A 144179-nucleotide genomic window follows, 5' to 3' on the forward strand; every position below is an offset into this window, starting at 1 on the left:
GGATAATAATAAAAAGCTGACATTTATTGAGCACTTATGATCTGTGAGGCACTGGGCTTTGCAAGCATTAATTTATTTGCTTTCACAGTAATCTGACGAGGAAGGTTTTTTTCTTTTTTTATCCTATTGAACAGATAAGGAACCAAAGCTTAGAGAGTTTAAGTAATTTGCCCAAGGTCACACAGGTAGTAAATGGAAGAGTCTGTATCCCTCACAAGCCTGTCTCTTAATCACTGTGCTAGAGCACACAGTGCCTTGATTGGTGTGGAAACTGTCCCAGGAACAAAGGCAATGGGATTCCCAGCCACAGAGCATTCACAGGATAGGGAACATGTGTACACCTGTGGCGGATTCATGTTGATGTACGGCAAAACCAATACAATATTCTCAAGTAAAAAAAATAATAATAATAAAAAAAAATTAAGTGAGTGCAGAGGCCTCACCCATGCATTGCTGGTGCATTTTGAGGAGTCCATATGTAGTTTTGATACCATGTAACAACTTCACAGGACACCAACGAATGTACCCAGAGCCTGCCCATCCCAAAGCTGCAAAGCTTTGGTGTCCAGAGGGGCTTCTTGGGGCCTGCTGTGATCTTGGGGATGGTAATATATTCCTCTCAGAGGCAGAATTCAGGGGCAACATGTTATTACCTTTCCTTGCAATTGTTTTTTTTTTAATTTCCATTTGAAAATTTATTTCCTGTGAGAATGAACTGACTGGAATTCATTTGTGCCTGGGAAGGAAGGTGAATTTCTTATTAACTCTCCCAGGTAATGGGCAGCTGTAGCTTGGACTGTGGGGAGGACTGGAATTGCTCAGGGCTGGGGAGGGCGAGGGAGCACTCGTGGGGCGGGGGCTGGTGATGGATGCCCAGCAGCCCAGGCAGGAAGCAGCATGCTGGCCTGAGTGATGTGGTGTGGAGGGCAACACAATGCTTGAAGTTTTACACAAAAATCTAAACAAGGCATCTCCTTCTCTTTCCTGTGGCTGAAACAGAGACTGTATTAAGAAAAACAAACAAAATGAATAATTTTAAACAATTATAAAAATCCTTTTTTTTAAAAAAAAATTTATTTGGGTGCACTGGGTCCTAGTTGTAGCATGTGGGATCTAGCTCCCTGATTGGGGATTGAATCCAGGCCCCCTGCACTGTGAGCAAGGAGCCCCAGCCACTGGACCACCAGGGAAGTCCCTAAAATTCCTGTTTTGAAATGAAGTTTATCTCCCTTCTTATGGTTGGCAGATGTGAAGCTGTTGTCATTGGGATTGACATACATACAGTACTGAATATAAAATAGATAACTATATAAGTACCCTCTCTATAGCACAGGAAACTCTGTTCAGTACTCTGTAATGGCCTATATGGGAAAAGAATCTAAAAAATTATGATATCTATGTGTGTGTATATACACACACACACACACAACTTATTCACTTTGCTGTACACCTGAAACTAACACAGCATTGTAAATCAACAGTGTAGGTGTTGTTAGTTGCTCAGTCATGTCCAACTCTTTGCAACCCCATGGACTGTAGCCCAGCAGGCTCCTCTGCCCATGGAATTCTCCAGGCAAGAATATAGGAGTGGGTGGCCATTCCCTTCTCCAGGAGATCTTCCCAACCCAGAGATCGAACCTGGATCTCCTTCACTGCAGGCAGATTCTTTACTGTTTGAGCTACCAGGGAAGCCTAAAGGTACTCCAACAAAAAGAGATTTTTTTGAGAAAAAAATTTTTGGTGGGGATGGGGAATTCCCTGGCAGTCCAGTGGTTAGGATTCCATGCTTTCACTGCTGAGGGTTCAGGTTAAGCCCTCTTTTCTTGTTAGGGAAGAAAAGAAATGCAGTTGTGGGCTCTGGAAATTTAGACAACACACATCCTGTGTTGAGGGGGAAGCTGCTAGTCTTTCCATGTAGATATTCTTTTCCAGCTTTTCTTAGAAGATGTATTCATTTCTCTGAATTGAATCCAGTGAAAAATCAGTCAAAGCATCAGGAAAATAAGAAAAAGTGTTAAAATTCTTCAGCAACATTTAGAGTTTACAACAGTGAGACATAACTGGTTCCAAGGAATCTACTTTTGCCAAGTCGAAAATGAGCAGGAAATGCTGACATGTGGAATTGAGGGTTAAGTGAGTGTTGGTGGCCCTGTCTGTTGCTTATGGTGAGACAATTTTGTAAATAAAATAAATATTAAATTTTAATGAATTGTATACTTAATATAAACCCTCTGAATGGTGTTCCAAACAAGAACAAGTTTGGAATGGAGTTCTAAAACTGGCAGTTTTAACATATGATTCTATGTAGTGTCAGGAACCTTGTTAGATCTATTTGAATACTATCAGTGATTTTTCCTGCTCTTTTTAAAGTGTTTATTTATTTATTTGGTTTTGGCTGCTCTAGGTTTTCGTTGCTACACACAGGCTTTCTCTAGCTGCAGTGTGCAGGCTTCTCATTGTGGTGGCTTCTCTTGTGGAGCATGGGCTCTGGAGCGTGGGCTCAGTAGTTTTGGTGCATGGGCTTAGTAGCCCTGTGGCATGTGGAATCTTCTGGCACCTGAGTGGAACCCATGTCCCCTGCACTGGCAGGTGGATTCTTAACAGCAGGACCACCAGGGAAGTCCTTTCCCTGCTCTTTACCAGTGTTTATTATGGCCTACATTTATACATTTATAAATACTGCCAAGCTTAATGTTTATTATTTGCTAGAGAAAGTGTTTTAAAATATCCACAATAATAAGTAGTGGTTTTGAAGAGTTGTGAAGATATTTTAAGAATAATTTATGACTTAGCAGGACTATTCAGGCATTACTAGGGATTCCCAGTTTCTCTTGTTCCTGAATCCTGAAGATTAATATCTATAGGGAATTTTGAAACCTAGACTCAGCTGATTGTTGCCAGATGGAATAAAGGGTGGTCTTAGTACTGTTGGATCTCTCCTGACTTTATAAGAGAATTTATAAATATGGCCCCTTATGTAAAAATATTATATAGAAATATTTTCCAGTGTTCAATTTTTATGATATAAGCCTTTGATCTTGTGTTGTTCAGTCACTATGTCATGTCTGACTCTTTTCGACCCCATGGATTGCAGCATGCCAGTGTCCTCTGTCCTCTGCTGTCTTCCAAAGTTTGTTCAAACTCAGGTCCAATGAGTCAGTGATGCCATCCAACTGTTTCATCCTCTGCCATCCTCTTCTCCTTTTGCCTTCAATCTTTGCTAGCATTAGAGTCTTTCCCAATGAGTTGGCTCTTCCCATCAGGTGGCCAGACTATTGGAGCTTTGGCTTCAACATCAGTCCTGCCAATGAATATTCAGACTCGATTTCCTTTGGAATTGACTGGTTTGATCCCCTCTTCTCTCTTGAGAAGACTCTCTCAAGAGTCTTCTCCAGCACCACATTTCAAAAGCCTCAGTTCTTTGGCACTCGGCCTTCTTTATGACCTTTGCCAACAAAGGTCCATATAATCAAATCTATAGTTTTTCCAGTAGTCATGTATGGATGGGATTGAGAGTTGGAACATGAGAGTTGATCTTGTAGACTTAGAGAAAAATGTACAACATGAGAATCACAAATGTAAGTTTTATTCAAGGTCTTACTGTGGACTGTAGCCTGGGATACAGCCATTTAGTGGCTCTGAGTAAACTGCTCCAGAGAGCAGTTCCCATACCAGAGAGGTATGGAAAGAACTAGTATATATATGAGTTTTTCGGTTAGAAAATACATGTAGTCAAGTATATTTCTTGGTCAGAGATTATTGCTGCATACTATAAAACTTTTAGAGGAGAACATAGGCAGAACATTCTTTGACACGAATTGCAGCAATATTTTTTTGGAGCTGTCTCCTAGTAATGGAGATAAAAGCAAAAATAAACAAGTGGACCTAATTAAACTTACAAGCTTTGGACAGCAGAGGAAACCACGAGCAAAGTGAAAAAACAACCTATGGAATGGGAGAAAATACTTGCAAACAATGCAACTGACAAAGGGTTAATTTCTAAGATATGCAAACAGCTCATACAGCTTAGTATAAAAAAATTCAATCCAATCAAAAATTGGCAGAAGACCTATGTACATATTTCTCCAAAGAAGGCATATAGATGTCCAACAGGCACATGAACAGTTGCTTATCACTAATCATTAGAGAAACACAAATCAAAACTACAATAACGTGGCACCTCCCACCAGTCTGAATGGCCATTATCAAACAGTCTACAAATAAGAAATGCTGGAAAGGGTGTGGAGAAAAGGGAACTCTCCTACACTGTTGGTAGGAATGTAGGATGGTGCAGCCACTGTGGAAAATAGTACGGAGGAAAAAACTAAAAATAGTTTGACCCAGGAATTCCACCACTGGGCAGATATCCAGAGAAAACTCTAATTTGAAACATGCACCCTATGTTCAAATCAGTACTATTCACAATAGCCAAGACATGGAAGCAACCTAAATGTCCATGAATAAATGAATGGACAAAGAAGATATGGCATATATTCACAGTGGAATATTACTCAGCCATAATAAGGAATGAAATAATGTCATTTGGAGCAACACAGATGGACCTAGAGATTATCATACTAAGTGAAGTAAATCTGACAGGGAAAGACAAATATCATTTATATATGATGTGAATACTCTTATTTATGAAATAGAAATAGACTCATGGACTTGGGAAACAGATTGATGGTTACCAAAGGGAAAAATGGACAGGGGGGATAAATTAGGAGTTTAGGATTAACATATACACTCTACTATATATAAAATAAATAAAGAACAAGGACCTACTATACAGCACAGGGAACTATATTCGATATCTTATAATAAACTATAATGGAAAATAATCTGAAAAAGAATATGACTGAATCATTTTGCTGTAAAACTGAAACCAATGCAACATTGTAAATCAACTGTACTTCAAATTTTTTTAAAAAAGAAAAAATGACAAGAAAGATTACTGCTAATCACAAAGAACAGATATCTTAAATTAATGATTTTAGTACTTTTCTATGTATGGGAAGATGCAAGAATCTGGGGTCACTGAAATTTTTCCTGAGATGTGCATCTAGGGGCTCTCTTATCAAAATGCAGAGTGCCTTATCCTGCTTTTCATCCTGAATTCCCCTCAGGGCACACTGTCAGTGGGTGACTTCATCGAGTTGCAACTTAAACTTTGTATAACTGGTTGAGAAGTGACACATTTTGTTCTTTTTTGTTCACAATCTCACATTCCCTCTCCTAAGTATGTCTTTCCTCTCTCCATACTTCTAACCCTACAGACAAAATCTTTCTCATTTTCCAATCCCTTTCTTCACAGATGTCACTCTCTTTAGGAAGGTTTCCTCTTTACCCTCCTTCCCTCAACCTTTAGAGTGTCCCAGGCATTTCCATTGTCCCAAGGGGCATTGCTAATATTTGGATTTACATCTAACAGCAGAATTTAGATTCTTACCTGGCTGGAACTGTGCTGTCTTCATATTTAGATAATCCACAGACCTGAACACTGCAGGGACTCAGTAAATATTTGAGTAAATGGGTGAAATATGTACCAGGCTTCTGGATTATAAACCAACAAATTCTAGATTCTGACCACCCCCAGGACTCATCAGAAAACATAAATTTCAATCAGTGGCCACTTCCAGTGAGCAAATGAAGGTTGGCCAAAGGCCAAACAGGGAATTGCAATTAGCAAATTCATGAATGTCTTGTTTACATTTCAAACAAGCTCATAGCTTGGTTTCTGTACCTAAAGGATTGTGCTGTATTCATAGACCACTAATGACTATTAATAAGTGGAATTGTGGTTGAATTTCACAAATGTTACAATTGGAGAACAAACTCTATCCACACTGTTGTATGGAAATTACTCTGATGAGAGCATAATGACTAACTAAAGAGTTATTTGTCTATTCAATTGCAGGGCAGAGAGGGTAATGAGTTTATTGGCTCAAGCTCCATTCTTCTAGGAGTCAGTAGGAAAGAACTTTTGGTCATTGGAACAATAGTCCAGTTATTGAGAAGTCTCAGATGACTTCCCAAGAATCAGCTTCTGTGGTTGCACTCCCTACAGGAACAGAAAGTTGATAATCCTTGTGTTTCACTCACGTCCATCACAGAGCCTTGAACTTAGTTGGGTACTTGAGAAATGTTGAAAAGAATTCCAAAATCTTTTATTCTCACCTCTGTTTATTTGGATCAAGCATTTACTACATCCATACTAAGTATTACAGAGCATAGCTATGGAGAGAAACAAGGTATGTCTCTTCCCTTAAAAGGCTCACATTCTCATATGTGAATGAGCTGATGAACACGTGGTGGTATATAATCAGTGAGGTAAAATTTAGGGTTGTCCAAGACCTCATAACATTGCACATTCCCCACTATCTTTACTTACTTATTGTTTTGAGCTCTGCGGTCTTCATTGCTGTGTGTGGCTTTCTCTAGTTGCGATGAGCAGAGGCTACTCTCTAGTTTCAATGTGCAGGCTTCTCATTATGGTGACTTCTCTTGTTGCAGAGCAAAAGCTCTAGGGTGCTCAGGTTTCAGCAGTTGTAGCTTGTGGGTTCTAGAGCATGGGTGCAGTAGTTGTGGTGCATGGGTTTAGCTGCCCTGTGACATGTGGAATCTTCCTGGATCAGGGATCCAACCTGTGTCCTCTGCATTGGCAGGGGGATTCTTAACCACTGGACCACCAGGGAAGTCCCCCTACTGCCTCTTGTACCTAACTTTAATAAGATCTTCAACTGCTCTGTACTTCTGTTTGTTTCTCATTAGTTTCCCCCACTATGGTGAAACTTGAGGGTGGAGAATGTGCCCTACGGAATAGGCTTTCCCTTAGAGTTGAATGGATAAATGAATGAGAATGCCACAGATCTCTGACACTGCAGGCTCACAATGTTTATAAAGAATGGAAGGAGCAGAGCAGCCCTCCTGGAATTCTGCCTGGGATTGTGTATTAAGAGGTCTATCAAGGATGCATGCTTGATCAAATAGGGAAGCTTCAGGGACCACTGCTTAAAGAGGTGAATATATTGGCCTTTAGCTTGCTGTAAGGCATATGTCTCCACTTCACTGGGAGTCCTGGCCTGAAATACCTCACTATAAATTAACATACTAACATCTTGGTGACTCAGTGTTAGTTGTGTCATGAATTGGCTTCCCTGAAGTCTCTCTCCTTATGACTGCTCGTATCGAGAATCCAGGTTGGCAAACCTAAGGATTAGATTTTGGAGCTAAAAGGATCATGTGAGCTGGAGTTGCTTATATTTCATCTTCCGCTGTTGCCTGAAGGAGAAAACAATTTGCCATGGGAAGGAATAAGGTCAACAAACAAAGAAAAGCAGAGTCCAGAGTTGGCTCCCTGATAACATTTTCCCTGCATCTAGGTATGCCTGAAAATAGCTATCCTCTGGATTCTTCAGTTATGGCAACCAATAAATGCCTCCTCCTCCTCTTTTTTAGTTTGAGTTTCTATCTTCCTCGACTTCTTATAAAATACCAGTGTAGGTAAAGGACCTGTGCTTTGGAGTGAGACAAATCTGGTTTCAAACTCTGACTACTGCATTGTGGAGTCTCTCTATTACAGCAGCTCAGCCTCTTACCCCAGCTAAACACACCAAGTGAAAAATGATTCAGACCTGAAGTGAGGCAGTGGCAGAGGGCAGAAAGAAGGACCTAGATTTTAGTGCTTTTAAGGAGTTAGGATTGACAGAACATGGAGCAGTTTATTATATGTGTGAGAGTAAAGAGGTGTGGGGAGGAATGGTGGAGAACTCTTGGTTTCTGGCTTGAGTGACTGGTGGACAGTGGTGACCAGGGAGGTCCAGCTCCACAGGTGTGTTTCTTTTCTTTTTAAATTTGTAGTATAGTTGATTAGGGCTTCCCTGGTGACTCAGTAGTAAAGAATCTGCCTGCAATGCAGGAGATGCATCCCTGGGTTGGGAAGAACCCCTGGAGAAGAAAATGGCAACCCACTCAAATATGCTTGTCTGGGAATACCATGGACAGAGGAGCCTGGTGGGCTATAGTCGATGGGGGTCACAAAAGAGTTGAACACAACTTAGTGACTAAACAACAACAGCAAAATAGTTGATTAACAGTGTTGTGTTAATTTCTGCTATACAGCAAAGTGATATATATATATACATATATATATATGCATATATAAAATCAAGCTCTTTTGTATTTTTTTCCACTCTGCGTTATTACAGGACAATGAAAATTCCCTGGGCTATTACGGTAAGACCTTGTTGTTTACCCACTTTATATACAAGAGTTTGCATCTGCTAACCCCAAACTCCCAGCTTATCTCTCCCTCTCCACCCTTGGCAACCACAAATCTGTTCTTTATATCTGTGAGTCTGTTTCTGTTTCACAGATAAGTTCATTTGCATCATATTTTAGATTTCACATATAAGTGATATCATATGGTATTTGTCTTTCTCTGACTTACATCACCAAGTATTATAGTCTCTAGGTTCATCCATGTTGCTGCAGATGGTATATTCTTTTTTATGGCTGAGCAGTATTCCATTGTATATATGTACCACACCTTCTTTATCCACTCATCAGTTTATGGACATTTATGTTGCTTCCATGTCCTGGCTATTGTGAATAACGCTGATATGAACATAGGGGTCAGAGAAGGCAATGGCACCCCACTCCAGTACTCTTGCCTGGAAAATCCTGTGGACAGAGGAGCTTGGTAGGCTGCAGTCCATGGAGTCACTAAGAGTTGGACACAACTGAGCGACTTCACTTTCACTTTTCACTTTCATGTATTGGAGAAGGAAATGGCAACCCACTCCAATGTTCTTGGCTGGAGAATCCCAGGGACAGCATAGCCTGGTGGGCTGCCATCTATGGGGTGGCACAGAGTCAGACATGACTGAAGCGACTTAGCAGCAGCAGCAGAACATAGGGGTGCGTGTATCTTGTTGAATTATAGCTCATGTTTTGTCCTGGGCATGTTCCATATACTCTAGAAAGGCACGTCCTGGCACACTTCCAGGTAGGCTACATTGCTCCTTCCATTCTCTGAAGGCAGAATGAGCTTGACAAGTCAGAGTTCTGGAAGACTCATGACACTTGAACGTTTTTTCATTTATTCAACCTTTACTGAATGCCTACTGTGTACCCGCTTGAATTTGCACCAGGACACAGAACTGATTAAGGCACATTCTCTGCTCTCAAGTTACTTACAGTGTAGTGGTGGGTATACACCACTGATGAGAATAAAGCAAACTTCAATAACAGAGCAGTTGAAAGTCTGTGATTAAACTCTACAGGGCCTCACTTGGTTTAGTGCCCTGCTATTGCTGTCTTGAAATTCCTAGGTGTTTTTGCAACCTGTGCCCTACATTTTCATTTTCCACCAGGCCCTACACATTATAGACCCAGTTCTGGTGTATCATTCACTTGGAAAAGACATGATGGCAGAAGAATAGTTTAAGGGTGAAAGATACTAGATTTGGTTTGAAAGTCTGGGAGGCTGTTTGAAGGGTAGGAGATTGACAGGAGTAGTCCAGGATGCTGGGTGAGGAGAAAGAGCAGCAGAAAGAGTGGTCAAACTTCTAGAGCTTGAAGGGCAAGGACTGTGAATTTCTTGTGGGCCAAGAGAATGCCAAGTCCCTGAGCAGTTGTTATGAAAACATGGATGTTACAACTCACTTGGTACCCAGATGGGTTTCTTCCTCTAGTTTCTGAAGGCCCCATGGACATGTAACCAGACATGTTTATGGAAGACAGAGCAAGAGACTGAGGACAAAAACAAGGCAACTTTCTGGATGGAGCTTTGTAGAATGAAGGTTAATAGTCTCAATATCTTCCTCATACAGATGCTATGAAAAGAACAGAAATGACTGCTCTGAGTCTGCTGCTGTATTCCTTGGCAGATAATATTTTGTTTGTTTTTGTTCCAGCAATTTGACAGTTTGACTGGGGATACTATATCTCTCTGGCAACAGGGCTGGAAGCAGTCCTATGCAACTATGGGGGAGTGCCCAATATTTTATCTTAATAATTTTTTTTTTGAAAAAGCCTTTTCATTGATTTAACTTGATGTAAGCCAGAATACTCAGAAGCATAGTACAAAGGGTTCTAGCTTTGAAGTCAGACATCCCAGGTTCAAATTCAATTTCCACAAGTTGCAAGCTGAGTGAGCTTGGGCAAGTTTCGTAGTGTATTTCCTTACCTGTGAAAAATATACACCTTGTAGGGTGTTTGAGGATTGGAAGTAAGAATGGCAGAATGTTGAATGGTTGACAAAGCTAGGGAATATTTTAAGATATCTTTAGAATTTTAAAGGGCTTCCCTGGTGGCTCAATGGTAAAGAATCTCCCTGCAATGCAGGAGACACAGGAGACACGGGCTCGATCCCTAGGTCGGGGAGATCCCCTGGAGGAGGGCATAACAAGCCACTCCAGTATTCTTGCCTGGAAAATCACATGGACAGAGGCATCTGAAGAGCTGCAGTCCATAGAGTCTCTTTGCACTGTGCAGAGTCGCACACTACTGAAGCGGCTGAGCATGCACACACACAGGATCTTAAGAGCCCTTAGTAAGAGAAGGGCTTGCCAAGAGGTGGCCAAAGTGAAGTAGTAACTGTCTCCTCCAGTAGGATAAGCAGTAGCTGCTTAGAGGGTGCTTTATGGGAGAATCTTGGAAAGGAATTTGTAGGCACAGAGGATATAGAAAGGAAGGTCAGGAGTGCTTTTTTCCTACCTCAGTCAAGCCAGGAGAAACCCAAAAGAATGACTAAGCAAGATTGGGGTACTAAAGAGGAGGGGAGACCCTCATTTCACTTCCTTCATTGCTGGCAGAATGTGGCTTGAGAGAGTTCTTGGGAGGCCCTCATAAGTCACCCAAAGTTCAAGGCACCTGGAAACTTCTGGCTGGAGACTGGGAAGCTGAAGTAGGAATTTTCACCTCACATAATGGTCAAGGCTTAGTTGCTGGGGTCCAGCCCGGGTGGATCCAGGGAATTCGAAGTGGGGACAGAGTCAGCAAGGAGAGACTTATTTATAAAGAGAGATTAGGAAAGAATAGTGTAGTAGGAAAATTAGTGGAAAAAAGAGGCTTAATAACTTGGTTTGCACAGGAGACCAATAAAGCTACGAGATAGGGGCTTGCACCATCTACGTAGGCCACTGGCGCCTGCTTGAATAGCAGAGCGTGCCCCACCTTGGGCTCCCTCTTGCATGGGTCTTAGAAGCCAGGGCAAATAAGTAGAAACGGAGAGCCTCTGTGCTCCAGATGGGAATTCAGCCTGAAAGGGGAGAAAAGAACTACATGGGGGAGCCAAGCATTGGTGCCAGACCCACAACTTTATTATCAAAAGCAGCTTATATACCCCAAGTTGTACATAAAGAAATAATGGAATATGCAGAGTTATACAGGGGCAGCAGTCCTGACCCTATTGAGACCAGGCTTTCCTTTTGCATACCTTCCCATATACAAAAGGTCTCAGGTGGTTTTACATCATCTTCTGGCCAGGGGGCCTGTTAACATTTTTATGGCTCTTTTCCTAGATAAATGTCTATCAACCAGAAAACTCATTTTCCCTTGAAGTGTTTTTCTTTAATCTGCATCACCCTTAAAGTACTAAATAAAGTTACATTCCTGTAGAACAAAGGTGCAGTGGGTTATAACAAAGAAAGTACTTAATTCAAAGATCTAATGTTGCTAATGCCAGGGCTACTACCTGTTTTTTCTACATACCAACTATATCAACAAATAAAAGATATGAAAACTTGGCAGCAAGTATTGGCTCAACAAATGAAACCCTTAATCTGTCCTATTCTAATGATTTTGACTCCTCAGAAGCCCCTACATTCCTAAGGTGTTTTAAGCTTCCTGTGCCTCTAGTGATCGGGAGGCCACAAACAATCACATGCGCAGCTGTAAGAGTCCAGACAAACCTGTCAAGCAGACTAGAAAGCTATCAGAGGGTTTTTGGATTGAAACACTCTTATTATGCCCAGGAGATTTATTATCTAAAAGCTCTAAATTAACTTTTTCCAGAAAAAGGTGGTGGGGGGACAGCTCCCCTGTAATGTCAGAAGAGTAGGTGGAAAGCATAACACAGTAAAGCAGACAGACTCTGGTTTTGGGGGTAGATGCTCGAGAAAATCCAGAGGGACCCCTGAGACCTGATCCTGCCTTTGCGTTTTGTCAGGCCCCTTTCCTCATGACCTTTGCCACGGGCGGGATTCCCCATGCTGCCTCCCGGCACTTAGTGAACTTTCTTATGGGCTACAAGAATGCCTCTGGAAGAAACCTAGCAAGAGTTATCCTGAAAAAGACTATGGCAAGAGAACTATGTAAAGGGAGTTTGTTGAACACCATAGGGCTTTATCACTGAAGCAAGAGCTTAGGATGCTTGCAAGAGGTCAGTTAAACAGAATATCATCCTTATCAGGAAATGTGATGGTGCACAAGTCCTCACCTATGTGTTGAGCACTCTGTGAAAAAGGGGCAAGATTTGGACTCCTGCATTGAAAAGGGCATTGACAACTAAAGGAGATTTACTAACAGGCCCTCTTAATGTAGAAAGGTATTTGCCTATATTTCCTCCAGTTCCTCCTTGATCTGACGTCAGGGAGGTTAGAAGGTAGAGATCAGACTGGGGCCTGAACTTGGAGGTGGGGTACAGGAAAATGGAAGAAAAGGTATAAATGAAATAACACTTAAGTCACACTAAAGATTTTCTTAAATTAGACTTTTTTCCTTTTACTTTTAATTGTGGAAAAATCAAACATATATAAAGGTAGAGCAAAGAGTATAATAAGCTCTCAAGCACCTATCTCCCACCTTCAATAGTTATCAATTTGGGGCCAATCTTCCTTCATTTATAATCTTAAGCATTTCCCATCTCCGTATTATTTTGAAGCAAATCCTAGACACTATACCATTTCATCTTATAAAGTTTTCAAGGATGTCTAAGACATAAGAACTCTTTATTTATTATTACTACTCCCAAATATTTGACAGTAGTTCCCTAATGTCATCAAATATCCACTATATAAATTTCCTCATCCATTTCATTTTTTTTTTATAGTGAGTATGTTTGAATTAGGATCCAAAATTGTTGCATTTGGTCTATTGGTCTCTGTACTGGTTTCTGAGGTCTGCTGAAAGAAAGTATCACCAACTGGATAACTATAGCAACAGAAATTTATTCTCTCATGGTTCTGGAGGCTAGAAGTTCAAATTCAAGGTGTTAACAGGGCCCTGCTCTCCTTGAAGCCTTTAGAGGAGGATCCTTCCTCAACTCCTCCAGCTTCTGGTAGCCCCAGGCATTCCTTGGCTTTGGAAGCTTAACTTCAATATCCATCTCTATCTTTATGTGGCTGTCTTTCCCCTGTATGTCTCTTGTCTTTTTGTCTCTTCTCATGGGACCCAATTGTATTGGATTAGGGGCCCACCATAATGATCCTTATCTTAACTTGATTATGTTGCAAAGACTCTATTTCCAAATAGAGATATAGTCACAGATACGAGGGGTTAGGACTTCAGCATATCTTTTGGGGGAGTCGTGTGTGCCAAGTTGCTTAGTCATCTGACTCTGTGACCCCATGAACTAGCCCACCAGTCTCCTTTGTCCATTGGATTTCCTAGGCAAGAATATTGGAGTGGGTTGCCATTTCCTACTTGGAGAGACATAATTTAACTGAGAATAGTCTTTTAAGATATTTTAATCTATTGACTCTGCATTCCTCTTTATCTCCACTTGAAGTTTTTGTTAAAGAAATTGAGTCATCTGTTCCATAGAGCTCTGCATATTCTAAATTTTCCTATACTTTCCTATGTGTCATTTAGCACATTTCTCTATAAACTACTTTTTAGGTCTAGAAACTTGATTGGATACAAGTTTGATTTTTCCCAAGAAGTATTGTATTGCAGGTGTTGTATGCTTCCATCAGATGACATGTAACTTTTAATTTGGACTGGATTTTCAACGTTGGAAAATAAGAATTTTAATGTGTGACAGAGACTAACAAAGTATAGGATTTGCCTGTGATGTCATCCAGAGACTGGGAAGGAAGTTCTGTTACAGATTGTGAGGGAAGTGGTACAAAAAGAAGAAAGTTGCTTCTGGACCATACCACACCGTAAGTACAGTGTAGAGGTGGCCTTGCCCCATGGACCAGGGTTCTCATCTCAACTCCACCATAGCCTACATGAGTACTGCTGGGTAAATACAGGCAATTCTGTGTTTTGTCCCCATTTGCAAAATGGATAGTATAGTATAGTATAATTTCCATTCTAAAATTAAATGTTTCCTGCCGTATTAGAAAGCCTGTAATAGACCCTTGATCTGAACAGGCCTCATGATAGACTAGAAAACTTGGATAGTCATTTTCAGTTCAGTTCAGTCAGTCACTCAGTCATGTCCGACTCTTTGCGACCCCATGAATCGCAGCACACCAGGCCTCCCTGTACATCACCAACTCCCAGAGTTCGCTCAGACTCATGTCCATTGAGTCAGTGATGCCATCCAGCCATCTCATCCTCTGTCGTCCCCTTTTCCTTCTGCCCCCAATCCCTCCCAGCATCAAAGTCTTTTCCAATGAGTCAACTCTTTGCATGAGGTGGCCAAAGTATTGGAGTTTCAGCTTTAGCATCATTCCTCCCAAAGAAATCCCAGGGCTGATCTCCTTAGAATGGATTGGTTGGATCTCCTTGCAGTGCAAGGGACTCTCAAGAGTCTTCTCCAACACCACGGTTCAAAAGCACCAATTCTTCGGTGCTCAGCCTTCTTCACAATCCAACTCTCACATCCATACATGACCACAGGAAAAACCATAGCCTTGACCAGACGGACCTTAGTCGGCAAAGTAATGTCTCTGCTTTTGAATATGTTGTCTAGGTTGGTCATACATATCCAAGAAGACCACTCCTTCCCCAATGAAATATGAGTCTTCCTCATGCCTGATAATTTCTCTGCCCTCTTTCTAGGATAACTCAAATCTTCACTTCAGGTTGGTAGTGGTGCTAAGACCTGGGGAGAAGAGAAGGTAAATGATCTAGTCTGCATGCTAAAGATTGATTATTAAAGCTTTATTTAAATTTATTTAATAAACATCTGTATTTTATTTATTTTCTTCTGATCATGGTTCAGAATGCTTTACAAATATTAAAGTCACACAGCTAAGGTCAAAATATACTTAAAAACAGTTTAAAATATATCATATGAATATAAAGTGGTTATGTATCAAAATTGGACTCATTAATGAGGGGACCAGCAGGATGGTAAATGTAGTTCAAAGAACATTTGGAGAACAGATAGCTATATAATTAAGAAGGCCTTGGGAAAGGCCTGCTAAAGTAAGTTTGCTAAATTACAGACAAAACTGGTTAGTGTCTTATAGGGCAATAAAACAGTAACCTTTGCAGTTATCTTCTCTATAAGATGGAAATTATTTGCATCTCTGCTGACAATTTGTAAGTTAGCATTTAACACAGAGAGTCTGGGCTTCCCTGGTGGTTCAGCTGGTAAAGAATCCGTCTGCAATGTGAGAGATCTGGGTTCCATCCCTGGGTTGGGAAGATCCCCTGGAGAAGGGAATGGCTACCCACTCCAGTATTCTGGCCTGGCAAATTCCATGGACTGTATAGTCCATGAGGTCACAAAGAGTCAGACATGACTGAGTGACTGACTTTCACAGAGAGTCTAGGTCTTAATAAGTAAAAATATAGTAATTCACATGCCTCTGGTCTCCTGTTAGATGAAGTTCCAGTGTCATATCAAAAAAAGATATGAATAAAATATGGACAAAAATGAAAAAAAGTATAAAATTGGGTCATTTGTAGTGATGTGGATGAACCCAGAGTCTGTCATACAGTGTGAAGTATATCAGAAAGAGAAAAACAAATATTGTATATTAATGTATATGTGGAATCTAGAAAGATGGTACTGACGAACCTATTTGCAGGGCAGAAATAGAGACACAGATAAAGAACAGACTTGTAGACACAGAGGGTGAAGGAAAGGGTGGGATAAACAGGAAGAGTAGCATTGACATATATACACTCCCACATGTAAAATACATAGCTAGTGGGAAGCTGCTGTATAGCACAGGGAACTCAGCTTGGCGCTCTGTGATGACCTAGAGGAGTGCAATGGCAGAAAGTGTGAGAGAGGCTCAAGAGGGAGGAGATATATGTATCTCCGGATTCACGTTGTTGTACAGCAGAAACCAACACAAAATTATAAAGCAATTCTACTCCAATTAAAAAACACACATGCAAAGAGATGCACTTCTCCTTAGGTCTCAGTTTCTAGTTTTGGATTTAAACCCAGCAGTTTGCTTAGTAGAAATCAAATTGGAACCACCACGTTGCATTGCATTTCTAAATGACAGAATTTCTCTTCCCGATTAAGTCATGACCAATAAGAATATATATGGTATAAAAAGAATAGTATTTTGTTTTTATAAACTAAGTATTGTAAAAGCACATTCACCTCCAATGACTTGCACTTTTAAGTAAACTCCTTTCTCCTGTGATTCTCTCTCTCTCTTTTTTTTTTTCTATTGGGAGGGGAAAGGTAGGGGAAGGTGGGAAAAACTACTGGGAAGATTAAACATTCTGCAAATTCATGTTGACCTCTGATTGGGATAGAGGCTGGTTGTCTTGGAAGAAAATCTGGGTACAGAGACTCTACCTAGGAGTCCCTCATGCCTGTCAAAGTTATCATCTTTCACCTAGAGGAATGGGCACTGACCTTTAGTTTCTCAAAAATATTTGTTGTGATTATCTAAAAACGTTGTATAAAAAACAAGTTGACAAATACTACATAAAAATGTATCTTGGGCTGAGGCTTAATTGATGGGAGTGGTAGTAGCTGATGTGAGTACACAAGAGAGTTGTGTACTAAATACATTGAATTATTTATTTCAAAGAAAAACAGTTCTACTGAGCATCTTTCAATATGCTCCATTCCCTAGAGATTTTTCTAAACCCAGTCTCTTTGGTGACCTGTCCTTTATCAGCTTAGCTGTTTAATTCCTGCTGCCCTTTTATTGATTCTGGGCATGTGTTATCTTAGTAAGAGTTGATTTCTGTCAATTTCCTCTACTCATTGTTACTGGGACTGTATTTAAGATCTTCCATTTCTGTGGGTTTATTTAGGACCCACCACTAATTTCATGAAACAATTATCCCTTCTTTGGCTTCTCTTTTCCTAAGTGCCTAAAATGGAAAGTTAAGTATTCTATATTGCAACAAGGGAATAAGTCACCACTGTTCATTGCTGTATCTTCCAGGGACCTTGATTTTATATTATAATTTAGTCTTGAAAGTGTTTCCTGACAGAAGTGCAGGTAGATGAAAAGATGACTCCATCCATTTGTAAGGCCTGGAAACCAAGGATATAGAAGAAATTGAAGTTAACTTAAGAGGGGAAAAAGATGAATAGTAAGTGAAGAAAAGATTTGAGGAAGAAATGTGAAAGATAAAATACTGCATTCATTGACACAAGTTAAGTTATAGGACTCTAAGCAAAAATACAGAAAGGGTTCTCTGTTCCTTGGTAGCAACTGCAAACTTGTACTATTTGTTAAAAAAGCAACCAAATAAGAAGTGAACATGAACCATTCTTCTTGCTTTAATTTGGGCTCATTCATTTATTTCTCATTTTATTCATTTTGGGGGCTTCACAGGTGGTACTAGTGGTAAAGACCCTGCCTGACAAAGCAGGAGCCGCAAGATATGCAGGTTTGATCCCTGGATAGGGAAGATCCCCTAGAGAAGGGAATGGCATCCCACCCTAGTAGTCTTGTCTGAAGAATCCCATGGACAGAGGAGCCTGGCAGGTTGCAGTCCATAGTGTCACAAAGCATGGACACGACTGAAATGACTTAGCATGCATGCACTCATTTTTAAAATTTGTTAATTAATCATATATTGGGCCTCTGGGTATAGTGCTAAATTCAGAAAGTATCAATGCCCTCCCATCCTCATAGAACTCATGGTTTTCTCTTTCTCACTGCGTTTATCAGTTTGTCCATGCACAGCAGAAAACAATTACCTGAAAACTTGTCCAAAAGATCCTTTCATCAGGCTCAGTAATTTTGCTGAAGTGTTATACATATGTAATAGATACGCATACATACATACATGCACACAGGTATTTAAATGTAGAAATATATATTTATAACATATAGTGCTTTGTATAATGGCAACCCTGCAATGAATTGAATTTTTATTGGATTATTGATTATTGCTCCCCATTAATTCACTCTGTTAATCTCCTGTGATATGACCACTGAGAGTTCATGACTTTTCTCCTGGTTGTCTGATGCAATGACCTTTTCCAGTTTCATATTGTCCTAGAATATGGGGCATAGTCTCTGAAATGTTTTTGGAGCATTTGGTAGTGTTGAATACACCTCCTTCCTGACCCCTCTTCTCCCTTCCTGTGTTCCTATCCTGGGCAGGATTATGGGCTTTAGGGTCAGTCCAAACTCATGTCCATGCTCTGCCACTTTGTGATTTTATGACTGAAGAAGCAGTCACTTCATCTCTTGTGCCTCTATTTGCTCATCCATCCAGCAGGCATGACATTACTCCCTATCTCCGAGGGCTTCAGAGGGTGAGGATGAAATGAGATAATATATATGAACAGTGAACTCGGACTCAATCTCCTGTCTTCCCTCCAAGTGTGTCCTTCATCTAGGTCCTTGAATTTGAGCCTCAGTCATCTCAGCCAAGACCCTGTCTTTCAGATCTCATCTTTTCCTTTGGTTTTGTTAACACCTCTATGTGAATGAGAATGACTCTCTAATCGTTATTTCAAATTCTACCCTCTCTCGCATATTAGTCCCACCACACTACACAATTGCTCAGCAGATATGGATAAGGACAAAACCTCCATTTTTCAGAAACAACCTAGGATAGTGTTAAGGGTTCACCCTTACTGTACAGTGGCAAAGGACTGCTAAGATGGGCTAAAGCTAGGGTGGCCATCTGTCCCAGTTGTCAGGCCACTCCCAGATACTGTCCCAGCCCAGGGTCCTGTTCAATGAGCACCACTTTTCACTCTCAGTAGCATCACAGCTGGGAGGATAAATTATTTGGCCACCTTAGTTAAGACTAATGTTTGAACATAATTGGCTGGCTGAGTCACTCCATTTACTTCATTATTCATTTGGTCTTTTACTGGACAAATATTGAACTTTTCTTCTGTGTCAGATTCTGGGACCAGAGAACTGAATGACATGTAATCCCCACTTGAGAAATTCACAAATCAGTGGATGGGACATATAGTAAGGCAATGAATATGGAAGAGTGTGATCAGTGCCCTGACAGAGGCTAACCCAGGATGCCATAGGAATGCAAAGGAAGGAGAGACAGACAGACAGACATAACTTGAGGGGATACAGATGGATCTGGGGAGGGGACAAAAGGCTTTCCAAAAGGGGTTCCAGAAAACACTGGCATTATGAGGTTAACATACTACACTAAGGGTTTAGGGGAAAGTGTTAGTCATTTAGTTGTGTCTGACTCTTTGTGACACTATGGACTGTAGCCCGCCACGCTCCTCTGTCCATGGAATTCTCCAGGCAAAAATACTGGAGTAGGGTGCCATGTCCTCCTCCAGGGGATCTTCCTGACCCAGGGATTGAACCTGGGTCCCCTACATTGCAGGCAGATTCTTTACCATCTGAACCACCAGGGAACATCCCCTAAACATCTGAGTTACCAGAGAACATTCTCTAAACACCAGGGTTTAAGGAAGGGAGGGGAAAAACCAATTCAGGCATTTACAGAGATTGGGGTTTTATCTGCATCACATTCCAGGCTGCAGATAATTCCTTAGCAAAAGGAAAAAAAAATGCCACAATTCCAGGGATGTTTCCTTCCTTCTACAAAGCTATTCACTTCCTCCTGCTTGATAGCAATGCCCCAAAGATCTGCCTTATAAAGAGAAGTTTAAAAATGGCATTCCAATTAAGACATAATTTCCAGACCATTTGGAATTTTTCATTAATTTTTGAATGTAGTTTGTCATCTAAGGGATTTTATTTTGCTGATTTTTTTTTCTTCCAAGAGAATAGGTGCAGCAAAACATCTTCAGTCATCCCTGAGGATAGGGTGATGAGTAAGATTTTGTGCTTGAAATTAGCCGCTATCTCACCTGTGGGTAGAACCCCATGAACTGGGGCTTTAAAGGCCATTTGTCAGCACTGCCCCAGCAGCTTCCACACCCATCACCCCTTGGACAGCTGTCCCCTTTGCTATCTCCAGCTACAGAGAAGCCTAGGGAAATGTTTGAGAAATGCCTGAATCCCACTTAATAAGGATATGTAAACTTTCGATGTTAGTGGGCACATAGTTTTTTGACTGAGATTTTGTGTAGTTTTGAATTTGTTGCTTTTACCATACAAAACTCTTGATCTCTAACAGAATCTGAGCTAACTTGAGCAAAAATATGGAAACTTATTGGAAGGATATTGAGTAGATCACAAAATCTACTTGACAACCAAGGCCACACTTGTTGAGTCTGCTAAGGGAGCCACCTGGCATAACAGCTAATAGTCTGTGCCATTTGACTGCCCTGTCCCAGAAACTCACCCCTGTATTTCTGGACCCTGTGCTCCCTCAGGGCCCCAATGAACGCTCTCTATTTCTCCCAGGCCTTTGTGGGACTCACTGTCAACTCAGCTGAGGCAGGGTCTTCTGACTGATTGAGCCTGGGTTACTCATCTAAGTAGGCTGGTAGAAGAAAGTTTTTCTTGCCCTTAGGGTCTGTCTCCCATCTGTCTTGGGATTTCTCCCCGAGATAGGGCTATTTGTGATGCAGTATAAAGAAAGAGGGAAAAAAGATAATCCAGATCCATCACAGCCCTAAATATGAAGGGTAAGACAATAAAGCTTCCAGAAGACAACTTGTAAAAGTTTCTTTATGACTTCGAGTAAAGATTCCAAGGAGAAGGCAATGGCACCCCACTCCAGTACTCTTGCGTGGAAAACCCCATGGATGGAGGAGCCTGGTAGGCTGCAGTCTATGGGGTCGTGAAGAGTCCAACACGACTGAGCGACTTCACTTTGACTTTTCACTTTATGCATTGGAGAAGGAAATGGCAACCCACTCCAGTATTCTTGCCTGGAGAATCCCAGAGACGGGGGAGCTTGGTGGGCTGCCTTCTATGCGGTCGCACAGAGTCAGACACGACTGAAACGACTTAGCAGCAGCAGCAAAGATTCCAAAATAGGACACAATAAGCAGTAACCATAAAAAGAGATTGATAAGTTGGAGCTCAATAAAATTAAGAACTTCTGTTCACTGAAAGACTTTATAATAATATTGAAAAGATAAGCCACAAAGAAGTAGAAGACATTTGAGATATTTGCAAGACATTTGAGATATTTGCTGTATATATATAAATAAAATACATATATAATATATGTATATAGAAAAGTTCATATCTCTATGTATCTATGTATCTATCTAACATATATAAAGAATAAGTACAAAAGAGACAAACATTTTTCTTTAAATGGGCAAAGATGTGAACAGGAACTTCAATGAAGAGGGTGTCCAAACGTCTCGTAACATACAAAAAGATGCTCAACCTCTTAGTCATCAGAGGAATACCAGTTCAAACCATAATGAGGGACTTCCAGGGTGTTTCCAGTGGCTAAGATTCTGAGCTCCCAATGCAGAGGACTGGCATTTAATCCCTGGTTAAAGAACTAGATCCCAGAAGCCACAAGTAAGACCCAGTACAGCCAAATAAATAAATAAATAAAAATAGTTTTTTAAAAACCCACAATCCATAAGGAGATACTGTAATATATATCAGAATGGTTGAAATAAAAAAGACTGAGAATAGTAGGTGCTGGTGAGGATGTTGAGAAACTGGAACATTCATATATTGCTGATGGGATTGATACAACTATGTTGAAAAACAATTGGCAGAATCTAATGTACACCTACTATATAACTAAGCAATTTCACTCTTAGGTATACAGCTGATGTGTACAACTGTCCATCAGAAGACAAGTACACAAATGATCAAAGCAGCTTTAGCAGCTTTATTCATAATAGCTCCAAACTGAAAAATCTAATAATGGCCATCAACAAAACACAAAAATAAGTTTTGGATATTCATGCAATGGAATGCTGTTTGGCAACAGCTACACACACAACATGAGTTAATTTTATAGACGTTGATAGTGAGCCAAAAAAAAAAAAAAAAAACAAAACAACCCAGAAACACAAGAGTATATACTATATGATTTCAGTGAAGTGACTTTCAAAAACAAGTGAAACCATTCTATAGTGATGGAAGTCAGAAAAGTGGTTCCCTTTAGGGTAGTTGAAAGAGGCCAAAGGGAAATTTCTAGTGTCTTGGAAAGGTTTTCTATCTTGATTTTGAGATTTGTGCACTTTACTATATGTAATACTTCAATAAAAATATTTTTTAAAGGTTGCTCGCAAAAATGGCTAATGCTCTATTTGGTTTTTGTCAAATAGATTTTTCTATATGGTAATAATTAAATTAGCAAAGAAAAATCTATAATGAAAATTGAGTCTCATACCCCAACTCTCTTTTATACTAGTACTGCTGCTGCTGCTAAGTCGTGCCAGTCGTGTCTGACTCTGTGCAACCCCATAGACGGCAGCTCACCAGGCTCCCCTGTCCCTGGGATTCTCCAAGCAAGAACACTGGAGTGGGTTGCCATTTCCTTCTCCAATGCATGAAAGTGAAAAGTGAAAGTGAAGTCGCTCAGTCGTGTCCGACTCTCCGCGACCCCATGGACTGCAGCACACCAGGCTCCTCCGTCCATGAGATTTTCCAGGCAAGAGTACTAGAGTGGGTTGCCATTGCCTTCTCTGATCCTAGTACTAATTGCCCGATTTAATTTAAAAAACATTTTCTTCTTTTAATTCCTCTGTCATAACTCTAAACAAATGTTTACACTTTAATTTCTTGATTTATATACTTTAGATAAGATATATAGATTTTTCACTGTAAATAAAAGATTTGGATCACATACACCTATTTCTCCAACATTTTATAATTTCAATATTATCTCTTCTTGTATTATAACTTTAAATAATATAATAAACTGTCATATCTTGTCCTGTCAACATTTGACAGTATCTCTCTACTACCAGCTTTATAAGATAAGGATAATAACAAGCTACACTTTCTTTTATACTTTCTGCCCAGTTCTACCTCTTCCATCAGCTCATTTTTCTTTTTCATTGTCAAAATTGCTAAGGTTTACATTTTGCCCTGCAATCACAAGCAAGTCTTCTGTGCTTTGTTTACAGACAGACACTAAAACATTAAGCAATCAACATTATTAATATTATTACTATTGGCACAGGGAATTGTAGTTATTATCCTGTAACAACGTTTAATGGAGTATGATTTGTAAAAATAATGAATCACAATGCTATACACCTGAAATTAATATAATATTGCAAGCCAGCTATACTTCAGTTAAAAACTTCAATATTATTACTACATAACTATTGAATTTTGATGGTCCAAATAGTGGGCTAGAATTCTATTTCAGTGATCAGTGAGCTATCAGACTAGGATGCATCTAACACTAAGGTTAAAAACAAATGTTACTCTGTATCAGTCACTTTAAAACATGCCTCCTTATTCAGAGACCAAGGCTCTAAAAAGACAATATGGCCCCTTCTACACCCAATTAACAACGATGACAAACATGTAGGATGATCAAAATATGAACTGCCATTCAATAAGAGAAAAATTGGGAGCGCAGCAGACACTAATCTGTAGCAATGCCAAAATCTTCTTGATAGGTGATGCATGGGACCAGATTCCTGGGGGTGAGTATGTTCCTGATTCTGTGCTCAGAGAGGAGTTCACATCCACTTTTCTCTGAGGTTTTTTCCCTTCTCCTGTCTCTCTTGGTCACATTTGAAGTGGGCATTGGAGAATATGTCCCCCTTAGTGTTTCAGTAGTTTTCTCATCCCACTTCCTTCCACAGAATATTGGAAGCCCAAGGGTTGATTTAAGTCTTTAGCAACTCTTTTAATATTTTGGTCTAGCACATTTTGGGGAAGAGGGAAATAAACACAGCTCTATTTGATTCTAATTAGCATTGCGTACCAATACTCATATCCACAATTGAAAAAAATTGCTTCCTCCCACATCATCTCACCTGTCTCTTTCTTTCTCTCAATTTATGGGTATCTTGAATCTATCAGGCTTATGTGGGAAAGTCTTACCCTCACCATCTTCTTTCTAAGTCATTCTGACCAACTGAAAAGGTTTACTGGTATCAGTCTCAGAGGGGTATGTATTGTCAGACATAATCCATTTGCTGTTGTTCTTCAGTCACTCAGTCATGTCCAACTCTTTGCAACCGCATGGACTATAGCACAACAGGCTTCCCTGTCTTTCACCATCTCTTGGAGCTCGCTCAAACTCATGTCCATTGAGTTGGTGATGCCATCCAAACATCTCATCCTCTGTTGTCCCTTCTCCTCCTGCCTTCAATCTTTCCTAGCATCAGGGTCTTTTCCAGTGAATCAGTTCTTTGCATCAGGTTGCCAAAGTATTAGAGCTTCAGCTTCAGCATCAGTCCTTCCAATAAATATTCAGGGTTGATTTCCCTTAGGATTGGCTGGTTGGATATCCTTGCAGTCCCAGGGACTTTCAAGAATCTTCTCCAACACCACAGCTCAAAAGCATCAGTTCTTTGGCATTCAGTCTTCTTTATGGTCCAACTCTCACATTCATACATGACTACTGGAAAAACCATACCTTTGACTGTATGGACCTTTGTCAACAAAGTAATGTCTCTGCTTTTTAATATACTGTCTTGGTTGGTCATCACTTTTCTTCCAAGGAGCAAGCATCTTTTAATTTTGTGGCTGCAGTCACCATCTGCAGTGATTTTGGAGTCCAAGAAAATAAAATCTGTCACTGTTTCCCCATTTATTTGCCATGAAGTGATGGAACTGGATGCCATGATCTTTGTTTTTTGAATGTTAAGCTTTAAGCCAGGTTTTTCACTCTGCTCTTTCACTTTTATCGAGAGACTCTAGTTCCTCTTCACTTTCTGCTATAAAGGTGGTGTCATCAGTGTATTTGAGGTTATTGTTATTTCTCCCAGCCATCTTAATTCCAGCTTGTGCTTCATCCAGCCTGGCATTTTGCATGATGTACTCTGCATATAAATTAAATAAGCAGTGTGACAATATACAGCCTTGAAGTACTCCTTCCCCAATTTGGAATCAATGTGTTGTTCATGTCCAGTTCTAACTGTTGCTTCCTGACCTGCATACAGGTTTCTCAGGTAAGGTGGTCTAGTATTCCCATCTCTTTAAGGATTTTCCACAGTTTGTTGTGATCTACACGGAGGCTTTAGCAAAGTCAATGAAGCAGATGGTTTTCTGGAATTCTCTAGCTTTTTCTATGATCCAACAGAAGTTGGCAATTTGATCTCTGATTCTTCTGCCTTTTCTTCCAGCTTGTACTTCTGGAAGTTCTTGGTTCACACACTGTTAAACCTAGCTTGAAGGATTTTGAGCATTACTTTGCTAGCATGTGAAATGAGTGCAATTGTGTGGTAGTTTGAACATTCTTTGGCATTGTCTTTCTTTGGGATTGGAATGAAAACTGACCTTTTCCAGTCCTGTGGTCACTGCTGGGTTTTCCAAATTTGCTGGCATATTGAGTGCACCACTTTCACAGTATCATCTTTTAGGATTTGAAATAGCTAAGCTGGAATTCCATCACCTCCACTAGCTTTGTTCATAGTGATGCTTTCTAAGGCCCACTTGACTTCACACTCCAGGATGTCTGGCTCTAGGTGAGTGATCACACGATCATGGTTATCTGGGTCATGAAGACCTTTTTTGTATAGTTCTTCTGTGTATTCTTGCCATCTCTTAATATCTTTTGCTTCTGTTAGGTCCATACTATTTCTGTCCTTTATTGTGCCTATCTTTGCATAAAATAGAGACCCTTGGTATCTCTAGTTTTCTTGAAGAGATCTCTAGTCTTTCCCATTCTATTGTTCTCCTGTATTTCTTTGCATTGTTCAGTTAAAAAGTCTTTATCTCTCCGTGCTATTCTCTGGAACTCTGCATTCAGATGGATATGTATTTCTTTTTCTCCTTTGCCTTTCACTTCTCTTCTTTTCTCAGCTATTTGTAAGGCCTCCTTAGAAAACCATTTTGCCTTTTTGCATTTCTTTCTTTTAACAGTGGGTATGATAACCTCCTGTTTTGGTTTGCTTTTCTCTTTTATGCTGCTTATTCTCCTCTTTGCCTGGAGATCTCTGTCTTTCTGTTTGTTCCCCAGGAAATCTGACCAAGAGCTCTGAATGTAAGCAAGGATTATGGCCAGTCCTACTTCACTATCACTCCCAAAGGAATTGATAAATCAATAGATATAATAAGACATTATTAAAATAATTCTGTACCCAGAGAAGTAAAGATCATGGGGATGATATGTGGGATGTGTACTTATGGTTGTACTAATAGTAAAAATGCCATCTCTGATGTGGTCCCTGATTCTTGTGTTTCAGCAGGAGCTTTGGTTGCCCACTGACCTCTGATTTGGAGCAGACAAGGAGGCAGAAGAGATAAAGATAGGTCAGTAAGCTGAAGAATGGTTTGGCACTCTGGTAGTTAAATGCAATGCCACAAGACAGAAAAGAGACCCACTGTCCAGGGATAACCTGTTGAAGATCTGGGCTAGTTTGTAAGACAATCAGAGACTGGATGGGTTGGATGGAGATCTGTCAAGGTAAGGTAGTACATCTCTCCACTTAGGAACCAATGGGAGGAGACCTGCCCCACATGGGACATTGCTTTTGAAACCCAAGACAGAATTTATAGACAGTAACCTAATGGGACAAAAACACAATCCCTGGGCCAGATATAGGGAGGTGAGTAGAGAATGGAGGGCAGGGATTCAACTGACCATTCTGGGAGATGGAGGAGGCAGTGATCTGTGAGCTGGGGGTGGTGGTGGTGGTGCTAGAGATTCCCTTCTAAGGAACTCTGTCCAGAGGGAGTTGGGCCCATGGAACATGGCCAGTGCTTCTCCAGTGAGGACAAGGGCATTGTTGAAGGGCAGATGATACTTATCTCTAAGCAGGTGTTGATCCATCTCCTAAGGGAGAGAACAAGCGTCTGCTCCCCACTGAGGGTGCTGGGAAATCCACCCAGCTTCTCAGGCGTGTGTGATGGCTGTGGTTGAGGGGAGGTGTGGGACTCTCCCAGGACCATAAACTGCTTGTATGTGGGAAGCAATGCAACAGACTCTCTTTCCCCACCTGTGGTAGAAAATGGTGTGAATCAACCCCTTTACCATTATTCAAGTGTGGCTGGATGGAGTTGTCACTGTAAGGACAGAAAAGAGGAGAGTGAGAGATTTGGGGTTGGGCAGCCTGGTTCCAATTCCAGCTCCAGCCTTTTTGCTTCTGTGGCTTTGGGCAAGAAGTTGAGGTTCTCTTGGCTTCCTGTTGTCTATCAATAAAAAGCAGCTAATAATATTAGTACCTAAATAAATCATCACATTGTACATATAAAACTTACAGTACTATTAATAGACATCAATTACATCTCAATAAAACTAGAAAAAAAAACAACAACAGTATCTACAACCTCAGGATGTGACAAAGGTTAAATGAGGCAATCAAGGTAAAGTTTTGGTAAAATGTCTGCCATATAGTAAATACAAATGAAATATCAGCTGTTATTCATATTTATTCCCTACCTCCTGGAACTATATATTTTTGTTGTTTTTCAGTCACCCAGTCATGTCTGACTCTTTGTGACCTCACAGACAGCAGCAGCAAACCAGGCCTCCCTGTCGTTACCATCTCCCGGAGTTTGCCCAAGTTCATGTTCATCGCATTGGTGATGCCATCCAGCCATCTCACCCTCTGATGCCCTCTTCTCCTTCTGCCCTTGATCTTTCCCAGCATCAGGGACTTTTCTGAGTCATCTGTTCGCATCAGATGACCAAAATACTGGAGCTTCAGCTTCAGCATCAGTCCTTCCAGTGAATATTCACTTAAGGGTTGATCTCCCTTAAGATTGACTGGTTTGATCTTTTTACTGTCCAAGGGACTTTCAGGAGCCTTCTCCAGCACCACAGTTTAAAGGCATCAATTCTTTGGCATTCTGCTTTCTTTACGGTCCAGGTCTCACAATCATAATGACCGCTGGCAAGACCATAGCCTTGACTATATGGACCTTTGTTGGCTGAGTAATGTCTCTGCTTTTCAACACACTGTCTAGGTTTGCTACTGCTTTTCTGCTGAGAAGCAATCATCTTCTGATTTCATGGCCACAGTCACCAGCTGCAGTGATTTCGGAGCCCAAGAAGAGGAAATCTGTCACTACTTTCACTTTTTCCCCTTCTATATGCCATGCAATAATGGGGCTGGATGCCAAGATCCTAGTTTTTAATATTTACTCTTCAGCTGGCTCTTTCACTCCCTTCATCCTCATCAAGAGGATCTTTAGTTCCTTTTCACTTTCTGCCATTAGAGTGGTATCATCCACATATCTGAGGTTGTTGGTGTTTCTCCTGCCTATCTTGATTCTAGCTTGTAACTCATTCAGCCCAGCATTTCTCATGATGTGCTCAGTGTATAGATTAAACAAACGGTGACAGAAGACAACCCTGTTGTACTCCTTTCTTGATCTTGAAACAAACAGTTGTTCCATACAGGGTTCTAACTGTTGCTGGAGCTGCGTATATCTTAGGCTAAAGCAATGATAGGGTGCTCTTTGTAATTCAAAGAGCCTTTTCTGGGGTCTGTGGCACCACTGGAGGTGAGAACTGGGTGCAGGGGATAGAGAAGGGGTCTGGGACTAGGAGAGTGTGGGACAAGGGACATAACCCAAGGACAGGATTCACAAGTGTGCTGAATATTTGACTTCTGAAGGGGTGGCCACAATGCTTGGGGAGACCCTGAGCCTGTGAAGAGCACATTGTGGCAGCCTATCTCTGCCAGGATGGACAGTACTCAGAGGAACAACACTCAGAGGACCAGCACTTAGATGAACAAAAGTCAGAGGAACAGTACTTAGAGGAACGGTACTTAGAGGAATAATACTCAGAGGACCAGTACTCAGAGATCCAGTACTCAGAGGAATAGTACTCAGGAATAGCACTCAGAGGAACAGTACTCAGAGGCCCCCACATCCTGTCATTCTGGGGTCTCAGAATGCTATGAGTTATATAACCTGTATCTGAAGTAAATCCCTGATGGGACATTATTGTGGCTGTCACAGGACATGCTCTGGAGTCTGGGTTAGTGGCTGCTCTTCCTACTCAGATTCTCCCAACCATCTACAAGGATTTCTCTTGGATAGAAGGCACGTTGAAAAGAATCTGTATAGGCCAACATAACATTTATTTACTGAAAATACATCCATTTCCTTATACATGAAAGGAATGCTGAGTAAACACAGGGGAAAGTAAAATCAAGGGAGTTTAGTAGGAAGTGAAGATGAAGAAGGGAAGGTAGGACTCATTTAGGAAGGGGACATGAGAAGGAAGGGTCAGCAGGAGTGGAATGTAGGGTAGGTGGGGAGTCTCATGTCCTCACTGGTGTGTAGGACACACCATTTCTGTGTGTTTCCTGCTGTATGTGATTGGCAAACACGTTAGCTTCAGGGCCTAATTTCTGTAGCAGCTGAGCTCCCTAGAACCACTAGTGCTATTTATTTTCTCTGAGCCTTGTATTTAAGGCGTGATGAAAAACAACCTAACGGCCCAAGCACAACTGCCCCATATGAGAGACCATTAAGATAAAGTCCCGCGTAAGTGGCCCTAATAAAAGAAATTTATCACAAGACATGGAGAGGAAGGTGTCTTTATTCACTAGGTGACTAACACCAGGCATTGTCAATGTCGCTTTTCAAGGCTCAGAAATTATCATTCATTCTCCAAATTACCAACTGCACAAAAATTACTAAATGGTGCGTTATCACTCCCTCTCAGTGAGAGAATGTCTTTGTTTAACATTTGATTACAAATGGCTCTCTTATGATTATCATCAATAAATCACAGGTAAGTGTAACCACAGCTGGGACCGAGGCAGAAAGACTTCATAAGCTACAGGGAAAAGGGAAAACAAAAAGCATGCAAAAGCTGATGCTTCAGGGAATGTTGGACTTTTAGGGCTGACTTTGTTGAGGGCCTTGTGGGGGTATCTTGGAAGCAGAGCATGAACTGTGTCTATTCAAAGGAAGTGGGAGTTCTGCAGAGGTTTGATGATGTCCCTTAGGTCCTAAAACATTTGGAGACAGAATTTTACTTCTGAGGAGGGAAGTGTATGAGGAAGAAGGTACATAGAAGGGAGAAAGGCCTTAGTCTGTGTAAGAAAGAGGGGATTTAGTCATTAAGAATCTTTGAGAAGAGAGAAGATTAAAGCCATGCTATTATGATCATTGTTGTTAAGGAAAGAGATTAGAGAATGGTCTCATTCTTTTTTCCATTATTTCATTCATTCCTTCATTCACCTAGTCTTTCAGTCAGCAAATATTTATTGAAGTCCTACTATATGCCAGGTACTGTTAAGAGGCTATCTTAGGAAAGTAAAGAGACAGTCCTTGCCTTCATGAAGCTCATGCTTCTGGAGGGAAATAAATAAATGAGATAATGGCAGTGTGTAATAAGTGCCGTGGAGAAAATAAACAGGTTAAGGATAAAGAGTAACTGGTGTGTAGAGAGCTACCAATACTTTGGTTACAATGCTCAGAGTTTCATGTCTCTGGAGAGGTATAATATTTGAACTGAGACACTAAAGGTGAGAACAATGACTCTCCTCTCCTCAAAGAACATTTCCAAGAAGGAGTCTAAGGGACAGAGAGAGATGAAAGTGTCTAACAATTATCTGAACAAAGTTATCAGCTTGGATTCAGACCCAGCAGTGACTCAGTGACTCAAGTGTCAACAGGCTATTTGGGAAACAAAATTGAATGTGGAATGAAATGGAATGAATCTTTTGACTCCTCACCTGGATCTGCTTGCAGTGCCTCCAGCTGGAGTATCTGCTTGGCCCTTTTTATCCAGGTCTCTCCAGATCTTCTTGGAACTGGGACTGTACCCATGTGGTCTCCTGGCACAGGTATTTATCAGATGGGCTTCACTTTGATTCAGCAGTGCCTGGTTCTCTTGTAAATGTGTTGCTCCCAGATGTGGGTTAGGTTGGGTGACAGATACTACCAACTAGGAACCTAGCTAAGGGGAGACACTTATTTTGCCAAATTAGTGAAATAAAAGCACCAAGGAACAAAAAAAGTCACGCTCTTTCCATTTGCCACAAACACTTATCTTAACCCTCTGCTTCTATTTGTGAAAATTTGCCAAAGTGTAATTTTACTTTCTTAACAATTTCAGAGGTTGTTGACAATGAAATGAGAACTACTGGCATGTTAAAATGAATTATGGCCTACACTATCTGGGAACTCTCGAGAATTTAAATGTGATGAGTATTTATGAGCAAGACAAAGGAACAAGAGAGCTAAAAGAATGGAGAAGGAGATCCAAGATCCTACAAAGTGTGAAGAAAGGAAAGAATCAGTCTGTGAAAAAAAGCCAAAGGGAGGTGGCCACAGAAAAGTACAAAAATGGTACAAAAAGGGGTCAGGGTGGAGGGAAAAGAGATGGAGAGAGACAGAGCCAAGAATGGGGAAGGAGCGGGTGGGCAGCAAGGCTGCTGCTGTGAAGGGGACAGTGTGGAGATTAAGATCTCTATCTAAGCTTGTGGCTGGAGCGATTACAGTGTATTAGGGTCCTGTCAGTGTTGACAAACACTGCCCCAATTAGGAATTAGTTCCACAAGGCATCAGATATCCAGGCTGCTGTTGACCTGTAAATAGAGGGGCCCTCCCTTCTCCCTCTCTTATTCAAATAGGCGCAGCTGTTTCCTAGAATAGCCCAGGATGCACAGCCCTCAAAGGCTTTACCTACAGCAGTCCCAGAGTGGGAGCAGAAGTGACTATCAATCACCTGATGTTCAAAAAATTAAAACAAAATGAAACAAAACAAAACAGTATTCTGGTAAATGCTAGTTCTTTCCCTAAGAATGCATGTTCAACAATGATAAGAGTTCATTTTCTCCACACTTCATCCAGCATTAAACCCAAGACCCATCTTATAACCATTGTTTCAGAGGTGTAAGTACTGTCTAGGGGAGGTGTCTATTTCATGGGCAATGGTTGGTAGGCAATTTTGAATTAATTGCCAAAGACTGGATCCAAAGGGTATCTTAGCACACATTGAGCCCTCATCTTTCCCCAAATCTGTGGAAGTGATAGACAAGAGGTAGAGTTCTTGGAAGAAAACCCCACAACCAGAGTGGAAAGCAAGGGGTTTCATTGATGTTTCCCAAACTAGTATGGGAGGCTGGGATCTCAGAGGGACAAAAGGCAGATGAAATGAGACAGAAGCAGGAAATGTCTGCAGAAAAGCACTGAAGCAAAGGAGGTTGTGGCTGATAGGGAAGCCCCCCTGTCCTGAGGCCAGGTCCTCAGAATAGGAGGGGCTTCTGGGTCCAGAGTGGGAGCCTCACCTGACAGGAGAAATGTCTTCAACTCCCCACCCTTCTCTATTCTGTCAAGGCAGGCAATACATGGGAAGGGTAGGCTTTTGCTCAAAGAGGAACGACAGTGCCTCATGAGGTTGGTGCTCCCAGACAGGCTCCAATAATCAGGAATTCAAGGACTGGCTCACATTGCCCAGCATGTATTCCATGCCTCTCCAACAACATCTTGAGGCAGGCTTTCTTTCACCTATAGGCTAAAAGGAATAAAAAATACAAATATGAGGATACACCAAGATTTATTAAATATTTGAGGGAAGCCAAAACTATGAAGGTGAGTACCAAACTCAGCTATTAAATGAGCTGATATCAGGAACTTCAGCTAATTAAAAGCAAAAAGAATAAGATATTAGAATAAGAATAATTAAAATCATTAGAAAGGCATAGAGGATAGAGGATATTATATCCATAATAATCAACTAAAGATTTGGAAGTTAAAATTTTGATTTTTGAAATAAAAATTCAATGGACAATTTGAATAACAGGATGGAAATAGTGGAAGAACAAGTGAGTAAGCTTGAAGACCAACCTGAGAAATTCTCCTGGCAAGCAAAATATGAAAGAAAAATTAAGTCACATGGCACATGTTCCAACACATATCTGATAGAAACTGGGGGATAGATCATTAGTGTTGGCTCACAACAAAGAGAAAGCAAACATAAACACAAAGATCAATTGATAAATTCATAATTACAGTGAGAAACCTTAACCTACTACACTCACAGTCATTAGATGTCACAGAAAAAAAATGTAAAGAGATGAATTAAAGGATGTAGAGAAATAGAATGACACAATTAGCTATCTTACCTAACTCTAACAGATGAAGCATACTATTTTTAAACACAAAAGTCTTTTACAAAAAGTGATCATGTTTTAGGTTATAAAATAAATCTTGATAAACTTCAGAAAGCAAAAAATCATATGATTTGTATTTCTTGATCACAAGGCAAAAGAGATATAAACAAAAACCAACAAAAACTTTGTCCAGAAAAATTAAAAATCATGCTTCTAAATATTTTTTTAACAGAAAGGGAAGGAAAAAATCATTATAACTAAGTCTGCAGATGCAAAAAATTAAGAACATACTATCAAAGTCTGTGGGTTGGGCAGAGACAAAGGAGTATACATGGTATTATAACATATATTTACTAAAACAGAAAACACATGAAAATCAATTAGGAGGTTAGAAAAATAATAACAAAATGAAATGATCTTAAATTAGGGAAAAATAATTAGTAAAAGTAAAAACAGAAATAGTTAAATTACAATATTAAAAATAGTGCAGATGAATACAAATAGAAGCTGATTCTTTGAAAAGATTTCTAAGATAAACAAATATTTGGTAAATTCTGTACAGAAGGAAATTCCTTCTGCCCAATTCAGGAAAACAGAGAGAAGGGAAAACAAACAACATAAATTTAAAAGGGAAATAGCTACAAACATATAAAAAATAAAATTAAAACGTGCAACTTTATGCCACAATAGATAAAACTAAAAATGCTTGGGAAAATGTAAAAATTTACTTAGAAAATAGAAAATCTGACTATAACAATAATCATAGAAGACTTTGAAAGAGTAATAAAACAATTACCTATTAAGAGGTCACCAGTGTTTTATAGTTTTCTATATATAGGTCTTTAGTTTCTTTAGGTAGATATATTCCGAAGTATTTTATTCTTTTCATTGCGATGGTGAATGGAATTGTTTCCTTAATTTCTTTTTCTACTTTCTCATTATTAGTGTATAGGAATGCAAGGGATTTCTGTATGTTGATTTTATATCCTGCAACTTTACTATATTCATTGATTAGCTCTAGTAATTTTCTGGTGGAGTCTTTAGGGTTTTCTATGTAGAGGATCATGTCATCTGCAAACAGTGAGAGTTTTACTTCTTTTCCAATTTGGATTCCTTTTATTTCTTTTTCTGCTCTGATTGCTGTGGCCAAAACTTCGAGAACAATGTTGAATAGTAGCGGTGAAAGTGGGCACCCTTGTCTTGTTCCTGACTTTAGGGGATATAGAAAACTATAAAACACTGATGAAAGAAATCAAAGAGGACACCAATAGATGGAGAAATAGACCATGTTCATGGATCAGAAGAATCAATATAGTGAAAATGCATATACTACCCAAAGCAATCTACAGATTCAATGCAATCCCTATCAAGCTACCAGTGGTATTTTTCACAGAACTAGAACAAATGATTTCAAGATTTGTATGGAAATACAAAAAAACCTCAAATAGCCAAAGCAATCTTGAGAAAGAAGAATGGAACTGGAGGAATCAACTTGCCTGACTTCAGGTTCTACTACAAAGCCACAGTCATCAAGACAGTATGGTACTGGCACAAAGACAGAAATATAGATCAATGGAACAAAATAGAAAGCCCAGAGATAAATCCATGCACCTATGGACACCTTATCTTCGACAAAGGAGGCAAGAATATACAATGGAGAAAAGACAATCTCTTTAACAAGTGGTGCTGGGAAAACTGGTCAACCACTTGTAAAAGAATGAAACTAGATCCCTTTCTAACACCACACACAAAAATAAACTCAAAATGGATTAAAGATCTGAATGTAAGACCAGAAACTATAAAACTCCTAGAGGAGGACATAGGCAAAACACTCTCAGACATACATCACAGCAGGATCCTCTATGATCCACCTCCCAGAATACTGGAAATAAAAGCAAAAATAAACAAATGGGATCTAATTAAAATTAAAAGCTTCTGCACAACAAAGGAAACTATAAGCAAGGTGAAAAGACAGCCTTCTGAATGGGAGAAAATAATAGCAAATGAAGCAACTGACAAACAACTAATCTCAAAAATATAAAAGCAACTCCTGCAGCTCAATTCCAGAAAAATTAATGACCCAATCAAAAAATGGGCCAAAGAACTAAATAGACACTTCTCCAAAGAAGACATACGGATGGCTAACAAACACATGAAAAGATGCTCAACATCACTCATTATCAGAGAAATGCAAACCAAGACCACAATGAGGTACCATTTCATGCCAGTCAGAATGGCTGCAATCCAAAAGTCTGCAAGCAATAAATGCTGGAGAGGGTGTGGAGAAAAGAGAACTCTCTTACACTGTTGGTGGGAATGCAGACTAGTACAGCCACTATGGAGAACAGTGTGGAGATTCCTTTAAAAATTGCAAATAGAACTACCTTATGACCCAGCAATCCCACTGCTGGGCATACACACCAAGGAAACCAGAATTGAAAGAGACACATGTACCCCAGTGTTCATGGCAGCACTATTTATAATAGCCAGGACATGGAAACACCCTAGATGTCCATCAGCAGATGAATGGATAAGAAAGTGGTGGTACATATACACAATGGAGTATTACTCAGCCATTAAAAAGAATACATTTGAATCAGTTCTAATGAGATGGATGAAACTGGAGCCGATTATACAGAGTGAAGTAAGCCAGAAAGAAAAACACCAATACAGTATACTAACACATATATATGGAATTTAGAAAGATGGTAATGATGACCCTGTATGCTAGACAGCAAAAGAGACACAGATGTATAGAACGGACTTTTGGGCTCTGAGGGAGAGGGAGAGGGTGGGATGATTTGGGAGAATGGCACTGAAACATGTATACTATCATGTAAGAAACGAATCACCAGTCTATGTTCGATACAGGATACAGGATGCTTGGGGCTGGTGCACGGGGATGATCCAGAGAGATGATATGGGGTGGGAGGGGGGTTCAGGATTGGGAACTCATGTACACCCGTGGCAGATTCATGTCAATGTATGGCAAAACCAATACAGTATTATAAAGTAAAATAAAGTAAAAATAAAAATTAAAAAAAAAGAGGTCACCAGTTCTAGACAATATTAAAGGTTAGTCGTACAGACTTTCAAGGAACAGATAATTTTCATGTTATATAAATTATTCCAAAACACTGGGAAGAAAAAAGACATATTGTGAGAAGCCATTCAATTGTTTTATCAGACTGTACAGTGCATGGAATTTTCCAGGCCAGAATACTAGAGTGGGTAGCCTTTCCCTTCTCCATGGGCTCTTTCCAACCCACAGATAGAACCCAGGTCTCCCATGCTGCAGACGGATGCTTTACCAGCTGAGCCACCAGAAGCCCAAGACTACTGGAGTGGGTAGCCTATCCCTTCTCCAGGGGATCTTCCTGACCCAGGAATTGAACAGGGGTCTCCTGCATTGCAGGCAGATTCTTTACCAGCTGAGGTACCAGGGAAACTCTTTATCAGAATAACAACCCCAGTAACAAATAACTGTTATTCAGTGTATAGCACATTCCACTGGCCCATGCAAGGCCCCTCAATTTGTCATTTGTTCTCATTTTCATTTTTACCCTTTGCCCTTCAACTCTGCTGCCTGCATCCAGGCCTCTCCCCTATCCTCCAGTTGTCTGACCCATGTCATAGGTCAGCACTCTAGTATATTCGCAACCTTGTAAAATGGGTCTTGTATGCCTGTGTTTTTAAATTTCACAAATGACATGCTGTAAACTGTATGGCAAGAGAAAACGATTGGCTTATCTCACAGATGAGTTTAGACATCAAATTCTATTACAATTACTTTTCCGGTATACACCTTGGTATATTACATGCACTGTTATGCTCAGATGTCCAAGGTATAATTCAGCAAAAATGTTGCAAAAAAGTACCTGATATTATTCAACTTTTTATGTGTGTATCCTTGTAAATTTGTAAATTGTACTTAAATTGCCAAAGGCTATTCAAGAAACTGTTAATAGAGGTTACTTTGGGGCAGTGGGTGCAGTGGGGTAGTTGCAAGTATCACTCCTCACTTGTGTTCTTTAGAACTTTTTTTCCTTTTTAACCATAAGTGTGCTTACTTTTAAATTTTAAAAAGAAAAAAAAAGGTGGTGGTGGGGGGATACTATGGTTTTTATCGATCACTGATCTAAAGTCTGATTTCTAGGGCCCTCTCCAGGACTTAATGATTCTTTATTTGTGGGGTCAAGAGTTCCCCCTAACTTGGAGAAAGAAATTTGTTTTCTGGGATTCCAAGGAGCTGAGGGAGGAAGACTGAGTGGGGACTATAAGGAGAGATGTCAGCTCTCCCTGAAGAAACTTGCTTCAAATTAGTGTCAAAGATAAAATGGACCTTCCTGTTGGTTTTGGAAACAGTTTTCCTATTCAGGCAGAAGTCAGATGAGACCAGCCGGGAGTAGGCAGTTTAACTCTGAGGTTCCCACTTCTTGGCTTAAACCTGATTCTTCTGATCTTAAAGAGTGGGTTAATTTTGGTTTGCCAGTTCTGTACACTTGAAATTCTTCACTTTACATACCCATATATATGACTCCTTTGAAATTTAAAGTGCTACAAATCAAAGATATGTTATTTGAGCATATTAATCAGTCTTAATTCCTCATTTAATTCGTGCTTACATTACATTATTTGTAAGCATTGAAAACTTACAGCTGCTAAGCTGCTGAGTCAGGTTCAGTTCTGGCTAGTTTAGGGAAGGCCATCTCATTCTTGATGCTACACTCAAGGTTCGTATAAATTGCATCATTAGTCACAAAATACAATCTCTGTTGACAGCATCATACTTGTTTGTCACAAATGCAGTAAGTTGGTGGGATACTTACAGCCAAAGAAAACCTGATTTTTGTTTATCCTTCTCTCTGAATGATTTACATGGGTGAAAAAGGAAGGTTGTTGCTTAAATTTTCTAGACTTTTTTAAAAAACAAAAAAACCAATGGTTTATTTTGTACTGGGTGGAGCTGGGCTGACCAAGTTGCATGTCCAAGAGGCACGTGAGTGAGTCTCCGGGTCTGGTGAAAGCCAGGCAGTTTTGATCTACTCCTGTAGTCCTGGAGGTTTCAGACAATCCCCGGCTCAGCTTTGTCACCGGCGGATGCATCATTCATTGGAAGTTGCTAAAAGCCTAGGTGAACGGTCGAGTGGTGTTCCTCGCGCGCGTTGTTTACACCAGGCTATGGAATAACTTAAGAGCCCACTAGCCTTAAGTGAATTACCGACGCCACCCGCGCGTTAGGCCTGAGGGAGCTCCAATTAACGCGTTAATCACAGGGCGCCCCCAGGGCCCGAGTGTTAACACGCGGGATTTAGTAGCACTCCACTAAGTTGTTGATGAGGCCTGCGGTGGGATGAAAACCCTTAGAATACAGATGTGACAACCCCTGCCCTTTTATTTGTTAGTCAATAATCTGAATAACCCCAGTTTCACAGCTTCGTGTTGGATTTGCTGTTCCTTTCTCTCTTCCGCTAATCTCCAGCGAGGCCTGATAGGGTAGACTTTAACTTTGATTTGAGCCCCCCTCCCCCTCCTCCTAAATAAAAGCACAGGTTTTTATCCACATGCGTATATTGCATAGACATCAAAGAAAAAAAAAGCCTCATGCATTTCCATTAAAGCCGCGCGGACCAGGGGGAGGCACCAAGCTGGGTGCGGGCTTTTGAGGCGGTGGAAATTGATAAGGTTCATCTGCATACAAAAGGCTGAATGGAGAGGCAGCGGGGTGAGCGAGGTCGGACACCCAGATGGATTTTTTAATTCTGGGGAAAATAACACCACGCTCACAAGTGATAACTGAGCCTTTCTTCCCAACTCAGACCAAAATATGATTTCCATTTGTGCATTGGAGGAGAAGAAAATTATACAGAATTTCATTCTGCAGTATAATAAGGCTTCACACTGAATAATGCTACCATAAGGCAGTGTAATTACTGAAGGGCAGAAAATACACTTTCAGTTTATATCTAATCACAATACCACATTGTCTGCTTTGGAAAAAAAAAAAATCTGGGGTGGGGATGTGGCCCGTTGCTAGACTGTGAGTGGGACCCAGGGGAGGTTGTGGGTGCTGAGCTTATTTATCTTAGTGCTGAGAAAAGGTGGGTGATTTGGCGCTATCATCTAAGACTGGACACAACCAGGAGGTGTGGGCTTCTTTCCTCTGAGGATCTCTAGGTGTTTCTCCTCTTCTAAAATGGCTTGTCCTGCTCTATACTGACCCATTAGGACCATGTCTAGTAAACACAGTGATCAAATAAAGAACTGAGAAAGAATCAGCCAAATTATTTTTACTGTTTGATTGTGTTTAGTTGCTAAGTCGTGTCCAACTTTTAGAGACTCCATGCATTGTATGTAGCCTGCCAGGCTCCTCTGTCCATGGGATTCTCCAGGCAAAAGTACTGGAGTGGATTGCCATTTCCTTCTCCAACTGTTTGATTAGCCTATTTGATATTGCTGAAGATTTTTGGTTATGTGTTTTTGTCTTTCCATTTTGAAATCTATATCTTATTCACTCTAAAATAATGTATATTTATTATAAAATATTTGGAAACATAGAAAAGTGTAGTGGGAAAAAAAAATCATTCTATTTCCCAGAAAAAAAAAAAAGACCGCTAATATTTTGGTAAAGTTCTCTTTTGTTGTTTGTGGTGTGTGTACTATGTTTTGTTCTGTTTTTTCATGAATGACAGAAAAACGTTTTCACAATGGCAGGACTTGTTTACACAGTAGATACTAAAAGCCATTCTGATTCGAAAGCAATGTATTTTAAAATTATATTTTAGATACTATATAAGAAACCTCTGGGGTTACTCTGGTAGCTCGGTGGTAAAGAATCCACCTGCCAATGCAGGAGACATGGGTCCTGTTCCTGGGTTGGGAAGATCTCCTAGAGAAGGAAATGGCAACCCAGTCCAGTATTCATGCCTGGAGAATTCCACGGACAGAGGAGCTTGGTGGGCTACAGTCCACGGGGTCACAAAAGAGTCAGAGATGACTTAGTCAATTAATGACAGCAACAATAAAGGAGCCTCTAGACTTAATAGTTCCAAGTCCAGTGGTTCTCAAGCATCTGTGTACATCAGAATCACCTGGAGAGCTTATTAAACCATAGTTTGCTGGGCCCCAACCCCCAGAATTTCTGAATTTACAAGTCTAGGTGGGGCTGAGATTCTGAACTGAAAACAAGTTCTCAGGTGATGCGATGCTGGTACTGGTGCCAGACTTTGAGAATCACTGCTTTTTCATGGTTGTGGGCATAGTTAAGGAAACCACAAAAAATGTAAGCTCCCAGACCACCTAAAGAGAAATGCAGGTTTGGGAGAGGTCTTAAAAATATTATTAAGAAACTATTTGTGAAACAAATTACTGCAGTAATCTCATCAGTAGTGGGATAGACAGAATAGTAGTTCCTCAAATATTTTCAAATCCTACTCCCCAGAACTTGTAACTGGCAAGAGAGAATTAAGGTTGCAAATAGAATTAAAACTGGTAATCAGCTGACCTTGGATGGACCCAATGTAATCAAAGGATCCGTATCAGTGAAAGAGGGAGATAGGAAGGTCAGTGGTCGTTGTCAGAGTCAGAGATTTGAAGATGCTGTGATACTGGCTTTGAAGATGGAAGAAGAAGTCACAAGCCAAGGAATGAAGGTGGCCTCTCGAGATTGGAAAAGGCAAGGTAATGAATTGTCTCTCAGACTTTTTAGAAGGAATATACCCTGCTGACACCTTGATTTTAGCCCAGTGAGATTCATTTAACCTTCTGGCCTCTAGAACTATAAGATAATAAATTTATGTTGTTTTAAACCACAAAGTTTACAGTGATTTGTTGTAGCAATAGGACACTCATGCCAGCAGCTATCTACCCACGTACACACACACAATGTGCCATGGCACATGGATCCATCATTATTTCTTAAGCAACTTTCTTCATCAGTTAATGTTATTTAGATTCACCTAGCACTTGGACTAGCTTCCCTGGTGGCTCAGTGGTAAAGAATCTGCCTGAAATGCAGGAGATGTGGGTTTGACCCCTGTGTTGGGATGATATCCTGGAGAAAGAAATAGCAACCCACTCCAGTATTCTTGCCTGGGAAGTCTTGCCTGGGACAGAGGAGCCTAGTGGGCTATAATCCATGGGGTAGCAAAAGAGATGGACATGGCTTAGCAACTAAACAACAGCAAGTACTTGAACTAGCTAGACCTGGGGAATCACCATTGCCTCATGACAGTTATAAGGAAGGCTCAGAAGGAGCAGGCCAACCCAGAGATCCTTACTGAGACCTTGTATTCTTGGCCTGGTCCTTGGGCAGGTCCAGTTGATGTGTTCAAAGACTGAAAGCTCCTATGTCACCTCGAGGGAAAGTGCTGAGTCCTGACCTCTGAACTGCCAGGAAATTCCCTCTGGCACCACTGGGAATGAACAAGTTGTTTATAAGCATTTTGCTACTTAAGGGACCCAAAGATTGGTGGCAGGAGATTTCTGCCTAAATCATTACAGATGGTACATTAAGAAATTTGGGCCAGATTGTACAGAGTTTGCTAAAGATTTGGGGGAGAATAGGGTATCATTTATTGTGGCCTTTGATTCTCCCTAGAGACCTTCTCTAACATTGTTTATAGCAAATAGTCCTAGTGGATCCCGTTTGATCTATGTGTCTTTCCCTCCACTCTGCCAATACCAATCTTGATAACTGTAACTATAGTCTTGAAATTGGATAGAGTGGAAGTAAAGTAGGTTCCTCCTACTTTAGTCTTCTTTTTCAAAACTGTTTTAGATATTTTATTTTCTTTTTTAAAAATATGACTTTTAGAGGGATCTTGTCTATATCTCACATGCTAATAAAGTAGTGCTCAAAATTCTCCAAGCCAGGCTTCAGCAATATGTGAACTGTGAACTCCCTGATGTTCAAGCTGGTTTCAGAAAAGGCAGAGGAACCAGAGATCAAATTGCCAACATCCGCTGGATCATGGAAAAAGCAAGAGAGTTCCAGAAAAACATCTATTTCTGCTTTATTGACTATGCCAAAGCCTTTGACAGTGTGAATCACAATAAGCTGTGGAAAATTCTGAAAGAGATGGGAATACCAGACCACCTGACCTGCCTCTTGAGAAATCTGTATGCAGGTCATGAGGCAACAGTTAGAACTGGACCTGGAACAACAGACTGGTTCCAAATAGGAAAAGGAGTACATCAAGGCTGTACATTGTCACTCTGCTTATTTAACTTCTACGCAGAGTACATCATGAGAAACGCTGGGCTGGAGGAAGCACAAGCTGGAATCAAGATTGCTGGGAGAAGTATCAATAACCTCAGATATGCAGATGACACCACCCTTATGGCAGAAAGTGAAGAGGAACTAAAAAGCCTCTTGATGAAATTGAAAGAGGAGAGTGAAAAAGTTGGCTTAAAGCTCAACATTCAGAAAACGAAGATCATGGCATCTAGTCCCATCACTTCATGCGAAATAGATGGGGGAACAGTGGAAACAGTGTCAGACTTTATCTTTTCGGGCTCCAAAATCACTGCAGATGGTGACTGCAGCCATGAAATTAAAAGACGCTTACTCTTTGGAATAAAAGTTATGACCAACCTAGAGAGCATATTCAAAAGCAGAGACATTACTTTGCCAACAAAGTCCGTCTAGTCAAGGCTATGGTTTTCCCAATAGTCATGTATGGATGCGAGAGTTGGACGTGAAGAAAGCTGAGCGCCAAAGAATTGATGTTTTTGAACTGTGGTGTTGGAGAAGACTCTTGAGGGTCCCTTGGACTGCAAGGAGATCCAACCAGTCCATTCTAAAGGAGATCAGCCCTGGAAGGAATGATACTAAAGCTGAAACTCTAGTACTTCGGCCACCTCACGTGAAGAGTTGGCTCATTGGAAAAGACTCTGATGCTGGGAGGGATTGGGGGCAGGAGGAAAAGGGGACGACAGAGGATGAGATGGCTGGATGGCATCACCGACTCAATGGACGTGAGTTTGAGTGAACTCCAGGAGATGGTAATGGACAGGGAGGCCTGGCGTGCTGCGATTCATGGGGTCACAAAGAGTCCGACATGACTGAGCGACTGAACTGAACTGATCTGAACTGAACTGAACTGAACTGTCTATATCTAAAAAATAACTGACTGGTATTTTGATGGGAATTACACTAAAGCTATATATCATTGGGCAGGGTTGACATTCTTTCTATGTTCAATCTTCCAATCTATGATCAGTATTTGTCTCCCTGTTTGCCTTTTTTTTTTCATCAGCATTCAAGCCGTGTGCATGTTTTGTTAGATTTACACTTAAGGATTTTCTTTATTTTGCTCATAAGTAGAATTGCATTTTAAATTTTGATTTTTACATGTTCATTACTGGCATATAAAAATAAAATTGATTTTTGTATCCTATACCATCCTGAAGTTCCATTTATTAAATCTAGGATTAGTGTGTGTGTCTGTGTGTGATTTCCTATGTAGATATTTATTTCATCTGCAAATAGGGAGGTTGTTTTTGTTTTTTTTTACCTTTGTTTTTGCTTTATTACCCTGGCCAGGTGTTCCATGTTGAATAGAGGGTGGAGAACAGATGTCTTTGCCTTGTTCCTGGTTTGAGGGAAACATATTCATTCATCATTAAGCATGAAGTTAGCAATAGGATTTTGTAGGTGTTCCTGGTCCTCTGACTAGGAAAGTAGGCTTTTGTTGTCATTGTTGTTGATTTTTTCTCTGTGCCTATTGGCATTTCCAGTTTGTCGGCTTCTTTAATATCCAGTGGGATATATGAGGACCTTCCCTAGTGGTTCAGATGGTAAACAATCTACCTACAATGCAGGGATAGGTGAGGCAAAAAGAAAACATAAGGAACTTATCACCTCAGGTCCCAAGATCCTTAGCCAATTCTCTTCCTTCTCTCCACCTTCCATGGTCTACTTGTGGTTGTTTTACATAATGTCCAGGAGTGTTAGCCTTACTTAGTAGGGGGAACAGGAAATGTATACCTACTCCATCTTCCCAGAAGTAGAAGTCTTGGCACATTTTCACAATAATTATGGTCAAATAATTCCAACCTCTGTGCCATCTGACATTGGTGTCATGAATTAAGAGTTATGTTTTAATATCATGTTTTGAGATTTGGCATCTTGTTTAAATCACATTGAGAGTATTGAAATTTTTGTCTTAGCAGGCATTTGAGGCTACAATTTCAGAGTTGCCTTCTGTGTCAGTTCCAATGTCAGTTCAGTTTACAAATCTTCTCATAAATTTATCAGTCCTATGTTTATTTTATTTTGTGGCCAATCTGGGGTCTGTGAGATGACCTATCCTGTAATTCAGTTGTCAAAGTCTAGGTGTGCTTTTTAGGGTCAAATCAATATACACCTCACTCATGGGTAACCTCAGGATTTCATAAACAACTTTAAGAAGTCAATTTTCTGAGCTCCTCCTTCTTTGTGATCTTCTACCACTTCCTGGTTTCCCAAGGCTCTCCCTTTTTGATCCTCTGGCCAGAAGTTTGCAGCTTTATTATCCTCCTCAGTCTACTTCCAATGATGACACCACATCTCAGGCCAAATGGTGGGATGGTAGGGAGAGGAAAGGAAGTATTGGGAGTTCTTACTCTCCTGGGGAATCTCTTCTGATTGGAAAGGTCATCCTCAGAATTTTTGCTATTTTGAGGTCCCCTTGATGTTACTGCTATACCACTGTGAAATAGGTTGGTGGTTGGGGCACAAAAGAATACAGAAAAGAAGGGAAACATTGGAGTTTCTCCTACTCTATCTGAGTTTTAGTAGTAGTAGCGTAGTGAAGTTGCTCAGTTGTGTCCGACTCTTTGCGATCCCATGAACTGTAGCCCACCAGACTCCTCCATCCATGGGACTCTCCAGGCAAGAGTACTGGAGTGGGTTGCCATTTCCTTCTCCAGGGGATCTTCCTGACCCAGGGATCGAACCCAGGTCTCCCACATCATAGGCAGACGCTTTAACCTCTGAGCCACAAGGGAAGCCCCTATCGAAGTTTTAAGAGTCTGTTATTCTGTTTTTTATGGCATAAAGTGAAGACAAACTAAATAGTCTTTTGATGAGGGTTAAAGAGGAGAGTGGAAAAAGCTGGCTTGAAAGTCAACATTAAAAATACTAAGATCATGGCATCCAGTCCCATCACTTCATGGCAAATAGAAGGGGAAAAAGTGGAAGCAATGACAGATTTTATTTTCTTGGGCTCCAAAGTCACTGCGGACAGTGACTGCAGCCATGAAATTAAAAGACATTTTCTCCTTGGAACGAAAACTATGACAAAACTAGACAGTGTATTAAAAAGCAGAGGCATCACTTTGCCAACAAAGGTCCGCATAGTCAAAGCTATGGTTTTCTCAGTAGTTATGTTTCAGTTGGACCATAAAGAAGGTTGAGTGCCAAAGAATTGATGCTTTCAAGTTGTGGTGTGGGAGAAGGCTCTTCAAACTCCCTTGGACTACAAGCAGATCAAACCAGTTAATTCTAAAAGAAATCAACCCTGAATATTCATTGGAAGGACTGATGCTGAAGGTGAAGCTCTAATTCTCTGGCCACTTGCTGCAAAGAGCTGACTAATTGGAAAAGACTCTGATGCTGGGAAAGATTGAAGGCAAAAAGAGAAGGGAATGGCAGTGGATGAGATGGTTGGATAACATCACCAATTCAATGGACATGATTTTGAGCAAACTCTGGGAGATAATGGAGGACAGAGGAGCCTGGTGTGTTACAGTCCATGAGGTTGCAAAGAATTGGGCATAGCAACTGGACAACAGTGATGACATTCTGTTCTTTGATCCAGAGATAGATGGATTTCCCCCAGCTTTTCCCAGCTTTTTGTCTGTGTTCTGGTATCCACTTCTAGGTTTTGGCTATGTTGAGCTTAGGTTGAAATTAAAAAAAAAAAAGACAAAGAATATTATTATTGCTCATAGTTATTGCACCATGTTTATTTACTGTTCTAGATATCAGTGTGGATCAGAATGAGAATTGCAAGGAATTGCTACAGAAACATTCTGAAATCCTAAGATAATTGTTCTCTTGGACCAATATGCAGGGAAGAGCTTAAATAATCAATAAAATGACTCAAGTTGTTTCTGGTCTTTTCTGTGAGGCACTACTTAACATAATAAAATTGTGATTGGAGATGTAGGTGAGTTTGACTGTGTGTTTCTCTCCACATTAGTATTTTCTAAGTATGCTTGATGTGATGTTAATAGATAAAAAAGAAAAGTCTATCCTGATATAAATTAGTAAATGTTTGGGAAAATAGTTAAATAAGTTTCTTTACTGAGAACAGCTGAAAACACTTTATATGCTAACATGAATCATGTGCCTTCTAGAGTCAAAATTACAATATGCAGCATTGCCCTAAGAATGCAACAAGTTGGCTACTTCCCTGGACCTCCTCTTAGAAAGGTAAGGAGTCTCCAGAACTGAGGATATGTGCCTACTCAGAACCCACCCCTTTTTCTAGACCATTCTGCAGCTACTAGGACCCTGGAATACAACATTCAGATAGTCCAAACCAACCTCTAGAACCTTAACGGCCATTTCAGAGAGCAGATTTCCCCACCAGTGGCTCTGACACAACTGTTTGGAGGAGAGAGAGGTGTGGACAGGCTGTGGATACACAGGTTTAAGTGTCTGTAGGCCTCTTCATCTCTTAGGCTAAGAAAGGGAGTGGGTAAGGCCACAAGCTGGGAACTGCCTCTCTTGACCAAGCCATGTTCTGCTGTAAAACTCCCAGTAGTCCAGAATTTCTAACTGTGAAGCAGCCTTCTATGTCATTTTGACAGTATCTTTGTCAAGGTAAAAGGATAGAACATGCTATATTTAACAGTGTATTAGCTTGAAAAAATTTTTATTTTTAGATATATGATATACTTCATCAGTTCAGTTCAGTTGCTAAGTCATGTCGGACTCTTGCGACCCTATGAACCTTAGCACATCAGGCATCCCTGTCCATCACCAACTCCGGGAGTTCACTTAAGCCCATGTCCATCGAGTCAGTGATGCCATCCAACCATCTCATCCTCTGTCATCCCCTTCTCCTCCTGACCCCAATCCCTCCCAACATCAGAGTCTTTTCCAATGAGTCAGCTCTTCACATCAGGTGGCCAAAGTATTGGAGTTTCAGCTTCAACATCAGTCCTTCCAATGAACATCCAGAACTGATCTCTTTAGAATGGACTGGTTGGATCTCCTTGCAGTCCAAGGGACCCTCAAGAGTCTTCTCCAACACCACAGTTCAAAAGCATCAGTTCTTTGGCGCTCTCCTTTCTTCACAGTCCAACTCTCATATACATACATGACCACAGGAAAAACCATAGCCTTGACTAGACGGACCTTTGTTGACAAAGTAATGTCTCTGCTTTTGAATATGCTCTCTAGGTTGGTCATAACTTTTCTTCCAAGGAGTAAGCATCTTTTAATTTCATGGCTGCAGTCACCATCTGCAGTGATTTTGGAGCCCGAAAAGATAAAGTCTGACACTGTTTCCACTGTTTCCCCATCTATTTCCCATGAAGTGATGGGACCGGATGCCATGATCTTTGTTTTCTGAATGTTGAGCTTTAAGCCAACTTTTTCACTCTCCTCTTTCACTTTCATCAAGGGTCTCTTTAGTTCTTCTTCACTTTCTGCCATAAGGGTGGTGCCATCTGCATATCTGGAGTTATTGATATTTCTTCCGGCAGTCTTGATTCCAGCTTGTGCTTCTTCCAGCCCAGCGTTTCTCATGATGTACTCTGTATAGAAGTTAAATAAGCAGGGTGACAATGTACAGCCTTGATGTACTCCTTTTCCTATTTGTAACCAGTCTGTTGTTCTATGTCCAGTTCTAACTGTTGCTTCCTGACCTGCATATAGTTTTCTCAAGAGGCAGGTCAGATGGTCTGGTATTCCCATCTCTTTCAGAATTTCCCACAGTTTATTGTGATCCACACAGTCAAAGGCTTTGTCATAGTCAATAAAGCAGAAATAGATGTTTTTCTGGAAATCGCTTGCCTTTTCCATGATCCAGCGGATGTTGGCAATTTGATCTCTGGTTCCTCTGCCTTTTCTAAAACCAGCTTGAACATCTGGACGTTCACAGTTCACGTTTTGCTGAAGCCTGGCTTGGAGAATTTTAAGCATTATTTCACTAGTGTGTGAGATGAGTGCAATTGTGTGGTAGTTTGAGCATTCTTTGGCATTGCCTTTCTTTGAGATTGGAATGAAAACTGACCTTTTCCAGTCCTGTGGCCACTACTGAGTTTTCCAAATTTGCTGGCATATTGAGTGCAGTACTTTCACAGCATCATCTTTCAGGATTTGAAATAGCTCAACTTGTATTTCATCACCTCCGCTAGCTTTGTTCGTAGTGATGCTTTCTAAGGCTCACTTGACTTCACATTCCAGGGTGTCTGGCTCTAGGTGAGTGATCACTCCATTGTGATTATCTGGGTCATGAAGATCTTTTATGTACAGTTCTTCTGTGTATTCTTACCACCTCTTCTTAATATCTTCTGCTTCTGTTAGGTCCATACAATTTCTGTCATTTATTAAGCCCATCTTTGCATGAAATTTTCCCTTGGTATCTCTAATTTTCTTGAAGAGATCTCTAGTCTTTCGTATTCTATTGTTTTCCTCTATTTCTTTGCATTGATCGCTGAGGAAGGCTTTCTTATCTCAGTTCAGTTCAGTTCAGTCGCTCAGTCGTGTCCAACTCTTTGCGACCCCAGGAATCGCAGCATGCAAGGCCTCCCTGTCCATCACCATCTCCCGGAGTTCACTCAGATTCATGTCCATCGAGTCAGTGATGCCATTCAGCCATCTCATCCTCTGTCGTCCCCTTCTCCTCCTGACCCAATCCCTCCCAGCATCAAAGTCTTCTCCAACGAGTCAACTCTTCGCATGAGGTGGCCAAAGTACTGGAGTTTCAGCTTTAGTATCATTCCTTCCAAAGAAATCCCAGGGCTGATCTCCTTCAGAATGGACTGGTTGGATCTCCTTGCAGTCCAAGGGACTCTCAAGAGTCTTCTCCAACACCACAGTTCAAAAGCATCAATTCTTCAGCGCTCAGCCTTCCTCACAGTCCAACTCTCACATCCATACATAACCACAGCAGAAAACATAGTCTTGACTAGATGGACCTTAGTCGGCAAAGTAATGTCTCTGCTTTTGAACATGCTATCTAGGTTGGTCATAACTTTTCTTCCAAGGAGTAAGCATCATTTAATTTCATGGCAGCAGTCACCGTCCGCAGGGATTTTGGAGCCCAAAAAAATAAAATCTGACACTGTTACTGCTGTTTCCCCATCTATTTCCCATGAAGTGATGGGACCAGATGCCATGATCTTCGTTTTCTGAATGTTGAGCTTTAAGCCAACTTTTTCACTCTCCTCTTTCAATTTCATCAAGAGGCTTTTTAGTTTCTCTCCACTTTCTGCCATAAGGGTGGTGTCATCTTCATATCTGAGGTTATTGATATTTTTTCCCAGCAATCTTGATTCCAGCTTGTGTTTCTTCCAGTCCAGCGTTTCTCATGATGTACTCTGCATAGAAGTTAAATAAGCAGGGTGACAATATACAGCCTGGATGTACTCCTTTTCCTATTTGGAACCAGTCTTTTGTTCCATGTTAGGGTGATCAACTATCCCAGTTTGCTCAGGACTTTCTCATTTTAACACTAATGTCCCATGTCCCAGGAAACTGAGAGCATTGATCACCTGCCCCAGTGCTTAATAATTTTAGAAGTGGATCTGGCTGTACAAAGCATTTCCTTGTTTATTTTATCTTGGAATCCTTTCCTTTTAACTCCTACCCCAAAGTAAGTTACATGTATCACAACGAAGTGTATCTTATAGAGAAAAAAACTTTCTAACTATATTTTGCATTGATTGATCTTAGGCAATACTTTTCTAGTCAGAATATTTAGGCTGTTATAATTTTTTTTTTAGTTATTAGGGTTACTTTTATTACTATCTTTGTTACTACTAATAAAGATAATAATGTAAGATGTATCAATCTTATAAGTGCTATCAAGTGCTAAACCCTATGCTAGGTGATTTACATGCATAGATTCTAATTCTAATAAAAAGCCTAAAGGGCAGGTATTTGGAGAAGGAAATGGCAGCCCACTCCAGTATTCCTGCCTGGAGAATCCCAATGACAGGGGACCCTGGCGGGCTGCAATGCATGGGGTTGTATAAGTGTCAGACACTACTGAAGCAACTAAACAACAACAAGGCAGATATTATGGTTCACATTTCACAGATAAAAAACTAAGTGACAAAGGAGATTTGAACTTAGATTTGTCTTTCTCTTAAGTTGATATCTTTTTACTGTATCTATAGGATGAAAAATAGTAGATGAGATTGTTAAGTTGGGTCCTGAAATCTAATAATTACATATCAACAATGACAGTAGTAATATAGAATACACTTGGGAAAAAATGATCAGATCTGACTTATCCATGATCTACACCAAGATGAGGGGGGAATGAAGTGTTTGTAATATCCTTACAGTTAGTCAAATTTGCTCCTGCAGTTGTGTCTGAGGCCTGTGAGGATTGTTGTTGTTTTAAGTCCCTAAGTCAAGTCTGACTTTTTTGCAGCCCCATAAACTGTAGCCAACCAGGCTCCTCTGTCCATGGGATTTCCCAGGCAAGAATACTAGAGAAGGCTGACATTTCCTTCTCCAGGTAATCTTCCTGACCCAGGGATTGAATCCATGTCTCTTGCACTGGCAGGCAGATTCTTTACTACTATGGCACCCTGGAAGCTTCATGTGAGGATCAGTTCAGTTCAGTTCAGTCGCTCAGTCATGTCCGACTCTTTGCAACCCCATGAATCGCAGCATGCCAGGCCTCCCTGTCCATTACCAACTCCCCTGTGAGGATAGTATACCCTTTTTCTCTTTTAAAATTTCATAATTAGGGCCAAAAAATGACAAAAGCCTTGAACTTTAGAAAATTTGTTCTCCAAAATCCTGTCTCTTGTAAACAAGTAATGCCAAAATAGAAGAGGTCTGTTTTCAAGTCTGTCTTTGTATCTGTCAGTGAAGTGATTCAAAATTTCATTATATGGCTCTCATCCAGGTTGTTTATAGTTATTGTAATTTTTATTGTTACTGTAAAAAAGGTTTCCATTATATTTTTAAAAGTGTGCATGTGTGTACTCAGTCATGTCCGATTGGCCCCTCTGTCCATGGGATTATCCCAGCAAGAATACTGGAGTGGGTTGCCATTTCCTTTTCCAGAGTATCTTCCTGACACAGGGACTGAACCCAAGACTCCTGTGTTTCCTGCATTGACAGGTGGATTCTTTACCACTGCACCACCTGGAAGCTCCTGTTTTAAAAAGTAGTGGGTTTTAAATCATACTCCATGGAGCCCAGGTGTTCTTAAGTGTCCCTTGGAGGAAGGAACAGGGCAAGGGCAAGAAGATTGGACTCTGGTGTTCTCATGCCTGCTTTAACCAAGTAGTGCCATATTTTTTACATGTCAGAGTCCAGATAAACTTAAAAATTTTTTTTTTATTGGAGTATAGTTGGGCTGCCCTGGTGATTCAGATGGTAAGGAATCTGCCTGCAATGCAAGAGACTTGTGTTCAGTCTCTGCATCAGGAAGATCCCCTGAAGAAGGGAATGGCTACTCACTCCAGTATTTGCCTGGAGAATCCCATGGACAGAGGATCCTGGGGCTACAGTCCATGAGGTTACAAAGAATTGGACATGACTGAGTGACTAAGCACATAGTTACGTTACAATTTTGTGTTAGTTTCTACTGTACAGCAAAGTGAATCAGTTTTTTAGATATACATGTGCTGTGTGCTGAGTTGCTCAGTAAACTCTGACTCTTTGCGACCTCACGGACTGTAGACCACCAAGCTCCTCTGTCCATGGGATTTCCCAGGCAAGAATACTGGAGTGGGTTGCCATTTCCTTCAACAGGGAGGATCTTCCCAACCCAGGAATTGAACTTGGGTCTCCTGCATTGCAAGCAGATTTGTAACCAACCAAGCTATGAGGGAATCCCACATATATATATATATATATATATATATATATATATATATCCCCTCTTTTTTGGATTTCCTTCCCATTTACGTCACCACAGAGCATTGAGTCGAGTTCCCGAGAGTTCAGATAAACTTTTGTTTAAAGATTTTTTTGGAAGAACAATAAGCAAAATATGTTTTAAATTCATTATAATCACCACATTATACCAGAAAGCTATTATCTTTGAGGTATTTGTTCTTTTTAATCAGCTTTATTGAGATATAATTAATATACCCTCATTTGAAGTATAGAATTCAGTGACTTTTAGTGTATTCACAGAACTGTGCATTCATCACCTCAGTGAATTTTAGAAGATTTTCATTATCCCAAAAAGAAACCCCACACCTCTTGGCCATCATTCTCTAATCTCTCCCCACTTGCCATCAGTCATAGGCAACCACTCATCTACTTTCTGTTTCTATAGGTTTGCTTGCTCAGAATATTTAATATAAATAGAATCAAACAATATATGATCTTTTGTCATTAGCTTCTTCTACTTAGCATTGTTGTTGTTCAGTTGCTCAGTTGTGTCCAACTCTTTGTGACCCCATGGGCCACAGTGTGCCAGGCTTCCCTGTCCTTTACCACTCCCAGAGCTTGCTCAAACTCATGTCCATTGAGTTAGTGATGTCATCCAACCATCTCATCTTCTGTCATCCCCTTCTCCTGCTGCCGTCAGTCTTTCCCAGCATCAGGGTCTTTTCCAATAAATCAGCTCTTTGCATCAGGTGGCCAAAGTATTGGAGTTTCAGCTTCAGCATCAGTTATTCCAATGGACATTGAGGGTTGATTTCCTTTAGGATTGACTGGCTTGATCTGCTTGTAGTCCATAATGTTCTCAAAGTTCATCCATGCTGGTACATGCATCAGCATTTCACTCCTTTTTTATTGCTAAATGATATTCTAATATATTTTATGATATATCATATATATCATATATTTATTTATAAATATATTTGTCATTTTATTTATCCATTTATCAGTTGATGGACATTTGGGTTGTTTCCATTTTTTGGCTAATATGAATAATGGTGCTATAAATATTCATGTACAAGTTTTTGTGTAGACATATATTTTCATTTTTTGGGAGTATATGTCTATGAATAGAATTGTTGGTCTTTATGGTAATTCTATGTTTAATCACTGAAGGAACTGCCAGACAGTTTCCCAAAGCCAACTGTACTATTTTATATTCCTACTAGCAGTATATGAAGGTTCCAATTTTTCCCGTCCTTGTATCTAGGTAAGCTGTCATGCTAATTTTATTTCAGTTATTATATTTTTCAGCTCTGTTTTCTCTTCTTTCTGTTTTCCAACTCTTTGTTAAACTTTTTACTGGTTCATCGATTTTCTCCTGAGTTCATTGAGCACCTTTATAATCATTACCCTGAACTTCTTATCAAGTTGATTACTTATCTCTGTTTTGCTTAGTTCTTCTTCTAGAGTTCTGACATATTCCTCTGTCTCCTCATTTTGCCTAATTCTCTGCTTTTATTTCTATGTATTAGGTAGATCAGTTATGTTTCTCAATCTTGGAGAAGTGGCCTTATGTAGATGTCCTGTGGGGCACATTCTGCTCTGGTCACCAGTGTTATATGCTCTAGGGTTGCCCCTTGTGTGGGCTTCATAGGCCCTTCTGTTGTGGTGAGGCCAACTTCACTGATAGGTGGGGATAGCTTCAGCCCAGTTGGCTACCAGAACTTGCTTGGTGTGATGGCTTTTGGCCAGCTGAGGGTCTATCCCCAGGCTGGTGCCAACCCACTTGTAAGCAAGGCCAAGGCACTGTTTTAGTAATTTTAATAGTTTACTAATTCTCTTGGCTTTTATATTTGACAGGGATATAAGCTCTAAATAATATCCAGTTTTGTGCCTTGTTGCATTGGACATAAATTTTATATTAATTTTAAATAATAAAGTTGCTAGAACACCTCTTAATCTTGTTCCTGATTTTGCTGAGATTTCCACTAGTGTATTGGTCCTCCAACTTGGGTGCATGCTGAGATCATCTAAAAAGTTAAAAGAAAAAAAACCTTGCCAATGTCTGTGCCCCAGCTCTAGAGATTCTCAGTAGTGAATCTTGGGCACTGGCACTTTTAAAATGATTTCAAATGGGAAGCAAAATTTGAGAATCACTGCTCAGGTACACACAGACCTTTGTCATACTAAATTATAATGATTGATTTCTTTTGTTTTTTTCCCCAGGAAGATCTTTCTGGGCAGGATTTATGTTCTATTTAAATTTTAGGTTTATTTTAATTTGATTATTTTCTCTATCAATGATTTTTAAATTATTGCTCATGTCTTAAATTTGACATTACATCCTCAATGTCAGGACAGTGTCTGTAAAATGATAAGAGCTTCAGAAAAGTAAAAACTTCAAAAATGAAGTTAATAATGTCGTTAGTCTTGAATAGTAATGATTGCAATAGTACACTTTTAGGGCAAGTTGTTGAGGACAGGACAGGGAGTAGTTTTGGAGGGAGGATCAGAGATGAAAAAACTTGACTTCAAATGTTTTTGGTCTGGTATGTCTGGTCAGAAAACCAAAGGCTTTCCACTGTATTTCTATGGAAAGTGTGCAATTTCTGCTATTGGTAAGTAAAGGAGAGTCACTGTTCTTTCCTCAGGTGCAAATTTTCCATCTACACACCTTGTCATAAAGCACAGAAAGCTGTTCCTTAGGTCCAGGCGCTATGGACAATGCACATTGATTATTGAAAAGAGACTAAGTTTTGAATATTTGGTAGCAAAACTAAAAAAAAAAAAATCCTTTTCCTTGTCAAGGAAGATCAGGTGAAAACAGGAATATTGTTTTTATTTTGTTTTGTGCTATGCTTTTATTCTTTATTATGAACTAGGCAAAAATAGAAAAAGTACTTAAGAATTACATACCCTTTATTTTTTTCTACTTTTCCAAAATCAAGTGCAATTATATATTTGTAAGGAAATTTTGTGAACTAGAAATGTGTTCAACTGCAAGTATAGAAACATCCTCTATAGTGGCTAAACCAAAAATAACTTTAGTCTTCTAACTTAATAAATCTGGAAGTGGGTGGCTGTTGATATTTGCTGTGCCACTAAAAATCCAATTGAGAATGTATCCAAACCTTCCTAGTTTTAGTGAGTTGACTTTTATTTCCACGTTTATTACCTCATGGTAGCATGGTGGTTGCTAAAGATCTGGAGAGCTAGGCTGTCTTCAAGGCAGGAAGAAGGGAGGACAAGGAGCAGCACCAGCAGCATCTGAAGTCCTTTTCCTTCTTTTTGAATATTAGAATACAAAAGCTTTCCAAAATACCCTATAGAAGACTTCATGGTCTTGGGCCAGAACTGTATTCCATGGCCACTTCTACACTCAAGGGAGATTGAGAAAGTGAATATAACCCTTGGGACTGAGAACATGGCCCCCCTAAACTAAGCTGAGCTTCATCAGCAGGGAATAAACAGGGAACAGGTGTTGAGAAAGCAAATAACAGTGTCTAACTCAGGCAGTCTATTTAGTTGGAATACGTATTAAAATGTTTCTCCTACTTCCCTGCCAGTTCTTCTTAGTTTATAATTTATCCTTCTCCACCAGACTTTTAAATTAGAAAAACCCAAACTTTACCAGACTTTTAAATGATAGGATTCTTTAAATCTTGGTCCTAGCCCTTCTCAAGTTTTTCATTTTATACTCTCTACTTAGGCAATAGCATCCACTCCCATAATCTTAATTACCCAATGATTAATGATTCCCAAATTTGTGTCCTCATTCTTGAACTCTAATGAAATGGTTAACACCATGTATCTTTTAATCACAGCTCTATTTCAGTGTCTAGCCAGTAACTTATACATCGTGGGTACCCATTAAATATTTCATAAATAAATGAGAATACTTTCTAGGCTACTGACCATGGAATGCATTCCTAGCCAGCAGCTGGCAGGTATGGCAGAGTAAGGAACACCAGTTGATTTCTGCAGGAGCCAGTCGAGTCCTGAGTACTGTAGTCATTCCAATTGGAGAAGAGCCTGGGGAGCAATATCTGTTAGTCTCTGGAAGGCTACTCCACACCACATGGAAAAAAAGCCCCTGGAGAACAGCTCTGCTACACCTTTCATGGCCATCTTTTCCTTCAAATATCACAATGAAACTCCAGAAAATAAAAATGTTCACATTGTCTAAGACTAAAATAATACAAGCAATTTTCTCTGAAACTGACTGAGCCTCCATTGCACTCACAATATTGGACAAACATAAACCTCTTCTTGGTGAAAATAACCAGACAAAAATGTCACCAGAGTTATAGAAAGACCTATCATTACATAAAACGGGAACCAGAACAGTACAATTTGATATGGATTTGTACCAAGATATAGGGATAAATATCAGACAATTTTTATTTTAAATTGCAATGAGATTAGAGAGAAATTACGTGTATGAAAAAGGAACAGCAATTTGAAGCCTTTCTCCTAATTGAAATCCAAATGTCCTGGTGTAATTTTTAAATTACAAGAATAAAAATTTACCTTTAATATATAATCAGAAAAAGATACATAAAAGGAAAATAAAATCTTATTATTATTGAGATTTTCATCACTTTCATATTAAATACCAGAAAATGATAGAGAAGTATTTTAAAAGTTTTGAGAAAGGGTTTGTGATGCAAGAGTTTTCTATACAGTGAGTCCCCTGGGCTGTGCTTAGTCACTCAGTCATGTCTGACTCTTTGCAACCCCGTAGACTGTAGCCCACAAGGCTCCTCTCTCTATGGAGATTCTCCAGACATGAATACTGGAGTGGGTTGTCGTGACCTCCTCCAGGGGATCTTCCCAACCCAGCGATCAAACCCAGATCTCCCACACTGCAGGTTGATTCTTTACCATATGAAATACCAGGGAAGCCCAAGTAAGTTCCCTACATACAAACAAGTTTCTTTCCGTGAGTGCATTCATAAGTCTAATTTGTTCGTAAGTCCAACAGAGTTAGCCTAAGTATGCAACTTAACACACTTGGCTATATAGTACTCTACTGTAGTAGATTTATAATACTTTTCACACAAATAATACATACATAAAAAATGAACACAAAAAACAAAGAAAATATTTTTAATCTTACAGTACAGTACCTTGACGGACAGTAATGTGACGCTTCTGACGTGCGCTGCATCGCAGCCGGTGTGCCTCTGCCGGGTCCTTCTGACCATGTCCAAGGTCAGGGGTGGCGGACGGGAAGAGCTACCCCACGCCCAAGGTCAGGGGCGGCGGCCCGGAGGAGCAACCCCAAGTCCAAGGAGCGGTGGCTGCGCGGGCGCAGGAGGGCGGAGAGGAGCTATTCCACGTTCAAGGTCAGGAGGGGTGGCTGTCAGGAGATACCCCCCATCCAAGGTAATGGGCAGCGGCTGCACTTTGCTGGAGCAGCTGTGAAGAGATACCCCACGCCCAAGGTAAGAGAAACCCAAGTAAGAGAGTAGGTGTTGCGAGAGGCATCAGAGGGCAGACACACTAACCATAATCACAGAAAACTAGTCAATCTAATCGCATGGACCACAGCCTTGTCTAACTCAATGAAACTAAGCCATGCCCTGTGGGGCCACCCAAGATGGGCGGATCAAGGTGGAAAGGTCTGACAGAATGTAGTCCACTGGAGAAGGGAATGGCAAACCATTTCAGTATTCTTGCCTTGAGAACTCCATGAACAGTATGAAAAGGCAAAATGATAGGATACTGAAAGAGGAACTCTCCAGGTCGGTAGGCACCCAAATTGCTACTGAGATCAGTGGAGAAATAACTCCAGAAAGAGTGAAGGGATGGAGCCAAAGCGAAAACAATATCCAGCTGTGGATGTGACTGGTGATAGAAGCAAGGTCTGATGTTGTAAAGAGCAATATTGCATAGGAACCTGGAATGTCAGGTCCATGAATCAAGGTGAATTGGAAGTAGTCAAACAGGAGATGGCGAGTGAACGTTGACATTCTAGGAATCAGCGAACTAAAATGGACTGGAATGGGTGAATTTAATTCAGATGACCATTATATCTACTACTGTGGGCAGGAATGCCTTAGAAGAAATGGAGTAGCCATCATGGTCAACAAAAGAGTCTGAAATGCAGTACTTGGATGCAATCTCAAAAACAACAGAATGATCTCTGTTCATTTCCAAGGCAAACCATTCAATATCACAGTAATCCAAGTCTATGCCCCAACCAGTAAAGCTGAAAGAGCTGAAGATGAATGGTTCTATGAAGACCTACAAGACCTCTTAGAACTAACACCCCAAAAAGATGTCCTTTTCATTATAGGAGACTGGAATGCAAAAGCAGGAAATCAAGAAAGACCTGGGTTAACAGGCAAATTTGGCCTTGGAGTACGGAATGAAGCAGGGCAAAGGCTAATAGAGTTTTGCCAAGAGAACGCACTGGTCATAGCAAACACCCTCTTCCAACAACACAAAAGAAGACTCTACACACAGACATCACCAGATGGTCAACATCCAAATCAGACTGATTATATTCTTTGCAGCCAAAGATGGAGAGGTTCTATACAGTCAGCAAAAACAAGACCGGGAGCTGACTGTGGCTCAGATCATGAACCCCTTATTGCCAAATTCTGACTTAAATTGAAGAAAGCAGGGAAAACCACTAGACCATTCAGGTATGACCTAAATCAAATCCCTTATGATTATAGAGTGGAAGTGAGAAATAGATTTAAGGGACTAGATCTGATAGATAGAGTGCCTGAGGAACTATGGATGGAGGTTCATGACATTGTACAGGAGACAGGGATTGAGACCATCCCCATGGAAAAGAAATGCAAAAAGCAAAATGGCTGTCTGGGGAGGCCTTACAAATAGCTGTGAAAAGAAGAGAAGTGAAAAGCAAAGGAGAAAAGGAAACATATAAGCATCTGAATGCAGAGTTCCAAAGAATAGCAAGAAGAGATAAGAAAGCCTTCCTCAGTGATCAATGCAAAGAAATAGAGGAAAAGAACAGAATGGGAAAGACTAGAGATTTTCTTCTAGAAAATTAGAGACACCAAGGGAACATTTCATGCAAAGATGGGCTCGATAAAGGACAGAAATGGTCTGGACCTAACAGAAGCAGAAGATATTAAGAAGAGGTGGTAAGAATACACAGAAGAACTGTACAAAAAAGATCTTCATGACCCAGATAATCACGATCGTGTGATCACTCACCTAGAGCCAGACACCCTGGAATGTGAAGTCACGTGGGGCCTTAGAAAGCATCACTATGAACAAAGCTAGTGGAGGTGATGGAATTCCAGTTGAGCTATTTCAAATCCTGAAAGATGATGCTGTGAAAGTGCTGCACTCAATATGCCAGCAAATTTGGAAAACTCAGCAGTGGCCACAGGACTGGAAAAGGGCAGTTTTCATTCCAATCCCTAAGAAAGGCAATGCCAAAGAATGCTCAAACTACCGCACAATTACACTCATCTCACACACTAGTGAAGTAATGCTTAAAATTCTCCAAGCCAGGCTTCAGCAAAACATGAACTGTGAACTTCCAGATGTTCAAGCTGGTTTTAAAAAAAGCAGAGGAACCAGAGATCAAATTTCCAACATCCGCTGGATCATCGAAAAAGCAAGAGATTTCCAGAAAAACATTTCTGCTTTATGGACTATGCCAAAGCCTTTGCGTGGATCACAATAAACTGTGGAAAATTCTGAAAGAGATGGGAATACCAGCCCACCTGACCTGCCTCTTGAGAAACCTATATGCAGGTCAGGAAGCAACAGTTAGAACTGGACATGGAACAACAGACTGGTTCCAAATAGGAAAAGGAGTACGTCAAGGCTATATATTGTCACCCTGCTTATTTAACTTCTATACAGAGTACATAATGAGAAACGCTGGGCTGGAGGAAGCACAAGCTGGAATCAAGATTGCTGGGAGAAATATCAATAACCTCAGATATGCAGATGACACCACCTTTATGGCAGAAAGTAAAGAAGAACTAAAGAGCCTCTTGATGAAAGTGAAAGAGGAGAGTGAAAAAGTTGGCTTAAAGCTCAACATTCAGAAAACTATGATCATGTCGTCTGGTCCCATCACTTCATGGGAAATAGATGGGGAAACAGTGTCAGAGTTTATTTTTGGGGCTCAAAAACCACTGCAGATGGTGACTGCAGCCATGAAATTAAAAGACACTTACTCCTTGGAAGAAAAGTTATGACCAATCTAGATAGCATATTCAAAAGCAGAGACATTACTTTGCCAACAATGTCTATCTAGTCAAGGGTATGGTTTTTCCAGTGGTCATGTATGGATGTGAGAGTTGGACTGTGAAGAAGTCTGAGCGCCAAAGAATTGATGCTTTTGAACTGTGGTGTTGGAGAAGACTCTTGAGAGTCCCTTGGACTGCAAGGAGATCCTACCAGTCCATTCTAAAGTAGATCAGTCCTGGGTGTTCATTGGAAGGACTGATGCTAAAGCTGAAACTCTGATAGTTTGGCTACCTGATGTGAAGAGTTGACTCATTGGAAAAGACTCTGGTGCTGGGAGGGATTGGGGGCAGGAGGAGAAGGGGACGACAGAGGATGAGAAGGCTAGATGGCATCACCCACTTGATGGACATGAGTTCGGGTGAACTCCGGGAGTTGGTGATGGACAGGAAGGCCTGGCATGCTGCAGTTCATGGGGTTACAAAGAGTTGGACATGACTGAGCGACTGAACTGAATTGAACTGAACAGTACCTTGAAAACAGTAGTATAGTACAACAGTCGGCATATAGGGGCTGGCACAGAGGTTCCCATCTGTGAAAGTTCAAAACTTGAAGGTTTGTATGTAGGGGACTTACTGAACCCTTCAAATAAGAAAGCAACAGGAAAGTATTAAATCAAAGATTCTTAAGCCAGAAACATATATAGCCTGAAAAGAAGTGTTGCCATATGATTCAAAATCAAGATCTCACGTATGGGCAGAACATTTTACTCATTCATCAAACATTTATGGGTGGCATAAATTGAGGTACTGGTTTATATTCTTTTATCCCTTTCTCCCTGCCCCATCTCCCAACTAATGGCCCTCATTCCCCTTCCAAACTGATATCCATAATACCTTAATTTTCTTATCTTAGGATTCTTTAAAGAATTTTCTAAAGTTTTTCTAAACTGTTAAAATGTTAGTTTTTCTGTACAGATTAGTTATTTAAGAATTAACAACCATGAAAGTATTACAAATTAAATCTATGAGACATGGTCAAATCTAAACTTAAGGCAAATCCTCAGGCCTAAATAGAACCAGAAATGTTTTATAAACTGAGAAAGTTTGAAAATAACATCAGTTTTCAATTCTAGAAATTAGAAAAAGGGTTAAAAATTAGTTGTAAAAATAAGGAGAAGAAAAATGAAGGTAAAAATTAGTGAGAAATATAAAAAATACAACCATTAAGAACAGGAGGGAGGATCTGTGCTTCTGGAGAAGTAGGCCTGGAATAACTATATATATATATATATATGTATATATGTATATATGACACCACCCTTATGGCAGAAAGTAAAGAAGAACTAAAGAGCCTCTTGATGAAAGTGAAAGAGGAGAGTGAAAAAGTTGGCTTAAAGCTCAACATTCAGAAAACTAAGATCATGTCGTCTGGTCCCACCACTTCATGGGAAATAGATGGGGAAACAGTGTCAGAGTTTATTTTTGGGGCTCGAAAACCACTGCAGATGGTGACTGCAGCCATGAAATTAAAAGACACTTACTCCTTGGAAGAAAAGTTATGACCAATCTAGATAGCATATTCAAAAGCAGAGACATTACTTTGCCAACAATGTCTATCTAGTCAAGGGTATGGTTTTTCCAGTGGTCATGTATGGATGTGAGTGTGTGTATGTGATATATGTGTGTGTGTGTGTGTGTGTGTATGTGTGTATGTGATATATATAGTGCATATTTTATAGGGGAAAGGGCAGAGTTGAAATAAAGCTAAGGCAATTCCTGATGCCTCCTTGCTAACTTCTCAAAACTATGTAGAAGTCAGATGGCTGCCACATGAAAATGTCTTCACAAACACTGTTGGATGCTGTGAATTCATTATGGAGAATGTTCAGGAGAAAGCAGAAGTCTAATCCAAAATAAATGGCATTAACAAACAAATCTGGAGTTTGTTACATCTGCTACCAGTAGAATTTTGACTGACAGACAATTCTAGTACATCTCAGTCCTGCTGAATATCAAACTGAAAGGGCAGGCTCTGGTTGACCCAGTTAGCTTGTCAGTAGAGCCCTGGAGGGCCTCCTCCCCACACTCAAATATTTCTACTCAAAGCTGTAGTGGCTAGGATAGGCAAATCATTCTTTTATTAAGTTCAAACTAAAGGGGTGAGATGAAACCTTCATCTCCACTGTGTTTTCTGAGCTGGCCAGCCCACTGACCTCAAGCTGCTCCTACTCACTTCCTATCCGTCCTGTAAATGTTTGTGAGTTGCTGCAAAAATTCCTATCTGCCTCTTTGTTAAACAGTGTTGATGTTCTGATTGTGGAAATACACTCATCCTCTCACTTGCATACTTTTAATTTAAAACTATTTAAGAGAAATGAGGCTCCCATGTATTATATATATTTTTTCTAAAAACCAGATAAAATTACCTATGAAAATGAAGAAAAAATACAACAATTAAGAACAGGGTCAGAAATTGTTCTTGTTGTTCAGTTGCTCAGTCACTCAGTCATGTCTGACTCTTTGTGACCCTATGGACTGTAGCACGCCAGGCTTCCCTGTCCTTCACCATCTCCCAGAGCTTGCTCAAACTCATGTCCATTTAGTCAATGATGTCATCTAACCATCTCATCCTCTGTCATCTCCTTCTCTTCCTGTCTTCAATTTTTCCCAGCATCAGGGTCTTTTCTAATGAGTTGGTTCCTCCCATCAAGTGGCCAAAGTACCGGAGCTTCAGCTTCAGCATCAGCATCATTCAAAACACTAGTTTATATAAACTCAACCAGTTATACAGTTTGAACCAGATATACATATCTGTTATAAGTGTGGTAGAGAGTAAAAGAGATTTCATACAAATACACAATGTTAGGGAATATCATTATACAAAAAGGTAAAACTAAAAATGTTTAAAGAAATCACAATGTACAACTTAATCCTAATAAATATTCTGGATAAAATGGATGATTTTCTTGGCAAATAAGAATTAATAAAATAGACTCAAAGAAGGTGAAAACCTGAATGGAAAAATAACCATGGAAGAAGTAATAATAATAATAGTCACAGGGAATTCCCTGGTGGTCCAGTGGTTAGGACTCAGATTTTTCACTGCTGTGGCCTGGATTCAATCCCTAGTTGGGGAACTAAGATCCTGCAAGATGCGTGGCATGGCCAAAAATAAACATGGAAAAAATTGTCACAGAATTATTCACAATAAGCATGGCAGGCTCAGATAATTTTTAAAGAAAATTTCAGGATGCTCACAAGAAACATATACTACTTTTTTTGTCTTGCTATTTAAATTGCTTCAAGCAAAGAAAAAAGGGTGAAATTTCCAATTAATTTTACAAGGTTGACTGCAACCCAATGCTAGAGCTTAATGCTGAAAATGGTATCCATAAATAAAAAAACTACAGAACAACAACAGTTAACAGTGTAAAAATAAATCACTGGCAGATACACCGAGGAATGTATTAAAAGGGCAATACATCTTGTATTCCCTGGAGAAGGAAATGGCAATTCACTCCAGTATTCTTGCCTGGAAAATTCTATGGACAGAGAAGCCTGGAAGGCTATACCCATTGGGTCACAAAGAGCTGGACCTGACTCAACACCTGAGCACTCTCGCATACCTTGTATTTATTTGTTAGGATTTCCCAGAGAAATAGAGCCAATAGTATACACATACACACAGATTTATCAAAAGGGATTGGCTCCTGCAATCATTGAGGTTGACAACTCCCAGGAATTGCTGTTAGCAATCTGAAGACCCAGGAAAGCTGATAGAATAGTTTGATTCTGGGTCTGAAGGCCCAGGAACCAATGGTGTAAGTTCCAGTTTGAAAGCTAGGAGGCTCAAGACCCAAAAGAAGTAGGGTCAGATGGCAGGAAAAGATTGATGTACCAGCTCAAGGCAGTCAGGCAGGAGGAATTCTGTCTTAGTCAGCTAAGGCTGCCATAGCAAAATACAGACTGGAGGGGTTAAACAATAGAAATTTATTCTCTCACAGTTCTGGAGGCTTTAAGTCCAAGATAAGGTGCCAGCATGGTCTGTTTCTGGTGAGAGCTCCTTTTCTTTCTTGTAGACAGTTACCTCCTTGATGTGTCCTCACATGGAAAACAGAAAAAAAGATCACGGTCTGTGGTATTTCTTCTTATAAGGGCACTAATACCAACATGAGAACCCCATCCTCATGATCTCATCTAAATCTAATCAGCTCCCAAAGGCCCTATCTCCAAAAACCATCACATTGGAAATTAGGGTTTCAATATACTAATTTGAGGACATAATCCAGTACATAGCATACCTTAACTCAGTAGGATTTATGCCAGGAATGTAAAGATGGTTCAATAGTTAGAATATTTTGCTTAAACTCATCAAATGAAAAGGTTGAAGTGGGTCATGTCAATTAACACAAGCATGGTAAATTTCCACATCTCTTTACTCTATAAGATGATAGAAACACTTCCTAAAACCAAAAGCACTTATTATCCTAAGAGTGCAGTTGAAAATGACAAGGTTACTCAGTATTATTGCTATTATTCAAAAGTTTTTGAATGTTACAACCAGAGTAATAAGAAAAGAAAAAGCAACAAGAGAGCTAAGAAAGAAAAATTATCATTATTTGAAGATTATATATTTGTTATATAATTATCTAACAGGATAATTACAGTCAACTAAAAATCTATCAAACAGTACTAGTTGCATATGTGACCAATAAAGGACAATGGAAGTGAAAACTAATAGTGTTCTTATACCAGTGGTAGCCAGAAAATATGAAAAAATTCAATTTATAACAGCAACACAAATATAAACCACCTAGGAATTAAATTTAGCAGGAATATGCAAAACCTACATGAGAACACTTCAGAACTACTGAAGGCATAAAAGGAGATCATGTTTTCAGAAGAAAAAGTCAACACAGACGCTCTGAGTTAGATGTAGAAGCTGCTCTCCGGGATAACACATTTTACAGAAAACAATCTTATACAGCTTTTAAGATCTTCTTTTCCCTTTGGCATTCTGAATTTCACTAGGAAGCATCTAGGTGAGATTCTGTTTTTCATTCATCTTGCTAAGCACTGAATGGGCTCTTGCAATTTAAAGTTTGTTGTCTCCAGCTTTTAGAAATTTTACTCCAGTAATTTCCTCCCATCTGTTTTTTGTTTCCATTTTGGAAAATTTTATTATTTGATTGCTGAATCACCTGAATTAATATTAACCATTTAGAATAGCATTACAGTAGATAAATTAACCAGGAGTAAATCTAACAAAAGATGTATGTAAGAGGGACTTCCCTAGTGGTGCAGTGGCTAAGACTCCATGCTTTCAATATATGGGGTGCAGGTTTGATTCCTGGTTGGGGAACTAGTATCCCACATGCCAAGTGGTGCAGCCAAAATATTTTTAAAAAGATTTATGTTAACCTTGAATATTCATTGGAAGGACTGATGCTAAAGCTGAAGCTCCAATACTTTGGCCACCTGATGTGAAGAGTTGACTCACTGGAATAGATCCTGATGTTGGGAAAGATTGAGAGCAAGAGGAGAAGGGCATGACAGAGGATGAGATGGTTAGATAACATCACTGACTCAATGGACATGAGTTTGAGCAAATTCTGGGAGATAGAGAAAAACAGGGAAGTCTGGTGTTCTACAGTACATGGGGTCACAAAGAGTTGGATAAAATATAGTAACTGAACAACAACAAAGATATTAACAATAGGGGAAACTACATGAGGGGTAAACCTAGACCTTTTGTGTTATCTTGTTGCTTCTCTATGAACCTAAAATTATTCCAAGTAAAAGCTTTCTCAAAAAAGATCTAAAAGAACTATATGGAGAAAATATAATACTTTATTGAAAGACATTAAAGGAAACTGAAGCAAAGAGAGAGCTAGAGCATATTGTAAAGGATCCGATAATGTAGAGATGCCAGTTTTCCATAAATTTGGTGCAAAGTCAATAAAATTCCAACAGGATATTAAAAAAAATTTTGACATATACACAATGGAGTATTACTCAGCCGTTAAAAAGAATTCATTTGAATCAGTTCTGATGAGATGGATGAAACTGGAGCCAATTATACAGAGTGAAGTAAGCCAGAAAGAAAAACACCAATACGGTATACTAACACATATATATGGAATTTAGAAAGATGGCAATGACGACCCTGTATGCAAGACAGGAAAAAAGACACAGCTGTGTATAACGGACTTTTGGACTCAGAGGGAGAGGGAGAGGGTGGGATGATTTGGGAGAATGGCATTCTATCATGTATACTATCATGTAAGAATTGAATCGCCTGTCTATGTCTGACGCAGAATACAGCATGCTTGGGGTTGGTGCATGGGGATGACCCACTGAGATGTTATGGGGAGGGAGGTGGGAGGGGGGTTCATGTTTGGGAACACATGTAAGAATTAAAGATTTTAAAATTTTTAAAAAAATTAAAAAAATAAAATAAAATAAAATGGTCAAAAAGAAAAAAAAAAAGAAATTTGACAAGCTGATGCTTAAACTTATATAGATTACCAAAGTCCCCAAAATAGCCAATACACTCTAAAGGAGAAGATGAAGATGGGGGACTTGCCTTTCAGATATCAATAATTACTATAAAAGAATTAAAGCGTATGTAGTATTTAAGGCAGTCTGGTATTGTTTTAAGGATAGAAAAACAGATGAATTGAATAGAACTAAGCTTCATTTTTGGGGGCTCCAAAATCACTGCAGATGGTGATTGCAGCCATGAAATTAAAAGACGCTTACTCCTTGGAAGAAAAGTTATGACCAACCTAGATAGTATATTCAAAAGCAGAGACATTACTTTGCCAACTAAGGTCCGTCTAGTCAAGGCTATGGTTTTTCCTGTGGTCATGTATGGATGTGAGAGTTGGACTGTGAAGAAGGCTGAGAGCCGAAGAATTGATGCTTTTGAACTGTGGTGTTGGAGAAGACTCTTAAGAGTCTCTTGGACTGCAAAGAGATCCAACCAGTCCATTCTGAAGGAGATCAGCCCTGGAATTTCCTTGGAAGGAATGATGCTAAAGCTGAAACTCCAGTACTTTGGCCACCTCATGTGAAGAGTTGACTCATTGGAGAAGACTCTGATGCTGGGAGGGATTGGGGTCAGGAGGAGAAGGGGATGACAGAGGATGAGATGGCTAGATGGCATCACTGACTCGATGGACGTGAGTCTGAGTGAACTCCGGGAGTTGGTGATGGACAGGGAGGCCTGGCGTGCTGCGATTCATGGGGTCGCAAAGAGTCGGACATGACTGAGCAACTGAACTGAACTGAAGAGCTGAGAACTAGACCCTTTATAATATGGAAACCTGACATTGACTGTGCTGAATGAAGCTCAAGATGGACTTGAGATTGCCAGGAGAAATATCAATAACCTCAGATATGCAAATGACACCACCCTTATGGCAGAAAGTGAAGAGAAACTAAAGAGCCCCTTGATGAAGGTGAAAGAGGAGAGTGGAAAAGCTAGCTTAAAACTGTCAACATTCAAGAAACTAAGATCATCACTTTGAAGGGTTAATGCAGCCACAATAGGGAAAGCAGAGATGTGCCTGCAAACGGGTCTCTCTGCTCCGGCTGAACGTGTTTGCAAACGAGGCGTTCTGCCAAGGAGTCTGGACACAGCCTTGAGTTTAATCGTCCCTTGCAAACGAGGGAACATTTCCTTTCTGTGATAAGAAGGAAGAAAGGGCTCTGGACAGACTCTGCAGAAAGCCGGAATTTCACTCCCTTTTGCTGTACGATAACATTTATGCACATACGCTATACTGAGACGGCTTAGTCATATAGTCTGGAATTCTGCCCAGGGGGGCTATATAAAAGTTTACCGCATTCTTGCTTGCTTGCGCAGTTCTTTTCCTCCGGCCAGAGTTGTGTCTGTCTCTTGTGTGTCTTGTCTTTGTGTCATTTCACTCGCAATCTCCCACAACTTCATTGCAAATCACTCAATCAGTTCAGCCGCTTAGTCCTGCCTGACCCTTTGCAACCCCATGGACTGCAGCATGCCAGGCCTCCCTCTCCTTCACCAGCTCCTGGAGTCTACTCAAACTCATGTCCATTGAGTTGGTGATGCCAACCAACCATCTCATCCTCTGTCATCCCCTTCTCCTCCCACCTTCGATCTTTCCCAGTATCAAGGTCTTTTCAAATGAATCAATTCTTTTCATCAGGTAGCCAAAGCATCAGTCCTTTCAGTGAATATTCAGGACTTACTTCCTTTAGGATGGACTGGTTGGATCTCCTTGCAGTCCAAGGGACTCTCAAGAGTCTTCTCCAACACCACAGTTCAAAAGCATCAATTCTTCAGCGCTCAGCTTTCTTTATGGTCCAACTCTCACATCCATACATGACTACTGGAAAAACCATACTTTTGACTAGATGGACATTTGTTGGCAATGTCTCTGATTTTTAATATGCTCTCTAGATTAGTCACAGCTTTTCTTCCAAAGAGCAAGCATTTTTTAATTCCATGGCTGTAGTCACCATCTGCAGTGATTTTGGAGCTCAGAAAAATAAATTCTCTCACTGTTTCCACCATTTCCCCATCTATTTGCCATGAAGTAATTTCCAGTAGTCATGTATGGATGTGAGAGTTGGACTGTGAAGAAGGCTGAGCACCGAAGAATTGATGCTTTTGAACTGTGGTGTTGGAGAAGACTCTTGAGTCCCTTGGACTGCAAGGAGATCCAAACAGTCCATTCTGAAGGAGATCAGCCCTGGGATTTCCTTGGAAGGAATGATGCTAAAGCTGAAGCTCCAGTACTTTGGCCACCTGATGTGAAGAGTTGACTCACTGGAAAAGACTTTGATGCTGGGAGGGATTGGGGGCAGGAGGAGAAGGGGACGACCAAGGATGAGATGGCTGGATGGCATCACTGACTCAATGGATGCGAGTCTGAGTGAACTCTGGGAGTTGGTGATGGACAGGGAGGGCTGGCGTGCTGTGATTCCTGGGGTCGCAAAGAGTCGGACATGACTGAGTGACTAAACTGAACTGAAACTGAATGGGGCCAGTGCCATGATGTTAGTTTTCTGGAGGTTGAGCTTTCAGCCAACATTTCACTCTCCTCTTTCACTTTCATCAAGAGTCTCTTTAGTTCTTCTTCGCTTTCTGCCATAAGGGTGGTGTCACCTGCATATCTGAGGTTATTGATATTTCTCCTGGCAATCTTGATTCCAGCTTGTGCTTCCTCCAGCCCAGTGTTTCTCATAATGTACTCTGCATATAAGTTAAATAAACAGGGTGATAATATACACCCTTGATGTACTCCTTTTCCTATTTGGAATCAGTCTGTTGTTCCATGTCCAGTTCTAACTGTTGCTTCCTGACCTGCATACAGATTTCTCAAAAGGCAGGTTAGGTGGTCTGGTATTCCCATGTCTTTAAGAATCCTCCACAGTTTGTTGTGATCCATACAGTCAATGGCTTTGGCATAGTCAATAAAGCAGATATAGATGTTTTTCTGGAATTCTCTTGCTTTTTTGATGACCCAGCAGATGTTGGCAATTTGATCTCTGGTTCCTCTGCCTTTTCTAAACAAACTTGAACATCTCGAATTTCATGATTCATGTACTGTTGAAGCCTGGCTTGGATAATTTTGAGCATTACTTTGCTAGTGTGTGAGATGAGTGCAATTGTGCAGTAGTTTGAGCATTTTTTTGGCATTGCCTTTCTTTGGGATTGGAATGAAAACTGAGCTTTTCCAGTCCTGTAGCCACTGCTGAATTTTCCAAATTTGTGGACGTATTGAGTGCAGAACTTTCACAGCATTATTTTTTAGGCCTTGAAATAGCTCAACTGGAATTCCATCACGTCCACTAGCTTTGTTTGTAGTGATGCTTCCTAAGCCAACAACACAAGAGAAGACTCTACACAGGGACATCACCAGATGGTCAATACCAAAATCAGATATTGTATTCTTTGTAGCCAAAGATGGATAAGCTCTATACAGTTAGCAAAAGCAAGACTGTGGCTCAGACCATGAACCCCTTATTGCCAAATTTAGACTTAAATTGAAGAATGTAGGGAAATCCACTAGACCATTCAGGTATGGCCTAAATCAAATCCCTTAGGATTATACAGTGGAAGTGACGAATAGATTCAAGGGGTTACATCTGATAGAAAAAGTGCCTGAAGAACTATGGATGGAGGTTCATGACACTGTACAGGAGGCAGTGATCAAGGCCATCCCCAAGAAAAAGAAATGCAAAAAACCAAAATGGCTGTCTGAGGAGGCCTTACAAATAGCTGTGAAAAAAAGAGAAGTGAAAAGCAAAGGAGAAAAGGAAAGATATACCCATTTCAATGCAGAGTTCCAAAGAATAGCAAGGAGAGATAAGAAAGCTTTCCTCAGTGATCAATGCAAAGAAATAGAGGAAAACAATAGAGTGGGAAAGACTAGAGATCTCTTCAAGAAAATTAGAGACACCAAGGGAACATTTCATGCAAAGATGGGCACAATAAAGGACAGAAATAGTATGGATCTAAGAGAAGCAGAAGATATTAAGAAGAGGTGGCAAGAATGCACGTAAGAACTATACAAAAAGGATCTTCACGACCCAGATAATCAGGATCATGACAAATAGATGGGGAAAAAATGGAAACAATGACAGACTTTATTTTCTTGGGCTTCAAAATCACTTCAGATGGTAACTTTAGCTATGAAATTAAAAGACACTTTCTCTTTGGAAGAAAAACTATGATGAACCTAGACAGAGTATTAAAAAGCAGAGACATCACTTGGCCGACAAAGGTGTGTCTAGTCAAAGCTATGGCTTTTTCAGTAGTCATGTTTGGATGTGAGAGTTGGACCATAAAGGCTGAGGACTGGAGAATTGATGCTTTCAAATTATTCTGGAAAAGACTCTGAGAGTTCCTTGGACTACAAGGAGATCAAACAGTCTGTCCTAAAGGAAATCAACCCTGAATATTCATTGGAAGGACTGATGCTGAAGCTCCAATACTTTGGCCACTGATGAGAAGAGTCAACTCATTGGAAAAGACCCTAATGCTGGGAAAGATTGAGGGCAGGAAGAGAAGGGGACAACAGCAGATGAAATGGTTGGATGGCATCATTGACTCAGTGGGCATGAGTTTGCACAAGCTCCAGGAAAAAGTGAAGGAAAGGAAATCTGGCGTGAAGCAGTCCATGGGGTTGCAGAGTCGGACACAACTGAGTGACTGAACAAGAACCATCGACTCCACAATGTGACCTTACTTGGATATAATTGCAGATGTAATTAATTAGAGGATTTGGAGATGAAATTCTCCTGAGCCCTGAATCCAATACCACTGTCCTTACAAGAAGGTGAGAGGACACAGACAAAGAAAAGAGTGATGAGATGATGAGAGTGGAAATTGAAATGATGCATATTCAAGCTAAGGAACATGGATTGTAGTCAACCACCAGAAACTGGCAGAGAAAGAAAGGGTGATTTTCCCCTCAAAGCCTTCTGAAGGAACCAATTGTACTAACATCTTGATTGAACTTTTGGCTTCTAAAACTGTGAGATAATACATTTCTGTTGTTTTAAGTCACCAAGTTTGTGCTAATTCTTATGGTTCTAATAATCTAAGTGTGTTAGTCACTAAGTTGTGTCTAACTCTTTGCAACCCCATGGACTGTAGCCCGCTAGATTCCTTTGTCCATGGAATTCTCCAGGCAAGAATACTGGAGAGGGTAGCTATTTCCTTCTCCAGGGTATCTTCCTGGCCCAGGAATTGAACCTAGGTCTCCTGCATTGCAGGCAAATTCTTTACCATCTGAGCCACCTGGGGAGCCCTGTCTGAGCCACCAGGGAAGCCAAGTAATCTAATACACCCATATTACAAATCAATAGAGAGAGGAGAATTATTAGATAAATGATATTGAAATATATATTGGGAATTTGAAAAAAAATGGAGTTATATCTTTTAGTTTCAACTAGTTGTTTAGTCACTAAGTCATGTCTGACTCTTTGTGACCCCATGGACTGCAGCATGCCAGACTTCCATGTCCTTCACTATCTCCCTGAATTTGCTCAGACTCACGTCCGTTGAGCTGATGATGCCATCCAACCATCTCATCGTCTGTTGCCCCCTTTCTTCCTGTCCTCAATCTTTCTCAGCCTCAGGATCTTTTCCAATGAGCTGGGTCTTCACAGTGGCCAAACTATTGGAGCTTCAGCTTCAGCTTCAGCATCAGTCCTTCTAATGAATATTTAGGGTTGATTTTCTTTAAGATTGGCTGGTGTGATCTCCTTGTAGTCCAAGGACTCTCAAGAGTCTTCTCCAGTACCACAGTTTAAAAGCATAAGTTCTTTGGTGCTCAGCCTTCTTTATGGTCCAACTCTCACATCTAAACATGACTACTGGAAAAACCATAGCTTTGACTATATCTATTTTTAAGTCCCCGATGAATTAGATTTAAAAGTGATGGCAAACTTTAAAACTTTGATCATAAATTAAAGAGATACTTTTTAAACCTCAAGATAGAGAAAAAGTTAAATAAAATATTGATAAAGTTGATCATTCTAAATTTGAGAGCCTTTGTTTATCAGAATACACCATCAATAAAGGGAAAAGATTAGCCTCAAACTTGAAAAAGATATTCACATACCATATTACTGGCAAAGTGTCATTTTAAAAATATATAAAGAACTCTTACAAATCAACAAGATTCAGTACAGTTGAGTTCAGTTCAGTCACTCAGTTGTGTCTGACTCTTTGCGACCCCATGAATCGCAAAACGCCAGGCCTCCCTGTCCATCACCAACTCCTGGAGTTCACTCAGACTCACGTCCACCGAGTCCGTGATGCCATCCAGCCATCTCATCCTCGGTCATCCTCTTCTGCTCCTGACCCCAATCCCTCCCAGCATCAAGTCTTTTCCAATGAGTCAACTTGTCGCATGAGGTGGCCAAAGTACTGGAGCTTCAGCTTTAACATCATTCCTTCCAAGGAAATCCCAGGGTTGATCTCCTTCAGAATGGACTGGTTGGATCTCCTTGCAGTCCAAGGGACTCTCAAGAGTCTTCTCCAACACCGCAGTTCAAAGGCATCAATTCTTTGGCGCTCAGCCTTCTTCACACTCCAACTCTCACATCCATACATGACCACTGGAAAAACAATAGCCTTTACTAGACGGACTTAAGTTAGCAAAGTAATGTCTCTGCTTTTGAATATACTATCTAGGTTGGTCATAACTTTTCTTCCAAGGAGTAGGAGTCTTTTAATTTCATGACTGTAGTCACCATCTGCAGTGATTTTGGAGCCCAAAAAATAAAGTCTGAGACTGTTTCTACTGTTTCTCCATCTATTTCCCATGGAATGATGGGACCAGATGCCATGATCTTTGTTTTCTGAATGTTGAGCTTTAAGCCAACTTTTTCACTCTCCTCTTTCACTTTCATCAAGAGGCATTTTAGTTCTTCACTTTCTGCCATAAGGGTGGTGTCGTCTGCATATCTGAGGTTATTGATATTTCTCCCAGCAATCTTGATTCTAGCTTGTACTTCTTCCAGTCCAGCATTTCTCATGATGTACTCTGCATATAAGTTAAATAAGCAGGGTGACAATACACAGCCTTGACATATTCCTTTTCCTATTTGGAACCAGTCTGTTGTTCAGATTAGTAAGCCAAAACCCAGTTGAAAAATGAGCAAGTTATATAAGCAGAATTTTACAGACTAAGAAACATAATTGATGAATATTTTGAAAGATATTCAAAACATTCAAAAACATGGAAATGCAGATTAACATAGTGAAGTACCATCTCACTCTCACTGAAAAGGCAAAAATTAGGAAATCTACAATACCAAGATGTTAAACTTGATGGAAAGTTTTAAGCATCTGAATGCAGAGTTCCAAAGAATAGCAAGAAGAGATAACAATGCCTTCTTCAGCAATCAATGCAAAGAAATAGAGGAAAACAACAGAATGGGAAAGACTAGAGATCTCTTCAAGAAAATTAGAGATACCAAGGGAATATTTCATGCAAAGATGGGCTCGATAAAGGACAGAAATGGTCTGGACCTAAAGAAGCAGAAGATATTAAGAAGAGGTGGCAAGAATACACGGAAGAACTGTACAAAAAAGACCTTCATGACCCAGATATCATGATGATGTGATCACTAATATAGGGCCAGACATCTTGGAATGTGAAGTCAAGTGGGCCTTAGAAAGCATCACTACGAACAAAGCTAGTGGAGGTGATGGAATTCCAGTTGAGCTTTTTCAAATCCTGAAAGATGATGCTGTGAAAGTGCTGCACTCAATATGCCAGCACATTTGGAAAACTCAGCAGTGGCCACAGGACTGGAAAAGGTCAGTTTTCATTCCAATCCCAAAGAAAGGCAATGCCAAGGAATGCTCAAACTACTGCACAATTGCATTCATCTCACATGCTAGCAAAGTAATGCTTAATATTCTCCAAGCCAGGCTTCAGCAATATGTGAACCGTGAACTCCCTGACGTTCAAGCTGGTTTTAGAAAAGGCAGAGGAACCAGAGATCAAATTGCCAACATCTGCTGGATCATGGAAAAAGCCAGAGAGTTCCAGAAAAACATCTATTTCTGCTTTACTAACTATGCCAAAGCCTTTGACTGTGTGGATCACAATAAACTGTGGAAAATTCTGAAAGAGATGGGAATACCCGACCACCTAACCTGCCTCTTGAGAAATCTGTATGCAGGTCAGGAAGCAACAGTTAGAACTGGACATGGAACAACCAACTGGTTCCAAATAGGAAAAGGAGTACGTCAAGGCTGTATATTGTCACCCTGCTTATTTAACTTATATGAAGAGTACATCATGAGAAATGCTGGGTTCGAAGAAACAGAAGCTGGAATCAAGATTACCGGGAAAAATATTAATAACCTCAGATATGCAGATGACACCACCATTATGGCGGAAAGAGAAGAGGAACTAAAGAGCCTCTTGATGAAAGTGAAAGAGGAGAGTGAAAAAGTTGGCTTAAAGCTCAACATTCAGACAACGAAGATCATGGCATCTGGTCCATCACTTCATGGGAAATAGATGGGGAAACAGTGGAGACAGTGTCAGACTTTATTTTTTGGGCTCCAAAATCACTGCAAATGGTGACTGCAGCTATGAAATTAAAAGATGCTTACTCCTTGGAAGAAAAGTTATGACCAACCTAGATAGTATATTCCAAAGCAGAGACTTTGCTGACTAAGGTCCATCTAGTCAAGGCTATGGTTTTTCCTGTGGTCTGTATGGATGTGAGAGTTGGACTGTGAAGAAGAAGCCTGCTGGACCCCCTCATGTTGGTGCACCTGTTGCTTTCTCTACACTTTCATGTTTGGAACTCATTCTCATTTAAAAACTAATAATGAGAATTCATGAGGCAAAGGTGCATTAAATTTTTTAGCATTTGAAATGGAAGGGCCAAAGTCTGTGTGAAGGGCCAAAGTCTGCTTCTAGAAAGAAAAAGTTAGCAGCCTTTTGGAAATTACTCCAGCATCTGATAAGGGAGTGATCGAGTCTGCAGACTATCAGCGCTGTGTAGAAGCCTCTGATAATTTTAGCTCCCAGTGTGCTTCTTAGTTGGTCAGTCATGTCTGACTCTTTGTGATCCCATGGCCTGTAGCCCACCAGGCTCCTCTATCCATAGGAATTCTCCAGGGAAGAATACTGGAGTGGGTTGACATGCCCTCCTCCAGGAGATCTTCCCAAACCCAGGTCTCCTGCATTGCTGGCAGATTCTTTACCATCTAAGCCACCAGGGAAGCCCAAAATGAAGAATAATATGACCACAAGATTAGGAGGGAAAGACTCAGAGACTTACTTCCCTTTGTTAAGAAGGAGAAAAAAACAAAGAAAGGAGTAGTGCACTGATTGATAATCGTGAATTTCTTTAAATGTCATTCTAAGTTATCTGTTATCTACTTGTAGGATTTATGGAATACTGTACTAATTGAAAACTACGCTTATCTGCCCTATTGATTCTATCGCTATAAGAGATACACAATTGAGAAGAAAAACATGCTCTTCATTTAACTCCGTTCACCACTCTTTTGAGACGAATGGCTGGTTAAAAAGGTACCATGCCACTTGTTAATGAATTTCCAATGTGTAAAGAGAATTTGGAAAGAAACAAATTGATTTCTAATGGTTTTTCCCAGACAATACTCAGCTGAGTTGTGGCAGATATCAATCTGGTCATTCTTTTAATAGCAAAGTTTGGGAAATACAGAAAGTGGTACCAACATGTTGTTTTTTTGGTTTGTTTATTTTTCAATGGTAGCCATTGTGATGGTATAAATTTGGACTGATATCACTCAAAAACACAAGTAAATATATTGTATATCGTAATTATTTTGAAATTTCTGTATTTTGTTTTATTCTAATTAATTTTTATTGGAGTATAGTTGATTTGGAATTTCTATATTTTAGTTTTACCCTTAAAGCCATGTCCTAAAACAGGAGTGCTCTTCATATTATGAATCCATGAGAAATGAAATTAAATAGAGCATATTTTCCTCATTTATTTATTTTATATTTAAACTTTTTATTTTATTTTATATTGAAGTATAACAATGTTGTGAGAGTTTCAGGTGGACAGCAAAAGGACTCCTTCAAACATATACATGTATCCATTCTTCCCTAAACTCCCCTCCCATCCAGGCTACCACATAACATTGAGCAGAGCTCCCTTTTCTATACATTGGTTATCCAAACACTCTAACTGACCCTTCCCCCTCTTTCTCCCGGCTGGCAATCAGAAGTTAATTCCCTAAGACTGTGGTTCATTTTATAAATAAGTTCATTTGTATAATTTCTCTTTAGATTCTGCATCTAAGGGATGTCATACAATGCTTCACTCAGTGTAACAATTTCTAGGTCCATTTATGTTGCTGCAAATGACAATATTTCATTATATTTAATGGCTAAGTAATATTCCATTGTCTATATGTATCACATCTTCTTTACCCATTCTTGTCAATGGACATTTAGGTTGCTTCCATGTTTTGGCTATTGTAAACAGTGTCCCAATGAACACTGGGGTGCATGTATCCATGGTAAATAATCTGCCTGCAATGCAGGAGATCTGGGTGTGAACTCTGCACCAGAAAGATCCCCTGGAGAAGGGAATGGCCACCCACTCCAGTGTTCTTGCCTAGAGAATTCCATGGACAGAGGAGCCTGGCAGGCTACAGTCCATGGAGTTGCAAAGAGTCACACAATTGAGCAACCAACACTTTAGGTGTCAAGTAGGTTGGTAGATATTAAAGTGTGGAGTTCAGGGGAGTAATTGGGTTGGAGATTAATGCTTGGAAATCATCAACATAGAGCTGGTTGTTAAAATCAGAAGATAGAATGAAATTACCCATTAAGGCTGTTAGAGTAAATAGTGACTAAGACTGAACCCTGCAAAATCCCATAATTTAAAATAAAAAGAAGGACCTAGCAAAGGAGAACAAGTTGGAGGGAAGGGTCAGTGCCAGAAGAATATGGTGTCTCTGAAGCCAGTGCAAAATGTCAAATGCTGCTGAAAAGCTGAATTGAGACGTGAACTTTATTTGGCTGTGTGTTATTCACTCAGTTGTGTCTGACTCTTTGCGACCCCATGGAATACTGGAGTGGGTTGCCATGCCCTTCTTCAGGGGATCTTCCCAAACCAGAGATAGAACCTGGGTCTTCTGTATTGCAGGCAGATTTTTTACCATCTGAGCTACAGGGAAGCCCATTATTTGGCTGGATAGAGATTTCTGGTGATATTAACAGGAACAATTTCAGTGAGGGTGTAAAATAAAAGCCCAATTGGAATGGGTTCAAGAGAATCTATGCAAAGAACTAATGGAGACAGTGAATACAGAAAATTTGAAAAAGAATTTTTCATAAAGAGAAGTGAGAAATGGGGCAGAGGTGGAGCAGAATATGGGGATATGGAACATAATGCAGCTTGTTTGATAGGGATTTCAAGGCTACTTACAATAAAAAAGAAACAGTAGATTAAAACCTCAAAACATCAAAGCAATAATTTCAAAGAAATTCAAAGCATAAAACTTTGTTCTTTATGGCAGAAAGGTAGGCATATTTCTTTTAAACAGACAAACATGCCCATTCCACAGTATCCTCGATGTAAACAAAGCGATTTCTATATTCACAATCCAGAAACTTATAAACTATTGAACTTTAAAGAGTTCAGTAAAGCTGTTGTATATAAGATCAATATACACAAATCATTTGTATACCTATCTGTCAGTAGTAAAAATACTGGATTTTAAAATCCATTTTACAATAAAATGGATTTTAAATATATAATATCTAAAAAAATAACAAAACAAAAATTCCTAGAAAATAATTCAGAATTTATGCAACAAAAGATGTACAGAATCTATATGTGTAACGTTATCAAAAGACATAAAGGATATATACAAAAAAGATAAATCATCTTCAGTCCTTTATTTATTTATTTTAATATTTTTTTTAATTTTTACTTTATTTTACTTTACAATACTGTATTGGTTTTGCCATACATTGACATGAATCCACCACGGGTGTATACAAGCTCCCAATCCTGAATCCCCCTCCCACCTCCCACCTCATATCATCTCTCTGGATCATCCCCATGCACCAGCCCCAAGCATCCTGTATCCTGTATTGAACATAGACTGGCACTTCATTTCTTACGTGATAGTATACATGTTTCAATGCCATTCTCCCAAATCATCCCACCCTCTCCCTCTCCCTCAGAGTCCAAAAGTCCATTCTATACATCTGTGTCTCTTTTGCTGTCTAGCATACAGGGTCATCATTACCATCTTTCTAAATTCCATAGATATGTGTTAGTATACTGTATTGGTGTTTTTCTTTCTGGCTTACTTCACTCTGTATAATCGGCTCCAGTTTCACCCATCTCATTAGAACTGATTCAAAGAATGATTTAGTTCTTGTAAAGATGGCAGTTCTCCTGAAATTAATCTATTCATTCAATGCAATTAAATACTTAATCAGGTGTGTGTGTGTGTTCATGAAACTCTACAAAGGGTCAATAATAGCCAAGACATTTTGAAAGAAAATAAGAATAAAGTAGATTGTCTTGCCCTATTATAAAGCTATAATAATTAAGGTAACATTGGCACAAGAAAAATCAAATAAACAATGGATCAGAATAGAAATCCTAGAAAAGGTATTATGTATATATACAAAATTGATATGTGGCAGAAGTAGCATTTATAATTACAAACCATTTTGATTAATGATAACAGTTATCCAGATGGAAAAATAAAACATCCCTACATCACATCATATGTGAAAGTATATGATTATAGAACTAAAAGATAAAAGTAAGCAACTTTTTATAGAAAAAAAATTATGTGTTATTCCTGCCATAACCAGGTTCTATCCCTAGGGAAATATCTGATAGGTGAGTGACATCCTGCAAAATAAATAACTGTACATTTATTTTGAGTACGGTGCTAACATTAAAAGAGTCCATGTTAGCAAAGACAAATAAAGGCTGAAGTATTACAGAATAAGGAGACTTAATAGACATAACAGATGTTCAAGCTGGTTTTAGAAAAGGCAGAGGAACCAGAGATCAAATTGCCAACATCCTCTGGATCATGGAAAAGGCAAGAGAGTTCCAGAAAAACATCTATTTCTGCTTTACTGAATATGCCAAAGCCTTTGACTGTGTGTATCACAATAAACTGTGGAAAATTCTTCAAGAGATGGGAATACCAGACCACCTGACCTGCCTCTTGAGAAATCTGTATGTAGGTCAGGAAGCAACAGTTAGAAGAGGACATGGAACAACAGACTGGTTCCAAATAGGAAAAGGAGTACGTCAAGGCTGTATATTGTCACCCTGCTTATTTAACTTACATGCAGAGTACATCATGAGAAACGATGGGCTGGAAGAAGCACAAGCTGGAATCAAGATTGCCAGGAGAAATATCAATAACCTCAGATATGCAGATGACACCACCCTTATGGCAGAAAGTGAAGAGGAACTAAAGAGCCTCTTGATGAAAGTGAAAGAGGAGAGTGAAAAAGTTGTCTTAAAGGTCGACATTCAGAAAACGAAGATCATGGCATCCGGTCCCATAACTTCATGGGAAATAGATGGGGAAACAGGGGAAATAGGTGGGGAAACAGTGGAAACAGTGTCAGACTTTATTTTTTTTGGCTCCAAAATCACTGCAGATTGTGACTGCAGCCATGAAATTAAAAGATGCTTACTCCTTGGAAGAAAAGTTATGACCAACCTAGAGAGCATATTCAAAAGCAGAGACGTTACTTTGTCAACAAAAGTCCATCTAGTCAAGGCTATGGTTTTTCCAGTGGTCATGTGTGGATTGAGAGTTAGACTGTGAAGGAAGCTGAGCGCCGAAGAACTGATGCTTTTGAACTGTGGTGTTGGAGAAGACTCTTGAGAGTCCCTTGGACTGCAAGGAGATCCAACCAGTCCATCCTAGAGGAGATAAGTCCTAGGTGTTTATTAGAAGGACTGATGCTGAAGCTGAAACTCCAATACTTGGCTACCTGATGCGAACAGCTGACTCATTTGAAATGACCCTGATGCTGGGAAAGATTGAAGGCAGGAGGAGAAGGGGACAACAGAGGATGAGATGGTTGGATGGCATCACTGACTCAATAGACATGAGTTTGGGTAAACTCCAGGAGTTGGTGATGGACAGGGAGGCCTGGTGTGCTGTGGTCCACGGGGTTGCAAAGAGTTGGACATGACTGAGTGAGTGAACTGAACTGAACTGACTGATAGAGGGTTTTGGTTAAGCTCTTGTTGATTCATGGTCCCTGGAATTGGGAGTTTTCTGGTGTTCTCAAGTTTTGGATTTAAGCGTCCTGCCTCTGGCTTTCAATTTTATTCTTACAGTAGCCTCAAGACTTCTCCATCCATATTGCACCAATGATAAAACATCTAGGTTAATGGTTAAAAGATTCTCCACAGTATGGGACACCCAGGGAGGTTTGCAAGTTATGTGGAGAAGAGAAGAGGGAAGAGGGAGATAGAGGTGACCAGGAGGAGAAGAGGGGGAATCAAAGGGGGAAAGAGCAATCTAGCCATTAATCAATACCCTATGTGCTCTCCACAGTCTGGAACACTCAGTGAGGTTCACAGAGTTACATAGAGAAGATAAGAGGGAGGAAGGAGATAGAGGTGACCAGGAGGAGAAGAGGAGTCAAGAGGAGAAGAGGAGTCAATAGTAGAGAGACTGATCTAGCCAGTAATCAGTTCCCTAAGTGTTCTCCACAGCCCAGAACACCCAAAAAGGTTCACAGAGTCAGGTAGAGAAGAAAAGGAGGAGGGAGGTGATAGAGGTAGAGAAAAAGGAGAGTCAAAAGGAGGAGAGGGCAATCAAGCCAGTAATCACACTCCTAAGTAAAAACTGGTACTGAAGATTGAATTCTTAGAGGTACAAAATTAGATAACAAATACCAAAAAGCAAAGATCAAAAATCTATAAGTAGAGGTTAGACTCTCGAAAATACAATACTAAAAAAACAAAACAAAATCATAAAAATTATTTTAAAAATATATGAAATTTGCTTTAAAAATAGGGGCTTTTTTTGCAAGGTAATAGTAGGCTATAAAAATGAAAATTAAAGGAGTAATACAGAACTTAAAAAATTAAAGACATTAAAAAATGATAATAGTGAAATATATCTAGGAATTTCTTTGAAGCTGTTGAGGGCAGTGTGGGGTCAGCTCAGTTTCAGATAGTTCCTTGTTCCAGCTTATACTTCTTCTTAAGGTCTGTAAGCCCCTTCCAATGTAGTCAATGTTAACTACAGGGTTTTAACCTGTTTCACCTGTCACTTCCAAAGTGGTTCCCTCTTCTTTGTTTATTTTGGCTTCCTCTGTTTGCAAGTCTCTTCAGTGTCTAATTTCTGCTTTGACACAGGGGGCGAAGGTGGTCACTTATTTAGGCTCATTTGTTTAGTTGTGCTGTGGAGAGGGAGGAACACGGCAAACAAATATCACTGGTGTGTGTGGGGAGTGCTCGCAGTGTTGGGCCACACTGGGTTTGCCCCCACTCATGGCGTGTGTGCTTTCCCAGTCTGTACTGCTCATGCTCCAGGTTGCTCTGCAGGGGAACTGTCTAAAGTGGGCCCTGGGTTGCGTGCACTTCCCAGGTCTAAGCTGCTCAAGTTCAGGTTCTTGGGTACTCCACAGCAGCACAGACTGGGTTGGGCCTCCATTATGTGCCCTTCCCAAGTCTGAGCAACTCAGGTGACCAGGTGCTTGGCAAGCGCACTCTCCCCAGGTGGGTGGTGCATCTTATCACCTCTCCAGTCCCAGCCCCTCGGTTTCCTGGGTGCAGAGTGGGAGTGCCATCTCAGGTGTGCTCTGTGTCTCCTCTGGGGAGCTGATCTCTGTCTGTGACCCTCCTGGCAGATGTCAACTGTCCAGGACCCCAGGAAGACTTGATTAGCAACTGGGAGCCTGATCACAGTTTGGTGGAGGATGCCATCTCTGGGGCCAAGATTGCCCCCTCACCTTCCGGCTCTGGCTATTACCCTCCTGCCTCTCTGCCTCTGGCGGGGGGATGGGCCAGTCTGCAGCCAGCTAGCTCTCCCCTGGAGGGTTCATTCAATCCTTTGTTCTGTGAGCCGGCCAGGTTGTGCCTTATAGCTTTCTTCAGGAAAGTTTTCTCTCTCTCTCTTTTTTCCCCTCTCTGGCTAACCCACAGTTTGTGGTGCTATCTCACATTAGCTCCCCCCGATTGTCCTCAGGTCACTCAGGCCTGGTCCTTACCCTAAGCAGTGCAACCTGCTCCTCCCTGTTCAGCCCCTGCTCACTGCCAGCAGACGGGAGCATCTGGGCTACTTCTCCACTGGGAGTTGCAGTTAGGCGCATAATCTGTGGATTTTTCCCCCTCCTTATTATGTTGCCCTCGGAGATTCCAAAACTCCCCACAGACCCACCGGTGAGAGGGTTTCCTGGTATTTGGAAACTTCTCCTCCTTCATGACTCCCTCCTTGGGATGGATCTCCATCCCTAACTCTTTTGTTTCTTTTTATCTTTTATATTTTGTCCTACCTCCTTTCAAAGAGAATGGGCTTTTTATTTTTCAATTTGTTAATGTGGTGAATTACATTGATTGATTTGCAGATACTGAAGAATCCTTGCATCCCTGGGATAAAGCCCACTTGGTCATGGTGTATGATCTTTTTAATGTGTTGTTGGATTCTGATTGCTAGAATTTTGTTGAGGATTTTTGCATCTATGTTCATCAGTGATATTGGCCTGTAGTTTTCTTTTTTTGTGACATCTTTGTCAGGTTTTGGTATTATGGTGATGGTGGCCTCATAGAATGAGTTTGGAAGTTTACCTTCCTCTGCAATTTTCTGGAAGAGTTTTGATTATCTCAATAGATGCAGAGAAGGCCTTTGACAAAATTCAACATCCATTTATGATAAAAACTCTCCAGAAAGCAGGAATAGAAGGAACATACCTCAACATAATAAAAGCTATATATGACAAACCCACAGCAAACATTATCCTCAATGGTGAAAAATTGAAAGCATTTCCCCTAAAGTCAGGAACAAGACAAGGGTTTCCACTTTCACCGCTACTATTCAACATAGTTCTGGAAGTTTTGGCCACAGCAATCAGAGCAGAAAAAGAAATAAAAGGAATCCAAATTGGAAAAGAAGAAGTAAAACTCTCACTGTTTGCAGACGACATGATCCTCTACATGGAAAACCCTAAAGACTCAACCAGAAAATTACTAGAGCTCATCAGTGAATATAGTAAAGTTGCAGGATATAAAATCAACACACAGAAATCCCTTGCATTCCTATACACTAATAATGAGAAAGTAGAAAAAGAAATTAAGGAAACAATTCCATTCACCATTGCAACGAAAAGAATAAAATACTTAGGAATATATCTACCCAAAGAAACTAAAGACCTATATATAGAAAACTATAAAACACTGATGAAAGAAATCAAAGAGGACACTAATAGATGGAGAAATATACCATGTTCATGGATCGGAAGAATCAATATAGTGAAAATAAGTATACTACCCAAAGCAATTTACAAATTCAACGCAATCCCTATCAAGCTACCAGCCATATTTTTCACAGAACTAGAACAAATAATTTCAAGATTTGTATGGAAATACAAAAAACCTCGAATAGCCAAAGCAATCTTGAGAAAGAAGAATGGAACTGGAGGAATCAACTTGCCTGACTTCAGGCTCTACTACAAAGCCACAGTCATCAAAACAGTATGGTACTGGCACAAAGACAGACATATAGATCAATGGAACAAAATAGAAAGCCCAGAGATAAATCCACACACATATGGACACCTTATCTTTGACAAAGGAGGCAAGAATATACAATGGAGTAAAGACAATCTCTTTAACAAGTGGTGCTGGGAAAACTGGTCAACCACTTGTAAAAGAATGAAACTAGATCACTTTCTAACACCGCACACAAAAACAAACTCAAAATGGATTAAAGATCTAAATGTAAGACCAGAAACTATAAAACTCCTAGAGGAGAACATAGGCAAAACACTCTCAGACATAAATCACAGCAGGATCCTCTATGATCCACCTCCCAGAATTCTGGAAATAAAAGCAAAAATAAACAAATGGGATCTAATTAAAATTAAAAGCTTCTGCACAACAAAGGAAACTATAAGCAAGGTGAAAAGACAGCCTTCTGAATGGGAGAAAATAATAGCAAATGAAGCAACTGACAAACAACTAATCTCAAAAATATAAAAGCAACTCCTGCAGCTCAATTCCAGAAAAATAAATGACCCAATCAAAAAATGGGCCAAAGAACTAAATAGACATTTCTCCAAAGAAGACATACGGATGGCTAACAAACACATGAAAAGATGCTCAACATCACTCATTATCAGAGAAATGCAAATCAAAACCACAATGAGGTACCACTTCACACCAGTCAGAATGGCTGCGATCCAAAAATCTGCAAGCAATAAATGCTGGAGAGGGTGTGGAGAAAAGGGAACCCTCCTACACTGTTGGTGGGAATGCAAACTAATACAGCCACTATGGAGAACAGTGTGGAGATTCCTTAAAAAATTGCTAATAGAACTACCTTATGACCCAGCAATCCCACTGCTGGGCATACACACCGAGGAAACCAGAACTGAAAGAGACATATGTACCCCAATGTTCATCGCAGCACTGTTTATAATAGCCAGGACATGGAAACAACCTAGATGTCCATCAGCAGATGAATGGATAAGAAAGTGGTGGTACATATACACAATGGAGTATTACTCAGCCATTAAAAAGAATTCATTTGAATCAGTTCTGATGAGATGGATGAAACTGGAGCCGATTATACAGAGTGAAGTAAGCCAGAAAGAAAAACACCAGTACAGTATACTAACACATATATATGGAATCTAGAAAGATGGCAATGACGACCCTGTATGCAAGACAGGAAAAAAGACACAGCTGTGTATAACGGACTTTTGGACTCAGAGGGAGAGGGAGAGGGTGGGATGATTTTGGAGAATGGCATTCTATCATGTATACTATCATGTAAGAATTGAATCGCCAGTCCATGTCTGACACAGGATACAGCATGCTTGGGGTTGGTGCATGGGGATGACCCACTGAGATGTTATGGGGAGGGAGGTGGGAGAGGGTTCATGTTTGGGAACACATGTAAGAATTAAAGATTTTAAAATTAAAAAAATAATAATAAAATAAAATAAAAGAAAAAAAATAAAAATTGTGTGAAACGTTAAAAAAAAAATAAAAAAAAAAACAAAGAGAATGGGCTGCCTTTCTGGGTGCCTGGTGTCCTCTGCCAGGGATCAGAAGCTGTTTTGTGGAATTTGCTCAGCATTCAAATGATCTTTTGATGAATTTGTGGGGGAGAAAGTGGTCTCCCCATCCTATTTTTCCACCATCTTGGATTGCCCCTCCTCTGCCTTATCTAAATCCAGCTTGTACATCTGGAAGTTCCCGGTTCAGGAACTGTTGGAGCCTCACTTGGAGAATTTTGAACATTACTTTTCTAGCATGTGAGATGAGTGCACTTGTGTAGCAGTTTGAACATTCTTTAGCATTGCCTTTCTTTTGAATTGGAATGAAAACTGACTTTTTCCAGTCCTATGGCCACTGCTGAGTTTTCCAAATTTGCTGGCAGATTGAGTGGATATAAGCTCCAGTACTCATACTGAGGACAGTGCTAGCGGATGTTTAATTCATTGTTACTAATTTTGAAAAGCAATTTGACACAAATCATGTAAACCCAGTTTCCACATTTGTATGTTAACACGTTAGTCAAATGGTCACATAGGTGTACAAGAAACATGTATAAAGAAGCTTATTACAGCACATTCTGTGATGATAAATTTTAGAAGCAATAAAATTGTCCATAAAAGTAGAATGGATAAATAACTGTGGTATGTTTATACAGTGGAATACTATATTATACTTTTGTTAAAATGAACAAGTTTCATGTACCGAGACTGATTAATCTCAAAATTTTCAGTAAGAAAAAAACCAGTAGCAGAATGCTATCATTTATGTACACTTTAAAATCATCTAATAATTCTAGGTATTGCTTATAAATATTACTATGGGTTGAACTGTGTCTCCCAAAAAGCTTTATTGAAGTCCTAAGCTCAGGACTGGAAAAGATCAGTTTTCATTCCAGTTCCAAAGAAAGGCAATGCAAAAGAATGCTCAAACTACCGCACAATTGCACTCATCTCACATGCTAGTAAAGTAATGCTCAAAATTCTCCAAGCCAGGCTTCAGCAATACGTGAACCATGAACTTCCTGATGTTCAAGCTGGTTTTAGAAAAGGCAGAGGAACCAGAGATCAAATTGCCAACATCTGCTGGATCATGGAAAAAGCAAGAGAGTTCCAGAAAAACATCTATTTCTGCTTTATTGACTATGACAAAGCCTTTGACTGTGTGGATCACAATAAACTGTGGAAAATTCTGAAAGAGATGGGAATACCAGACCACCTGACCTGCCTCTTGAGAAATCTGTATGCAGGTCAGGAAGCAACAGTTAGAACTGGACATGGAACAACAGACTGGTTCCAAATAGGAAAAGGAGTACGTCAAGGCTATATATTGTCACCCTGCTTATTTAACTTCTAAGCAGAGTACATCAGGAGAAACTCCGGGCTGGAAGAAGCACAAGCTGGAATCAAGATTTCTGGGAGAAATATCAATAACCTCAGATATGCAGATGATATCACCCTTATGGCAGAAAGTGAAGAGGAACTAAAGAGCCTCTTGATGAAAGTGAAAGAGGAGAGTGAAAAAGTTGTCTTAAAGGTCAACATTCAGAAAACGAAGATCATGACATCTGGTCCCATCACTTCATAGGAAATAGATGGGGAAACAGTAGAAACAGTGTCAGACTTTATTTTTTGGGGCTCCAAAATCACTGCAGATGGTGACTGCAGCCATGAAATTAAAAGACGCTTACTCCTTGGAAGGAAAGTTGTGACCAACCTAGATAGCATATTCAAAAGCAGAGATATTACTTTGCCAACAAAGGTCTGTCTAATCAAGGCTATGGTTTTTCCAGTGCTCATGTATGGATGTGAGAGTTGGACTGTGAAGAGGGCTGAGTGCCGAAGAATTGATGCTTTTAAACTGTGGTGTTGGAAAAGACTCTTGAGAGTCCCTTGCACTGCAAGGAGATCCAACCAGTCCATTCTGAAGGAGATCAGCCCTGGGATTTCTTTGGAGGGAATAATGCTGAAGTGGAAACTCCAGTACTTTGGCCACCTGATGCGAAGACTTGACTCATTGGAGAAGACTCTGATGCTGGGAGGGATTGGGGTCAGGAGGAGAAGAGGACGACAGAGGATGAGATGGCTGGATGGCATCACCGACTCAATGGACGTGAGTCTGAGTGAACTCCGGGAGTTGGTGATGGACAGGGAGGCCTGGCATGCTGTGATTCATGGGGTTGCAAAGAGTTGGACACGACTGAGTGACTGAAGTGAACTGAAGCTCCAGTACTCAGAATGTGACCCTATTTGGAGATAGTATTATTGTGGATGTATTAAATAGTTAAGAATACTTATCTGTCTCTACTAGGTCTTTGTTGTGTTGTGCAGAATCTTTTGTTATGGTACATGTGATCTCCAGTTGTGGCACTTTGACTCAGCAGTTTCAGCTAGTGGGCCTAGATGCTTCGTGGCACATGGGATCATAGTTTCCCAGACAATGATCAAATCTGAGTTTCCTGCATTGTAAGGCAGATTCTTAACCACTGGGCAACGAAGAAGTCCCATGGATGTATTCCTGACTGGAAAATTCCATGGGCAGAGGAGACTGGCATACTGCAGTCCACAGGGTCTCAAAAAGTCAGACACGACTGGTCATGCACACAACACACACACACATAGTGTTAGGGAGTGTTTTATTTTCACTCTTTTACATGCAGCTATCCAGTTGTCCAAGCACCACCTATTGAAGAGACTGTCTTTTCTCTATAGTATGCTCTTGCCTCCTATGTCATAGATTAGGTGACCATAAGTGTGTGGGTTTGTCACGAGCCTTTCTATCCTGTTTCACTGATCTATATTTCTGTTTTTGTGCTGATATCATACTGTCTTGGTTACTCTAGCTGGACGCAAGGGTACTTCAACATACATAAATCAATAAATGTGGAACACCATGTCAACAAACTAAGAATAAAAACTATATGATCATCTCAATAGATGCAGAAAAAAATTTTGACAAAATTCAATACCCATTTATGATTAAAAACTCTCCAGAATATGGGCATAGAGGGAGCCTGCCTCAACATGATAAAGGCCAAATGCAACAAACCCACAGCAAACATCATTTTCAACGGTGAAAAACTGAAAGCATTTCCTCTAAGATCAGGAACAAGACAAAGGTGCCCCCTCTAGCCACTATTATTCAACATAGTTTTGGAAGTTCTAGCAATGGCAATCAGAGAAGAACAATAAATAAAAGGAATAAGATCGGAAAAGAAGAAATAAAACTGTTGCTGTTTGCAGATGACATGATACTGTACATAGAAAATCCTAAAGATGCCACCAGAAAAATACTAAAGCTTATCAATGAATTTGATAAAGTTGCAGGATACAAAATTGATACACAGAAATCTCTTGCATTCCTATACATCAACAATGAAAGATCAGAAAGAAAAATTAAGGACATGATCCCATTTACCATTGTAACAAAGAGAATAAAATACCTAGGAATAAACTTACCTAAGGAGGCAAAAAACCTGTACTCTTAGGAAATTATAAAATACTGATGAAAAAATCAAAGGTGACACAAACAGATGAAGAGATATACCATGTTCTTGGATTGGAAGAAACAATATTGTGAAAATGATTATACTACCCAAAGAAATCTACAGATTTGATGCAATCCCTATCAAACTACCAGTGGCATTTTTCACAGAATTAGAACAAAAAATTTTACAATTTACAAGTGGTATAGAAACACTAAAGACTCCAAAAAGCCAAAGCAATCTTGAGAAAGAAAATCAGAACTGAAGCAATCAGGCTCTTTGACTTCAGACTATACTACAATAATAATAACTTTAACCTGCACAATTATTTAAATGTAATTAGAAACCAGTTAAAATATATTGAACTGGATTTTTCCTACCTGCAACTTCACCTAGCAGTCCAGATTCTGTCTTCACAAACGGAATCCTTCTTTGCCATCACTTCATCTTCCTAGATCCTTCTGTTCCTATTTTTTTCCTCTGAATTTACCTCACCAAGTATTGGTTCTACACACAGATAACAAAGGGCTATGGGGGTACATCCTTTTTTTGAAAAAAATTTTTCATCTCTTGTTGCCCTGAGCAGACTTTCCCCCCAACAAAGACAGTCTCTAACAACTTTAAACTAATAAAGTTATAGATGTATCCAAGCTTCAGCATGCAACTCAGATGCACAAAAGGCTTTTTCAGCTTTCTTTCTGACTTATTACTCTTTGCTGAGGTGAGGACCCAGGGGTCTGAGCTGGCAGTGCCATTGTGAAGAGTGCTGGCCCTCAAGTCAAACAGGCTCTGTGGCCTTGAATAAGTTAGCTCCTCAGATTATCGTCTAATTCTGAACTAATTGGGTTGCTATGTGGATTAAATGAGATATTGCAAATAAAGTATCTGGTAGGAAGACTTAATAGATGTTGTCTAGGAAGATTTAATAAATGTTAGCCACTGTTATTTATTTTACTGGTCTCTGGCTCCACAGGAATGGGCATTCCTCTAGTGTTGGCAAGGTCCTCATTAACCAAGTGGATCATCTTAAGAAAAATATAATAGAGAATTTTGGTCTCCACAATTGAGTTTATGACTTAATTTTATGATTTAAAATATCTTGCAGCACAAAAATTTCTTTTATTCCTTCAGATTTATTGAGATATATATTTGACATAATATTGTGTAAATTTAAAGTATACAGGTGTTGATTTTATACACTTACATATTGCAAAATGATTAACACCATAGCATTAGTTAATACTTCCATTAAGCACAAAGACCTCTTACATTGTCTGCTGCTGCTGCTAAGTTGCTTCAGTCGTGTCCGACTCTGTGCGACCCTAGAGACGGCAGCCCACCAGGCTCCCCTGTCCCTGGGATTCTCCAGGTAAGAACACTGGAGTGGGTTGCCATTTCCCTCTCCAATGCATGAAAGTGAAAAGTGAAAGTGAAGTCGCTCAGTCGTGTCTGACTCCTAGCGACCCCATGGACTGCAGCCCACCAGGCTCCTCCGCCCATGGGATTTTCCAGGCAAGAGTACTGGAGTGGGGTGCCATTGCGTTCTCCCTGAAATAGTCTAATTTAGTTCTTATTCCTGTTTTTGTTCTTTGAATTATCTCGCCAGGTGTTGATTCTACCCATACAACAAAGGATTATGGGGTTTCTTATAACCAAAGGCTTAAATTCTACCTTTTCCTTCACTGCTAGATCAGGAAAAAAATTTAATTCTCTCTCCTAGGGGAATGGCCAGCATTTTCTAGTTCCTATGGGACTTTCCTTAGGGACTAATATTCCTGTCACCAGTTTTGAAAAAATTGAAAAGCCATAATTTTGGGGAAAACTGCTCCATTTTACTTTGGGCTTAGTTTAAAATTATTTTTTATAATGAGAAAATCAGTGTCAGAAGGATGACATTGAAATGAAATATAATCTCATATATTGCTAGTGACAATGTGAATTAGAAAACTCTTTCTGGAGAGTAATTTAATAACTTGTGCCAATGCCTCTGAAATGTTTTCACTGTTTGACTCAGCAATTTTATTTATAAAAATTCTTTTTAGGGGAAGATAATAAAGCACTGGGAAAGATCAATGAACAAATATATTTAAAATAACATTATTTGTAGCTGGGAAATTTAAAAAAAATGTTCAAAATGTTCAAAATTATGGCATTAAATTTTGTCATATCATCACATGGACTATTATGCAGCTAATAAACAAATTGTTTTTAACGTTTAAAGATATGAAAACTTCTGATTATAAAAATCAAACTAAAAATATATGAATTATATTCAGAGAATGGCTTCTGTTTTGGAAAATAATATGCATAGAAAGAAAGAATGACTAGCAATAGATGACACTGGACGGATAGTTTTTAATATTTTTTCAGGATTATTATGTATCTTCCAAATCTTCAATAGGCCTGCATTTCCCTTATCATCTGAAAAAGTCAATAAAAAATAGAAAAAAATGTTTATCACCGAAACTTAATTTTATGTTTATCAATGTGTTACCTTAAACAGTCAAATAATGCTAAAAATCTTCTAACAAAAATAGCAGTCAACCTCTCTCTTCCTTCTTCCTTCTCTATCCCATGAACAAGCAACCACTTAAAAATTTCTGACCTCTGGGAGAAATTTTAATAATACATTTTAATAATATTTAATCCATATGTCTACAAGATTCCTGGTTTCATCACATTTGAACACTAAATTTTTATTACAATATGAAGATTTTAGAAAGGCTAACTCTCCCCATTAACCACTTTCTTTGTTCCCTGCATATATCACAATTTTCACTTAAATATTCAGGGTTTCTATTACTATAATTGTAGAAATACTCTCCCTTGCTTTGCCAGGAAGAGTATAGTGTATTATATATTTTAGTGTATATATTCCTTTTCTTATATGACTTTTGATTTTTCTTGAAATTAAGTATTGTCTTGTTTTATCATTTGCCCAATTTTCCTTGTCCTAATGGCTGTTTTCTGACATCCTCCAACTACTCAGCAACCCACATCTCAATACAACTCTCCACATAGTAAAAATTTGTAGATTATCTCTTTCTTCATCCTGTTGTTTAATTGCTAAGTGGTGTCTAACTCTTTGTGACCCCATAGGCTATAGCATGCCAGGCTCTCTTGTCCTTTACTATCTCCCAGAGTTTGCTCAAATTCATGTCCATTGAGTCAGTGATGCTATCTAATCATATCAACCTCTGCCATCTCCTTCTCCTTTAGCCTTCAATATTTCCCAGCATCAGGGTCTTTTCCAGTGAGTCCACCCTTCATATCAGGTGGCCAAAGTTTTGGAGCTTCAGTTTCAGCATCAGTCCTTCCGATGTATATTCAGGGTTGCATCTTACCTTATACCTACCTGAAACCTACATCTTACTTGAAGATGAGACATCTTACTTGAAACCCTCTTTTTCCAGCTTACCCTTGACTCATTCCCCTGTAATCCTGCTGTACATCCTGGTAATTTCTATGCTATCATATTGGATATTCTTACTCATAGATACCATATTTTCAGAATCCCTTATCCTCATATATCTTTTCTTCATTTTGCCAGGGTACATCCACTAGAACAAGGCTTTATGAAAGATAAAAATTTGATACTTTGCCTGTATGTAAATACACTCATTCTATCTTTACTTGTGATTGATACTTTGGCTGGGTATAGAATCCTGTGTTGAAAACCATATTTAATCAGTTGCTACTGAGAAGGCCCATGGCTTCTTTTACTTGATTCTTTACAAAGACTCTGCTTTTTCTCTTTGTAAGTCCTTTGGGTCTTCTCTGAATGTTCTTAAATTTTAATAATGTACCCTGTCATAGGTTTCATATTGTTCACTAGGCAAGTTTTGAGCAGGACCCTTTAGTCTAAAAACTCATGTTCTTTAGTTTTTAGGCACTTTCTGGTATATAAAACAATAATTTCCTCCCCACCATTTTATTTGTTCTCTCTTTTTAAAATTACCCCTAGTTGACTAAGCCCCTAGAAGTGATTTCTAACTTTTTTATCTTTTCACATTCATTTTTTCTCTTTCTTCTTTTAAGTTCTACTTTTGATCATTTTATCAACCTTTAAATTTTGATAATAATCAAGAGCTCTTTATTTCCCTGATTACCTTTTCTAAAATATGTTGCTTTTATCTCATGGATATAATATTTTCTCTTTAAGGCTGTTAAATATGGTTACTTGGAAGTTTTTTTTCTGTTTCTAGCATTGTCACTATTTCTTTAAAATTCCCTTTTCTTTCTTTGTTTTTGGTCCATTTTTTTCATTGTAAAATGTTGTTATCCATTTTTGTCTAAGAGTAAATTTCTTTAAAGCTTATTGAAAGCTTAAAAATATAAGTAGTTTATAAAGATGAAATATAAGCTTCAGTTCAGTCGCTCAGTCATGTCCGACTCTTTGCGACCCCATGGACTGCAGCATGCCAAGCCTCCCTGTCCATTACCAACTTCTGGAGTTTACTCAAACTCATGTCCATTGAGTTAGTGATGCCATCCAATCATCTCATCCTTTGTCATCCCCTTCTCCTCCCACCTTCAATCTTTCCCAGCATCAGGGTCTTTTCAAATGAGTCAGCTCTTCGCATCAGGTGGCCAAAGTATTGGAGTTTCAGCTTCAACATCAGTCCTTCCAGTGAATATTCAGGACTGATTTCCTTCAGGATGGACAGGTTGGATCTCCTTGCAGTCCAAGGGATTCTCAAGAGTCTTCTCCAACACCATAGTTCAAAAGCATCAATTCTTCAGCACTCAGTTTAAAGCACATATTCTGTATATGTGGGTGAGGTCTTGCCTCTGGGGTAGTTTACTTTCCCCAGAGAAGAGTTCTTCAGTCTTTTGCCTGCATGCATGAGCCTAGCTGGTAGCAAGCATTCCGGAACTTGGTAGGGAAGAACAATGGTGAGAGATTTCTGTATTCAATGGTTTTCACCTAATCTTTCCTTACTGTTTTCAGTTTGGTGTCTCACTATTTACCTCCTCCCTTCTGTGTGAACCAAGTTTGAAATTCATTTTTTCAAACTTTTCAGATATATTTCTGGTACTCTAGAGGTAGGGGTTGATCACTTGACTATGAAGTGATCTGAACTTGGAGAGTCTAATTGTTCCTTACACAAGCTAGCCAATCTCTCTGATTTCATGTCCACTCCACCCCATCTTCTGAAGTGCATGATACTTACTGAAGCCTTTCTGGGTTTCTGTGGTGGTTACTCTCTGCAAGTAATTAAATTGCCCTTTCCACTTCTGTAAGTAATTTATTTTACTTATTCATTTGTTTCCCCTCTCTCTATATATTCTACATTAAATGTCAATGAAAACAAAGTTTGTCTGCTATTTAATTTTCATTCTTGGTATCTGGAAGTGATTTTTAAGTAGGAAGACAAGTGAAAACATTTTAGTTTCACTTTTAAATGTAAGAAAATGTATCTTTAAAATGAACACCAAGTTAACCTCTTTCCTCATGCCTCCTGCATCTTCATGGGGGCATTAGAGGACAAGCCAGTGCAGGGTCAGAAGGAAAGAACAGGGGCAAGCTCTCTACTGACTTGTTCCTAAACCTAATGAGAATATGTGCCCAGTGTTGGAAAAAACCTGTCTTTCTTTTTTTCTCTCATTTTTAAAATGCGCAAATTCAGAGGAACTTATATCCCAAGTTTGCATGTACCCTGCAATATATAATGGATCCTATTTAGGATGATTCTTGTAAATAAAGTTAATAGGGCAGGCAAAGTGATTTTTGTAGATGAATTAGTATCTTTAAATGCCTACAGGAGCTTGCTTTAAGAGTAGTAAATCCTTACATAACATGTAGATGGAATATGCCACACTTATGCAGGTATAGCCGAAAGACCCAGTTGCCATTTTCTTTCTGAACAAAATTCCAAACTTGGATTTCTCTTCGGCTCTAAAGCAAAGACTGTGTATTAATAGGATTCGTATTTGTCCCACAGGTAGATTTCCCTCATGCAGGCACTTCTCAGTGACTCTCCTGCATGAATGCTGCAGTCAAGGGTGTCCCACATGAATTTCTCATATGAATCTTAACTAGCGGTCTCAAATCTGTGTTGAGCATAGAGTCTTTATTCTGAATAATCTTGAAACAGTTTATAATAGGAGGCAGAAAAAATAGGCTCCTAAGCACTTTCACATTTATCTGGAACTCAAAATATGGATGTTAAAACAAATCTCGCTGGGACTTCCCTGGTGGTCCAGTGGCGAAGATTCTGCACTCCCAATGTAGAGGGTCTAGGTTTGATCCCTGATCAGGGAAATGGATCCCACATGTCACAACTAAAGATCTCACATGCTCAACAAAGACCAAAGATCTGTATCAGCCAAATAAATAAATTTTTAAAAAACTTTAAAAATATGAAAAATAAAACAGACCTCACTGTCTTAATTTACCTGTTATTTCTATACATGATTCTCAGATCATGTCTCATATTTGCTTCCTTCTACCTTAAAAGACCAATTAGGTATTTTTGAAAACTGAATTAAGAAATAGGATTAGGACTTTAAATATCTCTAAATAAAATATTTCATTAATTTTATAAATGAAATCTATAATTAGGATTGGCTAGCCTATAAATGATGGAGAAGGCAATGGCACCCCACTCCAGTACTCTTGCCTGGAAAATCTCATGGACAGAGGAGCCTGGTGGGCTGCAGTTCATGGGGTTGCTAAGAGTTGGACATGACTGAGCGACTTCCCTTTCACTTTTCAGTTTCATGCATTGGAGAAGGAAATGGCAACCCACTCCAGTGTTCTTACCTGGAGAATCCCAGGGACAGGGGAGCCTGGTGTGCTGCCGTCTGTGGGGTCGAACAGAGTCGAATACAACTGAAGCAACTTAGCAGCAGCAGCAGCCTATAAATGAAATCCCACATTCCAGCAGCAAAAAGTAAAGAAGATGGAGGAAGAAAGAATGGAGAAATGGAGAAAAGAAATTCCTTTTTTGGGTAAAGAGTTGTTTTGTACCTGAGGCCAGAGATTGAGGAGGACTGGATATATGGCTGATTCCTACTCTGAAGCAAGCACTTCTCTCTCTACAGTGTAATGTTAAATCACTGCATTCACACAGGAGTTCTGCAAGCCAGGTATCAGCATCCCCAAATAGGTGAGCAAGCTGAGGCTAGATATTTTAGGTAAACTGCCTATAGTAATTCAAGTAGTAAACAAACTCTCTATGTAAATAGTAATCTTCTATGTAAATAATAAAAAGCAACAAGACCACCAACAACAAAATGGCTGTTAAGTTTCCCTAATTATCAGAGCTTGGAGGAACAACTTGGATAATTTAAACCATATTATTCAATGAACACCTTAACTGCTTAGTGAAAATGCTATGTTTATACACTCCCTAGAACCTAGGGTGGACTTCCCTGGTGGCTCAGATGGTAAAGCACCTGTCTACAATGTGGGAGACCTGGGTTCGATCCCTGGGTCGGGAGAAGGAAATGGCAATCCACTCCAGTACTCTTGCCTAGAAAATCCCATGGACGGAGGAGCCTGGTGTCCATGGGGTGGCAAAGAGTCAAACACTACTGAGCGACTTCACTTTCACTTAGTACCTAGGAAGATGGAGATTGATGTTTTCTTGACTAAATAATCACTTTATCACTGAGCATAACTAAAAAAAATTCAAACCCATTGGAGTTTGTTACATGTTTACAGCCCTAGAGCATTAGAATTATGAAAGATACTTGAACCCTGAACAGATCTAATTATCTATGAATTCCTGTTATGAAAAGGGGAAAAAAATTACTGGGTCATAGTTAGGACATCTGGATTCAACCTTGATGCTTGTATTTAACAACTACATGGTTATTATAAACTGTAAAAACAAACCACTTTGGGTATTTATTTCTTATCTGTATGGTGAAAACACTGAAATATGAAATCTGTTCTGATTCCTGTACTGTTAGAGTACCTCCTTCCTGCTGGAGACCTTTACATCAGAAAGAATTCGTGAATGCTAAATTTGTCCTCAACTTCCTGAAGATGTATCTATTTTGCCCACTTAAATGATAGTATGTGTGGGCATAACATTCTGTATTCAAAAGTATTTGTCTTTATAACTTTAAAGATATTGATTTACTGCCTCCCTCCATCCAGCATTATGGATAAGAAATCTCATTTCAATTTTATTTAACAAACAATTGTATAGAATGCACTACATGCGAGACATTTGTTATATGTGCTTTCTAGATATTAACTCATTTATTCCTTTAGCCACCTTAAGAGAAGGTATTATTATTATCCAATTTTACAAATAAGGAAGATAAAAGACTAAGAATAAAGAGCTTGTCTGAAGTTACACTGTTTGTAAATGATAGAATGAGGATTCAAATCCATGCACAAAAGCTCTTAACTAGTATGCTCTGCTGGCTGTTTTACTCTTTTTTTTTTTTTTTTTTTTGTACATCATCTATTTTATTTTTTGTAAAAACTTTTAGGATTTACTCTTTTTCCTTGGTGTTCTGAAATTTCACCACTATGTGAATAGATGTGTATGCACATGTGTGCATTTAATCCTATTCTACTTGATACTTGCTAAGCTCTTTTAATCAGGTGGGCCTATATATATATATATTTTCGATTTTGGGAAATTTTATTCATACATTCATGTGTCTGCTCCCTTGCAGGCTTCCCTAGTGGCTCAGGGGTAAAGAATCTCCCTCCCAATGCAGGCAACGTGGGGTTCAGTCCATGAGCTAGGAAGATCACCTGAAGAAGGAAACAGCAACATGCTGTAAGAGTACCTGGGAAATCTCATGGACAGAGGAGCCTGGCAGACTACCGTTCATGGGGTTGCAAGGAGTCAGACTAAAGTTAGCAACAACAACAAATCTACTCCCTTACATTTTCTTTATTTTCTTTTTCAGAGTTCCTTTTAAACAGATGATGAAACTTCTGTGTCTTTTGACCCTGTCCCTTCATTTTGCTTTCATACTCACATCTTTATTCATTTCTGCTGCATTCTGGTAAGATTCCTCCACTTGAACTTTTAGCTCATTAACTACTCTTATGCCAAATATATTTTGCTTTGTAGACCATCTATTGAATTTCTTCAACAATCTGATTTTTAATATCTATTACCTTGAATTGATTCTTCCCCATGCATACATATGTGTGTATGTATATACATCTACAAACATTATATTTTTCAAGCATGTTCTTGAGGAAATTAATTCAAGTGAATTTACTGTCCTGCTACACTAACTCAATTAATTATTCTTTCTTAGGTAACATTTCCTGCATTTGTTGAGGTTACTGGCTCTCATGGTGTTGGGTTTCACCAAATACTTAGCAATTCTTTTACTAGGACACATTTTTTTCATAGAGAAATAACTAGCTAGTAGAATATCTTCTAATGGTTATGCTGGAAAAAGTAAGATCCCTTGGTACATTAAAAAATACAAGAGATTTACTGAAAGATATAGGTACCCCAAGAGCATATTGAAAGTGAAACATGCTCCAAAAATATGCACAGAAGAAACAACCACAAAAAGAGATCCCAGGGGAAATAGGAGGGTAAATTTCCAAGGAGTCCTTGTTCTTCCTGGACTCTTAGGAGGACATATTAATGATGACATCTCTGGTGTCTTGTCCTTGCACTCTGACTTAGTTCTTAATAATGTTTATTGCTTCTTCTCTCCCAAATTTCTCTTTCAAATCTCTCTTGTTCCTCTTGGTGCTTGCCCAACACCCCTCTGCCCACAAACTCAACAACGTGCATTTCACTAAGGATAATTTTTAGGGCAGCCACTGTATAACCAGAGTAATGATACACAAATGTGTGACAGGAAGGAGAGAGAGCTGGGCTGACTGCAAGACCTAGTTCTTAATCTCAGAATTGAATTGAATTTTTGTTAGACTTTGAATTTCTGATATTTTTTAATTGCATGTAGTAAATATGCTTGGAGGACAAATGTTTACACAAGTTTTGTGTTCAGAAATTTTGAAAACTGTAATTGTCAAAATTATCTACTTTATTCTAGCAATATGAGACTTAAACTAAACATTTTGCTCAAAGAGACTATACATTTTGCTCAATTGATATCTTTAATCCAACATATATAATGAGATAAAAGTGAGCATAAAATTAGAAAAAAAATGAGCTATGCATTAAAATTAATTACAGCTTCTTTGGAAACGTGTCCATTAAAGTGCCAAATTATCATTAAGGATTAATCACATATAAGCTAAACATTTCTGAAGAAAGTTTAGGCACTACAATTAAAGTTACAGAGATAATCAAATCATAGTCTTTAAAGGGAAAAGTCATTTCATCTCTAGATTCTGAATTTATAGATGGACACATTCAGGTTAAGTCCTCTGAAGGGAAGGAAGAAAGGTGTAATGAGCTTGGTGAAGAATCTGGTGGAGGGGAGAACGCAGAGAGCAGAAGCTCTTTACAGAATACACTGCCCCTGACTCAGAGTTTATTTCTGCTTCACTTTCCAGCTTCACATCCATAAGAAAAAGAAGCTTCCCTGAGGTGTGTGCCAGGAAGCTGGTTGTGTCCTGAAGAACACTGGACACAGATTCAGAAGCTGAGGTTACAGAGCTTACTCCTCCATGTAGTTGCAGAGGGAGTCTGGATGCATCTTAACACCTTCGGACTCACATTGCCTTAAGCACAGAATGAAAATACAGAACCAAGTGACTTTCCTTCTACACTCGAAAAGCCCGGGATAGAAGGGGAAGCATACTTAAACATTTTGGAGAACTTATGAAGACCTAATCTTTCCTTTTAGTTCAAGTGAAATTACAAATGAAAAAAGTGAGTCAATTTTCAGATTTCTTAAAAACAAAAATCATTTTGACCCTCTTTCCATATCTCTGTCAATGTGGATGTCTATTTGAAATCCCAAGTCATTTTTGGCACCCCAGAAATGGATTAACCAATTTCCCCTAGTCTAACACTGAGGGAGAAGGTGGAATTTAAGCCTTCAATTATAATAAGAAAGCCCATCCAAAGTTGATTGTGTGTAGAGTGGTACACTGTATAAAGAAGGATGGTGACTTTGAATGATAATGATGACTGTTCTTTCTTTACAGTGTTTTCAGCCCTCACTCACGTCTCCACACCATTCATTCTTTTCTCTCTTCCCCAAGACATATCTTTCCGCCTCACCTCACCTGCATTTAAATCTACCTCCCTTTCTGGTAGATCCAGAATTTCCAGCAAACACATTTTGCCAGGATCAAAGGCAAACACGTTTCCATAGCAGTCAAACCCTGCTCGGTGAACTTCACAGCGCATCCAAGTTGTTTAGTTGAAGTGGAGTTCTCTAATGAGCATAGTGCTGGAGACCTTACTCTTGTTGTGCAGGCGCTAGAGGAGACGGAAGCTGACAGCTGTATAACTCTCAGTGAAATGGCAAGTTTTCAAGGCTGCTTTGAAGCTTATAGAAGGAATAAAGAAACAGTACCTACGTGCTGCCTCTGTACAGTTCACCTAGAAACATTAGATATCATTATTTAGTGGAGTTAGTGAGGATAGAGAGAGACAAAGAGAGAGACACACACACAGATCTAATGAAAGGGATTTAAACATTCTATGTGTTAAGAAATGAGGAGGATTAGAGGGTCCTAAAACTCTGCCATGAAGACTGTAGCTCTAATTTTTTCCCTAATCTCCTTTCCTCCCTCCCATGTAAAATATAACTGGGCTCTTATTTTTTGTTTTTGTCTTTTCTACTGGGTTTGACTGCAAATGGCTAAAAAAACATGTGAAAAGAGGTTCAACTTCAACTGACTGTTTCACTAACCAGCTTGGCAGAGCTTTTACAAAGTGTACCTCAGTGTGCTTGAGGTATAAGAAAGTCTGCATTTTTCATACAGTGCTAGTGGAATTCCAAATTGTCATAATCTTTCTGAAGGGCAATTTTGTAGTTTATGTCAAAAGCCTTAAAGGTACTCATACACTTTGACTCAGCAATTGTACTTAAAATATAGATGTGCACAAAGATTTAACTTTAAGGATGCTTATCACAGTATTGTTTATAGAATTTGAGGACTTGAAAACAAAGTGAATGTTCAGCATAAGGGGAATCGAGTAAATATATTTCATATACAAGAGGAAACACTTAGCTACCTTTAAAACAATGTGATGATGAGGAGTTCTCATTGACACTGATAATATGCATGATACATGTTTAAGTTTTAGACACAGTGTATGATGCCATCTTGTAAAAAATTGAAAAGGAGTGTACTAAAAATATTGGAAGGATAATACTTCAAAATATTAGCAGTGGTCTTATCTGATGATGGGCTTATAAGTGGCATTTACTGTTTTCTTTTTTATTTCTTTATTTCTGAAATGTCTAAAAGAAGATATATTGGTTCAGTAGTAAAATAAACTGTTTTCTAAAAGAAGGACTGAGCTGGTCAGTAATATAGGATAAATCAGAGACAATAGAGATGAAGTTATACAGTTAAGAAGATGTTAAAAAAGCACAACATGCTTATGGCTTGGGCTAGTCTGAGAATAGGGAGGAGGGGTAATGTTAGAGACATTTTTAAAGGTAGAATCAACAATACCTGATGACAACAAGAAAGGGTGGTGACTTTATAAGATGCTTGTGTGTTTATATGTGTGTGTACCATTGTGTGAAACAACAGTTTAGTGTATTGATTTGAGCTGATAGAGAACATCTAAGGAGATGTCCTGCAGATAGTGGAAGAAATGAGACTGTATTAGGTCTAATGTCAAGGGAGGAGAATTTATTTTATCAGCACAGCTGGAATAATAAGAGTTAATTAACAAAGGAAAAGACTGTACTGCAGCTATTAAAGACTGTATTTAGGGAGACTAATGAGCATGGGAATGAAGAAGAACCAGTAAGAATTTATTTTATCAGCACAGCTGGAATAATAAGAGTTAATTAACAAAGGAAAAGACTGTACTGCAGCTATTAAAGACTGTATTTAGGGAGACTAATGAGCATGGGAATGAAGAAGAACCAGTAAGAGAAACAGAGGACTGCCTAAAGAAATAGAAGGAAAGCAAACTAAATGCAGCATAATGGGAAGGAAGCTATAAGAAAAATGAGGTAGAAAACAGATTATTTAAGAAAGATCAAGGAAAACGATGACAGAGAAAAAGCCATTGAATTTGGAAAAGATGCTTATTAGAATTATTAGAAGATAAATAATCCACCTCTGGAGATTGGTAGGAAGAAGATATCAAATTGGAGAGAATCATTCATTCAAAAGCTGTGCCAGTGAAAAGAGAGAAAGAGGGAGGTCTTTAGAAGGGTGAGCAGAGCCAAATAAAGCAGAATTCTCCAGGATGAAGGAGATCTGTGTATCTTTGCAAAAAGAGCTGAAAATAATGAGTGAGGATAATCTGAGAACAAGATTCCTAAAGGGGAGGGAATATTTGGGCTGCCGAGCACAGACTTCATAGTCTACATGATAGTAAAGAGACCATCTCTTTCTCTTAGAAATCAAGGAATAGTAAGAGAATGAATGTGGACAACAACAAATAAGAAATAAAAACAGTGGGTTAGAATTAATGCAACTTGGATAGCCTTGAAGTAGGATTTGAGATCCTTTATTCTCTTGAAGAGGAGTCCTAAAATGTGAGCTCAGGAGAGCAAAGGGGGCTTAAAGTGTTAGTTTTAGGAAGTTAATGAAGAGATGAATAAAATTTTTGTCAAGCATCACACTTGAGGGGACAGTGGCTGTTGCTGTTTGACTTCATTGTCATTTTTTGCATGACTTGAGAGACTAATACTTTCACTTTCTGCAAGTCTTAGTGGACTTAATCTATCTGTATCCAATAGTATTATGTAGAGTAAGAGGAGGGAAGAGAGCTGTGAACCATGATTTGAGAGGGAGGAAATCTGGGAATCTGGGGTGGCTAAAAGCCAGGTTAAAATAGCTTTACCAAGAATGAACAGTAAGAATTGCCAGAAGGCAGCTCATGAAGTTGGTGAAATCAGATGAGTTGATGATAATTCAAATGAGTGAAGATCAGGGAGGGGCATGGGAGGGGCATAGAAGAGAAGAGAAGGTAAGAAAGGCTTGGTGGAAATAAGAAAGTAGGAAAGGTGAATGACTGTGATCAAACATAGCACTAATTTAATAACTGAAGAATGGAGCAGTGGAAAGAGAGTCACTCATTGATGGAGCACTTAGGAGCACAGAGATGCAGAGGGGCTGATTTGAGCAGAAGTTGGATGTGAAACTGGGAGATAAGTAAATTGAACGATCATGGAGGTGAGTGCTGATATCAAAGGCCTGCCTCATGAGGACAAAACTCATCATATGACTAGGAATAGTGTAGCTTAATGATAATGATCATGAGCTTTCCCATCTCCATAGCATCCCTGTTATATGATCTGATGGATGGAACAAAACCCTTCTAAACCTCAGTTCCCTCATCTGAAAAATAAAACTACCAATCTCATATTGATTTTGTGAGGACTAAATGAGATAATGCAAGTAAAAGTATTTGGTATAAATGTCAGTGGTGATGACGATGATAGTATTGTTGAAAGTCTTTTGAGTCCCAGATATTGACATCATTGAAGATACTTGGTAGAGGGTCCAAGTCATTCAGTAGTTCCTAGGATGTGGAGCTGATTATTTCACTCCTCAGCCACTTAAGAAAAAGGTGTCCCTAGCACAAGTAGGAGGTTGTTGTGAATGGTGTAGAGAGGGAGCTGTCCCATTGTCTGAGATAATCTTGGCTTGAGCTCTAACCCCTCTCCTCCAGTTATTCTCTGTCCAGTTTCCCACTACTTTCCTCCACACAATTAAACTTAATCTGGCCTCAGATTTCTAGTTACTGCCCCCATGGTGTCTGCAAAATGTCATTTGTCTGACTTTCTCTATGAAATTAATCTCCAAACTATGGTCTTTGTTCTGGCCTTAATCCATGAAAAAATTTTAATGTACCCATCTTTTCCTTTCTTTTTAGTTTTTAATAAATTTAAATTAAAAAAATAAATACTATAGTACTTAAAAACAATAATAGCAGTCTTGAGTGTTTTAGAAGTTTTTTTGTCTGCTTTTCTCTAGTTTAGAAAAGCAAGTGTGTTATTCACTCAGTTGTGTCCAACTCTTTGTGATTGCATGGACTGTAGCCTGCCAGGCTCCTCTGTCCATGGAATTCTCCAAGCAAGAATACCAGAGTGGGTAGCCATTCCATTCTCCAGGGGAATCCCCAACCCAGGGATCAAACCTGGATCTCTTGCATCGTAGGCAGACTCTTTACCATTTGAGCCACCAGGGAAACCCAGAAAAGTAAGGAGGTATATAAGATATTGGGCTTCTCTGGTGGCTTAGATGGTAAAGGATCTGCCTACAATGAAGGAGACCTGGGTTTGATTTCTGGGTCAGGAAGATCTCCTGGAGAAGGGAATGGCTATGCACTGGGCCTTTTATTTCGTTAGAACAGTTGAAATAAAATAAATTATTTTAGATTGAAATTATCAGGAATAGTAGTTTTAAAAATTGCTTAATAATTAGAAATAGAAAAGGTATACAGTATAACTCAAAAATTAGGCTCTTATTTTTAGTATTACTTTCAAATTTATTCACTTAAGTGAGATCACCCGTTTTTCGCCAGGTTTTGTGAAAATTTCCCGGAGAAGCAACTCAGGTTAAAAATATAAATTCTGTACCATTCACACATAAACAACGTTAAGCACCTTAATTCTAATAATTATGGCTGCCTGACAGCAATATATGATGTAAACCACACCTCAAAAACATGAGTATTTTCAGAGATTGAAGAATAAGAATGTTAAAGAAAAATGCTTATAGTCTTTCTCATTCTCATTCACAGAATCTTTCTGATTTTGTCTGCTATACACATATAATTTATAAATAGCCGTGGAGTATATATGAATGTTTCGAAGGAGCTTAACCACAGGTTGGGCTTGGCATTAGGTTTGAGGTTATAAGGAGAAAGAAAGAGTACTGGAAGCCACTGAGTGTTGTCATGGCTGGGTAGGAAGTAAAGATCAAAGTTGCTCAGCATTAAGATAAGTTTGATTTATTAGATGGGGAAACAATAAAGGCTGGACTTTCTCTCCCCTCCTTCTTTTTTACTTCCCAGCATATTAAATTATTTGCATAACTAAATAGCTAAGATCAGCTAATATCCACAGAAATGAATAAAAATGTAAACATGAATGGCTTATGCCTTTATATTCACTTTGATCCACAAATCTCCTTATCAGGTTCCTTAATTAATGTCTTCTTTTGATTGGAGACATCCACACAGAAAAGAATCTGAGTCTTGCTTCCTGAAGTGAAATTAGACACTTTAAGATGTGTGGGAATACAAATAACATTTGTGAATTTATTACCTCACTCTGATGGAGCTGCCTCCTTACTCTCAAACGAGGACTTTGAGAGGACTTACGTGTGTCCGTGAGTCTAAAAGTCCATGATTCAAGTACAAGAGAAAGTTAAAAAGCCATTACTAAAACAAAACATCCATGAAAATGCCAATTAATTTATTCTATGAATTTAAAGTACTTTTGGATTCATAAATAAAAGAGACGAGTAAAATAAAAACAAACGTTTGGAGCCATCACTAAAACGAGAATTATTGATAAATGAAAATATAACCACTTAACATTCTTTTGATTCAAAGGTAATGAAAGTTTGCTATCTCCCTCTGAATTTGTGCGAAATTACTAGAACTGAAAGAAAGTTATTAAAGAAATGAAAACATCTAATTTACTCCTTAATGTTTCTATTTTGTCAGTCCACTTGGGGTGTGTTTTGATTCTCTCTGGAACCTATACAAATGGAAATGTATGTGTACACCACTGTGCTTTTGGGTGACTTGTAGTCTTCGTTTTTTGAATTCCCATTACCGCACTACCCAAACATCCTTACCTTTATCATGTCTGCTGCCTGTATTTGACTAACCCCTAACTGCTCACCATTTTCAACTCAAGTGCATCTGCTTGGTACTAAGCAGCTAGCTGAGAAGATTCTTCCTTCCCAATCAACACCACCATAGCATGAAATGAAGACATGGAATGAGGTAGAAAGAGAGGAAAAGACGGGGAGGGGGGACTATTTCTATTTAAAAAATCCTCTAACTTCTTATGTGTTCTGGAAGGACTATTAATATTTCCTCCTAACTCCCCCTGCACGGCTCGGCTTCCCTTCTCCCCCACCCTCACACCTCCCCATGCAGGCAAAGTCTTGAATCAGCAGATTCTGAGCTGGAAGCAGTAAAGAGCTATTGAGGGACAGGCTCTGATAGCATTACGGCCAAACATGGAACCATTTTCTGTGGCGAATCGCTGAGTTCTACCTGGTTATCTCTTGCCTTGCACATCACTTCCAAATGACATGCTCTCAGTCTGGGCAAAAATGAGAGTTTTTTTAAAGAACTGGGATTTCAATAATATGTGACGAAAGGATGAGATTACTTTCTGAGGTAGGGAAAGGCAGGGAGGAATGGGGCGGGGCGGGGGGGAGAGGGAGAGAGGTGGGGGAGCAGAGAGAGAGGTAGAATTGTGTATCCCTTAGAGCATGCACGATATATGCATTTCTCAAGTTCTTACAAACCAGGCTTTCTCTAACTTCAGGAAGTCATTTTAATTTGTCTTCTTTCTTTTAAATCCTGCTTCTCTCACTGGTGGCAACCAAGTATTGTAGATACTTCAAAGTCTCTTGAGTTATTTATAGGAATTATTGTAATTTGACTGCTACACAGTTAAATGAGGATGATGCTAGTACTATGCATTCCCCAAAACATACAGAGGGAAATAGGCAATAGCGCCCTTCAGGGAAACATATCCATATATGTCGGCCAATTGGGAAACTTGGAAATCAGCAGTTTGGGAAATAAAATTAGTAGCCAGCCCTCCTGTCTGTTCATAAGAAAGAAAAGGCAGTCCAACAGTTCCCAACACCCTCCACTGTCCTGATTGCCTGCCACCTCATTCCAACGGTTTCTAGAAGAAGAAATGGAGGCACATTTGGTTGCTTCCTATCTGTAATCAATTGGCATTGTTATGATATGACTTCTTTTCATTTTACTCAAGAAACATGAAGAGATGAATAAAACACTTTTTGTGTGCATTCTTATAAGTTTTTTTTAAAATCAAACATGGAAAAGGCAGTCTTTGACCATAAAATGTATATTATATATTTACTTCCACATATTTCCTGCAAGAGAAGATACATTTTCATTTGAATTTGATACTGACAGTTATTTCTCTTAGGATATAGTCTTATGACCTGAGATGGAGTTTGCTGGGTCTAAACTAATGCTCTTCCTACCAGGCTTCAGAGATGCAGTAATGAAAACAGGGACAAGTAGTGAAAAGGATTCCTAAGTTTCCTCTTGAGCTTTCAGTGGACTCACATCCTGGGAGTCGCATACAATAATAATCAAAAGACCCAATAGAAGGATGAGTTAGAAACAGGAGCAGAACACTGTCAAAAAGCATTGCAGAGAACACAGTTCAGAAGGGTCTGACCCTTTAATCCCTTACAAATTTTGAGAAGTGTGCATCACTTAGGGTTGCTAGTGTAATGTACACATATGAGAGAGAGAAGAAAAAAATCTATTATTCCAAGTATATATATGCATACTAATTGAAAAATAACTCAAAGTAAGTACACTAAGGTGTAAAGATTTTACTTCATCAAATCCTTGAATGCCACCCCTATGTAATAGCCTTTTCTAGGAAAAAGCTATAATGATGATTTCAAATTAACCCTTGAATAACACTGGTTTGGGCTGCACAGGTCTACATATACATTTTTTGGAATAGCAAATACCACAGTACTGCATGATTTGTGGTTGGTTGAATTCACAGATGCAGAACAGGGAACACGGAGGGCCCACTAAAAGTTTTATACACTCTTTCTAATACATGGTGATTGAGCCCCTAACACCTGTGTTGTTCAAGGGTCAACTGTATATCCTTCCAAATGATTTTCTAGAAAATTTTTGTACAGAGTCATATCAACTATTTTTGTTCATTTTTCACATAGGTAGATCATACTCGGTATGTTGTTACATAACTTGCTTTTTCACGTAATAATATATCTTGACTTTTCTCAACAGAAAAGTATGAGATACACATTATCCTTTTGAAATCTGTTTGATATATTTTAATATGGGTGTATGTATTTATTTAAGAGTTCTCTTAAAGATGCCCAGCTAGGTCACTATGAACCATTGCTCATAAAAACAAATGTTTCAGTATCCTTTTTGTAGATATTTACGCTAACAAATGGCTTTACCAGATTTGTCCATTCATAGGAATTGAAACAATTCAAAGATATAGAAAAGTATAAGAATAGTACAAAGAGCTCCTAGAAATCTATCATACCTGAGCACTTTGCCACATTCTCTCTTTCCATGTATATTATGCACATGAATTATTATTATGTTACTTTTTCTGAACCTTTGGAGGGCGAGTTTCAGTCACCACAATTCTTCAATGTACTTTTCCTCAGGACTTGTATATTCTCTTTCAGAGCTATAGTACAATTGCTAAATTAAGAAAATTTAATGTTGATACAATACTGTTATCTAAGTCATACTATTCTGATTTAATTCATAGTCTCACCAATTGTCCTAATAATGCCTTTTATACCAATTTTATTTTCTGGTCTAGAATCCAATTCAGGATCATACATTGCACTTAGGTGTCATCTTTCTTTCTCTCTCTCTTTTCATCTTATTAAAGCACAATTGACATACAGTAAGCTGCAAATTACCTATAAATAAAGTGTACAATTGATGAGTTTTGATATATGAGTATACATCTAGTGAAGTCTCACAGCATTTAATGTAATGAAAGTGTTTATCACTTTCCAAAGTTTCTTTGTACCTTTTTAAAATTCTTTCTTATTCCCTTCCCTTCCTCCAGCTCCAATCCCATGCAAAAACTGGTTTGCTTCCTGTTACTGTAGATTAGCTTGCATTTTCCAGAATTTTTCATAAATGTAAAAGTGCACTCTGTACTTTATTATGGGGGGGGGGTCTGGCTTTTTCACTTAAACTATTTTGAAAATTTCCATGTTGTTGCATGTATTAGTTCATTCCTTCTTACTGCTGAGTAGTATTCCTTTATATTAATATACTACAACTTGTCCATCACTCATTGAAGGACATTTGAATAGTTTCCAGTTTAGGGATGTTACAAATAAAGCTACTGCAAATGTTCATGTACAAGACTTTGTGGGGATGTATGCTCTCATTTCCCTTAGGTAAATGCCTAGGAGAAAAATGATGTGTCTTGTGGTTGGTTTAACTTGAGACACTGTTGAACTATTTTCCCAAATGATTTTACCATTTTACATTTCCTCCAGTGATGTATGAGAATTCCAGTAGCTCCACATCATTGCCAACATTTGGTGTAATCAGTCTTTTTAATCTTTGACACTCTAATATGTATAAAGCATTATCTCATTTTGGTTTGACTTTTCATTTTCCTAATGATACTAAGCATCTTTTCATGTGCTTATTTTTCATCTTTTTAGATCAAATGCCTGCTAAAATCTATAGCCTATATTTTCATTGGACATTTATGTTTCTTTGTGTGAGCTGAATGATTATTTTTAATAGGCTGATTATTATTTATTGACTTATAGGGATTTTTAAATATGTTCTTAACAGTAATCTTTGCATTTTGTTTAGTTTTCTCCCCACTATTTATGACTCTTTTACATATGTAAAATTTTAATCTTTATGTGGTCATATCTGTTTATTTTCCTTATAGACTTCTGGAATTTTCTTCATATGCATAAATGTCTTCTCAATTCCAGTAGTTAAAAAAAAATATTCCTTATATTTTTCTATTTAAAAAAATAAACCACTAATCCATCACTGGTAAATTTTTATATAAGATTTAGGATCTTATTTTCCTAAAACAATATATTTTTATAGTTCTAGTTATGGATAAATTTTTATGTTCTAGAACTTAAAAATTTTAAATATGGAATCTTAGAACCATACCCTGGTTTTTAGGAAATTGTAAAAAATTTCCAATGAATTGAAAATTAGAACTATGCCTTAAAATGATGATATCATAATAAACTACATCCAAGGGATTAGAAGCAGGAGAACATTTAGAAGTATTTTATTTATTTATTTTTGAGGTATAATTAATACTGGAGAAGTATTTTTAGAAAGAAATTCTAGATGTGTCTCTCAATATTTAAAATATTGGCATATAAGGATCATAAGAGACTACTATAGGCAATGTATCCTTGGGATACATTGGACAGCCTGGATACCTGGGATACATTTGTCCACTTCTTCCAGGATGCTGGACAACCTGGAAGAAATGGACAAATTCTTAGAAAGGTATGGTATCCCAAGACTGAACCAGGAAGAAATAGAAAATATGAAAAGATCAATCACAAACACTGAAATTGAAACTGTAATTACAAAATTCACAATAAGCAAGAGTCCAAGATGTGATGATTTCACAGGTGAATTCTATCAAACATTTTAGAGAAGAGCTAACATTTATCCCTCTGAAGCTGTTCCAAAAATTGCAGAGGAAGGAACACTCCCAAACTCATTCTATAAGGCCACCATTACCCTGATAGCAAAACCAGACAAAGATACCACACACACACACACACACACACACAGAAAATTACAGGCCAATATCACTGATGAATATAGAACATAGATGCAAAAATCCTCAACAAAATACTAGCAAGCCAAATCCAACAACACATTGAAAGGGTCATACACCATATCAAGTGGGGTTTATACCAAGTATGTAAGGATTGTTCAATATCCACAAATCAATCAGTGTGATATACCATGCAAAAGACTGGCATGTGGAAAGTCAATATTTTCTATTGCCAAACTGGGCCAATGCATGGACTTTTATAGGATGGATTCCAGCTGAAGGTATAGCAGAGAAGAAGGTCTAGTTTTAGCCCTATAAATTAGTGAATCTTTGTTCTATTATACTTTCAATATTATTGATTAAACTCTATGAAGTGGAGACTGAGCTCCCCAGGTCGGTAGGTGCCCAATATGCTACTGGAGAAGAGTGGAGAAATAGCTCCAGAAAAAAGAAGAGGCTGAGCCAAAGTGAAAAACATGCCCAGTTGTGGATGTGACTGGTGACAGAAGTAAAGTCCAATGCTGGAAAGAACAATATTGCACAGGAACCTGAAATGTTAGGTCCATGAATCAAGGTAAATTTGAAGTGGTCAAACAGGAGATGGCAAGACTGAACATTGACGTTTTAGGAATCAGTGAACTAAAATGGATGGGAATGGGCGAATTTAATTCAGATGACCATTATATCTACTATTGTGGACAAGAATCCCTTAGAAGAAATAGAGTAGCCCTTAAAATCAACAAAAGAGTCCAAAATGCAGTATGTGTCTGTGTGTGTTAGTTGCTCAGTTGTGTCTGACTCTTTGCAATCCCATGGACTATATCCTGCCAGGCTCCACAATTCATGGAATTCTCCAAGCAAGAATATTGGAGTGGGTAGCCATGCCCTCCTCCAGGGGATCTTCCTGACCCAGGAATCGAACCCAGTCTCCTGCATTGCATACAGTCTTTACCACTGAGCCACCAGGGAAGCCCCCCAAAATGCAGTACTTGAGTGCAGTCTCATAAACAACAGAATGATCTCCATTTGTTTACAAGGTAAACCATTAAATATCGCAGTAACCCAAGTCTGTGCCCCAACCACCGATGCTGAAGAAGCTGAAGTTAAACAGTTCTATGAAGACCTATAAGAACTTCTAGAATTAACACCAAAAAAAGATGTCCTTTTCATCACAGGGGACTAGAATGCAAAAGTATCAAGTCAAGAGATATCTGGAGCAACAGGCAAGTTTGGCGTTGGAGTACAAAATGAAGCAGGGCAAAGGCTAGGGTTTGGCCAAGACAATGCACTAGTCACAGCAGACACCCTCTTCCAACAACACAAGAGACAGCTCTACACATGGACATCACTAGATGGTCAATACCAAAATCAGATTGATTATATTCTTTGCAGCCAAAGATGGAGAAGCTCTATACAGACAAAAAAAATTAAAAAAAAAAAAAAAAAAAAGACCAGGAGCTAACTGTGGCTCATATCATTAACTACTTATTGCAAAATTCAGACTCAAATTGAAGAAAGTAAGGAAAACCACCAGTCCATTCAGGTATGACCTGTTTCAAGTCCCTTACAATTATACAATGGAAGTGACAAATAGATTCAAGGGATTAGATCTGATAGACAGAATACCTGAAGAACTATGGACAGAGGCTCATAAAATTGTACAGGAGGCAGTGAGCAAAACTAATCCCAAAAAGAAAAAATGCAAAAAGGCAAAATGTTTGTCTGAGGGGACCTAAAAATAACTGAGAAAGAAGAGAAGCTAAAGGCAGAGGAGAAAAGGAAAGATATAGTCTTCTGAATGAAGAGTTCCAAAGAATAGCAAGGAGAAATAAGAAAGCCTTCCTAAGTAACCAATGCACAGAAATAGAGGAAAACAATAGAATGGGAAAGTCAAGAGATCTAGTCAAGAAAATTAGAGATACCAAGGGAACATTTCATGCAAAGATGGGCTCAATAAAGAACAGAAATTGTATGGACCTAACAGAAGCAGAAGATATTAAGAAGAGGTGGCAAGAATACACAGAAGAGCTATACAAAAAAGATCTTCATGACCCAGATAACCACGATGGTGTGATCACTCACCTAGAGCCAGACATCCTGGAATGTGAAGCCAAGTGGGCCTTAGGAAGCATCACTACGAACAAAGCTGGTGGAGGTGATGGAATTCCAGTTGAACTATTTCAAATCCTGAAAGATGATGCTGTGAAAGTGCTGCACTCAATATGCCAGCAAATTTGAAAAGCTCAGCAGTTGTCACAGAACTGGAAAAAGTCAATTTTCATTCCATTCCCAAAGAAAGGTAAAGCAAAGGAATGTTCAAACTACCTCACAATTGCATTCATTTCACATGCTAGCAAAGTAACGCTCAAAATTATCCAAGCCAGGCTTCAACAGTACATGAACTGAGAACTTCCAGATGTTCAAGCTGGATTTAGAAAAGGCAGAGGAACCAGAGATCAAGTTGCCAACATCCACTGAATCATAGAACAAGCAAGACAATTTCAGAAAAACATCTACTTCTGCTTTGTTGACTACATTAAAGCCTTTGACTGTGTGGATCACAACAAACTGTGGAAAATTCTTCAAGAGATGGGAATACCAGACCACCTTACATGCCTCTTGTGTGCAGGTCAAGAAGCAACACTTAGAACCAGGCATGGAACAACGGACTGGTTCCAAATTGGGAAAGGACTATGTCAAGTCTGTATATTGTCACCTTAGTTATTTAACTTATATGCACATCATGCAAAATGCTGGGCTGGATGAAGCACAAGCTGGAATCAAGATTGCCGGGAGAAATACCAATAACCTTAGATATGCAGATGACACTACCCTTATGGCAGAAAGTGAAGAAGAACTAAAGAGCCTCTTGATGAAAGTGAAAGAGGAGACTGAAAACATTGGCTTAAAACTCAACATTCAAAAAACAAAGTTCATGGCATCCAGTCTCATCACTTCATGGCAAATAGGTGGGGAAGCAATGGAAACAGTGACAGACTTTATTTGGTGGGGCTCTATAATCACTGCAGATGGTGACTGCAGCCATGAAATTAAAAGACACTTGCTCCTTGGAAGAAAAGTTATGACCAACCTAGACAGCATATTAAAGAGTAGAGACATTAATTTGCCACCAAACGTACATCTAGTCATAGCTATGGTTTTTCTAGTAATCATGTACGGATGTAAGTGCTGGACCATAAAGAAAGCTGAGTGCCAAAGAATTGATGCTTTTGAACTGTGGTGTTGGGGAAGACTCTTGAGAGTCCTTTAGACTGCAAGGAGATCAAACCAGTCAATCCAAAGGGAAATCAATTCTAATTATTCATTGGAAGGACTGATGCTGAAGTTGATGCTCCAATACTTTGGCCACCTGATGTGAAGAACTGACCCATTGGAAAGACCCTGATGCTGGGAACGACTGAAAGCAGGAGGAGAAGGGGACGACAGAGGATGAGATGGTTGGATGGCATCACTGACTCAATGGACATGAGTTTGAGCAAGCTCCAGGAGCTAGTGATGAACAGGGAAGCCTGGTTGCTGCTGTCCATGGTGTTGCAAAGAGTTGGACACGACCGAGCGACTAAACTGAACTGAACTGATGAGATGTGGATGGTTATCTCCTTCATGTAGGTGAGAAAACTAAGGTGGGAGATAAAATTATCTTTAGAATTATCTTTCCCAAGTTCACACAGCTAGTAAGTGTCAGACTGAGACTTGAAACCCAGGCCACCTGAGTCCGGAGTTCCTATTCCCAGTTTACCATACTACCCTGAGAGGAGTTTAGATCAGATTACAACACTGTTGGTCCTTTCAGAAGCTCTTGAAATTAGATCCCTCTTCCATAGGCATTAAGCACATGTCTCACTAAGCCACACCTATTATTTTTTATTATTTAATAAATTAATTTCCTTACTCAGCTCAATAGAGAAACCTTTACTCTTAGCTATATTTTGTAGATAAGTTAGCATACAAATGTGTAATTATTTCAGTGTATCATAATTTGACAGTATGAAGTGCTCATTCACTTCCTTCACTTCCTCTTGAAAGCTCCCTTTTAAACAATTTTTGTCTCAATACCATATGATATCACTTATATGTGGAATCTAAAATAGGACCCAAATGAACCTATTGAAACAGAAACAGACTCACAGACATAGAGAACAGACTTGCGGTTGCCAAGCAGGAGAGGGGATGGGAAAGGGATGGATTGGCAGTTTGGGGTTAGCCAATCCAAACTATTATAGAATGTTTGGATAGAACGGATAAACAATAAGTTCTTACTGAATAGCACAAGGAAGTATATTCAGTGTGTGCATGTGTACTCGTCATTTCAGTCCTGTCCAACTTTTTTTCAATGCTGGACAGCAGCCCACCAGGCTCCTCTGTCTGTGGGGTTTTCCAGGCAAGAATACTGAAGTGGGTTGCTGTGCCCTCTTCTACGGGATCTTCCCGTCCAGGGATTGAACCCACATCTCCTGCACTGCAGGCAAATTCTTTACTGCTGAGCCACCAGGAAAGCCCACTATATTCATAATGGAAAAGAATATGAAAAAGAATATATATGTATAACTGAGTCACATTGCTGTATAGCAGAAATTAACACATCTCTTCAGGAGAAGTTGTATAAGTGAACTGATTTTGCAGGTGGTCTGTTTATGCTGCTCAGTTCAGTTCAGTTCAGTTGCTCAGTTGTGTCTGACTCTTTGTGACCCCATGAATTGCAGCATGCCAGGCCTCCCTGTCCATCACCACTCCCGGAGTTCATTCAAACTCATGTCCATCGAGTCGGTGATGCCATCCAGCCATCTCATCCTCTGTCGTCCCCGTCTTCTCCTGCATCCAATCCCTCCCAGCATCAGGGTCTTTTCCAATGAGTTAACTCTTCGCATGAGGCGGCCAAAGTACTGGGTTTCAGCTTAAGCATCATTCCTTCCAATGAACAACCAGGACTGATCTCCTTTAGAATGGACTGATTGAATCTCCTTGCAGTCCAAGGGACTCTCAAGAGTCTTATCCAACACCACAGTTCGAAAGCATCAATTCTTCAGGGCTCAGCTTCACAGTCCAACTCTCACGTCCATACATGACCACTGGAAAAACCATAGCCTTGACTAGACGGACCTTTGTTGGCAAAGTAATGTCTCTGCTATTGAATATGCTATCTAGGTTGGTCATAACTTTTCTTCCAAGGAGTAAGCATCTTTTAATTTCATGGCTGCAGTCACCATCTCCACTGATTTTGGAGCCCAGAAAAATAAAGTCTGACACTGTTTCCACTGTTTTCCCATCTGTTTCCCATTAAGTGATGGGACTAGATGCCATGATCTTCATTTTCTGAATGTTGAGCTTTAAGCCAACTTTTTCACTCTCCTCTTTCACTTTCATCAGCTTTCATCTTTCACTTTCTACTCTCAACTTTCACTTTCATGAAGGCTTTTTAGTTCTTCTTCACTTTCTGCCAAAGGGTGGTGTCATCTGCATATCTGAGGTTATTGATATTTCTCCCAGCAGAGAGAAATATCAGCCCAGCGTTTCTCATGATGTACTCTGCATATAAGTTAAATAAGCAGGTGACAATATACAGCCTTGACGTACTCCTTTTCCTATTTGCAACCAGTCTGTTGTTCCATGTCCACTTCTAACTGTGGCTTCCTGACCTGCATATAGGTTTCTCAAGAGGCAGGTCAGGTGGTCTGGTATTCCCATCTCTTTCAGAATTTTCCACAGTTTATTGTGATCCACACAGTCAAAGGCTCTGGCATAGTCAATAAAGCAGAAATAGATGTTTTTCTGGATCTTTCTTGCTTTTTGCATGATCCAGTGGATATTTATGCTGGTACCTGGGACCAGTTGTAGAGCCATGGCAGAAAAAGTTGGACTAATTGAGAAGGAATCAGCTCTTCTCTCAGGCTGAAGTACCTACCACATATGTATGGCAAAACTTTCATATTCTGGGTCCACCTTTTTTTTGTCCCAACTACGAAGAAACTATTTAACATCTTATTTCTAAAATGGTTTTGTTCTGAGCCCTAAACAAGAGAAGGTGATTTTTAAAAAATTTATTTTATTGAAGTATAGTTGATATACATTGTTGTGTTAATTTCTCCAGTTCTAGAGCATGCTGACTCAGTAGTTGTGGCACGTGGGCTCACTTACTCCTCAGTGTGCAGGATCTTAGTTCCCCACAAGTGATCAAATCTGCACCCCTACAAAGACTCTACCTACAATGCAGGAGACTGAGGTTCAGTTCCTGGGTTGGGAAGATCCCCTGCAGAAGGAAATGGCAACCCACTTCAGTATTCTTGCCTGGAGAATCCCATGGACAGAGGAACCTGGCAGGCTATAGTCCATGGGGTCGCAAGAGTTGGACACGACTCAGCAACTAAACCACCACCACCACATTGACAGGGAGATTTCTTTCTTTCTGTTTTTTGGGTTTTTTTTTTAACTACTAGCGCCACCTGGGAAGCCCAAAAAGTGTTATTCGCTCAGTTGTGTCTGACTCTTTGTGACCCCATTGACTATAGCCTGCCAGGCTCCTCTGTCCATGAAATTCTCCAGGCAAGAATACTGGAGTGGGTACCCATTTTCTTCTCCAGAGGGAAGTCCCAGTGGTATATTAATTTATTCACCCATTCATAAGCCATATTCTCTTTTCTCCTAATGGGTTTTCTTTAAAAAAAAATAGTACATATAAATATAAATATATATATATATATAGTACAGTAAGCCTCTGTTTAATTCTAGTCCTCCTGCCTTGTCAGAAGAGAAATTGGTCTCAATATTCCTAGGACTGAGGTCATCCATAATGATACTCCAGGTACACATCCTAATTAAAAATTGTTCTATTCCTTCTTTGACTATTTTACTGCCAGATCCTCCAAATTATCTAATTTGTTTTGACACATTAGCTTATCATTCTGCTTCACAATCACTATTTGCAGTCTTAATTCTTATCTGGACTCAAGGGATATTTTAGAAGAGGAGATCTTCTTGGAAGTTGAGACAAAGACTTTCTCCAGGCATTTGCTCTCTGGTCTTCTTTTTGTTCAACTTTGGTGTCATTATTTTAAAGAGATTCTATTGTTTCTCAAGCTGTCTTCCTTGCTTTGATAAATTTAAGGAATATCTTCCCATGCCTATTAGAAACCTCTATAAGATGCATTGCATATATTGTTTCTTTGGTTTATCTCATTTGAAGTTATCCAAAACCTGCCATATTTTGTGAGTTTATAGGTTTTCTTTTCTGGCTCTTTTTCTGCTTAATGAAACATCTCCCTTCTTCTTCTCCCAACAGCTACATTTCTGACTCTGTCAACTAACCACTGAGGATTATTATTACCTCTCATATGTTTTCCCAGATTGCTATAAGTTGCTTTAAAAAAATATTCTCTTGGTTTCTCTCTTGTTTGTTATTGATTTTTCAAAAGCTAACTTTCATTTCTGTCATAGGACACTTTCTAATATTAAAAGGACATGTAGTGGATTTTCATTTGCCCACAAGGCTGTGGAATTAAATTGCATGGTGGTCACTGCTAATGACTTTGTACCAGCTCACAGACCAAGTTTCATTCACTGTCAGAGTCCAGTCTCGTATATTTCCCTCCTATACACACAGCCTCCTTCTCTACCTTTGCTGGGAAGCAGTAATTTCTCTTATCTAGAAATCTCCCTTCTAACCCTTGTCCCAGTGAGGCATTTTGCCAATCTATGATTGAGTAATTAAAGTCTCCCGTTATTACTACCTGGCCTAATTTCACAGCTTCCACAATCTCAATTAACATTTCTATCTTGGTTTCTTGGTCAGATGGGCTGTAACATACCCCTATTATGACTTTTTAATTATGTGAGAATGGAATTTCTACCCACAGAGATTTTACAGAAGTTCCTTTTTCTGATAAGATTTTTATCCTACTGCTTTGTAGAACTATCTTTCACACAGCACTATTACAGAAATGTATTTATTTGTATCTGTCCTCTTTGCTGGATGTATTTGAATCAGCTTATAAAAACACACACAAAGATAAAAAACACACAAAACAGCGAGAAAACAGGGGCAAGGTAAAATAAGGGTACAAAATAAGAGGTCACCGTATGAGTTCATGCAGCATACATGTTGGGTACTTTTTAGAGTATGTCTCAGAGTGTCCTCATGGTCAACACAAAGAAGGAAATGGGATAAATTGCATGGTTTAGTGTTTTTAAGGTAGAAATAAGCCAGTTGCTTAGGAAAGGGACAAAATTATCAATACTTCTTCAGAGATTAAAATTTTCTCCTCTTGGTCCTGACAACATGTTCATTAATATTCTTATAGTAGTTTGTTTTACCATTTAGCTTCCAGTGTTTCACAATGTAGAATGACTGCAGAAACAGCAATGAAGAATTTGGCAAGTATAGTTCTACTCATGACTCTAGTGAGTTTCTAGCAAGTATTGAGCAGTTATGGGCTCATGAGTATCCTCCCTGACAAATGCTACTGCTGCTGCTGCTAGTCACTTCAGTTGTGTTTCCAATTCTGTGCAACCCCATAGACAGCAGCCCACCAGGCCCTGTCCCTGGAATTCTCCAGGCAAGAACAGTGGAGTGGGTGAAAAATGACTGGCCTGCAAATATTCCATGAGAGCAGTTAAATGCAGGCTCCACACTTTTACCTTCCCAGGAGGTGCTAGTGGTAAAGAATCTGCCTGGTAATGCAGGAGTCACAGGTTCGATCCTTGGGTTGGGAAGGTCCTCTGGAGGAGGAAATGGAAACCCACCCAGTATTATGGTCTGGGAAATCCTACGGACAGAGGAGCCTGGCAGTCTACTGTCTATGGGGGTCATAAAGAGCCCAACACGACTGAGCATGAACACACGAACAAGAGTTGATATTCTGTCATGACCATGGAAGAACACTGCTGGAACCTCAACTAAAAAGAAAACCAATACTTCTCCACATGGCATGCCCACAAGTGAGGACAAAGTTTGTACTGAAGCAACTTGGAGTCAGAGCCAGTATTTGGGTGGGTAGGTGATCATGGCCACACCAATTTTGCTCATGAATGTCTCTAAGGGCATGTTTATAAATGCAGGTCTCAGACAGCAAAGCACCTCTAACTTTTAAAACAACATACTTTAAGGTCAATTATCCAAGATAAACTGGTGGCAAAGTATTTGTTCTATCAGTTTATTAAATCATTTCCAAAAATGTTAAACTACTAGGCCTGGAAACAATCCCTGATACAGGCTTTTTGCTTATGCATTTTAGTGACCGACCAGTTAAAAGGTGAAAAATATCAAAATCAATGGCTTTACTTTTGGAATAATTTATCTTGTCGTTCTACCTGTTAGTGGTTAGAAAGCAAGGGTAACAGCTTACAGAGTACATTTTCTGCACATAGGTTTTTGCTGATTTCCTCTTCCCTGTAGTGGAGTGTTGGGTAGAGGATGGACAGGGCAAATATAGCCTCAAGTAATTAAGGTAAAAGTTAAAAATAAGATGCAGAATGCAAATGATTTACAGAATCAGGAAACTGATCTTCTCAAAGTCTCATGCAAGTATTAAATGCAGATTCAGTGTGTCTCTTACTAAGATCAATATGGGCATATCAGCCCATAACTAGATTTTGTTTGTTTTATCACAGAGTCAGAAAAGACCAAGGCAACTGAGCTTCTAACTGATGAAAGTGAAAGTGAAAGTCGCTCAGTCATGTTCAACTCTTTACGAACTCATGGACTATACAGTCCATGGAATTCTCCATGCCAGATTACTGGAGTGGGTAGTCTATCCCTTCTCCAGTGGATCTTCCCAACCCAGAAATCAAAAAGGAGTCTCCTGCATTGCAGGCAGATTCTTTACCAGCTGAGCTACCAGGGAAGCTCTAACTGATGACACTGTCACAAGGGTGCTTTTAAGTCTATAAATGGTTGATTATGAAGCAGACACCCCAAAGACACATCTGCTTCTTATGGAGAACACCGGATGGCAATGAGCTTGGATGGAAACTATACACCATAGAGGTCTAACTTGCTGATATAAAGGGTCATACTTTTTAAGATATGAGATAAATGGGGTGTGCCACAAGGGATGGTAACAAGAAAACATACTGAAGCTGGAGACTCCCTTTAACACTGGACAGTTATTGGAATTAGGCTTATCCTTAGTAGGTGCTAAGTTAGCCAAATATTTCTAATCCAGTCTATTACATAAGGAAGAGTCCTAAGTCTGTCATGCAGGCTACAAAATCAGGTTTACCCAAATGTTGGTTAAATAGTCCAGGTAAACTTAGTAGGAGTTGAAAAACATTTCTCAAAGTGCCATCAAAGTATAACTTCACAACAACATCTAATGATAAACAGTAGATAGTATAGTTGGAAAGAAAATCATTTCAAAGTCATCAGTATTGATACTTCATATATCACAAAGCCTGTGCTTGTGGCCCCCTTCTGTATCATTTCTTTAAAAAAATAACATTATTGAGGTATAAGTCACACACATAATGTTCACTTTTTTAAAGCATACTATTCAATGCTTTTTAGGATATCTGCAAAGTTGCATATTGTAATATTGTCTAATTTCAGCACACTTTCATCATCCCCCAAAGAAATCCAATACTCATTAGAATTTATTCCCTATTTCCCCCTCCTTCAGCCTCCAACAGCAACCAATCTCCTTTTTTCCTTTGTAGATTTGCCTACTTTGAATATTTCATATAAATGGAAATGTTTTGTGTCCAATTTATTTCACTTCTCACATTGTTTTCAAGGTTCATCCCTCTTGTATCATGTATCAAAATTATGGAAGAATAACATTCCATTATGGGGTTATGTTATATTTTATTTATTAATTTGTCAACTAATGGGTATTTTGTTTTTGTTTTTGTATTATGCGTAATGCTACTGTAAACATTCATGTGCAAGTTTTTGTGTGGACATATGCTGACCTGTAAGCTGAAGCTGAAACTTCAATACTTTGGCTACCTGATTCAAAGAGCCGACTCATTGGAAAAGAACCTGAGGCTGGAAAAGATTGAAGGCGGGAGGAGAAGGGGATGACAGAGGACAAGATGATTGGGTGACATTATCAACTCAATGGATATGAGGTTTAGCAAGCTCTGGAGATGGTAAAGGATACAACTGAGTGACTGAACAACAACAATAACATTCAGGTCAAGAAGCAACAGTTAGGGGGTGATCCTAAGATGGCAGAGGAATAGGACAGGGAGACCACTTTCTCCCCCACAAATTCATCAGGAAAAAATTTGAACACTGAATAAATTCCACAAAATAACTTCTAAATGCTGGCAGACGACATCAAGCACCCAGAAAAGCAGTCTTCTAAAGGAGGTAGGAAAAAATAGAAAAGATAAAAAGAGAGACAAAAGAGATAGAGATGGAGATCAGTTCCAGGAAGGAAGTCTTAAAAAATTTTGAGAGAAGTTTCTAAACACCAGGAAACACTCTCACTGGCAACTCTGTGGTGAGCCTTGGAACCTCAGAGGGCAACATAACCGGGAAGAAGAATAAATAAATAATGAAACCCCACAGATTACATGCCCAACGGTAACTCCCAGCGGAGAAGCAGCACAGATGCCAACATCTGCCACTAGCAAGCACGGGCTGGGAAGGGAGGCGAGGGCTGCATTGCTTAGAGTAAGGACTGGACCTAAATGCCCCGAGAGCAATCTGAGGGAACTAACTTGAGAGAGCAAACCAGACTGTGGGATAGCTACCCCAAAAAAGCCCTAACATAAGATACTGCCAGGCCTGCTCACAGAACAGAGGACTGACTAGAGCTAGCCGGCTGTGGACTGGCCCATCCCCCACCAGAGACAGGCAGCCAGAGCCAGAAGGGGGCAATTGCGGCCCCAGAGAGGCATCATCTACCAAACTGCAAGCGGGCTTCATTGCTAACCAAGACTTCTTGGGATTCTGGACCGTCAACATCTGCCTGAGAAGATGTGCTGGTTGTACACCTAGAAAACCAAGTGGCAGGGATGGGGGAGGCGATAAGTCACAGCTACGGTGCTTCCCAAGCACCTGGTCACCTGAGCTGCTCGGACCGGGGAAGGGCACAAAACGCAGGCCCAACCAAGTCTGCGCCTTTGTGGAATACCTGAGTACCTGAACCTGAGTGGCTTAGACCTGGGAAGTGCATGCAACCCAGGGCCAGTCTGACAGTTCCCAGCAGAACAAACTAGAGCCTAAGCAGTATAGACTGGGAAAGCACACACGCTGTGAGCTGGGGCAAATCCAGTATGGCCGAGACACTGCGAACACATGCCAGTGTAATACATTTGCAGAGTTCCTCCCTCCCAACAGCACGACTGAACAAGTGAGCCTAAAAAGTGTCCACCACCGCCCCCTTGTGTCAGGGCGGAAATTAGACACTGAAAGTGAAAGTGAAGTAATTCAGCCGTGTCTGACTCTTTGCCCACCAAGCTCCTCCATCCATGGGATTCTCCAGGCAAGAATACTGGAGTGGGTTGCCATTTCCTTCTCCAGGGGATCTTCCCAACCCAGGGATCGAACCCAGGTCTCCCACATTGCAGGCAGACTCTTTAACCTCTGTACCAGCAGGGAAGCCCTTAGATACAAGAATATAGTCTCTCAGAAAACCTCCTATAGAGACACAGAACTTCAGATCCAAGTACTAACATCAAAGACTTCAAGGGAGGAAAGGAAGCCAGGTTGAAAGAAGAAGGGGGAGGAGGCAGAAGAGGGGGGGGTCAAAGGGGTGGCCCTACAGAAGTCTCCTGCCACCTACAGATACCCAGGCATTATGGGACTTTTCCCTGGGCCTCCAGAGAAGGGAGGACTGGAACTCAGCCTTACCAGAAATCAGACCAGACCAGAACCAGAATTCGAGTTCTCTGCCAAGCGGAGTTGATCAGTCTTCAATCCTCAGCTCAGGTTGAGGGCCCTTTGACCAGATTCCTGCATCCAGGACCAGGGGACTAGAAAAACAGGGAAGGATAGGAAGCGTTAAGGAGAGGAAAGAGAGAGGGAAGGGGAGAGAGGTCAATAAAGTCTCTTGTTCCTTACCGGTCGGGGCGCTCTGGCCAGTTGACACTGGAGACCAGCAAACAGAAAAAGTTAAAACAGGGGGAACCGCCTTGAAAGTGACAGATGGAGATATCTTGAGGCTACTGTAAGAACAAGACTGAAAACCAGAGGCAGGAGGCTTAAGTCCAAATACTGAGAACACCAGAGAACTCCTGACTCCAGGGAACATTAATCGATAGAAGCTCATCAAACGTCTCCATACCTACACTGAAACCAAGCACCACCCAAGGGCCAACAAACTCCAGAGCAAGACATACCATGCAAATTCTCCAGCAACACAGGAACATAGCCCTGAGCTTCAATATACAGGCTGCTCAAAGTCACTCCAAACCCATTGACATCTCATAACTCATTACTGGCACTTCATTGCACTCCAGAGAGAAGAAATCCAGCTCCATCCACCAGAAGACCAACACAAGCTTCCCTAACCAGGAAACCTTGACAAGCCACCTGTCCAACCCCACCCACAGCTCGGAAACTCCACAATAAAGAGAACTCCACAAAATGCCAGAAAACGGAAAGGCCACCCCAAACACAGCAGTATAAACGAGATGAAGAGGCAGAGAAATACCCAGCAGGTAAAGGAACAGGATAAATGCCCACCAAACCAAACAAAAGAGGAAGAGATCGGGAATCTACCTGAAAAGAATTCTGAATAATGATAGTGAAAATGATCCAAAATCTTGAAAACAAAATGGAGTTACACATAAATAGCCTGGAGACAAGGGTTGAGAAGATGCAAGAAAGGTTTAACAAGGACCTAGAAGGAATAAAAAAGAGTCAATATATAATGAATAATGCAATAAATGAGATCAAAAACACTCTGGAGGGAACCAAAAGTAGAATAACGGAGGCAGAAAATAGGATAAGTGAAGTAGAAGTTAGAATGGTAGAAATAAATGAAACAGAGAGGAAAAAAGAAAAATGAATTAAAAGAAATGAGGACAATCTCAGAGACCTCTGGGACAATGTTAAACACCCCAATATTCGAATCATAGGAGTCCCAGAAGAAGAAGGCAAAAAGAAAGACCATGTGAAAACACTTGAGGAGATAATAGTTGAAAACTTCCCTAAAATAGGGAAGGAAATAATCACCTAAGTCGAAGAAACCCAGGATAAACCCAAGGCAAAACACCCCAAGACACATATTAATCAAATTAACAAGATCAAACACAAAGAACCAATATTAAAAGCAGCAAGGGAAAAACAACAAATAACACACAAGGGGATTCCCATATAGATAACAGCTGATCTTTCAATAGAAACTCTTCAGGCCAGGAGGGAATGGCAAGACATAAAGTGGTGAAAGAAAATAACCTACAGCCCAGATTACTGTACCCAGCAAGGATCTCATTCAAATATGAAGGAGAAATCAACAACTTTAAGACAAGCAAAAGCTGAGAGAATTCAGCACCACCAAACCAGCTCTCCAACAAACGCTAAAGGATCTTCTTTAGACAAGAAACAGAAAGGGTGTAGAAACTCGAATCCAAAACAATAAAGTAAATGGCAATGGGATCATACTTATCAATAATTACCTTAAATGTAAATGGGTTGAATGCCCCAACCAAAAGACAAAGACTGGCTGAATGGATACAAAAACAAGATATGCTGTCTACAAGAGACCCACCTTGAAACAAGGAACACATACAGACTGAAAGTGAAGGGCTGGAAAAAGATATTCCACTCAAATAGAGACCAAAAGAAAGCAGGAGTAGCAATACTCATATCAGATAAAATAGACTTTAAAACAAAGGCTGTGAAAAGAGACAAAGAAGGACACTACATAATGATCAAAGGATTAATCCAAGAAGAAGATATAAACAATTATAAATATATATGCACCCAACATAGGAGCACGACAATATGTAAGACAATTGCTAACAAGTATGAAAGGGGAAACTAACAGTAACACAATAATAGTGGGAGACTTTAATACCCCACTCACACCTATGGATAGATCAACTAAACAGAAAATTAACAAGGAAACACAAACTTTAAATGGCACAATAGACCAGTTCAATCTAATTGATATCTATAGGACATTTCATCTCAAAATATTGAATTTCACTTTTTTCTCAAGCACACACAGAACCTTCTCCAGGATAGATCATATCCTGGGCCATAAATCTAGCCTTGGTAAATTCAAAAAAGTTGAAATCACTCCAAGCATCTTTTCTGACTACAATGCAGTAAGATTAGATGTCAATTACAGGAGAAAAACTATTAAAAATCCCAACGTGGAGGCTGAACAACACGCTGCTGAATAATCAACAAATTACAGAAGAAATTAAAAAAAGAAATCAAAATATACATAGAAAAAAATGGAAATGAAAACACAACAACCCCAAACCTGTGGGACACTGTAAAAGCAGTGCTAAGGGGAAGGTTCATAGCAATACAGGCATATCTCAAGAAACAAGAAAAAAAGTCAAATAAATAAACTAACTCAACACCTAAAACAACTAGAAAGGGAAGAAATTAAGAACTCCAGGGTTAATAGAAGGAAAGAAATCTTAAAAATTAGGGCAGAAATAAATGCAAAAGAAACAAAAGAGACCATAGCAAAAATCAACAAAGCCAAAAGCTGATTCTTTGAGAAGATGAATAAAATTGACAAACCATTAGCCAGATTCATCAAGAAACAAAGGGAGAAAAATCAAATCAATAAAATTAGTAATGAAAATGGAGAGATCACAACACACAACACAGAAATACAAAGGATCATAAGAGACTACTATCAGCAACTATATGCCAATAAAATGGACAAAGTGGAAGAAAGGACAAATTTTTAGAAAAGTACAAGTTTCCAAAACTGAACCAGGAAGAAATAGAAAATCTTAACAGACCCATCACAAGCACGGAAATTGAAACTGTAATCAGAAAGCTTCCAGCAAACAAAAGCCCAGGTCCAGATGGCTTCACAGCTGAATTCTACCAAAACTTTAGAGAAGAGCTAACACCTATCCTACTCAAATTCTCCAGAAAATTTCAGAGGAAGTTAAACTTCCAAATTCATTCTATGAGGCAACCATCACCCTAATACCAAAACCTGACAAAGATGCCACAAAAAAAGAAAACTACAGGCCAATATCACTGATGAACATAGATGCAAAAATCCTCAACAAAATTCTACCAATCAGAATCCAACAACACATTAAAAAGATCATACATCATGACCAAGTGGGCTTTATCCCAGGGATACGAGGATTCTTCAATATCCACAAATCAATGTAATACACCACATTAACAAACTGAAAAATAAAAGCCATATGATTATCTCAATAGATGCAGAGAAGGCCTTTGACAAAACTCAACATCCATTTATGATAAAAACACTCCAGAAAGTAGGAATAGAAGGAACATACCTCAACATAATACAAGCTATATATGACAAACCCACAGCAAACATTATCCTCAGTGATGAAAAATTGAAAGCATTTCCCCTAAACTCAGGAACAAGACAAGGGTGCCCACTCTCACCACTACTATTCAACATAGATTTGGAAGTTTTGGCCACAGCAATCAGAGCAGAAAAAGAAATAAAAGGAATCCAAATTGGAAAAGAAAGAGTAAAACTCTCACTGTTTGCAGATGACATGATCTCTACATAGAAAATCCTAAAGAATCCACCAGAAAATTACTAGAGCTAACCAATGAATATAGTAAAGTTGCAGGATATAAAATGAACACACAGAAATCCCTTGCATCCCTATACACGAATAATGAGAATATAGAAAGAGAAATTAAGGAAACAATTCCATTTACCATTGCAATGAAAAGAGTAAAATACTTAGGGATATATCTACCTAAAGAAACAAAAGACCTATATATAGAAAACTATAAAACACTGGTGAAAGAAATCAAAGAGGACACTAATAGTTGGAGAAATATACCATGTTCATGGATCGGAAGAATCAGTATAGTTGAAAATGAGTACACTACCCAAAGCAATCTACAGATTCAATGCAATCCCTATCAAGCCACCAATGGTATTTTTCACAAGCTGTATGGAAATACAAAAAACCTTGAATAGCCACAGCAGTCTTGAGAAAGAAGAATGGAACTGGAGGAATCAACTTGCCTGATTTCAGGCTCTACTATAAAGCCACAGTCATCAAGACAGTATGGTACTGGCACAAAGACAGAAATATAGATCAATGGAATGAAATAGAAAGCCCAGAGATAAATCCATGCACCTGTGGACACCTCATCTTTGACAAAGGAGGCAAGAATATACAATGGAGAAAAGACAATCTCTTTAATAAGTGGTGCTCAGAAAACTGGTCAACCACTTGTAAAAGAATGAAACTAGAACACTTTCTAACACCATACACAAAAATAAACTCAAAATGGGTTAAAGATCTAAACGTAAGACCAGAAACTATAAAACTACTAGAGGAGAACATAGGCAAAACACTCTCCGACATAAATCACAGCAGGATCCTCTATGACTCACCTCCCAAAATATTGGAAATAAAAGCAAAAATTAAAAAATGGGACATTTAAAAGGTTCTGTACAACAAAGGAAACTATAAGCAAGGTGAAAAGACAGCTTTCGTAATAGGAGAGAATAATAGTAAATTAAGCAACGGACAAAGAATTAATCTCAAAAATATACAAGCAACTCCTGAAGCTCAATTCCAGAAAAATAAATGACCCAATCAAAAGAGTGGGCCAAAGAACTAAACAGACATTTTCTCCAAAGAAGACATACAAATGGCTAACAAACACATGAAATGATGCTCAACATCACTCTATCAGTTCAGTTCAGTTAAGTCACTCAGTCATGTCCGACTCTTTGCGACCCCATGAATCACAGCACACAAGGCCTCCCTGTCCATCACCAACTCCTAGAGATTACTCAAACTCATGTGCATCGAGTCAGTGATGCCATCCAGCCATCTCATCCTCTGTCGTCCCCTTCTCCTCCTGCCACCAATCCCTCCCAGCATCAGAGTCTTTTCCAATGAGTCAACTCTTCTCATGAGGTGGCCAAAGTATTGGAGTTTCAGCTTTAGCATTAGTCCCTCCAATGAACACCCAGGACTGATCTCCTTCAGAATGGACTGGTTGGATCACCTTGTAGTCCAAGGGACTCTCAAGAGTCTTCTCCAACACCACGGTTTAAAAGCATCAATTCTTCGGGGCTCAGCTTTCTTCACAGTCCAACTCTCACATCCATACATGACCACTGGAAAAACCATAGCCTTGACTAGATGGATCTTTGTTGGCAATGTAATGTCTCTGCTTTTGAATATACTATCAAGATTGGTCATAACTTTTCTTCCAAGGAGTAAGAGTCTTTTAATTTCAACGCTGCAATCACCAACTGAAGTTATTTTGGAGCTGCCCAAAATAAAGTCTGACACTGTTTTCACTGTTTCCCCATCTATTTCCCATAAAGTGATGGGACCAGATGCCATGATCTTCGTTTTCTGAATGTAGAGCTTTAAGCCAATTTTTTCACTCTCTTCTTCACTTTCATCAAGAGGCTTTTTAGTTCTTCACTTTATGCCATATGGGTGGTGTCACCTGCTTATCTGAGGTTATTGATATATCTCCTGGCAATCTTGATTCCAGCTTGTGTTTCTTCCAGACCAGCGTTTCTCATGATGTACTCTGCATAGAAGTTAAATAAGCAGGGTGACAATATACAGCCTTGACGCACTCCTTTTCCTATTTGGAACCAGTCTGTTGTTCCATGTCCTGTTCTAACTTTCGCTTCCTGACTTGCATATAGGTTTCTCAAGACGAAGGTCAGATGGTCTGGTATTCACATCTCTTTCAGAATTTCCTACAGTTTATTGTGGTCCACATAGTCAAAGGCTTTGGCATAGTCAATAAAGCAGAAATAGATGTTTTTCTGGAACTCTCTTGCTTTTTTGATGATCCAGCGGATGTTGGCAATTTCATCTCTGGTTCCTCTGCCTTTTCTAAAACCAGCTTGAACTTCAGGAAGTTCATGGTTCACATATTGCTGAAGCCTGGCTTGGAGAATTTTGAGCATTACTTTACTAGTGTATGAGATGAGTGCATTATCAGAGAAATGCAAATCAAAACCACAATGAGGTACCATTTCACACCAGTAGAATAGCAGCTATCCAAAAGTCTACAAGCAATAAATGCTGGAGAGGGTGTGAAGAAAAGGGAACCCTCTTACACTGTTGGTGGGAATGTAAACTAGTACAGCTCTTGATGAAAGTAAAAGAGGAGATTGGAAAAGTTGGCTTAAAGCTCAACCCTCAGAAAACTAAGATCATGGCATCTGGTCCCATCACTTCATAGCAAATAGATGGGGAAACAGTGGCTGACTTTATTTTGGGGGGCTCCAAAATCACTGCAGATGGTGACTGCAGCCATGAAGTTAAAGATGCTTACTCCTTGGAAGGAAAGTTACGACCAAACTAGGGAGCATATTAAAAAGCAGAGATATTACTTTGTCAGCAAAGGTCCATTAGTCAAGGCTATGGCGTTTTCCAGTGGTCATGTATGGATGTGAGAGTTGGACTATAAAGAAAGCTGAGCACCAAAGAATTGATGTGTTTGAATTGTGGTGTTGGAGAAGACTCTTGAGAGTCCCTTGAACTGCAAGGCGATCCAACCAGTCCATTCTGAAGGAGACCAGTCCTGGGTGTTCATTGGAAGGACTGGTGTTGGAGCTGAAGCTCCAATACTTTGGCCACCTGATGTGAAGAGTTGACTCATTTGAAAAGACTCTGATGCTTGGAGGGATTGGGGACAGGAGGAGAAGTGGACGGCAGAGGATGAGATGGTTGGATGGCATCACCAACTTGATGGACATGTGTTTGGGTGGACTCCAGGAGTTGATGATGGATAGGGAGGCCTGGCATGCTGTGGTTCATGAGGTTGCAAAGTGTTGGACCTGACTGAATGACTGAACTGAACTGAACAGCCACTATGGAGAATAGTGTGGAGATTCCTTAAAAAAAAACTCGAGATAGAACTGCCATATGACCCAGCAATCCCACTTCTGGGCATACACACTGAGGAAACCAGAACTGAAAGAGACACATGTACCCCAATGTTCATCACAGCACTGTTTATAATAGCCAGCACATGGAAGCAACCTCAATGTCCATCAGCAGATGAATGGATAAGAAAGCTGTGGCACAGATACACCTTGGAGTATTACTCAGCCATTAAAAAGAATACATTTGAATAGTTCTAATGAGGTGGATGAAACTGGAGCCTATTATATAGAGTGAAGTAAGCAAGAAAGAAAAATACCAATACAGTATACTAATGCATATATATGGAATTTAGAAAGATGGTAATGATAACCCTGTGTGTGAACAGCAAAAGAGACACAGATGTATTGAACAGACTTTTGGACTCTGGGAAAGGGCGAGGGTGGGATGAATTGGATGAATGGCATTGAAATATGTATATTATCATATGTGAAACGAATCACCAGTTCAGGTTCAATGCATGATACAGGATGCTCGCGGCTGGTGCACTGGGATGACCCAGAAGGATTGGATGGGGAGGGAGGTGGGAGGGGGGTTCAGGATGGGGAACACATGTACACTTGTGGCAGATTCATGCCAATGTATGACAAAACCAATACAATATTGTAAAGTAATTAGCTTCTAATTAAAATAAATAAATTTATATTAAAATTTTTTAATAAAAAAAGTAAATCAAAAATCAGTTAAACCTTTTCATTCCAATCCCAAAGAATGCTCAAACTACCTCACAATTGCACTCATCTCACATGCTAGTAAAGTAATGCTCAAAATTCTCCAAGCCAGGCTTCAGCAATATGTGAACCATGAACTTCCTGATGTTCAAGATGGTTTTAGAAAAGGCAGAGGAACCAGAGATCAAATTGCCAATATCCGCTGGATCATCAAAAAAGCAAGAGAGTTCCAGAAAAACATCTATTTCTGCTTTATTGACTATGCCAAAGCCTTTGACTGTGTGGATCACAAGAAACTGTGGGAAATTCTGAAAGAGATGTGAATACCAGACCATCTGACCTTCCTCTTGAGAAACCTATATGCAGGTCAGGAAGGGACAGTTAGAACTGAACACGGAACAACAGACTGGTTCCAAATAGGAAAAGGAGGTCGTCAAGGCTGTATATTGTCACCCTGCTTATTTAACTTCTATGCAGAGTACATCATGAGAAGCGCTGGACTGGAAGAAACACAAGCTGGAATCAAGATTGATGGGAGAAATATCAATAACCTCAGATATGCAGATGACACCACCATTATGGCAGAAAGTAAAGAAGAACTAAAGCGCCTCTTGATGAAAGTGAAAGAGGAGAGTGAAAAAGTTGGCTTAAAGCTCAACATTCAGAAAACGAAGATCATGGCATCTGGTCCCATCACTTCATGGGAAATAGATGGGGAAACAGCAGAAACAGTGTCAGACTTCATTTTTCTGGGCTCCAAAATCACTGTAGATGGTGATTGCAGCCTTGAAATTAAAAGACTTTTACTCCTTGGAAGAAAAGTTATGACCAACCTAGATAGCATATTGAAAAGCAGAGACATTACTTTGCCAACTAAGGTCCATCTAGTCAAGGCTATGGTTTTTCCTGTGGTCATGTATGGATGTGAGAGTTGGACTGTGAAGGAAACTGAATGCCAAAGAATTGATGCTTTTGATCTGTGGTGTTGGAGAAGACTCTTGAGAGTCCCTTGGACTACAAGGAGATCCAACTAGTCCATTCTGAAGGAGATCAGCCCTGGGATTTCTTTGGAAGGAATGATGCTAAAGCTGAAACTCCAGTACTTTGGCCACCTCATGGGAAGAGTTGACTAATTGGAAAAGACTCTGATGCTGGGAGGGATTGGTGGCAGGAGGAGAAGGGGACAACAGAGGATGAGATGGTTGTATGGCATCATTGACTCAATGGACACAAGTTTGAGCAAACTCTGGGAGAGAGTGAAGGACAGAGAAGCCTGGGATGCTGCAGTCCACGGGATTGCTAAGATTCAGACATAACTGAGCAATTGAACAACAAATGTTGTCATTCTCTTGCATATATACTGAGAAATGGAATTGCTAGGTAATATGGTTGTTGTTCTGCAGTCTATGGGGTCGCCAAGAGTCAGACACGACTGAGCGACTTCACTTTCACTTTTCACTTGCATGCGTTGGAGAAGAAAATGGCAACCCACTCCAGTGTTCTTGCCAGGAGAATCCCAGGGACAGGGGAGCCTGGTGAGCTGCTGTTTATGGGGTTGCACAGAGTCAGACACGACTGAACTGACTTAGCAGCAGTAGCAGCAGCAGCATGGTTGTTGTTGCTGTTGTTAAATCATAACTGTGTTCAATTTTTTTCAAGTTTTTCCACATTTTTGCCAGCAACTGTTAATATCCATATTTTTTGGTATAGCCATCTTTGTGGGTATCTCATTGTGATCTTGATTTCCATTTATTTAATGATTAATGAAAGGTGGTGCTAGTGGTAAAGAACCCGCCTGCCATATCAAGTAGACATAAGAGATGCGAGTTCAATCTCTGGTGGAAAGATCCCCTGGAGGAGAGCATGGCAATCCACTCCAGTATTCTTGCCTGGAGAATCCCACGAACAGAGGAGCCTGGCAGGCTGCAGTTCTTGGGGTTGCAGAAAGTCAGACATGGCTGAAGCGACCTAAGCATGCAATGATTAATGATGCTAAACTTTTTTCATATGTTTATTGACTACTAGCACATGATCCTTGAAGAAATTCTACTTGACTCCTTTGTCCGTTTTAAAAATTGGGTTGTCTATTTGTTGAATTGTAAGATTTCTTTGTATATTCTGGATAAAAGTCCTTTATTTAGCATATGGCTTGTAAAATTTTGCTATTATTTCATGAGGTGTATTTTACTTTCTTAATGATGTTTTTTGAAGTACAGTTTTAATTTTGATGAAGGCCACTTTATCTTTTTTTTTTAAATTTTGTTGCTTTTTGCTTTTGATGTCATCTAAAAAACTACTGCCTAGTTCAAAGTCATGATGGTTTATTTCTATTTTCTTCTAAGAGCTTTATAGTTTCAGTTTTTAATTTAAGCCTCTGATCCATTTTGAATTAAAATTTATATATGATATGGGGTAGGGGATCAACTTTATTCTTGTGCATTAGATATCCAGCTGTCCTGGCACCATTTCTTCAAAGACTGTTTTTCCCCACTGAATTATCTAGCAAGTTTGTTAAAAATCATTTGACTGTAATTGTAAGTTTTTATTTCTGGACTCTCAGTTGAATTCCATTGATCTATTTTCTTATGCCAGTAATGCCTCATTCATAATCTTGATTACTGTAGCTTCATAGTAAGCTTTTTTTTTGCACCTCAAGTTTTAATATCTTTTTTTTGTGTGTTCTTTTTTATTTGTCCCAGAAGTTTTACAACTATTTAGACTATTTTTAAAGAGCAGTTTTAGGTTCAAAGCAAAACTGAGGGGAAGGTACGGGTATTTCCTATATATTCTCTGCATCCACACATGCACAACCTCCTCCATTATCAACATCCCCCACTAGAGTATATTTGATGAATTTACACTGGTGTACCATAATCATTCAAAATCCATAGGTCATATTACTTTCAGTATTGTAAGTACTTTCAGTTCACTCTAAGTATTGTGTATTTTGTGGGTTTGGTTAAATGTATATTGACATGCATCCACCATTAGGGTGTCATACCGAGTATTTTCATTGTCCCCAAAGTCTTCAGTTCTCTGCCTATTAATCCCTCTCCAACCTTCAACCCCAGGCAGCCACTAATCTTCTTACTGTCAGTATTGGTTTTTCTTTTCCCGAAAGTCATGTAGCTTGTATCATACATAGCTTTTTCAGATGGTTTCTTTCATTCAGTAATATGTATTTATGGTTCATCCATATCTTTTTATGGCTTGATGGCTCATTTCTTTTTAGTTATGAATAATATTCTATTGTTTATATACACAGATTATTTATTCCCTTTCCTACTAAAGGATATTTTGTTTGCTTTCTATGTGTGATAATTGTGAATAAAGCTACTATAAATTTTCATGTGCAGGATTTTGTGTAAAAATAACTTTTAATTCCTTTGGATGAATACCAAGGAGTGAAGTTGCTGAATCATATGGTATGTGTATGTTTAGTTTTGAAAGAAACTGCTGAACTATCTTCCAACATGGCTGTACCATTTTGCATTCCCACCAAATGAATGAAAGTTCTTGTTCCACATACTTGTCAGCATTTGGTGTTATTAATATTTTGGATTTTGGTCATCATAATAGGTGACTTTTTAAGATTATTTTAGCCATTCTGGATTCTTAGCATTTTTTACATGAATATTAAGATTAATTTGTCAGTTTCTACTACTGATAGATTTTCTCCATTTTTGTTTATCTGGAAATAATTTTTTCTTAACTTTTAAAGAATAATTTCATTGGATATAGAATTTCGGTTGTCAGTCTTTTTTTTCTTTTAGCACTTTGAGTATGTCATCCCACTGGATTCTGGTACCTGTGTTTCTGATGAGAAGTCAGCTGTTAATATTAGTGTGAATCCCATGTATGTGGTAATCACTTTCCTCTTGCTGTTTTCAAGATTATCTCTGTTTTTAGCTTTTGACAATGATGTGTCCAGATGTGGGTCAATTTTATTCTACTTGAAGTATATTGAACATTTTGAATGTGCAGATTAATAGTTTCCACCAAATTTAGGAAGTTTTAGGCCATTACTTCTTCAAATATTTCTTATGTTCTTCTTTTTTTTCTCTCCTTCTGAAATTCTCATGTGTATGTGTGATGGCATGCCTGATGGTGTCCCTGAAGTCTCTGAGCCTCTATTTATTTATGTCATTCTTTTCATTGTTATTTCCCAGACTGGATATTCTTAATTGACCTGCCTTCAGTTTACTATTTTTTTCTTCTGTGGTCTCATATCTGCTGTTGAGCCCCTCTAGTGAATTTTAAAATTTTAGTTATTGTACTTTTCAACTCTAGAATTTCTATTTGGCTCTTTTTTTCAAGGATAAATTCTGTCTTCTAGTTGATATTCTCTATTTGGTGAAACATCATTATTATTATATTTTCTTTAATTCTTTAGATATAATTTTCTTTAGGTATTTGAACATATTCATGCTAGTTGATTTAAAAAACCTTGCCTGGAAAATCCAACTTCTAGTTGTCCTTAGAGATAGTTTCTATTGATTGTTTGCCCAATCCTATCCCCACTCCTAATGTATTGGCCATAGTTTCAAGTTTCGTTGCAGGTCTTGTTCATCTTTTATGGAAAACTGGACGTTTTAAATAATATAAAGTGTCAACTCTGAAAATCAGACTCTACTACTCCCCAGGTTTTAGTGTTGTTACTGTTATTATTGTTGTTGCTATTTATTTAGTGATTTGCCTTGGCTAATTCTGAAAGTCTGTGTTCTTTCCTGTTCAGTCATCAGTTTGTTTACTTGGCAGGTAATAATTAGACAGAGATTTCCTTAAATACCTTGAATCAGTAAATCTCTTAGCCATTGCTAAAGGGTTCTTTATATGTGTTGAGCATGCTTTCAATACTTCAGTGAAGTTAGAATTTGTATGGACCCCCAAGTTAGCCAAAGGTGAGAATTTAGGGCCTTAGATTTTTCCTGAACTTCCACACAGCCCTATGCATGCAAACAGCCCTCTGCATGCAGGACAACCACATGTAGCTGTGATATTAAACAATGGCAGCTGTTATTTTGACAAGTGCCCTCTGGGTAGGACTGTTCACACAGTGTGAGTTCTGATTCAAGAAAAATAAAGACAAGCCCTGAGAATGGAAGTTTTCAACAAACTGTTAAGAGAAGTCTAATAGTGACAGTTCTCTGGGGAAGGGACTGTTGGAAGCTCCAAACCAATTTGTGTACTTCATCAGGGGCTGCTAGACTACCGATTCTCACAGCTCTGTATTTGTGAGACTATCAGCTTTCATAGCTACCACAGAGCTGGGGAAAGAGGCATTGGAGTAGTTTAAACGCTATGAGGTTTGCTGTTCTTACAGAGATTCAGTCATTGAGTCTTGGATTAATATTCCTCAGGCTGTTGCAAGCCTGTAGTTAATTTTCAGAATTCTGGAAAAGTTGATTTGATTTTGACAGTTTTTACCAATGTTCTCATTGCTTTGATAGAGCAGATTTTTGGAGGTCTCTACTTCAGCCTTCTTGAGGTCAAGTCCTATATCATTCCCTTTTGCTGTTGTCCATCAGCATTACAATTAACCAAGCACATTGTTGACTGGAATAATTTCAAGAATAATCCGCTATTTTTAAAAATTTTTCTTGTAGTAAATACAATTTTTAAAGCTACATCTCTTTCTTTCAGGCTTACAAAGAGGTCAGTGGCATGTCAAAGGAGTATTAAAGGTCATAGATGTTTGGAGAAACATGTGCTTAAGATTTTAACACACCAGAAAGGTAGTCACTCTGGTTAAAAGGGGGAAAATGTAAGAAAAAATAGGTTTTTAAGCCCTTCTTTATTTTGAATACTTTTGTCAAGTGGTTGCTGCATTATCAAATGACATGTATTTTAAGACAAATTATTAAATGTCTAAATACTTGGCATGAAATCAGTCAAAGAGTAGCTTCAGGACTTTACTCTCTAAATAACTTGCAGACTAAAAGAATTTGTAAAATATATAAGCATACACTCAACAGAGTGGAAAGGCAACCCATCAAATGGAGGAAAATGTTTAAAAATCACTATTATAGTAAGAGATTAATAGAGAATATATACAAAAAGTCCTATAACTCTGCCACAACAATAACGACAACAACAACAAAAATAGCTTGGTTAAAATATTGGCAATAGACTTGAACAGACATTTGTCCAAAGAAGATACACAAATGTGCAAAAAATATGTACAAAGATGCTTAACATTATTAATTATTATGGAAATGCAAAGCAAAACCACAGTAAGATACCCCCTCACACTCCTAGGATGGCTACTGTTATAAATTAAATCATGTCCTCTTCTCCAAATTCAGATTGGAGCCCTAGTCCCCCTCCCCTAGTACCTTAGAATGTGATTGTACTGGGGACAGGGCCTTTAATAAGGTAACTAAGGTTAACCAAGTTCTTAAAGATGGAGCATTAATCCAACAGGACTGGTGTCCTTATAAGAAGAGAAAGAGACACCAGAGATGCACACATACAGAGAAAGTCATGTGAGGACATAGCAGAAATGTGGCCATTTGCAAGCCAAGGAGAGAATCCTCAAGAGAAACTAAATCTGCTGAGATCTTAATCTTGGACTTCCAGTCCCCAAAATTTTGAAAAAATAAACTTTTGTTGATAGAGTTACCCAGTCTTTGGAATTATGGAACTATGTTACAGCCAGGTGGTGCAGTGGTAAAGAATCTGCCTGTTAAAGCAGGAGACATAGGAGATGAGGGTTTGATCCCTGGGTTAGGAAGATTTCCCTGGAGAAGGAAATGGCAACCTACTCCAGTATTCTTGCCTGGAAATTCCATGGACAGAGGAGCCTGGCAGGCTATAGTCCATGGGGTCACAAAGAGGTGAGCATGACTGAGTGACTGAGAATGAGCAAACTAATGTAGCTGCTATCAAAAACAAGGTTAAGTGCTAAGTCACTTCAGTCGTGTCCAGCTCCTTGTGACACCATGGACTGCACCCTACCAGGCTCCTCCATCTATGGGATTTTCCAGGCAAGAGTACTGGAGTGGGTTGCCATTGCCTTCTCCACTAGCACCACCTGGAAGCCAAAAGTCACCAAAAATAACAAGTGTTGGTGAAGATATAAAGAAATTGAAGCACTGTTTCTGTGAATGAAAAGTGATGCAGCCACTACCACAATGGAAAACAGTCTGGTGTTTCCTCAAAAAACAAAACAGAACAAAACAAAAACCACCTAGATTTCCAAATGATCCAACAATTCCACTTTGAGGCATGTTCCCAAAAGAACTGAAAATTGAAAACAGAGTCTCAAAGAGATACTTGTACACCTGTTCATAGCAGCACTATTTACAATAGCCAAAATGTGGAAGCAACCCAAGTGTCCATCAAAGGATTAATGGGTAAACAAAATGTGATATATATGTACAATGAAATTTGATTCATATTTTAAAAGAAAGGAAATTTTGTCACATGCTAAAACTTGGATGAACCTTGAGGACACTATGCTGAGTGAAATAAACCAGACACAAAATACATATACTGTATTATTCTACTATATGTGGTACCTAGATTAGTCAAACTCATAGAGATAGAAAGTAGAGTAGTGGTTGCCAGAGGCTGGCAGGAGGGTAATGGGGAGTTGTTGTTTAATGGGTATAGGGTTTCTTTTGCAGTATGGAAAGACTTTTGGAGTTTGGTTACATAAGAATGTGAATGTGCTTGATTAACACTACTGAACTGTACATTTAAAAATGATTAAGATGTTCAGTTTTATGTTGCATGCGGGTATAATAATGATGAAGTGTAGAGATTTAAGGGAGGAACTTCTGCATTGGGATGCATGGGTTCATATGCACTGAGTAGTAGTGCTTTTTAGCAGCAGGGAAATGAGATAAGACAAAGGCAGACAGTGTTCAGAGGACAGTGTTGGGTTTGGGTGTTCCCAGATGGTGCCACAAGTCAAGGAAGTAAAAGCCCTGATTCTGGACAAGGTGGGCAATATTTTAAAAATTGATCATTTCTGTTGTCATTTTACTTTTGTCACTTGGGAAAAATACAGTAGAAAGTGAGACAACGTGAACCCCCATCCAGGCAGAAAGGGCGAGCATTAATGAAAATTCTTTCATAAGACCCATCCTTTCAGCTAGAGTCTAATTACATGAGTTTATTGATCACACACATTCTGCTATCCACATCTACTCATTTGCACACTTCAAATGAAGAGAGTAGCCAGGGAACTCTGTCCAAGGCAATGAGAAAACCACTGCCATGACACTCAGATAGCATCTCACACTTGTCATTGGGAGTCTTCTGCCATCTGTCCAAGGGAACAATCTGACAGAGCACACAGGATGAAATTTTGCTAGCTTCTGTCTTTAGATAAGGACGCTATCACTGGCTGAACATATTTTATGTATAACCTACCAGCTGCAAAGACCACTCAAGCATTATGTTTAAATATATTTGATAGTATCTTGGATTCCTGTTAACTCTTACCAGTGTGTCTGGGCTTTAAAAATCATATAATAATATTCAATAGCTGCTCAGGTTAAAAACAAAAACATGTATGATCAGTGATTGTTTCATAGGGGTAAGGAGGAACTTGTATGTTGAGCAGGAGGATGGGGTAGAAATGGATGGTGTTTGTGCACAGAGACTATTAAGGGAACATAGTATAATTCATCTCTTTTCTCTGTTTCCTGATTCCAAATGGGATCAGATATGAGGATGCCTCAGTATTTCAAAGCTTTTCTTTCCTCTGTAGCTCATCTAAACTCTTGCTGTTGGTTGGTTTCAAGAGTAATTCTCATAGTTTAGACTACTTTGAATTAGGCCAGTTTCAGTGTTTAGAAAACTTAAAATTTAAATTCAGGCTTATTTGTAATAATAAGCTTATTCTGGTTTCTTGTTATTATAGTCAAGAATTTGTACAAATTAATGGTAAATTTTATGTCACATGTTGTTGTTTAGTTGCTAAGTCATGTCCAACTCTTTTGCCATCCCATGGACTGTAGCCTGCCAGGCTCCTCTGTCCTTGGAATTTCCTAGGCAAGGATATTGGAGTGGTTTGTCATTTTCTTCTCCAGGGGATCTCCATGACCCAGGGATTGAACCCACATCTCCCACATTGGCAGGCAGATTCTTTACCACTGAGCCACCTGGAAAGCCCTATACATCTCAACCTAAAACCTTAGAAATGTCAGGATCCTCCAAAGGCAATAGCATAGTATAACTTTGTCCTGAAATCACCTTGGATACTTTATCAATACTAATAACAGTGAAAGAATGATTCTTCACCATTGATGTAGTGTTTTTTCCCTTTTATGCCTCAAACATGTGTGTATTTGCTAGCAATAAGAAAATTCTTTAATATCACTGTAGCAGTTATTAAAATCAGGAAATCTAACACTGATACAACATTATTATATAATTCATAGCCTATATTCAAATTTAATCAGTTGACCCCAAATGTCCTTTTTGTCCAAAAATTTTCCTATGAGGTTCTTTTTCCTGGTTCAGATATTTTTCATGTCTTTTATTTTTTGGGGCTCCAAAATCACTGCAGATGGTGATTGCAGCCATGAAATTAAAAGACACTTACTCCTTGGAAGAAAAGTTATGACCAACCTAGATAGTATATTCAAAAGCAGAGACATTACTTTGCCGACTAAGGGCCGTCTAGTCAAGGCTATGGTTTTTCCTGTGGTCATGTATGGATGTAAGAGTTGGACTGTGAAGAAGGCTGAGCGCCAAAGAATTGATGCCTTTGAACTGTGGTGTTGGAGAAGACTCTTGAGAGTCCCTTGGACTGCAAGGAGATCCAACCAGTCCATTCTGAAGGAGATCAGCCCTTTCTTTGGAAAGAATGATGCTAAAGCTGACGTTCCAGTACTTTGGCCACCTCATGCGAAGAGTTGACTCACTGGAAAAGACTGATGCTTGGAGGGATTGGGGTCAGGAGGAGAAGGGGATGACTGAGAATGAGATGGCTGGATGGCATCATGGACTCGATGGACGTGAGTCTGAGTGAACTCCGGGAGATGGTGATGGACAGGGAGGCCTTGTGTGCTGTGATTCATGGGGTCGCAAAGAGTCGGACACGACTGAGCGACTGAACTGAACTGAAGATCACTTTTACATGGAACAGCTCCTTTAGATTTCCTTCATTGTCTTGATAAATTTTTGCAGAGTACAGTTAGTTTTGTGAAGTATCCCTCAATTTGATTGTGTCTATTTCCTCATGATCAGATTCAGGTTTTTCATCTTGGGCAAGAAGGCTGTAGACATGAGGCTGAATCCTTCTCAGTGCATTATATTAGGAAACACATGATTTCAGTTTGTTCCAATATTAATAGTGTTAGCCTTGATCACCTTATTTGGGTTATGTCTCCCAGGTTTCTCTACTTAAAATTGCTATTCCCCTTTTGCAAATAATATGTAATTTGTGGGGAGGTAGTCAGCAATTATGTGAGTATCTCATCAAACTTTCACCCAGTACTATTTGTATTTTTATGTATGTTGTAGGTGAGTTATGTTTCTCAATCTTGTAGAAGTGGCCCTCTGTAGGAGATATTCTATGCACCCTCACAGTCCACTTTCCTCACATCACCCAAGGGCCAGGAGCCATCTAGTCCCAGGATAGGGTCTGAACTGCATTTGCAAACTCTGCAGGCTATAGGATCTTAGTTTTCTTGCTTCTGGTGTTTTCCCCCCAGTGGGTGAGCCTGGTCTAGAGGTTTGTACAGGCATCTGGGGGAAGGGGCCAGCACCTGCCCACTGGTGGGTAGAGTTTGGTCTTGGCCCTCTGGTAGGCAGAGTCATGTCTAGAGGTGGCTGTGGGCTCAGGAAATCCTTAGGCAACCTGTCTGCTGATGGGTGAGGTTGTGTCCTTGCCTAATAGGTGACTTGACCTGAGACATCCCAGCACTGGGGTCTTCAAGATGTTGGGTGGGGTGAGAGATCTTGGTCCCAGTAGCCCAAAATATTGGCTCTTTCTGAATCATGTCCTAGGCATTCAGCAAAGTCTTTTCACTGGCTGATCAGAACTTGAACAACTCCCAGCCTTAAGTGTGTTCTGGAAATAGTTCAGCTTTCAGCTCCCTAGTAGGGTTTTTCTCAGCCTCATAGTTGTTGTTGCTGTTCAATCGGTAAGTTATGTCTGATTCTTTGCAACCTCAGGCACTGCAACATGCCAGTCCTGCAGCACTCCCCTGCCCTGAACTATTTCTGAGAATTTGCTCATAGAGTTTCACCTTATATTACAGCTAAGTATTAAATAGCAATCAAGGGAACCCACTGTGGTGATTTCTGGAGTTCTTCAATTTTTCATTTCTCACCTTTCCAATACTATGATTCACACATTCCTAACACCTTCAGTTCAGTTCAGTTCAGTCGCTCAGTCATGTCCGACTCTTTGTGACCCCATGAATCACAGCACGCCAGGCCTCCCTGTCCATCGCCATCTCCCGGAGTTCATTCAAACTGAAGTCCATCGAGTCGGTGATGCCATCCAGCCATCTCATCCTCGGTCGTCCCCTTCTCCTCCTGCCCCCAATCCCTCCCAGCATCAGAGTCTTTTCCAATGAGTCAACTCTTCGCATGAGGTGGTCAAAGTACTGGAGCTTCAGCTTTAGCATCATTCCTTCCAAAGAAATCCCAGGGCTGATCTCCTTCAGAATGGACTGGTTGGATCTCCTTGCAGTCCAAGGGACTCTCAAGAGTCTTCTCCAACACCACAGTTCAAAAGCATCAATTCTTTGGCGCTCAGCCTGCTTCACAGTCCAACTCTCACATCCATACATGACTACAGGAAAAACCATAGCCTTGACTAGATAGCCCTTAGTCGGCAAAGTAATGTCTCTGCTTTTGAATATACTATCTAGGTTGGTCATAACTTTTCTTCCAAGGAGTAAGCGTCTTTTAATTTCATGGCTGCAGTCACCATATCCAGTGATTAAAAAATAAAGTCTGACACTGTTTCCACTGTTTCCCCATCTATTTCCCATGGAGTGATGGGACCAGATGCCATGACCTTTGTTTTCTGAATGTTGAGCTTTAAGCCAACTTTTTCACTCTCCTCTTTCACTTTCATCAAGAGGCCCTTTAGTTCCTCTCCACT

Source organism: Capricornis sumatraensis, chromosome 1 (genome assembly GCF_032405125.1).
Source record: "Capricornis sumatraensis isolate serow.1 chromosome 1, serow.2, whole genome shotgun sequence".
In the NCBI taxonomy this organism is placed as follows: Eukaryota; Metazoa; Chordata; class Mammalia; order Artiodactyla; family Bovidae; genus Capricornis; species Capricornis sumatraensis.